This window comes from Arvicola amphibius, chromosome 5 (assembly GCF_903992535.2).
Source record: "Arvicola amphibius chromosome 5, mArvAmp1.2, whole genome shotgun sequence".
NCBI lineage: Eukaryota > Metazoa > Chordata > Mammalia > Rodentia > Cricetidae > Arvicola > Arvicola amphibius.
The window spans coordinates 70,864,830-71,003,465 of NC_052051.1; the positions used below are offsets into that span (position 1 = coordinate 70,864,830).

General features: G+C 42.0%; 2 protein-coding genes across 10 annotated transcripts in view; both read left to right on the plus strand.

Annotated features, from left to right (window-relative positions):
• The first annotated feature begins 17,521 nt into the window (after positions 1-17,521).
• Hipk3 (homeodomain interacting protein kinase 3) lies at positions 17,522-111,530 on the plus strand. Of its 9 annotated transcripts, none has more exons than XM_038330079.1 (18): positions 17,522-18,031; positions 19,200-19,233; positions 43,956-45,051; positions 83,470-83,593; positions 88,580-88,699; positions 89,842-89,928; positions 91,183-91,367; positions 92,551-92,710; positions 93,087-93,210; positions 102,692-102,813; positions 103,010-103,137; positions 103,223-103,384; positions 103,537-103,599; positions 103,871-104,161; positions 104,383-104,523; positions 106,590-106,825; positions 107,132-107,259; positions 107,693-111,530. In XM_038330079.1, exons 3-18 carry the CDS (start codon positions 43,958-43,960, stop codon positions 108,167-108,169), a joined length of 3,642 nt encoding a protein of 1,213 aa, XP_038186007.1. In that variant the 5' UTR covers positions 17,522-18,031; positions 19,200-19,233; positions 43,956-43,957; the 3' UTR covers positions 108,170-111,530. The 9 variants fall into 9 exon arrangements, with proteins under 9 accessions (XP_038186007.1, XP_038186005.1, XP_038186002.1 ...); XM_038330077.1 differs by having other exon boundaries at positions 19,200-19,229; XM_038330080.1 differs by lacking the exon at positions 17,522-18,031 and adding an exon at positions 18,337-18,770.
• Positions 111,531-127,417: 15,887 nt separating this feature from the next.
• Positions 127,418-138,636, plus strand: part of Kiaa1549l (KIAA1549 like) — a 267,271-nt gene continuing 256,052 nt past the window's right edge. Inside the window, exon 1 of the mRNA XM_038331879.2 lies at positions 127,418-127,652. Within this exon, the coding sequence (XP_038187807.1) occupies positions 127,418-127,652 (235 nt within the window). The remainder of the gene's footprint in view (positions 127,653-138,636) is intronic.

Genomic DNA, 138,636 nt, shown 5'->3' on the forward strand with positions numbered 1-138,636 from the left:
CAGCCATTCAGTCCTAAAGAAACACACAAAAGCTTATATTAATTATAAATTGTTTGGCCTGTTAGCTCAGGCTTATTATTAACTAGCTTTTGCAACTTAAATTAGTTCATAATTCTTATCTATAATAAGCCACATGGCTTGGTACTTTTTTTTAAAGAAAGGCATTCTTATCTTGCTTCCTCTGTGTCTGGGTGGCGATGTCCTCTCTCTGCCTATCCTCTTCCGGGAATTCTCTTAATTTGGTTGCCCCGCCTATTCCTCCTGCTTAGCTACTAGCCAATCAGCATTTTATTAAACCAATATGAGTGACAATGTTTTACAGTGTACAAGAGTATTATCCCACAGCAGTTTGTGGCTATTGTGAAGGGTAATGTTTCTCTGATTTCTTGCTTAGTTCATTTAGCATTTGTATATAGGAGGGCTACTGATGTATGTTTTTTTTTGAGTTAATCTTGTACCTTGCCACATTATTGAAGGTGTTCATCATCTGAAGGAGTTCCCTGGCAGAAATTTTGGGGTCATTTATATATACTATTTTATCATCATCAAATAACAAGTTTGACTTCTTCCTTTTCAATTTGTATCCCCTTGATCTCCTTTTGTTGTATTATTGCTCTAGCTAGAAACTCAAGAACTATATGAATAGGTATGGAGAGAGGGGACAGCCTTGTCTTGTTCCTGAGCTTAGTGGAATCACTTTGAGTTTTTCTCCACTTAATTTGATGTTGGTTGCTGGCTTGCTGTATATTGCCTTTATTATGTTTAGGAATGTTCCTTGTATCCCTAATCTCTCCAAGACCCTTATCATGAAGGGGTGTTGGATTTTGTCAAATGCTTTTTCAGCATCTAATGAGATGATCATTTTTTGTTTGTTTGTTTTTTCGAGACAAGGTTTCTCTGTAGCTTTGGAGCCTGTCCTGGAACTAGCTCTTGTAGACCAGGCTGGCCTCAATCTCACAGAGATCTGCCTGCCTCTGCCTCCCGAGTGCTGGGATTAAAGGCGTGCGCCACCACCGCCTGGATCATGTGTTTTCTTTTCTTTCAGTTTGTTTATATGGTGGATCACATTGGTGGATTTTCAAATGTTGAACCATTCCTGCATCTCTGAGATTAAGCCTACTAGATCATGGTGGATGATGTTTCTGATGTGTTCTTGGATTTGGTTTGCCAGTGTTTTATTGAGTATTTTTGCATCAATGTTCCTGGGGGAGATTGGTCTGTAATTCTCTTTCTTAGTTGTATCTTTGTGTGGTTTGGGTATCAGTGTAATCGTAGCCTTGTAAAGAGTTTGGTGTAGAAGGAGATTGCTCTTTTGTTTTCCAGATGCCCAGAACTGAATAATTACACTGAAACTATTTATTAATTACAACACTCTTTGGTCGATTAGCTCAGGCTCTTATTTACTAACTCTTACATCTTAAATTAACCCATTTCTATTAATCTGTATATTGCTATGAGGCTATGGTTTACTGGATAAGGTTCTGGTCTGGTATCTTTCTTTTTCGGCAGCTACATGACATCTCTCTGACTTTGCCTACTCTCTTTCTGTTTTTTTTTTGTTGTTGTTGTTTGTTTTTGTTTTTGTTTTTTGAGCCTGGTTATATTCTGTCCCGCTACAAGCCAAAGCAGCTTCTTTATTAACCAATGGTAATAAAACATATTCATGTCATACAGAGAAGAATCCTACATCAGTATGGCAATGTCCCTTCTGCTTCTATTGTATGGAATAATTTGATTAGTATCAGTATTAGCTCTTCTTTGAAATTCTGGTAGAATTCTGCGCTGAAACCTTCTGGCACTGGATTTTTTTTTTTTTTTTTTGTTGGGAGGCTTTTGATGACTGTTTCTATTTCCGGTTATAGGTCTATTTAATTTGTTTATCTAGTCTTGATTTAATTTTGGTATGTAGTACTTATCCAGAAAATTGTCTATTTTCTTTAAACTTTCCAATTTTGTGGAGAACAAGTTTTTGAAGTATGACCTGATGATTCTATGGATTTCCTCTGAGTCTGTTGTTATGTCTCTTTTTTCATTTCTGATTTTTTAATTTGGATATTATATCTCTGCCTTTTGGCTAGTTTAGATAAAGATTTGTCAACTTTGTTGATTTTCTTGAAGAACAAACTCTTAGTTTCATTGATTTTTGTATTGTTTTCTTTATTTCTATTTTATTGATTTCTGCTCTCAATTTAATTATTTTCTTTGTCTTCTCTTCCTGGGTGAGTTTGCTTCTTTTTGTTTTAGAGTTCTCAGGTGTTCTGTTAATTGGCTAGTGTGGGATTTCTCCAGTCTCTTTATGTAGGCTCTTAGTGCTATGAACTTCCCTCTTAGCACTGCTATCATTGTGTCTCATGCGGTCATTTTCATTGAATTTTAGGAAGTCTTTAATTTCTTTCTTTATTTCTTCCTTGACCCAGTGGTGATTCAGGTGAGGATTGTTCAGTTTCCACATGTTTGTGAGCTTTCTGATATTAGTGTTGCTGTTGAATTCTAACTTTAAGCCATGGTGATCTGATAAGATACATGGGGTTATTCCAATTTTTTTGATTGATGCTTGAATTGTTACTGAGTATGTGGTCAATTTTTGAGAAGGTTTCAGAAGGTGCTGAGAAGGTATATTCTTTTGTATGTGGGTGAAATTTTTTTTTGATGTCTGTTAAGTCCTTTTGAGTCATAACATGTTAGTTACTTTCTTTCTCTGTTAAGTTTCTGTCTGGTAGACCTGTCCAGTGGTGAGAGTGGGCTGTTGAAGTCTCCCACTATTAGTGTGTGGGGCTTAATGTATGATTTAAGTTTAATAATGTTTCTTTTACAAATGTGAGTGCCCTTGTATTTGGGGCATAGATGTACAGAACTGAGATTTTTCTCTTGATGGATTTTTCCTGTGATGAATATGAAATGTCCTTCTTTGTCTCTTTTGATTGATTTTAGTTTGAAATCTATTTGTTAGGTATTAGAATAGCTACACCAGATTATTTCTTAGGTCCATTTGATTGGAAAATCTTTTCTCAACCCTTTAGTCTGAGGTAATGTCTGTCTTTGAGGTTGAGGTGTGTTTCTTATATTTGGTCGGGGGGCGGGGGGGAGGTTGAGACAGGGTTTCTCTGTGTAACAGCCCTAGCTGTCTTGGAACTAGCTCTGTAGACCAGGCTGGCCTTAAACTCAGATCCACCTGCCTCTGCCTTCTGAGTCCTGGGATTCTTCCTTTTTTTAAAAAAATATTTGCAAATGTATAATTTTCCTATTAAGAAAGAAAATGTATAGCTGCGTTAATCCCAATAGCAACTTTAGGATTAACAATGTTCCCCTGCTTCTCTGAAGTTGTGAGCAGGTGTCTGCGCCACATAAACAAACTATGAAGACTGGAAATGCTGAACAGCATCTGATATTGCAGGGAACAGTGAGGACTGAGAATGCAGCTCATTAATACGCGGCTTCTCTAGCACACAGGAAGCCCTGGGTTTGATTCCCCTCCCAACCTAAAAAGCATGGTGGTGCAGGCCTTTAATTCTAGAACTCAGGAGGTTAGGGCAGAAGGTGAGAAGTTCCAAGTCATCCTTGGTAATTAGGGAGTTGATACCAGCTTGAGATACTTAAGCCCCTGTAACTAAGAAGCAAGCACAGGCACAGGAGTGCGACTCACAGCAGAGCCTTGCTTAGCTTGTGTGAGGCCCTGCATTGGATCCCCGCAAAACAAAACTAAACCCAAACCCATCATTAATACCAATAATCATAGTGCCACATACAATTTAAACTTACAGGTTAGCAAGCTCTTGACATGAATAACTACACTTACATCTACTGAAAGCAAACCAGGCATGTTGGCATCATTGAGGTAGGGAAGACCTGGAGACATTTTGTATTGTATTTGATTATTAATTCACAGGAACCAGACAGTTAGGACAAAACCCCAGGATAGACTTTGGGATTTTGTATTTATGGTATGATAATTCTCTTCTCAACAAACAAACAAACAAAAAGGAATGGCCCTTTCAAATAAAAACTGTACTCCAAAATTGAAAGCAGTGAATGCCAGAAGCTAAGTCTATGCTTATGAATGACTAATTCTTTCTGGGAAAGAGAAGAGGAGCCCAGTGTGGTGGTTTATGCCTAGAATTCTAGCACTTGTGAAGTAGAAGGTTGTAGTCCAGAGCCATGCTGGACTACACAGTGAGTTCTAGGTCAGCTGAGCTCCAGAGTGTCATGCTGTTTCAAAAGGAGATGGGAGCAAAGGAAGGAGAAGAAGGACTTATGGGGGCAATGTCAAAGAAAGGCAAGCATTTCTGTCTCAGGCCTTTCCCTTTCTTCTCCCACTTCTGGAGGTGATCTCAAACAGGACACAGATTATAAACTAGGACCCTGGAAAGATTATCTCCTCCAATTACCTTTTTAAAATATTTATTTATTTGCTTTATGTGTATTTGTGTGTCCATAGAGGTCAGAAGAGCATGTCAGAGGAATTTCATAAAACAGAAGTTACAGACGGCTGTAGTCTACCCACACCTGGGAATTGAACCCAGGTCCTCCTGAAGAGCGACTGGTGCTCTTAAACCACTGGGCTATCTCTCCAGCCTTCAATCATCTTGAAGTGACATGCTCTTGTAGGTAGTCCTTTCTGTCCTGCTTGCCAGCTTCCAAATAACCACATAGAGACTTCTTATTAATTATGAAAAGTAGGCAGGTAGTTTGGGCTTGTTTTTTAGCTAGCTCTTATAACTTAAATTAACCCATTTTTATTAATTTGCTTTCTGTTTCATGGCTTTATTACCTTTACTCTGCACTGCCCATGTTGTGGGAACCCAAAACGGTGAGTCTGTTCCACCTTGTCTTAAGATCTGAGAGCTTGAACTTATTTTTGCTCTTTCAAAGTTGTTGACAACAGATGTGGATACAAAACAAGATATCCTGGCCTAGGGTGCGGCTACTTGGTGTTTTGGACATTAAGATGGCCTATAGAGGTAGATCCACTCCACCACAACCAAGGCCAGAGAATTCAAGTACGCTTCTGCTCCTTCTTTTGAAATAAGAGGTTTGACTTAGAGAGTGGCTGCTTGCAAGATGCTTGGTTTAGGATGGTTCACTGCCCCAAACATCAGACGCTTTTCTCAGGAATTAATGGCTTGATATCTCAAGCACTGGAGCAAGTAACTGTTCTGACTGTTCTTTGTGTCTTGTTAAAGCAGTCTTTTGCCTTCTCTCCGCCCCCTTTTGTATTAGGGTATAAAAGTGTATGGAAAATAAATGCGGGTGAATTCAACATCCAGTATTCACTCCCATTACTATCCTGTGTCTCTGTGTTTCTTTCTTATCTCTGTTCCTCCTGTTTAACACTTCTGATCCTCACACACCTACCCTGGGATGTATTAACCCACTGCAGCTAGGATCCCAGCAGAAGTCACCCCAAAAAGATGACTCCCAACACCATGCTTCTTTCCTGTTTCCTCCATGCCTGGCTGGTGACTCTATGCTTCTTCTTTGTAACATCCTCTCCCCCCCGAAAATCCTGCCTACTATTGACAGTTCAGCTTTTTTTTTTTTCAAGACAGGGTTTCGCTGTATAACAGCCCTAGCTGTCTTGGAACTCGCTCTGTAGACCAGGTTAGCCTCAAACTCACAGAAATCTGCCTGCCTCTGCCTCCTAATTAAAGCGCTGGGATTAAAGATGTACGCCACCACCGCCCAGCTGCCATTCAGTTTTTTATTAAACCAATTCGATGACCCATATTTACAGTGTACAAAAAGATCATTCCATAATGCACTCTTTGACATTTAGATTGAGTGAAGTTCCACCTTGCTTCCGCCTTACATCAGATTTGCAAGTTCTCAGCTACGTTGTAGGGAAGAGGCTGTTATGTCAATGAAAGGAAATGGGGAGATAGCTCAGCAATAGTGCACCAGCCTGGCATGCGTGAGGCCCAGAGGAACAACACTGTAATTCCAGTACCTGGTAGGTGGTGCCAGGTGGAGCAGAAGTTCAAGGTCATCCTCAGCAAGGTACCAAGCAGGAGGCCAGCCTGGACTACATGAGACCATCTCAAAAACAAAACGAAACAGGAAAATAAAGAAAAACCAAGTAGGAGGAGGTGCTCAGGAGACTTACCACTCCCGAAGGCACTTCTTGGGAAGGGAAAGGCATTTTCCTCAGTGATGCAGCCACAGGGAAACTGCCAATGCTTCTCTAGATAATCCCTTATGCTCCTGTAAGCAATTCTAATGAAGCCAGGTGGTGGTGGTGCACACCTTTAATCCCAGAGGCAGGCAGGCAGAGGCAGGCAGATCTCTGTGAGTTTGAGGCTAGCCTGGTCTACAAGAACTAGTTCCAGGACAGGCTCCAAAGCTACAGAGAAATCCTGTCTCAAAAAACCAAAAAAAAAAAAAACAAAAAAACAAAAAACAAAAAACAAAAAAAACCTCTAATGAAATGCATTGGGTCCCTCATGCCAGAAAAAAACGAAAAACACATTGAAGAAGAGGGACCAGTTGGCAAGAAGTAAGTAGGATGTGTGTGGGAGGGGATAAGAAAGAGCAATGGGAGGGCAATGATTGAAATGCCTTATCTGCATATATTAAAATGCCATAATGAAACCCATTATTATGTATAACTAATATATGCTAATAAGGACAATTTTTAGAAAGTAGAATCTTGCTTTGGAGGCTATACCATGTGCCCCAAGACCTAGAAGCAGGGGAGGACGCTCCTGACGGATTCTCTATTTTTTTCTCCATTTCTTTGGAGGGTCAAGGATAAGAAAGGAACTCTGTTTCAGTACAGCTTTCGCATGGGGCAGGGACAATTCATGCTGCAGACACACAGATTTGTATGTTAATTATGACATTTTTTGACAGATGGCAGAAAAGGGTGTTAACAAACTTTGTATACTAGGACACTTTTTTGACAGATGGAAGGAAAGCAAAGTCTTTTGGAAAGAGTCTTTTTCTTACTCAGTTGAAGGCTTTGTTTAGGCTATTGGTTACTCTGGCTATTTCAAAATGCAAAATAAAAAATTTTTTAAGTAGCATACTTTTATGCCACCATAATGGTGGATGCCTTGTAATCCCAGTTCTTCGGAGGTAGAGGGCAGAGGTTCAGAAGTTCAAAGACATCCTCAGTTTAGTGAGTGCAGGGCAAGCCTGGGCTACATGAGGTCTGCCCCCAAACAAGTAGATAGCATATTTTTTTTTTCTAAATTAAATTTAGGATTACTTAAAAATGAGTATTTTGATCAAAAATCAAATTTCACTGCTAAATATCTCTGTAGGCAGGTGTAAATAGGAATGTATATATTTAAAGCAGAATTTGAAGTCATCTGGAAAGGTCCTCATAAGCCTGAGGACCTGAGTGACTTTAACCAGAGTAGGGCTCAGATGAGAACTGTGGAGAATGTAATCATATGGAGTTGTTACAAGAAAGAGCAGAGGCTGGGGATGGTGCTGCACACACCCTTTGTCCTGGCAGGGCAGGTGGATCTATCGCTGTGAGTTTGAGGTCAGCCTAGTCTATATGAAGAGTTCCAGGCCAGGATGGACTACATAGTGAGACCCAGTCTAAAAAAGAAAGAAAGGAGGGAGGGAGGGAGGGAAGGAGGGAGGGAGGGAGGGAGAGAGGGAGGGAGGAAGAAAGCATCAATCCAAAGGTCACAAAGCTTGTGGGGGTGGGCATGGGCTGACATTGTGTATCCTCCTCTGCTGCCCTCCACTTTATTTTGTCACTGAACTTGGGCTCAGTGTTCCAGCAGACTGGTCAGTGAGTCTCAGGACCTTGCCTGACTTCATCATTCCAGAGTTGGCATCCAAACGTGGCTGCCCCTGACTTTGGTGTGAGTGCTGGGGATCTGAACTCAGGTCCTCAAGTGCTGATGAGCCAAGAGCTTCTTCCCAGCCACATATTTCACAAACTTACCTGGACCTTTCCTGTTGTCAATTCTAGAAGTCTTTTTAAAAAATTATTTCAGTGTGTGTGTGTGTGTGTGTGTGTGTGTGTGTGTGTGTGTGTGTACGTACAAGTGCCATGGCACACATGTGGAAGTCAGAGGGCAGCTTGTTGGTTCTTTCCTTCCATCATGAGAGTCCCAGGCAACTAGGCTGTCAGGTTTGCAGAAAGCGCCTCTCAGTCACGTCACAGGCCCTATCCTAGATGCCTTAAGAGCAGAGCTGTTTTCACAGATCATCCGCTACACTTCAGCTGCACTAGCACTGTGGGACCAGCTCCTTGTCTCCAGCCCCCTAGAAGAGCTGCATCGGCACGTGAAGGCTAGGTCATGAGGTATAAGGACTCTTTCCTGAGCGCCTGGCATTTTGCCATCCCAGAGGAATCCATGTTGGCAGACAGGGTTTTGTTGCGGTCGTGGCTTGTTGTCATTGTTACAAGGCTATGCGTGACTGAACTCGCCTTTTCTGTTAGTGAGCACAGCTTGTCCGGGTTGGTCTCCGTGTACTTCCTCATCTGATACACTGTGGCACCTGAGCTCCAAGGGAATAAATGGGCACTTACCTGGAGACAGGCACTCTGTATTGAATAGAGAGCAACAGGCTACTTCCCAGGCTAGATGTAAAAAGACGAGAAGAAATTTGGGATAAAGCAAAGATTGAGATTCCAGAAAGTTATCATGATGTATCAGTGGGATGTGTGAGGTAAGAGAGTAGGACCTGTGTGGCCTTAGGTCAGTGATGACCCTGGCATGAGCTTCTTCTACTCTCCTTCAACTGAATCTCTGTTTTCTCTTCCATAAATGAAGACAGGATAGCAGGGGCGTGGACAATATTCACCAAGCATTGTTTCATAGCTTTTGATTTGTTGTGATGGGTCCTTGCTGTGTAGACCAGGCTAGCATAAGACTTGATCCTTCTATGTCATCTCCCAAATACTAGGGTTACAGGCCGGGGCCACCACAACCCGTCTCTCCATCTGTGTCTCAGTCTGTCTGTCTGTCTGAGACAGAGTCTTATGTAGTCCAGGCTGGCCATGAGCTCATAGTTTCTGGGGATCTGAACTCAGGTCCTCATGCTTATGAGGCAAGTATTTTATTCCCTAAGCCCCAGGCCTAAACTACAAACTTTGTGTGTGTGTGTGTGTGTGTGTGCGCGCGCGCGCGCACACACACACACACACACACACATGCTACTGAGCGCATGTAGCAGTCAGAGGACCGCTGGGCAGTGATGGAGATTACAGACATGTGCACCACCTGGGCTTCTGCCTCGTGTTTGAGAGGATTGTGAGCTCTACTGCCCTTTTCTAGTCTGTTGGTCTTGCTTTTGGTTTTATACTAAGGCTTCTCCGGAGCATTGTCCTTTCTGCATTCGCCCTTCCAGAGGGGGATTATAATGTTCTCTGTGAGTGCATATATCTGTGTGTGTGTGTGTGTGTGTGATGTATACATGTGTGTAGGTACACTTACCTGTGTTGTGCTCCTGGAGGGTCTAAGTTAATATAAACACCAGGGATATATTCCTCAGTTGCTTTCTACCCCATTACTTTAAAAACGTCACCTGTCTATTTATTTGTCTGTTATGTGGTGTGCACATCACAGCACTCCTGGGGACTCTGAGGACAACTTTCAGGGGTAAGGATTTCTCCTTCCACCGCATGAGACCCAGGGATCACCCTCAGGCCCATCAGGTTTGGTAACAGGCACCTTACCCACTGAGCCATCTTTCTGGCCCCACCTTATGAACTGAATTATTCGTAACATATTTTTAGCAAATCACTAGCTTTCACCATCATAAAAGTTAAGAATGTCATGAAACCATCTGATACCTCTCGCAGAGATGGCACACACACACCTGTAACCCCAACAATTTAGAGGCGAAGGCAAGAAGATCACTGCAAGTTCAAGGCCTGGTCTGTATATTAAGGACGAGGCAGCCAAGGCTACTTTGGGAGACCCTGGCTCCAAAAGATAGAAAGAGATCTGAGCCGCACAGCAGAGTTTCCCTGCTTTTCCGTGACACACTCACCTGCCGTCCCCGTAATATGTTTGTTAATGCGTTGATCTATGACTGTCTTTTTGTTCTTTGTTCATGAGATCAAGCTCCAAGGTGGAACACGCCATCTTTCTGGACAACCTGAACTTGTGTTTCTGGACCCTGGTCGCTCTTAGCTAAGAAACAACCAATCGATCAAACAAATTAGAACACCCTTCAAAGTGAAGTCTGTGTTTTGCTTCTCAAGTTTGTTTGACTTCTGAGAACTAGAGTGGAGGTGAAGCTGGGTGTAAGTCAGTGGGCAGAGCTCTTGCCTGGCATGCAGCAGGCGCTAAGGTGGAGCCCTCTGCTCCATGCGGAGGACCACAGACACAAACACATAAACATGGACACAAAAGAAAAGCCAGGATGAGGCAGAGTCAGGAGGAGCTCTTCAAGTTCGAGGCTATTTTAGTCTACAGAGAGCTCTAGGGTCGCTAGGACTACATAGAGGGTTTGTCTCAAGCACAAAACAGACAGAAAGGACAAACACTACACGATGTCTGGACAGGGAGCAACGTAGAAGGTGTGGGTGCTGGCAGGGCCGTCATCTAGATGAGCTGATGCAGTGGGCAATGGAGTCACTCGAAAGGAAAGGAACATCTGAGCAAAGCCTACGTGAACAATGATTGTTCTGAGGAGTCTCAGGCTGCAGGAAACCTTTGGCAAAGAGTGGTTATTAGACTGCATCTTTTAAAAAAAATGATGACGGGGCCAGCACAACGGTTTATCTGGTGAAGGTGCTTGCTGGCAAGCCTGAGACCTGAGTTCAATCCCTGGAACCCATGTGTAGAATCAGATAAGTAACTCCTACAAGTTGGTCCTCTTACCTACACACACACACACACACGCACATGCACACACATATGCACACGCACATGCACACGTACACACAGGCATACTGAAAAAGGAATAAAACATTTCTTAGATGAAAGAGTTAAGTGAAAGAGTTATAATCATCATAAGAATTCTAAATTCCAAGAGGTGAGGTGTGAAAACCTTAGCCTATTTTGAGCTATAGTACTTATTATTATACCAGGCTGAGTACCCAAAATAATAAACACTGTACTTTATGGGTAATTTTAGGACTTTTCAAGAATGAATTTCATTTTATAGGATTTTTCTTTTCACTGTACTACCTAACCTCCATATTAAAACGAGATTATGGGGCTGGAGAGCTGGCTCAGTAGTTAAGAGCACTGGCTGCTCTTCTAGAGGACAGGACCCACATTCAATTCCAGCACCCACAGGGCAGCTCACCACTGTCTATAATTTCAGCTCCAGGGAATCTAACACCTTCAAACAGACATGCAGGGAGGCAAAACACCAATGCACAGAGAATAAAAATAAATGATTCATTAAAATGAGGTTATGAATGTCCGTATAAATGTGGTTTCAGTTTTTTTTTTTTTTTTGCATGCATCTCTGTATGTTGTGTGGGGATGGGAAGAGTGTGTTTGCTGTTTGCATGTATAGGAGTTTACCAGAATGAGTGTGGAGAAGCTGACACTGGGTGTCTTCCCCAGTCTCAATCGCCCTCCCTCCTGTATGTTGAGTGAGGCAGGATCTCTTCCTTGAACCCAGAGCTCTCTGATTCTGATCATCTAGCTAGCCTTCCTGCCATGGGAGATGCCATCTTCACCTTCTTGTTGGGATTACAATCAGGCTTCCTGGCCTACCCAGCATTGCCAGGGGTGATGAGGCCCCAACTCTGGGCCTCTCTTGGGCAAGCACTATCTGATGAACCATCTCCCCATCTTCCTAACATCACACTACTTTCACCTTTGTTAATTAGTGAAACTGGGTTTTGTTTTGAGAACGGGGCTCACTGCACTCCCCTGGTTGGCCTGGAACTCACAGAGACCACCTGCCTGGGTCTTCCAAGTTCTGGGATTAAAGGCATGTGTCATTAGAACTGGCTACTTGTTTTTCTGTCTTTGATGACTTTTTATTAGGTTGCCAGTGCATGCCTCGTCCTTGCAACCTTTTTGCTTCATCCTCAGAGTGCCTGGGACTATATACCCAGCTTTGATGGAGGACCCTCATTGGTTAATAAAGAAACTGCCTTGGCTTTTTGATAGGGCAGGATTTAGATAGGTGGAGTAGACAGAACAGAATGCTGGGAAGAAGGGAAGTTAGTCAATCGCCATGCCTCTCCTCAGTGAGACAGACGCCATGGAGCCAGCCACCAGGTCAGACATGCTGAATCTTTCCCGGTAAGACACCACCTCGTGGTGCTACACACATTACTAAATATGGGTTAAAGCAAGATGTGAGAATTAGCTAATAAGAGGCTGAAACTAATGGGCCAGGCAGTGTTTAAATGAATACAGTTTGTGTGTTGTTATTTCGGGTTTTAAGCTAGCCATGCGGAAGCCAGGCAGGACGAAAAGCAGGCCTGCTCATCTCCTCACTATTCAGCTTAAAAAAAATAAACCCAACCACTTTTATTTATTTGTATGTCTTTTGGGGAGAGGGAAGGACACATTGCCAAGGTTCACAGTAGGCGTTTTCTTCTCCCATCGTTTGGATCCTGATATAGAACTCAGATGGTCAGGCTTGACAGTAAGTTCCTTTACCCACTGAGCCATCTTTTCTGTCCTGTTTGCTTCCCTTTCTTTCTTTCTTTCTTTCTTTCTTTCTTTCTTTCTTTCTTTCTTTCTTTCTTCCTTCCTTCCTTCCTTCCTTCTTTCTTTTCTTTTCCTTTCTTTTTTTTTTTTTAATAAGAGAAGCAGAACTTTGGGCTGCAAAGAGGTAGTTATTTGGTGGGCTTTTTAGTTATTCAAATATGGGCTTGAGCAGTCAGTTTTGAATGGGTTTTCCATCCCAGTCATCCCTCCCTGAAGCCCAGATAAACAAAACTGGTCTCCAGGAAGAAGGTAGATTATTTGCATTAGGAAGCCAGGACCTCCTGTGAGGAGGAGAAATGAGTCCCCAGATAAAGCTTTTCTCCTTGATCTGTAGTTAAGGGAGCTCATTGGTCAACTTGGCACACTCTGCCCCCTCTACCCCCTGGGGAAAAAAGGGACCAAAGGCAAGAAACTACAGTAGGGTCTGAGGTGGAGGAAGCAGCCGCGAAACTCAGAGCTGAACTTCCTTGAGGAAGATGGCTGTGGGTGGGTTGGTGACTCAGGTTCTGACAGAGTTCCAAGGTTTTTCTGGAAACTGCGCTGCTTTGAATAGAAGCATTAGCATGGCGTGCTCAGGCTGGGCGAGGTCATTTGTGACTGACACCTGGGATGGATACAAGGAGGGCGCCAGGAGCACCAGCCTCGGCTGGACTGAGACCCACTGGAGGTGGAGGGCCACCGAGAGAAAGGACCAGGCTTCAGACCTGGCGAGTGGGTGGGGGCCAAGGACTGGGACTGCCTGCAGGCTGGGTTTGTGGACAGCTTCTTTCTACTTACATAGCAAATCTATTCTTTCATTTTATAAATATTTATTGAGTTCCTATTCTAGACTGCGGGGGATCAAACAACTAACAAATGACAAAAAAGAAAAAAAAAAAAGTCGTTGTGGAGGAAGTCAGAAAATATACATGAGCCAGCTAAGATAGCTGGTCTTTGGGAGAGACAGAAAGAAACTGAGCTCTGCTGGGCCTGGTGCACCTGTGGTGGAAGCTACTGGGGCTGCTGAGAAAGGAGGCATTGCAAATTCAAGGTCGGGGAGACCAGTCACAGCATAAAAACAAGAAGAGGGACTGGGGTATTGTTTCTGGCAGAACAGTGCTTCGTGCTAGGTTCAGCTCCAGTACTGGGGGAAAAGTCAAGACTGTGGATCGAAAGGGTGAGGGGGTACTTGGAGGGGCGCCCAAGGAAGAAATGGCTAGAAGGACAGGAGTCAGGAGACACAAAGTAGACAAGGTTTCAGGGGCTTCAGTCCTACAGAGGCTTTAAGGCACCAGTTGAGGCTAATGTGGCTTTTGGCTTTTTTATTGTGGAAGGAAAATTTGAGCAAGTAGAAAACAATGGATTCCACTGAGGATTCTTCCCCCCAAAGGTTGTAGTGGCTGCTTTGATCACACTCTCCCCTCCCTAAACCCTTCACTAGCTTCCTTTGCCCTGGGATAAAGTCCTGAGCCCAGCCTGGCTCCACCTTCCTCTGCTTTCCCCTGCATTCCTCTATTCCAAGCTCTGAGTTCCAAGGTTCTTGTTCTCTACTGCCTTCTCCTAGATGCCTTTGCATAGCTTTTCTTTTGCCTCAGATTTCTTTCTTTTCTTCCTTCCTGTATTCCCTCTCTCCCTCTCTCCTTCCCTCCCTCCCTCCTTTTCCATCCTCTCTCTCCTTTTATCTTTTGAAATTTGAAATAAGGTCTCCTGGAAGTAAGGCTGTTGTGGCATGTCTTTCATCTCAGCATTTGGGAGGCAGAGGGCTAGTTTAGTCTCTAGAGTGAGTTCCAGAACAGTCAGGGACACACAGAGAAATCCTGTCTTGAAAAACCAGAAAAATAAAACCCAAAAATCAAACAAACCAAAAAAACTCCCTAGTTCTGGGACTACAGGTGGGTATCATCCCGTTTTGTTTTCTGCAGAGCTGGGATTGACCCCAGTGCTTTGGGTATGCTGGGCCGGCACCACTCTGCCAACTAACTGAGCTATATGCCAGGCTTTCTCTCTCCTGTGTGTGTGTGTGCTCATGTGTGTATGTGTGCATGTGTGTGCGTATGTGTGTGCGTGTGTATGTGTGTGTGCATGCATGTGTGCATGTGTAGGTGTGTGCATGAGCATGTGTGTGCGTGCGTGTAAGCATGTGAGCATGTGCGCGTGTGTGTAGAAGTGTAGTCCTGTTTGTAGACGGAGGCCTGAGGCTGAGAAGTCAGGAGCTTTCATTGCTTTCCACCTGGGCCATTGACAGCCTCTCACTGGTGACTGGACAGGCTAGCCAGAGGTCCCAGGGATCCCCTTTTCTTCCCTGTCATTGGGCTTACTGAAGCTGGCTTTTTATGAGACTGCTGGGGATTGAATTTAAGCCCTTAATTTTAGTACTCCCTAGACCTTTGAAAAACTTTTCTGAGACTGCTCACACGAAGTTGCTCAGGTTGGCTTTGAACTCATTCTGTAGCCCAGGTGGGTGTGACCTTGAGGTCTTCCTGCTTCTGTCTTCTGAGTTGAGATCAAGAGCCTGTGCCACCAGGTCAGAAGTAGTCTGTATTTAAAAATAATTTCAAGCTATGAGAGGATAATGAGTCTTCTTTCACTCGAATATATTTTGAGAGTAGGATATATGGCTTGTCAAGTCTAAGATGGCTTGGAGCTCACGATGAAGCCCATGCTGGTCTTGGACTCTGGAAAATCACCTCCTGCCTCAGGCTCTGGAGTACTAGCATATAGGAGTGAGACACCGCATCCTGTTTTTAATTTTAAGTGAACTTAACAAAAAATTGCTACTTGACAGTTTCGAAAGGTTATCTGTAGCCGGGCGGTGGTGGCGCACGCCTTTAATCCCAGCACTCGGGAGGCAGAGGCAGGCGGATCTCTGTGAGTTCGAGGCCAGCCTGGTCTACAAGAGCTAGTTCCAGGACAGGCTCTAAAAAAAAAAAAAAAAAGCTGCAGAGAAACCCTGTCTCGAAAAACCAAAAAAAAAAAAAAAAAAAAAAAAAAAAAAAAAAAAAAAAAAAAAAGAAAGGTTATCTGTATGCTCCAGTTCAGAATGGATTTGAGGGAAGGAGATTAAGGACATTAGGTTAGGAGACAACAGGTTTACTGAGGAGGCTTGCACTAGTGTTTACTTATTTAGCAAGTTTTATTAGAAAGCTTTTAAATTAGATACCATATTTAGTCATCGGCAAGGCAATGGTTAAAAGAAAAAGTGACAGAAATCCTTTCTGGAATTCATAGGAAAGAGGGTGGGGCAAACCACCCAGCTGAGGGGGAAGTCCTCAGCTCCAGCTTCTTCACAAGTGTAGCAACCACAAAAACAAGGGAAGTCTTCCCTAGGAGGTTATAGACATGCTAGCAAAAGTTCTTAAAATTCAGTTCTAATGGAATATTTTCTTTGAGAGATTTTTCTAGTATTACCACTTTTTTTGTATTGATTTGTACAGTTTTTTTTTTTGATTATTGCCTTAAAAATCCAAAGTAAATGTTAAGGACAAAAAAGCAAACGGCTCTGCTGCCTGGCCTGTTTCTGTCTGTAGACGATAACCTTGAACCCCCATTCACTTGCCTCCATCTTCCCAACGCAGGTATTCCAGGCTTGCATTGCCATGCCCATTCCTTGCGCATGCCTTTTCTAAAATCAGACATTGTTTTTTCTACTTTGACTTTTCACTGAGAATCCTCTGCCTTGAAGAAAACACCCATCATGGAAAAAGCATTATCGGTGGCCTTGAGGCATGCTAACCCCTTTCACTTTTGAAGACTTTCTACACAATCCTCTTTCCATTTGAAAGGCAGTAGGCTATAAAGGAGTAATATGCACACAGCACCTACACCCCCTTTACCCTGTCCTAGATGCTGCAATAGAAAATGTGTGTGGAGAAATACATCAGCAGGAAACTGAAGGGAAGAAAGCAAAGGACATTTCCATTAGAGAGAGAAAGGTGCTTGGGTTGCAGTAACGTTAGATATTTGTTCAGAACAAAAGGAACCAGGCAAAACAGGTTGTAAATATAGGTTACGGAATGCTGGGTTGCTTCAAAGGTTAGCTGAGTTGCTTCCTTGGGCAGGGAATGGGGGAATAGATGGACCAGAGAAGGGGTGGAGACTAAGGTTTTGCTCTAACCTTGCTCACGTCATCGAAACTTGTTTAAACCCTCGTCTTAGCATAAGAGTTTGGACTATGCATCAGTAAGATTCTTTCATCTCAAATTCCATGGTTCTATGATTACGTGGGTGGAAATGGACCATTCTGTCGATTTCCTAGTTTCCAGGAGCGAAGAAACTAGCTTGGGTGTGGAACTAACTCGATGGAGAATTACCATCTTAGAGGTGGGCAGCTTCCCAATGACCGTGGTGATGCGCTTGGGAAACTTCCAACAGCCCTTCCTTCCCTCATTCTTTGACACGGCGTGACAAGTCTCCTGTTGTCTTGGAATGGGGGAGCGGGAAGGACCTATTTTAGACGGAGACTGTTCATGTGGCTAACCATTTTCACTTCTCGTTGTTTTTAAACTCCTAAAATGCCAAGAGACAGATTCTAAAGGGGTGGGAAGGGGGCATTAGGATGGGGCGACCTGGAAAGGCCTGTAAAATCCTGCTTCCGCGTCTGAACCCCTTCTTTGGGTATTCGGATCGTCCCCTGAATGTGTATTTTTGGCAGAGTGGGAGCGGAATCAGGCTCAGAACTGCAGAGGAGGGCTGACGGAAGCTATTCCCGCTGGAGGGGTGGCGTGAGAGCTCGGGGTTGGATCGGCGCGGGCCGCCGGGCGGGCGGCGAGCGTCAAGGGCGCGGCGGCGGGCGGACCCCGGGGAGGGGCTTCGCGGAGGCGCCGCGGCCCTAGGCGAGCGGGGCCGCCCGGGCTCGGCGCGCAACGCGGCCGAGCGGGCGGTGGCGCTGCGGAGGCGGCGGCGGCTGAGGCCGGCGGGCGTGTAGGAGGGGCCCGAGATCGGGGCGGGCGGCCCGCGGCAGCTGCCCGGGTGACGACTGCCGGCAGCGCGGCGCCCTGAGGAGTCCGAGCCGCAGGCCCCCGGCGTCGCGGCCTCGCGAGCGGCCCTCCTCGTCCTTGTCTCAACCTCGCTCGGCGCTGGGGACATGGGCCCTCGCCGCCGCGGGCCCCGCATCCCGCGCTGCCCGTAGGCCCCGGTGGCCCGCCGGCTTGTCACCGCCCCTCTCCCCGAGTCGAGCCGTCCCCACCCCAGGTCCCCGGGAAGGAAGATGAGGGAAACGGACCCGGCGATCGGCAGCCAGAGCAGCAGCAGCAACAGCGGTCGGGGGAGGGTGTTTCGCCGTTTCCTCTCAGCCGCCAGGACAAGATGGCAGCGGCCGCCGAGAGGGGCTGAGCCCCGGCTGGGTGGCGCCGCCTGCTGAAGCGCTAGGCTCCGGGTCCCCGCACGGCCCCCGCGACCCATCCCGGACATGCTCAGGGCTGCGGCCGCCCGAAGCGGGGAGAGCGCGGGCCTCTAGGAAGGTAAGGGAGCCGGGCAAGGGCGGGGAGCTCGGCGGCGGGGCCTCGGGGCCGGGGGGGAACCCTTGGGGCGCCGCTGCTCCGTTTCCGCCCGGTTGCCGATGGCCGTCCCCGGGCGGTTCCCGAAGCCGGCGCCACGCCAGGCCCGAGGCGGCCGGACGCGGGGACCGTGCGTGCTCTTCGCGCGCGCTTGGCGCAGCCTCCGGGAAGCCGCCCTGGCCGCGCCGGGCGGTCCGGGCCTCCCTCCCCCGCCCCCCAGCCGAGGTTGCGCAACGGCTCTTCCCAGCAACCGAAGTTTTGTTTGGTCCCACGGGGGGCCCCCCGGTTGGGCTCCGCGGCTTTAGGCCGTCACTACGGAGACCTCGTTCCTTTTCATTGATGGGAGCGAACACCGCCGTGCACGCACGCTGCCGGAGCGCCCAGCCCCGTGGCTGCGCCCCGGAGGCTTGGTGGCCCTGTCACCGGCGTCGCGGGGCGGCGGGGTTGGAGGGTGTCAACTCCGGGGACGTGCGTGCGTGTGATTGTTGGGGAGGAGAAATGTGATCCGCGGCTCCGCGTCCCCAGCGGCGGCGGGAGGAAGGCGTGGCGGCCGCGCGGCGGGGCTGTTGCCGGCTTCTCTCGTTACGGCGGCGGCGGCGGCGGCCCTCTTCCCTTCCTTCGCGCTGGGGGAGAGCTCAGCGGAAAGGACTCGGGACCAGAATGTCTGTTTTCCTGTCTGGGGGGAGACGGCTCTTGTAAAATGGTACGTGGATCTCGGGGCGCGGGGGTGGGGGGGAAGCCTGTTGTTTCCCATTCTCACCGGCGCTGGAGGGATCGCGCTGAAGGGTGTGTGCGTAAATTACCCTGGACCTGTTACAGAGTAGTCACAACACGTTCGGTCCTTGAACCGTGTTTTCACAACCTCTGGCTGGCCTGCTAGGGAATTTATTTTTCCACCTGTCAGTTCGCTGCTTATAAGGAGCTTCTATTAGCAGCGGCAGCAGCGGGTTTTTTTTTTTTCTTTCAGGTTTCAGATTAGGGCCCAGTTTACAGGGAAAACTCAGGGTTTTACCGTCAACTTTGTTTCTGGTACAGGGCTGGAAAAGTTAGCTGGAGAACCAGTCTTCGTTTCTATGTACCTCCGGGTTGTTTAGAGATCTGCTGATTTTTATTTTTCTGTTTTCTATTTTAGGTTTCTGCTGTAAACTACAGCCTCTGAAGTGTAGGTACTTCAAACAATTTCACTTAATTTTAAGATTTTAATTGCTGGTTGCTTGAAAAATTTTAAAGAGTTTTTTTTCCCTCTGATCAGATTATGAAAACATTTCTAGGTCTGTTTTTTGCTATTGTTTACCAAGAAAAATATTAATGCTTCAGCCTCATTTGCTATATCAGAAACTGGGCAAGTCTCGCCATATGTTTGATAAGTCTAGATTCTGCTTAGGTTTGCAAGTGCAGTGCTAATTTTACACAATGAGCAACGATAAGGGTTAGGTCATGATTAAGCTTCAGTATTTTAAGTAAACAAAATATGACTGACCTTAAATTTTTTTGTATTGATTCTTCTGTCTTCATGTTACTTACCATTAATTGAAATTTAACCAAACAACCCACATTCTTTTTTTTAAATCAACAAGGTATTTCTTGGTATATTTATGATTGCATTCATAAAGTATAGGGAACTTTATTTCATTTGTGAAATTTAGTGTTTAATCTGTGTCAGTTTATTTCTCTTGAATTATTTTGACTATTTTAAATTTCTTATAGTAGAGATATGTAAGCATGTATGACTTTCCAGTGTTGGATATTTCATTGTATTTTGGGGAGAATTTCTCTCCTAGGGCCTCCTTTCCTACCGTAGGGAATACATTCACAAAGAGAAAAGTATTTTGGAGGATAGATGGAGGGGAAGGCACCACCTGTTTAAACAGGTAAGATGAGCTTGAAGTCTAGAACAGAACTGGCCATTAAATGTTTTAAATTTATATTTGGACATTGCTGACTACAGTAGCTAAACATACATATTAGGCAAGCAGATCATAACATGGTGAGACAGTTCTTAGCATTTTGTCGTAATGCGTTTTCCATTGAACTAGTCATTATCTTGTTTATAAACCAGCCATTGGCTTCTGGGCATGGGGTTTTTAGAGTCTCATCAAAGTAGATGGTTTCTATGAGATAATTCTTGTAAACGTGCTTGAGAAGAGGCTGAAGATTATACTCTGTTAATTTTTTGGATGATCTGTCATAGGATACCATAAAGTAGGTTGCAAATTACAGAGGTTGGCTGCTGTAGCAAGCATAGCACTTGACACATAGATGTATGTTTAATGGCAGTGCTGTAGGCTTGCTTTCCTGCAACTTCAAAAGGCATTAGCTGTCAAACGACCTTCCTGATTGAATTTTTGTTTTTAAATATTTCCTGCATGAACACTGGAGGCATATGGAAAAGAGGAAGGAGGAAAATGTCAACCTTACAATGTGGAATTGTTAATAAAATATAATTCATGCACATTCATTTAAATGAAATAATTACGTCTATGTTGCAATGATTTACTTCGTTAACTTTTTTTTTTTTTTTTTTGGTTTTTGGTTTGTTTGAGACGGGGTTTCTCTGTGTAGCTTTGGAGTCTGTCCTGGGACTCGCTCTATAGACCAGGCAGGCCTGGAACTCACAGAGATCCATCCACCTCTGCCTCCTGAGTGCTAGCATATGCCACCACTGCTGGGCCTCCATTATTAACTCCTGAAGTTAACTTTGTTTCTTTGAGGTCGAGGAGTTAGCCTCCCAATAGTTTTCATTGTAGCCGATTATCCAGTATAATAAGGCAGATGAAGATTGACCTATTGGTTGATTCAGAGGCATAGAAACATTGTTTCCATTTCAGCTTCACCTGGGCTTGGATGGAAAAAGATATCATGACAGTGCTTTAAGGCTGTTCCAAGAACTTGGAAATTATCTATTTAACAAAACAAAACAAAACAAAACAACAACAACCAAAAAAACTGCCTTCCGCAAATTGTTGTGCTTTGATTATTAGAACACATAGGCTAATTTGATACATGCTTATATTATTGCTGCCAAAGTAAACATTCCTGCTGTAAAATTTGTGGGTTGCAGCTGTCCTAGTTTCTTAATGTCCAGAGTTCAGGCTTAGTGTTGCATGTTTAAGTTGGAACCTAGTTCTGAAGAGGGACTACAAGAGCTTTGTTAGAAGGAGGAATCAGTGTTTGTTTAAAAGTACTGCCCCTCCTCCACTTTAACTAGGATGTAGTATTCTCTCTGTGGAAAAAAGGAGCTTTCTCAGCATACTTCTGTCAGTAGCAGCAACGTTTGAATGTGATGAAATTATAAGATGAAAGGAATTATACTAAATGTCCTTACTGGTTCTGGATTCATCTATTTAAAAGTAATAATCTTCTCTAGTATCTTTAAAAGGTTATAACTTGAAGAAGAATACGTATTTGGAGCATAAGTTTTGAGCTACGTTAGGATATTTATTTTATGTTATTCTTTTTGGTCTTTCCAGACAGGCTTTCTCTGTGTATCCCTTACTTGTCCTGGAACTTGCTCTCTAGACCTGGCTGGCCTCGAAATCAGAGTTCTGCCTGCCTGTGCCTCCTGAGCTCTGGGATTAAAGGTGTGCACCACCATTGGCTTATTTATTAAATTTTTTAACAGAGTCCTGGGTGGTCAACTTAAAGAAGAAGTTAATTGCTTTCTGGTTGGCTTGGTTTAAGTCAGAATAGTATGGGGAAAGCAACAGTAGAGTGTATCTGTACAGCTCTGCTGCAGTGGTTCTGTTAGATCTCAGGCAGCCTGTAAGACCAGGTAGACTGGACTGGACACAGTAAGGAGGTGTGTGTTATATTCTGGTTTTTTTTTTTTTTTTTTTTTGGTTTTTCGAGACAGGGTTTCTCTGTAGCTTTGGAGCCTGTCCTGGAACTAGTTCTTGTAGACCAGGCTGGCCTCGAACTCACAGAGATCCGCCTGCCTCTGCCTCCCGAGTGCGCCACCACTGCCCGGCTCATATATTCTGTTTAAGTGTTGATCAAAGTAGGTGTTGAGTTTCTTAGGAGACCAGAGGCCCTCACATTTGATTCTTGATGTCACTAAACAAAAGCCACATAGTTACCTCTATGCTGAGACACCAGGGTGGGTGCTGGAGACCTAGGAGCTACTCATGTCTAAGTGAAAAGAACCAGAAGCATGCTGATAATGTCCATAATGATATTGCTAGGGTTACTTTGTCTTAGCAGATTTACTTTATCTTCATATTGTGTTTTGAACTAGGGTCTTATGTAGCTCAGGCTGGCAGTGAACTCTTGATTTTCTACTGCTCAGGTAATACCAGGAGGTCTGACTAGTTTAAAAACCAAACCAAACCAAAGTAATAACAAAACAGCACAAACACAAACTAGTATAAAAAGTTCATTAGTTCTGAGATTACAGTTGTTTAAGCCCTTTAAAAAGTTTCACATTACAGGCTTCCCTGAAATCAGAAGGTCAAAGAGCATTGAGTTTAATGTGGTAATTATAATTAGAGTTTGACCTACAGGATTTATATTTTGTTTTAAAAGATCCTTAAAAAGAAATGTCAAGGTACATACGAAACTCTATAAATCTTGTTTTTTCAGATTAAATTAAAACCCAGGCTTCTGATACCTGTCACACAATCCACTTCCTAAGGCAGACAGACATGAATTTATTTATATCTGTCTATCCCGGGAGTGAGCCCAAGATCTCACATTCAGCTTGTTGTCTGTAACTGAGTTGTACCCCTAGCTTACTCATCTGTTCTTATTTATTTAAATTTTATTATTTTGTTTTATTTTCTGTGTATTGTGCACCACTTGTGTGCCTGGTGCTTGTAGAGACCAGGATAGGGGCATAGAATCCTCTGGAAGTGGAGTTAGGTATGCTTATGAGCCACCATGTGGTTGCTAAGAATTATACCTGGGTCCTCTGGAAGAACATCCTATGCTTTAGCTGCTGAGCCACCTCTCCAGCCTACCTCCTGTTTCTGTATGTAGCAGGATCTTACTGTTTTTCTCTCAGGTGGGCCTTGAACTCTCTTATCCCCCGTGCTTTTGTGTCCCTGGTGCCAGGATTACCAGTGCTAACATACTTGACCTCTTTTCAGAGACTCCTGTAGTCCAGGCCGACCTCAAACTTCTGTTCCCTTCTCCTTCCACCTCAACACTCTACCCAGCTTAAGCATTTCTTTTACTTGTTTTTCTTTTTTCTTTTCTTCTTTTCTTCCCTCCACCCTCCCTCCCTCTCTTTCCCCTCCCTTCCCCCTTCCCCTCCCTTCGTTTCCCTTCTCCTTCCTTCCTTCCTTCCTTCCTTCCTTCCTTCCTTCCTTCCTTCCTTCCTTCCTTCCTTCCTTCTTTCCTTCTTTTTTTTTTTTGAGACAGGGAGACAGGATCTCACTTTGAACACTGGCTAGCCTGGAACTCAAAGAGATCTACCTGCCTTTGCCTCCACTGGACTCAGCATCTCTTTTTTCAAACGGCTAGATTTCCAGGTTCATTTGTACTTTGTATTTTATTGATCCTATCCTTTAAAAAAATGAAGTGTGTGTGTGTGTGTGTGTGTGTGTATGCACACGTGTACACATATGCCTACATGTATGGGCATGTGTTTGCCATAGCACATGTGTGGTGGTCAGTGGATAACCTTTAAAAGGTTGTACTCCTTCAATCACAAGATCCTATAGTCAAGCTCAGGTCTTCATGCTCCTCCCTTCCCCCACTCTTTAATAAGCAAAACCAAAAGGATTATAATTTTTAAAAAAGTGATGTAGCATAGGGGAGAATAATAAAAGGAAGTGTATTACTCATTTGAGCTATAACTTTTTTGTTTTGGCAAAGATTTAAGTTGTCGAGGACTGATTTTTTTTCTTAAATCATTCATTTGACCATTTACAATTATTTATGTAGGCAGTCATAAAATATTTTTATAATATACATAAGAAAAACCACATTTAGATGAGCAACAAATATAATGGCAGGTGATAGAATTTAGTGTTTATAAATGAAATCATCAATAACAGTCAGAGAAGGAATACAAGTTGTATTTAAAAACTGAAGCCATGCATTTTATTATTTCCAAATTGCAAGAAGGTATTGGACTTTTAAAGGTAACATGGCTTGCTATTTCAATAATCTCAAAACACTTCTAGAAACTGGAGGACTGATTTTTGTTTTGTTTTGCTTTTAGAGACAAGGTTCTCTGTGTAACCTTAGCTGTCCTGGAACTCCCTCTGTAGACCAGGCTGGTCTCGAACTCAGAGATCCTCCTGCCTCTGCCTCTGAGTGCTGTGATTAAAGGTGTGCACCACCACTGCCTGATCATTTCTTCTAATTAATTAAAAAAATTAGTTTGAAGTCAGACTGGTCTACATAGTTCCAGGATAGCCAGAACTACATAATGAGACCCTGTCTTGAAAAAAATATTAAATTTTGTTTTATGTATATAAATCTTTTGCCTGCATGTATATAAGTGTCCCAATTTTTTACCTGGTGTTTGCAGAGTCCAGAGGAGGGTGTTGGATTCCCTTGAAAACTGGAGTTAAAGTTTGTGAGTTGCCACATGGGTGTTGGTAACAACCTAGGTCTTCTGCAAGAATGGCAAGTATTCTTAATTGCTGAGCCATCTCTCCAGTCCCAAAGACTGATTTTTAGTGTAATTCTTGGCTACATTGAATGTCAAGGATTGCTATTGTTAGTCACATGTATTTCCCCTCCTCCTAGTAATTTTATGCTGGAGAACATTTTCCAGTTTGAAAAATTTGATGCATATGATGAGCATTGCATTAATCAAATTAGGCTGGGGAAGTATCTCCATTGGTAAAGTGCTGCCTAGCGTCTATGAGACGCTGTAAAGTGCATCTATGAGACTCTGGCTTGATCACCAGTAGAAGTACATCATACCAGAACACAGTAGTACATGCCTGAAATTCCAGCAGTAGCAGAAGTGGAGGCTAGAGGATCAGAAGTTGCACATTGTCTGTCCTCAGGTACACAGTGAGCAAGTTCAAAGCCAGCGTGGGCTATGAAAAAAAGGGACATCTGTAAAATATGTGTCATTTAACCTTTAGTTTTATTATTTTTATGTAGTTTATTATAAATAGTATTTGATTACATAAAGATTGCCAAGAAAATTATCTGAAGGTTTGATAGAAAATACAAAACCTATCTATATTTAAAATGCTTATAATTTTTCTCTCTCCTTTTTCCTCTCTCTCTCTCTCTCTGACAGGATAGAACTGTAGTTCAGAGTATCCTAAAATTTGCTGTATAACTGAGGCTAGCTTTGAAATTATGGTAATTATCTTGCCTCAGTTTATAAGTGCTGATATATTCTAGGTATGGGCTACCAAACCTGGCTAACTTGAGATTCTTTAATACCTCCATACTTTGTTGGGTTCATAATTTTTTACAAGATATTTTAGAGTTTTTATGAACAAATTAATAAACTTTTAAGCATTTGCAGGTAGTTAATTTGCTTACAAAGTGTTTTCTAGTTTTGTATGTTTCTGTTATATTCTGTTTTGTTTTCCTTTATTTGAGACAGGGTTTCTCTGTGTAACCCTGGCTGTCCTGAAACGCCTCTGTAGACGAGGGTGGCTTTGAACTCAGAGGTTTGTTTTCCTCTGCGTCCCTAGTCCTGGGATTAAAGTATATGCCCCCACCACCCAGCTATTATGTGCTGTTTAATAAGACACAGTCTTGTAGTTTGGTCAACCATATGGCTTTAGATATACAATGCTATAGTTTAAATAGTTAATAGGTTAGAGTGATAACATTGAAAGTTGGATATTGTGTTCAAGACATTACTTCCAAAGTATAATTTAAAATAATTCTGAGAGCTTTAAATGTATAATTAATTGAGATTAAATAGAGTATAATGACAAAATTGCAAAGAAAATGACAGGTTATACAGCTGTAGAGCCAGAAGCCATGATGCTATTCATCGCTGCTTCTTTTATATTGTAGGCTAGCTTGAACTTTGTTTTCTCCTTCCTTCCCCCCCCCCCCTCTCTTTCTTTCTTAGACAGTGTGTCCTGGATATTCTGGAACTCTCTGTGTAGATCAGGCTGTCCTAGAACTCACAAAAGATCCATTTGCCTCTGCCTTCTGAGTGCTGGAATTAAAGGTGTGCACTCTTATGCTTGGCTTCATTTGAAAAAAGAAAAAGTGTGTGTGTGTGTGTGTGTGTGTGTGTTTGAGACAGGGTGTCTGTCTGTAGTCTTGGCTGTCCTAGAACTCACTGTGTAGGTTAATCTGCCCTAGAACCCACAGACATCCACCTGCCTCTGCCTCCTGAGTACTGGGATTAAAGGTGTGCTGTCCTATGCCCAGTTATGTTACACCCTTTAAAAATATTTTTATTAATTCTTTGAGACTTTCGTACTCTTTTCCTTGAAACAGAGTCTCACCATTTGATTCTGGCGGACCTGGAGGAACTCACTGTTTAGATCAGCTTAGCTTAAGACTTTTGCTTCTTGCTACCCCTCCCTGTTCCCCCCGTGTGCCACCATGCCTGGCTAGACCATGTATTTTGATATTTTGGTGATGTTTATCCTCTGTACTTCCTGTAAGTCATTCCAGATCCACCCCTTTTCTGTTCCCACCAACTTCATACCTTTTTTTTCCCCATCAGGTCTAAACCGTATACACCTGAGTGTGGGGCATAATATTCTTAAAACAACATGAAAGAAAATATGCTTTTGTGTCAATTCTAGCCAGTTTTGGTAGAAATAGTATAAATACTAGTTGTAAATATAAAATCAAAAAATAATTATTCTAAGTCCCAAAATAATTGGGTTTGTAGTCTCTTTAGTTTGTTTTAATTGATTTTTTTTTTGTGTGTGGGGGAGTAGCTGAATCATAAACTTTTGAGTATAAAAAAATGAAATATTGTTATAGCTGCTAAAATATTTTACATGTTTGGTTGTCAACTGTATTATCCATCTGGTATCATCATTTCTCCTTAAAAGAAGTATAGCTGAGTATGGTACCTCAAGTCTTTAATCTCTTTAATCTCAGCATCGGGAAGCTGAGGCAAGTGAGCTCAAGACCATCCTGGCCTGTGCAGTTCCAGGCCAGCCGGGGCTACTGGGTGAGACCCTGTCTTCAAAATTAAAACCAAGAGCAAACACAGAAAATCCTCATTATTTATTTACTTATTGTGTGTGGTGGTGGTGGGAGGCAGATGTTCATACCAAGGCTCATGGGTGGAGGTCAGAGGACAGTTTCCTGGAGTCTTCCAGTCCTGGGGATTGAGCTCAGGTTGTGAAAACTTTAAATCTGGGGACTGGAGAGATGGCACAGTGGTTAAGAGCACAGGCTGCTCTCCCAGAGGACCCAGGTTCAATTTTCATCACCTACATGGCAGCTCACAACTGCCTATAACTCCAATTCCAGGGGATCTACATCCTCACACTGACATATACAGCAGACACAATGCCAGTGCATATGAAATAAAGTAAGTAAATAACAAAAACTTGAAATCTAAAAAAGCCTATTTTTGGTGGTGGTTTTAGTAAAGTTTGTGCAGTTGTTCTTTCCAAGATATTATCATGCCCCCTCTCTAGATATATACTAAGGAAAGGATATCAGGTACTTTATAATTCTAACAAGTGGGGAAGACAGTCCAATAAGTTATACATGCAGAAAGTAGGCTGCTACCCTGTTACTTAAAATAATAGGACTAAGGCTCAGGGTTCATTGAAAAGAGGATGGGAAGAGTCAGACACATTGGGAGTTGGTGGTGGAGCTCTGACTCTTGGGCATGGCCTGACTGTTGTCTCTTTTCATAACAAAATTTTTAATTAAGACTTTTTGTTCATGTGTTTATGTGTGTCTGCCACACGTGTGTGGGGACGAGAAGAGGGCATCGTTTCTCCTGGAGCTGGGTTTTCAAGCAGTTAGGAGCTGCCTGAAGTGGGTCCTGGAAACTGCACTTTTAACTGCTGAGCCATCTCCAGCTCCATGGCTGCTGAACTCCTGAGCTCACAGCAGCTGTGATATTTTCTCATGGTCTGTACAAGATTGGACCTGTCAACATTGTGTCATGTGAAGGAAAGGGGCTCTTGGCTCTACTGCTCCCTGAAGATTTACATGCAGTTGATGGTTGATTGGAAGGGAGGGCAATGTGCATCAGTTGTGTGGTCACTATTGAGATGCCTATGCTCTGTACATGCTCACACGGGCTCCTGTAAACACTAGTGAAATTCAGACTAGTGAAACAAGAGAGAAAAAAAGGCAGTTAGTGGGAACGGGGATAAGAGAGGGTAAGGGCCATGTGAGTATGATCACAGTATGTAATGGACGTGTATGAAAACGTCATGATGAGACTCATTGCTTGCTATATATGCTATATTCTAATAAACTGTCCCATAAAAGGACTAAACCAGTATGCCAGGATTTACATGTACTTTGATTGAATAAATGGACATTAAAATGACTAAGAAAATAGTTTTTTTCTGATTGTTTTATAATTTTATAGTAATTAAAAAACTTAGACGTTTACACTGAAGTTTAACCTTTTCCAAGGATGTATGTCTTTCATGATTTTATAGTAAAATATTGGAGTGCGTGTTCACACAGAAGCAGAGGCCAGAGGTTGATGTGAGATATGTCTTTCTAGTCTTCCCCCTTTTTTAAAAAATAGTTTTTTGGTGATTCTTTTGGGGACAAAACTAAGAAGTACAAAAGTTTTGTGTGTACTTAGCTTTGCAAGTGAATTTCTTTAGCTCCTTATTCAGACAGCTCCTACCGCTTGAAAACCCAGCTCCAGGAGAAATGATGCCCTCTTCTTGTCCCCACCCACGTGTGGCAGGCACACATAAACACATGAACAAAAAGTTCACTGGTAGATATTAATGAAAACAACCATTTGAACTGAAGCTTTATGAACTGATTTTTTTCCCTTGAGACAGGGTTTCACTATGTAGCCCTGGGTGTCCTGGATTTTCCTATGTAGACCAGGCTGGCCTCTAACTCACAGAGAAACTCACCTGCCTCTACCTCCCAAGTGGTGGGGTTAAAAGTGTAGTGTGTGCCACTATGCCCAGGTTTATGAACTAAATTTTGAAATTTAATTTTAAGTTTACTTCAAGAAAGTACTAGGTAAACCTTATCTTGAGCCAATCAGTCTCTCTCTCTTTCCTTTTTCTTTTTCTGCATTTATGTATTTATTATTTTTGTTTTCACATCCTGGTCACAGTTTCCCCTCTCTCCTCTCCTTCCAGACCCTCCCTCCCACCCCATCCTCCCCTCCTCCTCTTCCATTTCTCTTCAGAAAAGGATAGGCCTCCCCCTTGGATGTCAAACTGCAGTAAAACGAGGCCCTCCTCTTCTGTGAAGGTTGTACAAGGCAACCCAGTAGGAGGAAAGGATCCCAAAGCAGGCCACAGAGTAAGAGATAGCTCCTGCTCCCACTGTTAGGACTCCCACAAGACGAAACTACACAATTGTCATATATGCGCAGAGGGGCAGAGGGCCTTGGCCAATCCCACGCAGGCTCTGTGAGCCCCTGTGAATCCAGGTTAGTGGATTCTGTGGGTTTTTTTTTTTTTTTTTTTTTTTGTGGTAGTCCCCAAGGTTCGCCCAATGTTTTGGCTGTGGGTCTCTGCATCTGCTTCTATCAGTTGCTAGGTGAAGTGTTTCTAATACTCTGATGACAGTTGGTTTAGGCACCAATCCATGAGTATAGCAGAATATCATTAGGGAACATTTGGTTGACTTTTTCCTTTTACCACATGTGTCTGGTTCTTTCCTAGGTCTCTGGGCTATATCTTGCCTCTGGTGCCAATCAGTAATTCTGATGTTTATCTTTGATAATTTAAGAGAACTTTGGGAAATTACCTGTTCTAGTAAGAGTAGCCCCCCTTTTAGACTGATTTGGATTGTTAGGGTGATTTCTAGCACCTTTGAAATGTCCAGCAGGTCATTTTCCATTCCAAAAGTTGGAGTGTTTTGCTAAGTCAGAACAGGCTTGTTATTTAACACGGAGATTGTGTATAGTCAACACATTCTCTAGATGCCTTCTCCACAATACTGCTGGAAAATACCCAAGACTTGAGAATTTTCAAATAAAACGTTCTGTCGGCACCTCAGATAATAGACCCCGTTTATGAAGCTTTATTCAGGTATGTGCAAATGTTTATGTGAAGTGGTTCAGTGCAATTTACTGACAAAATACTGGTCAAAAGACCACGCAAAGTAGTGCAGGATTTTAATTGTGACAATGTTCTGTTCACATTAACAGCTGATTTTCTGTTTCAAAGAAGACACACGTTTGTCCTTTATAAATATGTACAGAGAACATAACAGCGGCCAAGCTGACTAGGCACTGCTATGCAGTTCTATTCTCCAAGTTCACTTATGTCTCCTACAGACTCCTTAAGAAAAAATGTCAGAACTGGGTGGTGGTGGCACACTTCTTTAATCCCAGTACTCTGAAGGCAGCCTGGTCTACAGAGCAAGTTCCAGGACAGCCAAAGCTACACAATGAGATCTGTCTTGAAAAATAAAAAAACTAAAACTAAACAAAGCAAATGCCTTTTACTTTTAAATAAAGAGATTCATATTTACTACTTATGAATACTTTTATTTTTATTTTATTTTTAAAATCTAAAATAGGCTAGTAAGGCCTGGTAGGCCAGGCACGGTAATATGCAATACAGTGTTCAGTAGGCTATTAGGTGAATTGAGTTAAGAGTTCAACTGGGCTTCACAATGGAGAAAGCAAAAACCAAGCAAAGGCTGGCCAGTGCCCCTCAGGACTTGACTGCGAGTTTGGGATTTTATGTGCTTTACAGTTCATACAGTGAATGGCCTGAAAAGAAGTGATTCTTTCTGCTACTGCTGCAAGTAACATCCAGATGTATAAGGAAGTTACAAGAATGTTACAGAATTCCTGTCTCTTTCATCTAGAATTCTCAAATAATATTTCATTTTCCCCCTTTAAAGACACTTAAAAATATTTACATGTTCTTATGAATTTGTGTGTGCCTGAATATATATGTGCACATGTGTACAGTGCCCATGGAGTCCTAAAGAGAGTAGTAGGTCTCCTGGAATATTATAGAGGGTGTGAGCTATCCCGTGGGTGTCCGGAACCAAACTGGGGTCTTCAGCAAGAGCAGCAGGTGCTCTTACCTGCTGAGCCATCTCTCCAGCTCCAGTGCCATGTCGTTTTGTGTTAGGAACTTGAACATCTACTGAAAGTGTGCATCCTTGGTAGCCTGCACCCAGCTCCATTGGATCCTAAGGATGTTAGAGCTTTGTCTTAATTAAAGGATACTTTATAATAGATAATGCACCATTTGCCACAGCATTGTCCATTTTAGTTCTTTCTGTTCTTAGTGTAACTTGAACCCCTCCTCCCTTTGTTCTTTTTTGTGTTTCGAGACAGGGTTTCTTCATGTAGCCTAGCTGTCTTGGAACTATCTCTGTAGACCATGCTGGCTTTGAACTCAGATCTACCTGCCTCTGTCTTCCAAGTGCTGGAATTAGAGGTGTGAGCCGCCACCCACAGCTGAACATTCCCCATTTTTAACACTTGAAATAATTGCTGTGCATTTCCAAAACAGTTATATCTTATCTATTATGAATGTGTGTGTGTGTCTATGTGATACACAAATATATGGCCATTGTATTATAAGCCACATTGTTTTTTTTTTTCTTTCTAGTATTATCATATCCAGGGCCTTGAACTGCCTAGGCAAGCACTCTAAGCACTGAGCTAAGACCCTTAACTGTAGTGATGGGAGCAGCGGGCTGCATTCCCGCCCGGCTCCCGGCCGCCTGGCTAGCTTATGCCCCAAAATAACAACACACAAATTGCATTCTTTTAAACACTGCCTGGCCCATTAGTTCCAGCCTCTTACTCACATCTTAACCCATATCTAATAATCTGTGTAGCACCACGAAGTGGTGCCTTATCGGGAAGATTCTAGCATACGTCCATCTTGGGCCGGAGCTTCATCGCATCTGACTCAGGAGAGGTATGGCCATTTATTAACTTCCCTTCCCAGCATTCTGTTCTGTCTACTCCGCCCACCTAAGGGCTGGCCAATCAAATGAGCCAGGCAGTTTCTTTATTAGCCAATGAAATCAACTCAAACAGAAGACCCTCCCATATCACTTAACCCCAAGAATCACATTTGTGTTGTATACTTAGTATTGTATGAGTAAACTATAATACCTAGTCAGTTAGAGTATCTCAGAATTCATTACTGTATGTAGCAATGAAAAGAGCATTATTCAGTCTACTTCTTTGGAGGGCTTGTAAGCATCTGTCTATGTAGGGCATATACCTGGAGAAGTGCTGCTCTGTGGAATGTGCTTGTCTTTGGCTTTGCTGTCTAAAGTAACTGCACTTGGGGGGAGGGGAGAAAAAAAGTAACAACTTTTTTTTTTAACCAGTATTTACAATTATTCTTGTTCTGCTTTTTGGCAGTCTCATGACTGTATAATGTCTTCTGACTGTGGGTTTTATATTTCCCTTATCGTCAATGAGGTTGAGATTTTTAAAAATAATTTAATGTGCATTGGTACGAGGGTTTCAGATCTGGAACTTAGTTAACAGGCAGTTGTGAGCTGCCATGTGAGTGCTGGGAATTGAACCCAGGTCCTCTGGAAGAGCAGCCACTGCTCCTAACTGCTGAGCCACCTCTAGCCTCTGGAGGTGTTTTTTTTTTTTTTTAAATGCCCTTTGGCTTGCATTTCCTTTATGTGACTTACTATCATATATCATTTGCCTATTTTTTCTATTGAGTTTTGCCAACAGTATGACTAGATCTTTTGTCAGTAATGTGCATTGTAAATATCTTCTCTGTGTTGATGGCTTATTTTATTTCTGCTATCATTGGATGAATAAAAGTTTTATTTTGGGGGGGACAGATTTCTCTGTTTAACAGTCTTGGCTATCTTGGAACTCACTTGGCTGGTCTTGAACTCACAGAGATCCGCCTACCTTTTCCTCCCGAGTGTTGGGATTAAAGGCTTTTGCCACCATATACAGCAAAGCTGTAAATTTTAATAAAGTAAAATATATGTTTTATATATTTTTAATTGATTTTATTGAGCTCTCTATTTTTCTCTGCTTCCTTCCCTGCCTCACCCCTCCCCTTTATATCCTCCCCCAAGGTCCCCATGCTCCCAGTTTACTCAGGAGATCTTGTCTTTTTCTACTTCTCATATAGATTAGATCTATGTAAGTCTCTCTTAGTGTCCTCATTGTTGTCTAAGTTCTCTGTTAAACACATATGAGTGACTACATGTGATAATTGTCTTTCTGTGTCTGGGTTACCTCACTCAAAATAATGTTTTCTAGCTCCATCCATTTTTCTGCAAAATTCAAGATATTTTTTTCTGCTGTGTAGTACTCCATTGTGTAAATGTACCACATTTTTCTTATCCATTCTTCAGTCGAGGGCCATTTAGGTTGTTTACAGGTTCTGGCTATGACAAACAATGCTGCTATGAACATAGTTGAGCACATGTCCTTGTGGCACGATTGAGCATCCTTTGAATATATACCCAAAAGTGGTATTACTGGGTCTTGAGGAAGATGGTTTCCTAATTTTCTGAGAAATAGCCACACTAACATCCAAAGGGGCTGGACCAGTTTGCATTCCCACCAGGAATGTAGGAGTGCCCCCTTTCCCCTACAACCTCTCCAGCATAAGTTGTCATCAGTGTTTTTGATCTTGACCATTCTTACAGGTGTAAGATGGAATCTCAGAGTTGTTTTGATTTACATTTCTCTAATGACTAAGGATGCTGAACATTTCCTTAAGTGTCTTTCAGCCATTTTAGATTCCTCTGTTGAGAGTTCTCTGTTTAGTTCTGTACTCCATTTTTTTTTTTTTTAAAATTGGGTTATGTGTTCTTTTGATGACTAATTTCTTGAGTTCTTTGTATATTTTGGAGATCAGACCTCTCTGTCTGATGTGGAGTCAGTGAAGATCTTTTCCCATTCTGTAGGCTGTTGTTTTGTCTTGTGGACCGTGTCCTTTGCTTTACAGAAGCTTTTCAGTTTCAGGAGGTTCCATTTATTAATTGTTTCTCTCAGTGTCTGTGCTGCTGGAGTTCTATTTAGGAAGTGGTCTCCTGTGCCAATGAGTTCAAGTGTATTTCCCACTTTCTCTTCTATAAGGTTCAGTGTGGTTGGCTTTATGTTGAGGTCTTTGATCCATTTGGATTTGAGTTTTATACATAGTGATAGACATGTGTCTATTTTCATTCTTCTACATGTTGATATCCAGTTATGCCAGCACCATTTGTTAAATATGCTTTCTTTTTCCCTTTGATATTTGTTGCTTCTTTGTCAAAAATCAGGTGTTCGAAGGAGCGTTGATTAATATCTGGGTCTTCTTTTCGGTTCCATTGGTCCTCCTGTCTGTTCTTATGCCAATAGCAGGCTGTTTTCAGTACTATAGCTCTGTAGTAGGAGTTTGAAGTCAGGGACTGTGATGCCTCCAGAAGTTCTTTTATTGTACAGGATTGTTTTGGCTATCCTGGGTTTTTTGCTTTTCCATATGAAGTTGAGTACTGTTCTTTCGAGGTCTGTAAAGAATTTTCCTGGGATTTTGATGGGCATTGCATTTTATGTTTTATATATTTTTCATATAGCCTAGTGTTGGTGGAGACTGCTTGTTTGTTCCTGGCTACCCAGACCACAAAATAATTACACAGAGATTGTTTCAATCACTGCTTGTCCAATCACTTAAGCGTATTGCTAGCTAACTCTTTTATCTTTGGTTAACCCATTTCTATTAATCTGTGTATTGCCACGTGGCTGTGGTTTACCGGTCTGTCCCCAGCAGTGACTACCTGGCTTCTCCCGACTTCTTTCTCCCACCATTCAGTTTCCCCCACCTAGCTCTACTCTGCCCTATCACAGGCCAAAACAGCTTCTTTATTCATTAACCAATAAAAGCAGCACATACACAAAAAGACTTCACACCCACCTAGGCTAGCTTGGATGGAGCTAGTGTGGTAGCCAAGGATGACATTAACTCTGTCCTGCTTTCACCTGGAGAGTACCAGGGCTTTTAAGATGTACCACCACACCCAACTGAGTAAAGTCCACTTTTATAATATATACTTTTTATATCTTTGGTTTTCTTTTAAAGGTTTAAAGGTTGATGATTAATTTGTTAAAATTGTAGCACATACTTTAAACTGAAAGGGGTAAAAATCTAAGTCTGTGTGGGCACTTATGTACACCCGAAGCGTTGAGACATTTAGAACCTCAGATTTCTTTTGGTCTTTAGTTGTTGGAGTAGAAAGGGGGATATTTAAAATGTGAGTCCTGTTGTAAGGTATTCCTCTTGTAGGAATTCTGTGCTTTTTTTTTAGAATAATATGACCATGCACGTGAGATGCAGTGAAGGGCAAATGCAGCATTATGAAGTCTCAGCTAAGTCACAGTCTTCATTCTGGGATTTCGGTATGGGGAATCATTGACTGGAGACAGCTACATTATCTCTATTCCCCTCATGAAGAACTTCCTCTTAATGTGTTGTAAGCCATCCTGAGCTACGTGGTGAGATTCTGTCTCAAAACCCAAAACAGGACAGTGTCCTCTGAGCTACCTCAAACTCCAAACCAAGCTAACCCAAAATAACAACATGCTCTTTCTAACTTGCTAACTTCCTTATTTTGTTTTGTTTTTTTCTTTTTCTTTTGGATGGTGTAGGGTGAAAAGGATAACAACACTGAGCTGAAACAATTGTTCAGTTCTGTCTGTAGAAGACACAAAACAGCTCATGGCAGCAAGTAACTTCATTTTAAATTTGCGTGTCCACTATAGCCCAGCCTGGCCTCAGACTTACTGCATAGCAGACGATGACCTTGAACTCTTAATTGTCCTGTGCACTTCTCTAAAGGCTGAGATTATGGGCATGCGCCATCACACCATATTTTTTTTTTGGGGGGGGGGCTAACTTGATTATTTGAAAACAGTATACAAAATTATAAATTTACAAATGAAATTTCTTCTGCAGAATACTGACATCAGAAGCAGCGACAACTTCTATAGGTTTTATTGTCATAAATGAAAGCTTATCTTTGAAATGCTAGAACTTTTTTCTTTTTGTTCATTTTTGAGACAGGTCTCATTATATAGCCTTGGCTAGCCTGGATCTTGCTGTATAGACCTTGCTTGCTTCAAATCAGAGATTTGCCTGCTTCCATTTCTAGAGCGCTGAGACTAAAGGTGTTTGCCATCATGTCCAGCTTGTACAATTTTTTGTAACATTTGTTGAGTGTGTGTGTGGTGGGGCATGTTTATGAAAGCCAGAGGGCATCTAGTTCTCTCTTTCCATGTGGGTCCTGGGAGTTGAACCCTGGTCATCAGGCTTGGTGGGTAGTGCCTTCTCCCACTCAGCCATCTTGCTGGCTCTCAAATGATAAAATTTTAAACTACACATATTAACTGTAGGCCAAGCCTTCTTGCCTTGGATAAGTGAGGTGGTAGTAGAATTAGACTAATATCAAAACATTTAATACCCATGGTGGCTGTAGATAAGACATTGATAGTAGTGATTGTAATGTAACTGTCCTAGAGCGCTAACTTCATTTACCATTTGAAAAGTTAAATTGAAAATTAGGCTATAGTTGGACTGTGGTGGTACACGCCTTAAATCCCAGCACTTGGGGAGGCAGAGGCAGGTGAATCCATGTGAGTTTGAGGCCAGCCTGGTCTACAGAGCGAGTTCCAGGGCAGGATGGAAAGCTACACAAGTTCCCTTTCTCAAAAAACCAAAGGAAACAAAACAAAATCATAAAATAAAATAAAATAAAATTAGGTTATGCAGCAGCTTAACCTTTAAACTTTAGCCTAAATAGTATGACTTTTTCAAAACCTTTATTTTAGAAATTACAATAATATAGCCAGGTTGTTTTTGTTGTTGTTGTTGTTGTTGTTTGGTTTTGTTTTGTTTTTGAGACAGGGTAGGCCAGGCTGGCTTCAAACTCCTAGCCATCTACATGCTGTGTGCGCTACACCCTAGCCAGGCTGTTCTCTCCTAAGATGGTCATCTACTGGCAGGCATCAGGTTACAGGTTATTGGAACATTTACCGCGTTAGGCAACTTTAATGGGTTGTTTAGTTTCCCATTGCATCCTCTTTTCCTTTAGAGACAATGAGTTCATTTTGAAAGTATCAGTGAACCCACATCTACTTATTTTAATGTATTTGATAGAGTTGATTGGTGAGTTCCAAAAAGGAACAGAATCATAGGATCACTGGGGAGAATGAGCCATTTTTTATCTGAGTTTATTTCCTGTGGAGCAAAAAATATCCCTGTGGTAAGTTCCCTCAAGGCACCTGTGTTGTATTACTAGCTTTATATAGCTCTGGCTGTCCTGGAACTCACTCTGTAGACCAGGCTGGCCTTGAACTAGAGATCCGCCTGCCTCTGCCTTCTGGATGCTGGAAGTGTGCCACCGTTGCCTGACTTTCTTGTGGATTCTGGGTTCGAACTCAGGTAGACCAGCTTGCACAGCAAGTGTTTTATCTGTTGAGGGATCTCACTCGTCTATTGCTGTTGAGACAGCTTTTGTTTGTTTATTTATTTATTTATTTAAATTCTAAACTCTGGTCTAGTTTGGCAGGGGGCTCCATGGACCTGGCACTCTCCACCTCCCCAGTGCTGGGGTTACAAACATGTGCACTTGTCTGGCTTTTACTCAGGTCGCAAGCACTTTCTGTGTCCCCAGCCATTCAGTCCTTAGCAGGCGTGCACACACATGTGCCTTTGCTTAATTTTGAGATAGTGTCTCATTAAGTTGCCCATTTGGGCATTTTAAACTTGTGATCTTGCCTCAGCCTCTCACATGCCTAGATTATAGGACTGATTGTATTAAAAAATATTTTTTTTGCGACATGTAGCTCAGGCTGGCCTTGAATCTTTATATAGCCAAGGTTAGAATTGAACTCCAAATGCTACATGAATGTGCTGTCACACTAAGTGTGGTTTCAAAAATAATATAATGATCTAGGCAGCCATGGCGCACACCTTTAATCCCAGCACTTGGGAGACAGAAGAGGTAGATCTCTGTGAGTTTGAGGCCAACCTTGTCTTCAGAGCGAGTTCCAGGACAAGCCAAAGCTACACAGCAAAACCCATGTATTAAAAAAAAAAAATCATCTCTTTGCTTTTCAGTACATGACTCAAAGCACCGGGGATGGGGAAGCTCAGCAGTGATTTGCTGGTGCTCACTTACTATATGAATCTGCCTAGAACTTATTGCGAGGTGTAGTATTTTAACGTTTTCATCAGTGACTCCAGTGAATGAACAGGTTACTTGTCAAGCTCCTGATGACGTCAGGTTACTATAAACGTTAGTGTAGGAGTCCTGATGAGCAAAGAGCTTTCACTTCACACCCGTTAGGATGGCTGGTCTCAACAAAGTGCTGATGAGGCTTTGCAGAAATCAGCGTCAGAGATGGTTGAATTACAATCGAACACTTACTGACTTAAAAAAGTAAAAATGAAATAACCTTATTACCCTGTAGTTCTACTTCACAGTGTCTACGCGAGAGCTACTTGTGTAGTCGTGCTCCGGCAGCATTGTTTGTAGAAGTAGATGCAGTGAGGAGAGGCGCCTGATTTTGTTCTGAGTTCTGGTGCATTTTTGTGTGTCACGTTCTTCTGAGACTTAAACATTTCCATCCTCCAGGAAGCTCCTTAAACAGGAGGCAAACAACTTGAAATATTTCAGGAAGTCCATGAAACTGACCAGATTCTAGGCGTTTTCTGCCAGAGTAAGCAATAAAAACTGAGCGTTCCTTTCAGATGAGAGGAGTTGAGCCACAAAGACGACTCTGAGACCAGACCAGCTGCCTGTAAGAGACAGGAACCAGCTGAGTTGTCTGGGAGAGGTTTAGACCAGCGGAGTTGTCTGGGAGAGGTTTAGACCGGCAGACACTTTCCAGCCTATTGAGCCGCCTGCAGGATGTGCTGTGTGCTCCAGGTTTCCAGTTTTGTGAGTTGTCATTTATGTTGGGTGGGTTTCAGGGATGCCGATGCCTTTGAGCCATGTTTGCTCCTGTAAGTGTCCTCTCACCAATACTCCTATAACTCCACTAAAACTTCTGGTTCACCAAGTTGGGCTTTGTTGGTATCTGTTCCTTGGTCTGTCACAGATTTCTATTTGGGGTATATAGCATTCCCTGGGAAAAGTTTTATCACCCAACATACATTTACCTCATATGGCATCCCTTCCCCTCTCCCTCCCTCCCCCCTTCTTTCTTTCTTTCTTTTTTGAGATAGGGTCTTTCTATGTAGCTCTGGCTGTCCTGGACCAGGCTGGTCTTGACTCACAAGAGATATGTCTACTTGTGCCTCCTGAGTGGAGCTGATAGGCTATTAAGATGAAAGATGCAAGCCTTTAATCCCAGCACAATGGAGGGGTAGGAGTAGGCCCTTAGTTCAAGGCCAGCTTGGTATACATAACAAACAGCAGCAAAATAACATCAAAAGTAGAAGCAACTCTAGTGTCCATCCATGGATGGATGAATAAAATGTTATATATACACACACACATGAAATATCGATTAATCTTACAAAGAAAGAAAATCCAGTTGCATGTTATAACATGGATGAACTTTTACATTCTAAGTCATAAAAAGGCAAATATGAGACCACTTATGAGGTATATTTTGAAGTCAAATTCATAGAACAGAAAATTATTGATGGTTGCTAGAGTCGTGAGTCCCACTTTCAGTTGCAAAAGAGGGCTGTGTTAGGACAGAGGTGTGATTATATAGCATTGGGGATATATTTAATGCCACCAAATAGTAACTTAAAATGGTTAAAATTGTAAGCTTTATATATTATATAATATCTATCTATCTAGACATAGATTAAAAAACTGGTTTTCAAGAGGGAAGAGATTTCAAAAATGAAGGTTTGGACAAGTAGAAGGAAATTGAATGAGGTGACTCTAAGAAACTATTGACTCTTATATTTATTTTGTTATTTAATTAGCCCTGTTACAGTAAGGCATAGCTAAGTTTGGCAGAAAATATTTCAGAATTTTCTTATTAGCTAAAAAAATTGAATATGTTAGCAAAGTATTTATGTCTTGGTTCCTGCTTTTTCTTTTTCTTCAGTAGACCCAGTATTATGCGTAAGAAGAAACCAGGAGAGCATATCAGTGGTCAGACATGTGTCTGTGGATGTTCATGTTGCATATATTACTGGTGAATTGTTACAGACAGTAGGGTTCAGTTAGGATTTCAAGTTTACTCTAGGATGAGAAGAGTAAAATGCATCTTTGTCCATTTAGTCTGCTACCACAAAATTCTGTAAAGAACATAGGTTTATTGCTCATTGTTTTGTAGGCTGCAAAGGTACAAGCGGATGCGGGGTGTGTTGAAGGCTTGCTCTCTGCGCCAAAGGCAGCTTCTAGCTGTGAACTCACATGGGAAGGGGCAGAGAAGCTCCCTGAAGAAGCTCTGTTTATGAAAGGGAGTCCTCATGTCCTAATCAGCTACCAAAGCCCCTTCTATTGTATTTTTGATTTAGGGTCTCCCCCTGTAGTCAATCTCTGCCTCAGCCTACTGATTCTTGGTGGTTTTGAGAGACTGTAAACTTTCAGAACAGAGTACCTGAAACGAGAGCACTGGGTGTGGTTGTGCACACATGCAATTCTTTTCTTGGGGCTAAGGCAGGAGGGTTGCTGTGGGTTTTAGGCTAGCCTCAGCTACAAGCAAAAAGAATCTGAAGCAAATAAGCCTGAGAAAGAAAAGTTTAATGGCTGCTCCATCAGGAGCCTTTACTATACACCTGAGTAATAGTTTTAGGCAGCCCCCACTATCAAAGAGGTTAGAATTTCAAAACCTATTCCTTAGTTCACTGATAAGAACAAGCGGCAAAAGACATGAATAATATAGCTCCAGAGTGCAACATGGTTCCTATTACAGTGAAAAATAATAAGGCATAGTATTGTGCAAAAGCGGTGTTTTGGACTCCATGGTGGTTAGTTATGTGTACAGCAATTGGTATTAAGTGATTTTGATATTTGATTTTGAGTTTATGGGTAAGAATTACATAGGTATTTTGAAAATTAGGTGTATCATAGGAGAGTTATCATTGATGCTGTGATTGGGCAGCCTTACAAAAATGTGTAATAATTGAGTTTGATATGTCTAGAAAGATTTCTAAGTGTAGTTTTGATTCATTAATTTAGCTGGGCATTTGATCCCAGCACCAGGGAACCAGAAGCATGTAGATCTCTCTGAGTTTGTTGCCATCCTCATTGAAATTGGAAACTCCATGCATGTCACACTGGCACCGTGAGTCTCTGCCTTAAATTGTGGTGAATTGGCACAGCTTTGGAATATAGGACAGTGCTGGGGACATTTTAAGGAAGCAGATGAACCTCCTTAGGTTTAAATCCTAGAGTTTCAGTTGCAGTATTTTCTACTTACTGAATATCAAGTCTTCATCTGACTGTGAAGTTTGTCTCTGACTTTATACGAGGAACTTAGGAATCTGGTAGGTGGAACACAAGAAACTTTTGGAAGTTTTATCTCAGGTGTGGTGTAGTTACTTCTTTTTCTTTACATCATAGTTTTAAGACCTTAAGTCAATTATTTGGTCCCTCTGAGCTTTGGTTTTCTTTCTTGTTTTAAATTTTATTATTTGTGGGTGCATGCATGGTGTATGTGTGTGTGTGTGCGCGCGCGCGCGCGTGCACATGTGCGTGTGCGCATGCTCTCATTCATACCATGACTCTTGTGGGGGTCAGAAGGCAATTTTGTGGAGATAGTTATCTACATATAGCCCAGGTAAGTTATGGGGATTGAGCTAAGGTTGCTAGCCTTGTGCAGCAGATGCCTTTACTCACTGGTATTTAATGATCTTAACAGCAAATTGGAAAGATAGTAACGTTATTAAGCCAAATATTATAAAACATTATTAAACAGTTGCATAATTATTCTCCCAATGGTAGCTCTTTCTAAAATTCTTTTAGCTTTGTTATTTTTAATATTGTGGCTATTGCATAGTGTGATTTAACCCATTATTTCTGAGATAAACAATTGATAGTTATGATACGTTGAAATAGGAGGCGACACAGTTAATACAGTACAGAGAAAATTGGGTTGAACAAAGTTAATTTTTGTGTAGCATATGTACATATGCATGTATGGGTGTGTACTCATGTGATTGTGTGCATGTGTAGGTGAGAGAAGGATGTAAGTGTCTTCTTACTCCTTGACACAGGGTCTCATTAAACACTTGGGGCTTGCAGAGTCAGCTGGATTGGCTGGCCAGCAAGTCCCAGCCATTCTGTCTGTCAGCTTTTTACATGAGTGTTTGGATTGATCTCAGGTTCTCATGCTTGTGCCCAAATGGTCTTACTCAATGAGTCATCTCTTTAGCCCACTAAAAATATTTTGAAGTTAATAGAACCACCCAAAATTTATTGAACATCAACTTTACATTCTAGACAGTTTGATTCAGATCTAGTGTGGAAGACATGTATATACTGACAGTAACAATAAAGTGAGTCTAAAGGAGAAGAGTGTGTGTGGGGATGTTCTGAATCTCTGAATGCCTAGCTCTTCTTGGAAGGTTTGTGGTACACAAGCAGGATAGTACTGAGTTATTTTGGTCAGATCCTAAAGGAGTTTGCAGTGTGCTCAGGGGTAGATACAAAGAAGGATATAACTAAAGAAACATGTGGGACTTTGTGTGCAAGGAAAGAACACGGATATTAAAGTTTTGTCAGATGGTGATTTTCACTTGTTTTACATGTTGTGTGATAGACTAAACAGTTGGGGTAGGTTAAATAGTTGTAATTAATGTGTTTTGAGCAGTGGTACTGAGGATTTGGTGTGTGTGTGTGTGTGTGTGTGTGTGTGTGTGCGTGTGTCTTAAGTTTGTGTACATGGATTAGCAGTTGCTGGATTGTATATTACATGAATTCTCAGGTCATGAAGGAGAAAGTCAGCTGTGCCAGTAAGATGTTAAATCCCCTTTTGTATCTCTGTTGTACTGGAGTCAGATACTATTTACAGAGCCATTGTGCACTTCATGACTGTTAGATAGAGTCAGACCAAAATCCATAGAAAGCCAGGTAGTGTCTGGGATTTTAGGCAACATGAAAGAAACCGGATAGAAAAGCATTAAGTTATCTTTGTAGTGTAATGAATGCTCTTTAAGATGAAAGGCTATTGTATTTGGCAAGTAGAATATAGGATCAGAGCTGTTCATGAAAAGGATGGCCCTTTTAATCCTTGTATGTATGTATATACTAAGCACACATAGTCGTTTCTACCTGATTGTAAACTGTGTTGGCTGGTTGATAATTTTGAGTGTGTGAGGTGTATGCATGTGTAAGAGTGAGCATGTAGAGTCCAGAGGTTATGCCAGGTATCTCCTGCCACCCTCTACCTTGTTCCTTTGAGGCTAGCTCTGAGCTCCCATTTTTTTAGTGAGACTAGACACCAGCAAGCCCCACATTCTTGTTTCTCTGTTCTCAATACTGGAATTATGGCCATGCATGTGACCACACCCAACTTTCCATGGGTGCGGGGCTCTGAACTCCGGTCCTCATTCTTTGCAGCAAGTGCTCCTAAAAGTCATATTTTGTTGAGAGAATTTTTTTTTTGCCACACCTGCACCACTTGTTTAAGGAGTTGTACTGTTTCTTTTGTGGGGAAATGGTTGGTGCAGTTTCTAGTGTGTCTTGGTCAGTGTAGCTGTTCAGAAAGTATTTCTCCCAGTAGCTGAGGTCTCGAGAACTAATATGGAGATACTGAAGATCTCATCTCCCGAGGGAAAAATCTTAATGAAATTTTAAATTACTATTTTAGCAATTATGAATTTGATCCTAAAAGTTTTCTTCTTACAGCTTAAAGTTGAGGACAACCTATTTTTTGATTAACATTTTCTTCTTTTTTCTGCAGGTATGGCCTCACAAGTCTTGGTCTACCCACCATATGTTTATCAAACTCAGTCAAGTGCCTTTTGTAGTGTGAAGAAACTCAAAGTAGAGCCAAGCAGTTGTGTTTTCCAGGAGAGAAACTATCCACAGACCTATGTGAATGGTAGAAACTTTGGAAACTCTCATCCTTCCACGAAGGGTAGTGCTTTTCAGACAAAGATACCATTTACTAAACCTCGAGGACACAGCTTTTCATTGCAGGCAGGAGCCGTTGTTGTCAAAGACACTGCCGGTGCTACAAAGGTCATAGCTCAAGCGCAGCAAGCTGGAGTGGAGACACCTCGGACTGTGGTCTGGAGAAACAGGTTACATTTCCTAGAAGGTCCCCAGCGATGTGGATTGAAGCGCAAGAGTGAGGAGTTGGATAATCACAGCGGCGCGATGCAGATTGTGGATGAGCTGTCCATACTTCCTGCAATGTTGCAAACCAACATGGGAAATCCAGTGACAGTTGTGACGACGACTACAGGATCGAAACAGAACTGTACCAGCGGAGAAGGCGATTATCAGTTAGTACAGCATGAAGTCTTATGCTCCATGAAAAACACATATGAAGTCCTTGATTTTCTTGGTCGTGGCACTTTTGGCCAGGTTGTTAAATGCTGGAAGAGAGGGACAAATGAAATTGTAGCAATCAAAATTTTGAAGAACCACCCTTCTTACGCTCGCCAAGGACAGATAGAAGTGAGCATATTAGCAAGACTCAGTACTGAGAATGCTGATGAGTACAACTTCGTGCGGGCCTACGAGTGCTTCCAGCACCGCAGCCATACCTGTCTGGTCTTTGAGATGCTGGAGCAAAACCTGTACGACTTTCTGAAGCAGAATAAATTCAGCCCCCTACCCCTGAAGGTGGTCCGACCCGTTCTGCAGCAGGTGGCCACTGCGCTGAAGAAGTTAAAAAGCCTTGGTTTAATTCATGCTGACCTCAAACCAGAGAATATTATGTTGGTGGATCCTGTTCGACAGCCATACAGGGTTAAAGTGATAGACTTTGGGTCGGCCAGCCATGTTTCAAAGACTGTTTGTTCAACGTATCTACAATCTCGGTACTACAGGTAGGCAACAACTGCTTTTTAGCTGTTTAACAATTGCTGAGTTTCTGCTAAGTGACATTTGATAGGAGTATGTGATGAGAGACTGCTTTGGTTAAATAAGGAAATCAGTAAGGTCTATTTAGGTTTGAAGTTTTAAAAAGATGTGAAAAATCCAGGCATAAAATTGCTTCAGGGACAATAGAAATCTACTGGTTCCATGCTAAAGACTTCTGGTTATTTTTTTATTGTTAACAGAAGATAGGAAAGAATGCCGTACAAATAAGATTATATTACAAGTCTTTAAATGTTTAAAAGTGTTGTTTGAAAGTAGTTTTTGTATATTCTTGGAGCATTTCAATGATTGGGAAAGGCAATTTTTAATTCTTAAAGTTTGTTCTTCACATTTTTAGTTATGTGTGTGTACATGCTGTGGTGCACATGTGAAGTCTAAGGACAACTTGTGGGACTCTGGTCTTTTCTGTCTACCATGTGGGTCCCTGGGATTGAACCCAGGTCATCAGGCTTGGTGACAAATGCCTTTGCCTACTGAGCCATCGCTAGTTCTGGAGAAGTAATTTAATAAAGACATAGTCTCTTATAGCAACATTATAGAAATTAGGAGGTCAGGCCATTATTCTGACTAATGATTAAGATTCACATGTATTTACATAGGTGCCATGAGTTTTTTCAATGTCTGTGCTATGAGTAATGTTACCTTAGTGTTAGTGCTGTTTGTGGAAGAAACTGAAGACAAAAATAATTTCCATGCAGCTATTGATGGATCTACAATGTCAAGATTAGTGTAATGCTAGCCTGAAGTACTGTAGTCTCAGAGGCTAGCTAATGCTTAATAAGGTTCAAAATGGCAAAAGTTTTGTTGTGAATATGAAAATGCCTTTGAATTCATTATTTGAGTTCCCAGTTCATAAACTAGGGAGTAAGTTACTTACATTTCAGCATGAATGCTGAGACATTTCTTTGTCCTCTATAACGCCATGATTGCTAACACAGTGGGAGCAAATACAGGGGCAGTACTGGCAGCAAGAGTGGTTGTTTGTAAGTTACTAAATAGATGGAAATGCAGTTTATGGCCAGAGGTTGCTATGCCATGTGGGTTATAAACTTTGACCCAACAGGGGGGTAGTTGTTTTTGGTATCTCATCTGCCTTTGTACTACTTCTGATTTTCCTGATTAGTCTTCTGTAATACCCTACACAAATAAGGAGAAGTAAGCTGGTCATTTACAAATATCAACTCTGTGTGCCTTGTTATTAGTAAGTTGTCAGAAGGGATACCATGCTCATGTTATTTAGTTATAATTAAATGTATTGATATAAGTATTAGGAATTAGAAATGTAGTCTGATTGATCCTTAGTATATTTTAGATGGCATTATTTCTAGTATTAGAGTTCAGAATATCATTCTTAAAACTGTTTAGATGTTGGATTTGGAGGTACATATTTTTAATCCAGTAATGGGGAGGCAGAGGCAGGAGGGTCTCTCTGAGTTGGAGACCAGCCTGGGCTACACAGTGAAACTGTGTCTCAGAACACACACACACACACACACCGCACACGCACACGCACACACACACACCAATAAATAAAAACACTTTCAGTAACCAAAGGGTAATTTGCTGTTGCGGCAGGGTTGCAGACCTTACTTATTTCCACATAATTAGATTTACTTGATGCTCTGTCCTCCTGACCACTCTTCTTTTTTCTTTTCCTAGTTTGTTGAAATGTAAGATTCAATTTTAGCTGATTTTTTCCCCCCAGGAAAAATGATTTTGAAATCTTACTCAACTGCATGAAAAGAATCGTGCTTCTCCCTCCTCGTGTCCTTTGTACGTCATAGACTGTGGGTTCCGAGCTTTGCCTGGCCAGCTAGTATATGATATAAACTCAGTTCCAGCTGCCTGGGCCCTATTATTAGTTCACTTGTTAGAAATGACTTCATTCTGTTTGGGTCCTGCGTTATTTCCATGTCAGACTCTGTGCTGTGTGATGTCTAGCCTCCTTTTCATGACTGAAGTGTTTAGGAGGAGAGCAAACAACAACACAACATTAGCCCATTTTTTTTATACTTGAGAATTTCTGTTGGTTTATTAAATGTTTCAAAAGAGTAAAGAGAGTCCTTTGAAAAGCAATCTAAAAATGCTAAATGTTTTATGATCCTGTTTTCTAGCATTAGGCCTTTCCATAAATATTAGCCTCTGTGTTAAGAATGGAATAAAATTATGAATAATAGCTAAGTATAATTTCCATTCTGTTTATTTATAAATTGTGGGTTATTCACCTGGCTTCCAGAAGCTGCACAGAACTAAGATTAGTCACAGGTTCTGTGTTTAGAATTTAAAAAAATAGGAAATTTATATTCACTAAACAAAAGTTGACGCCTATGTTTTGGATGATTCTGCTTTGATAAAAAACTGAAAATGGACTTGGTGACAGATTTAAGAGGTAGAATAATTAGTAAATATTATAATAATGATTAGTAGATAGATTAGCATAAATATAATATAGTTCTTAATTAGGTACTGTCCTAATGTCTGGTGTATTTTTGCATGAAAATGGCAGCTAACTATTACTTTATTTCAAAAATTGCACATCATTTGATCCCTGCTGTTTCTGTCTTAGCTTATGACAAGGTCACTTTGATACTGTGTGATTAATAAATGAAAGCAAAATAAATATTTTAAGGTAGGGACACTATAGGTATATCCTAGTTTCTAAGGTAAAGGATTACATTTAGACAGATCCATGTGTTACCCGTTTGAACTGTGCAACACGAATGTAGTAGGGATATCTTAAAATAGACAGGCGTAGTGACCAGAGGTTGTTGACTACTATAGATGGTGAGACTGTCTAGCTCCTGCAATGATGGAAGCCAGAAGTACATGCTAAGGGCATTGATTTGCTCAAGGTCAGCATGTTCTAAATTCAGCTGCCTGAGCATGGTTTCTGTCAAGAACACGTAGGGCTTTTGAATGTGGAAAGGTTTAGCGGCAGAAGGTGCTGTTTTTATGAGGTGTGGTGGCAATATTCAGGTCATGAAGTTCTTTTTTTTCTTTTTTTAAATATAGAATTTTAGCCTGTGGGTCTCAGCTATTTCAGAGCAGAGACAGGAAAGTGGGCTATAAAGTAACCTGCTTAACAGGTTATATGCTATTTTATATAAATATATAAAATTATATATGACATATAAATATAATATATATACATATATTTTGCTATATTACTAATTGATGTTAATTGCTATTGAAGTAAAGCCTGCTTTGTAGGAATGAGGGTATAAGTCAGTGAGGCCTCTCACCATGTTGTGGTTCTATCCCCAGCTTGGGGTAGGTTGGGAGGCTTGTCGTTATTCTTGACATAGTACAGAAAGATAGAATGATGAAAATTAGATATCAATTCTTCTTTAGGGCATACCTACATCTCATTTCTTCTTGGACCAAGAAGTATCAAAGGTAAAATTCCTATGTCAAAATTAAGTCATATACAAAGAACCATAATGATTGATACTTTATTATATAGGTTACCTTATTTAGTCTCTCTCTCTCTCTCTCTCTCTCTCTCTGCAGAGGCAGGCCTGGGTATTCTCTATGTAGACTAAGCTGGCCTTAAAAGCTTATGACTGTCCTCTGCCTCCTGAGAGCTGAGTGCGTGCCCCTAAGCCTGGCTGGGGTTACTTTAGAGTAGCTACTGCTGTACTGTGGTGAGGAAACTGGCTGTTTCCCGCTGCCCTGGCTTTTGGCTGCCTGGCTAGCTTATGCCCCGAAATAACAACACACAAACTGTATTCATTTAAACACTGTCTGGCCCATTAGTTTCAGCCTTTTACTCACTTCTTGACTAACCCATTTCTGATAATCTGTATAGCACCACGAAGTGGTGTCTTACTGGGAAAGATTCAGCATGTCTGATCTGGTGGCTGGCTTCATTGCGACTGTCTCCCTGAGGAGAGGCACGGTGGTCTGACTAACTTCCCAGCATTCTGTTCTGTCTACTCCACCCACCTAAGGGCTGGCCTATCAAATGAGCCAGGCAGTTTCTTTTTTTTTTTGGTTTTTTCGAGACAGGGTTTCTCTGTAGCTTTGGAGCCTGTCCTGGAGCTAGCTCTTGTAGACCAGGCTGGTCTCGAACTCACAGAGATCCGCCTGCCTCTGCCTCCCGAGTGCTGGGATTAAAGGCGTGCGCCACCACCGCCCGGCTGGCAGTTTCTTTATTAACCAATGAAATCAACTCAAACAGAAGACCCTCCCACATCACTATACCTTCTCATTTTTGCTTTCAAAGCAATTTTAACTCTACTTTATTTCTCCTTTCCCTCCTTCCCTTCCTCCCTCCCTCTCTCCCTCCCTCCCTTTCACCCCCTGGAATATTGGAGAGAGGGAGGATAAAGTTTTCCTATATAAGCCTAGGATGGCTGGGAACTTAATCTGTAGCCCAGACTGGCCTTGAGCTTAAATCATTTAAAGCATACTACTCTAACACTTTGATTATAGTCATAACTCTTACACTGGTGAATCAATCCTCCAAAGAACACTCCCTCAGCCATTTTCTCCAGCCTTCTCATCTCCCTCCCTGCCCCATTCAACCTCCAATCAAAGTTCATCATGTTGTAGTGTGGATGAGCAGCAAGTATCAGCAGTTTATTTCTTTTTATTGAGTTTTAGAGATACAACATCATATGTTTGTGATCATGAATGGTTAGAAATCTAAAAAGATATGTTACCAGTAAAAATAATACAGGAATAGAAATTGTAACATTGTCAATGATTAGGACTGTTTCCTAAACTACTCAGTGCCTGTAGAGTGGGATGCATTGTGCAGCGTGCATTGACCAGCACAAAAATAGCCCCAGCCTGACCTGTAAAGTACAAGAAATAATAGAAAAGGTATTTTTTCTTTTATATTTTTTCAATTTTTTTAGTTTGAAATAGTTTTAGACGTATAAAATACTACCATTTTACCTCCTTAGTTTTCCCACACATTTTTCTGTACACACACACACACACACACGCTTACATGTGTGCACACACACACAGTTTCAGATAACAAAGCCCCTTTACCTCTAAATAGTTCTGTGTACACTTCCTAGATACAAGGACATTTTGGGGCCAGCAAGATGGTTCAGTGGGTACTTGACAACCTGAGTTCAGTCCCCTGAACCCACATGAAAGTTGAAGAAGAGACTCCTGAAAGTTGTCATTGCCCTGAACGCTGGGATTAAAGGCATAGATAGCCACTGCCCAATTTCTTTATTTTATTTGAGAATGGTTATTTAGCAAACAAGATTTGTATGCTAATGTAAGTGTATTTATTGATATGAGAGTATCAGTGCTTTCTCATGCCCTTTTCATGGTAAAACTAAAAAATACATGGTGTGTGTTTATGGTCTACATTTCTACAGGTATAATAAAATATAATAAAGACATGGATACATGCTGATATATCTGGTTCTGACACATTGAGTTTCTCTCTCTCATGAGTTTCTCTCTCTCTCTCTCTCTCTCTCTCTCTCTCTCTCTCTCACACACACACACACACAAACACCCCCCACACACAGTCTCTCTATGTTACCCTGGCTGTTTCCTGTTTCTTACTCTGTAGACCAGGCTGGTCTCAAATGCGCAGAGATCTAGAATGCTGTGATTAAAGGCATGTGCTACTATACCCAGCTGTAGTTGCTATTTTAAAGCATTAGTGTTATAAGCTGCATATTATAAAGTTTCTATCACGGCTTTCCTACCCAGCTACTGGGAGGTATCTTAATGGCTTTGAACAGTCTTATATAGCCCAGGCTGATTTTTACCTTGCTGTGTAACTGAAGCTTGAACTCCTGATCCACCTGCCTCCATCTCTTGAGTACCGAGATTGGAGTCATGCTCATTTCCTATGCTCAGCAAATTTTAGACCTTCTGAATGATAATACATGTTTTGAAGTTGGGGGCAGTGCTTAGTAGGTGAGGATTGTATTGATGTAGTAGCCCAGGCATCTTTCTGTACCTTTACCATCTTGTTGGCCTTGGATGTGATATTTCTAAAAAACTACAGTTTGGAATTATTTTTAATTAGTTAATCCTTTTCTATATATGTTCTGCCTTGGACACACTTGGTCAGTATTGTTCCTTTGTGTTAGGAAAACAGGAGGACTACATTTGTAAACTCTATTGCCCTCTTGAACTGACACTTTAAATTTTTATTTACCTACTTTATTTATTCATTCGTTCATGCATTGATTTATTTATTTTTGTTTCCCTGTGTATTCCTGGCTGTTCTGGAACTCTATCTGTAGACCAGGCTGGCCTTGAATTCAGAGATCCGCCAGCCTCTGCGTCCACAGTGCTGGGATTAAAGGCGTGGACCACCTGGCACACATCTTTTTTTTTTTTTTAAACAGAGCTTATGGGGATTTCTTTTTTAGATTTTTATTTATTTTACTTTACATGTGTGGGCGGTTTGCCTGCACACATATATGTGTACTACATGTGTGTCTGTTGGATGACCTGGAACTGGCGTTGTGTGCTACCATGTAGGTGATGGAAATTGAACCCATGTTCTTTGCCAGAACAAGTGCTCTTAACCACTGAGCCATCTTTCCAGCCCTTTTGTGCTAACATTTTAATATTAGTATTCACTTTTTAAAATATAATTATTTTTTGTTATTATTCTTGCTATGTAGCCAAGGCTGGCCTTGAACTTTCAATAATTCTTCTGCCTCAGCACCCTAGTAGTATGATTACAAACATGTTCTGCCATACTCTGTACAAAAATTATGATCGATTTCTCTTATTATTTATTACATTCAATTTTTTGTTGGCACAGTGTGAGTGGAGGTCAGGAGATAACTTAGAGGGCGGGCTCTTCTTCCCAGGTGGGTCTTGGGAAATGTCAGCCGTGGTGACAGGTGCCTTTACCCACTGAGTCATCTCAGGAGCCCCCAAAAGAATTTTATTCTGAAAAATATTTCTCTCTTTTTTTTTTGACAAATACGTATTTGTCATCCAAACCTCTTCAAGTATATAGTTCACAGTATTAAGTATATTCGTATTGTTCGCTAGAGAATTTCATCTTACGCATCCCAAGTGTGTTGTTTAAACAAGACCCTATAACCCTGGTTCCCAGTACCACTGTTCTTTCTCATTCTGTCACCTGGACTCCTGGAAAGCTCATCTCTGCAGCCGCTGTGAACAGTGCCGCTAGGACTGCGGTGGTGCAGCTGTCTCTCAGGACTCCTCCTTCTGTTGCTTGGGCTTTCTCTGGGTATCTCTGGCTGTCCTGGAACTCACTCTGTAGACCAGGTTGGCCTCTGTCTCCCTGAGTGCTGGGATTAAAGGTGCACCACAACTGCCCAGCTTTATTTTAAATTTTTAAAAAATGATTTATTTATATTTATTTAATGAGCATTGGTGTTTCTCCCACATATATGTCTGTGTGAGGGTGTCGAACCCCCAGGAACTCCAGGAACTGGAGTTACAGACAGTTGTGAGCTGCCTTGTGGGTGCTGGGATTGAACCAAGGTCCTCTGGAAGAGTAGTCAGTGCTCTTAACTGCTGGGCCATCTCTTCAGCCATTTATTTTGTATTTTTTGAGGATCCCCCATGTTGTTTCCATAACATTTTATAATTTTAATCTGTACTGTATCAGGAATTCAGCTTTTCCACATCCCTACTGATTCTTTTTTTTTTTTAATCTTTTAAAAAAGTCTTATTATTTTCTGTGTTGGATATTTTTGCTTGCAAGCATATCTGTGCATCTGGCGCATGCCTGGTGCTAAGGAGGCCAGAAGAAGATTGGATTCCTGGAACTGGAGTTAGAGGTGGTTGTGAGTGTGGGTAGGGAATTGAACCTGTGTCTTCTGGAAGAGTAAGCAGTGCTCTTGTCTGCTGAGCCATCTCTCCAGACTCCTGTCTTCTGTCTGATGGCTGGGAAGTGCTCTCTCTATTTTACTAGGGATGGACTCAAATTTTTCTGATGCTGAACATCTTTGTAAGCTTGTGTGCTCTTTGCTTCCAGGCTTCTTTCATTGTTCAAATTCTCTAATCAGCAGAAATCGAACACATTTTGAGTTCATATAAAACAAATATTTTTGCTTACAATAAGAATACTAGCAAATGGATGGAAGTAGAAAACAATCACCCTGAGTGAGGTAACCCACATTACTCACCCATAAGTGGATATTAGCTGTAAAATAAATGACAGCCATGCTTAAAAAAAATACTGGACTCAGCACTTGGGAGGCAGAGGTAGGTGGACCTCTGTGACTTCGAGGCCAGCCTGGTCTACAGATCAAGCTCTAGGACAGCCAGGGCTGTACAGACTAACCCTGTCTCAAAAAAATAAAAACAAAAAAGAATACTGACCAGTGAACAGATTCAGTGTGTATATATTTATATTTTTTTCTTAAAATATTGAATTTTTAGAACCTGGTACATTTTTTTACCTTGCTTAGAGCACTGATCTTGGGGTCTGTGTTGTGGAAAATATTTTAGACTGTATCTATTTTGGTATTGTATGTAACAGACTAAACACCATCGAAAGAAGAATGAATTGGCCATGTCCTAAATGCTGTTCATTTGAAAAGAGCATTGTGATTAATGTTGCTTTAGTGTTTGCTATTTCCATAGATGAGACAAAAATGATATCCTTCCCATGTAATCCTGCCCCTCATTGTATGTTTTATGATTCACACTGAACTCCTGTATGATGACTCCTGAATTACTTTTATATAATGGTAGTCTTGTGCATGTGAGAAAAAAGGCTATCAGTGACCAGACGTAAAATGAATAAATAGTGATAGAAGTGGTGCAGAACAAGGACACTGGAAGTCTGAATTTTAATTTCTGTCATTGACTGATGTACTTTATGAATGAGGAAGCTACCTAATATTAGCTTCTTCATAAACAGGTAAAGGAACTGTTACTGCCCTTGTGTCTAATAGGTGTGTATTAGTGTACAAAGCTCTAATGTGTTGTAAACACACAGTGGTACTCCTGTCTAGACATATGAGAAAATCAGGTTTTTTTAAAATGTAATAAACAAATTTTAGTTTAAATAAACAAAATTTCTTCTTGTTGTTTTCCTCCCCTTTCTACCCCTTTCCCTTTTGCCCTCCCACTCCTAGTGGTCTTCTTTCCACATTTATGTTAAAGGTGACAAACTGCCTTCTCCCGCAACACCAGTCTCGGTACATTTGCTCCCCTCTCATGGTCAAAACTCTAGTTTCATGGTCTAGATCCCACTGTCACAACCACTGCCTTTACACTCAGCTCTGTGTTTCAAAGGAAGGATGGTGCTTGCTTAAGATGTTGAAGTCTTGGGTTCCATTTTTATTATCACAAAACAACAAATAAATGGAAATTGCTATATTTTTGAAATTAGCAAACTACGTAATATTGCCTGAAGTTGAAAAATATCTGGTTCTAGTCCTTAAGTATATCATACAGTCAGCATTTTCTTCAGCCCACACCCACCTGATTTTGTTGCTATGCCACCCTGCCTTGAGCTTGTGTTTTATTAAGTTCTTATATATCTATCTTAAGACTATGTTTTAGGGACTGTTCTTCTTACTCCTTGGCACAATGCACTATTAATTCAGTGTGTTGTTGAGTTTTGCTTTCTAAGATTTTTATGGAGATTTTTTTAACATGTCCATAAATATATCATATAACATAAATATATACAATTTTGTCAATTAAAAAAGAAAAAAATATAGCCACTGTACATTTCATTTATTTATTTATTTTAGAAACAAGGTTGCACTATATATTCCTGGCTGGCTGGCCTCAAATCTGCCTTCCTCTGTCTCCCTAGTGCTGGAATTAAAGGCATGTGCCACGATGCCTAGCTGTATATATTTTGTTCAATGCTTATATTTTCTTTCTTTGAGGCAGGATCTTGCAGTGTGACCTTGAATGGCTTAGTACCTCTTAATATAACCCAGGTTGGCTCTGAACTTGGGACAATCCTCTTGCCTCACTTTCCCAATTGCTGAGATTATAGGTATGAACCATCATGCCTGACAAAACTGTATTCTTTAAGTGACTGACTCAAACAGTATTTGAGTTACACATTACAATAAAGAAAATTATATATAGTAAATCAACTTCTTTTAATATATGATTAATTGTGGTTTGTTTGTTTTTAGAGAAATCTTACTTGTTGCCTACATGGGTCCTAAATTCCTGAACTCAACTGATCTTCCTGCCGCAACCCCATGTGAAGACAAAAGACAAAATCAGTTTTTAAAGCTTCATCATAGTTGAGTTTAATTCTGCACATGGTAGCTATATATATAGAATAAATGTAAGGCCATGTAAGCTAGACTGATTAGTCATGTCCTCTCAGGCTTGGAAGGCTGTATGCTAAACCTGTTTGTTCCTATTATAGTTACTCATAGGTTGAAGGAAGACTTTTATGATGGCCTTTTATTCTAGTCAGTAGAAGCTTTTGATTTGAAAGTCTGTCAGTATTTCCCTTGGACTGTCTGTAGCTCTGCTGGAAAGGTCCATAGAGCCTCATGATGGATATTGGCAGTAGACTGTAATGAGCACATGGGTTAGATGTCAGCTTCTGTACACCTGAAAGCACATATGCCTATTTATTTCTGTGTCTTCAGCATCTTCCTCTGGCTGGAATTTAGTGCCCTGACTGTTATTAACAAGTGTGTTACTGTGGAAGCGTACCATTTGTGTGCTGGTGAATAATTCAGGTATCAGCTGTGAGGTGAGATTCTGTTACTTAGGAGACAGACTCCAGTATGTGCTGAGTTTTGACAATAAATAGAAAAAAAAAATACTGCTTTTGTGAGAAAGCACAGAACTACAAAAATTGTATTTATTTATCTGAAATTAAAATCATTTCACTTAATATTTTTAAATTATGAAAGTTTTTTTTGCTGTTTTTTTTTTTGTTTGTTTGTTGTTTTGTTTTGCTTTTTGAGACAGGGTTTCTCTGAGTAGCCCTGGCTGTCCTGGAACTCACTTGGTAGAGAAACCTGACCTTGAACTCTGAAAGTTTTTAAAAAGGATTTTATTTTTATTTTATTTTTATTCTGTATCTGTGTTGGAGTATGTGCATGTGAATGCAGGTGCTTGCATAGGCCAGAGGTGTCAGAGCTGTGAACTAGTGTTGAGGTAGCTGTGAGCTAGCTGGTGTGGGAGTCGGGGAATGAAATCAGGTCCTCTGCAAGAGCAGGAGGTGCTCTGCACTGCTAAGCCATCTCTAGCCACATGCTAGTTTTTAAACCCTAGTAAGAATGTAGCAAATAGGAATGTTTTTCTCCCTTTACCTTGTGATTTTATTTTATAATTTTACAGAACATGTTTACCCTTTATTTAAAGCAATCCTATTACATGGATATAATCTTCAGATGGATTATAATGTCAGACGGATCCTGTGAACCTGCATTCTTACAGGGATGCTTTCACATTTTTATGGGGAAGATTGTTAGTGCAGTGGATATGTACATTTTGTTTAAAGACACTATGCTCCTTCCTAAATATTAAGCCATTCAGTGAGTTTAATTATAACATGAAAATGGCATTTTAGGATTAGGATGTAGCTTGCTTAGTTTATAGAGTGCTTGCCTGGCATGCAGCAAGCCTTGAGTTTGGTCCCCAGCATTGTATGTATTGGGTGTAATTGGCTTCTGTAATCTTAGCACCCAGGAGGGGGAGGCAGGAGGACCAGAAATTCCACATCATCCAGCTGCATACTGTGCTCTGGGATGCACCAGAACCCTTTAGCTCCTTCTCTTCTCTTCCTTGCCTAGAGGTCTTTTTTATTTTTTATTTTATTTTTTTTCTTCTTTTTTTTTTTTTCTTCTTTTTTTTTTTTTTTGTTTTTTTGAGACAGGGTTTCTCTGAAGCTTTTTTTTTTTTTAGAGCCTGTCCTGGAACTAGCTCTTGTAGACCAGGCTGGCCTCGAACTCACAGAGATCCGCCTGCCTCTGCCTCCTGAGTGCTGGGATTAAAGGCGTGCGCCACCACCGCCCGGCTAGAGGTCTTTTTTAAAAAGGAGGTAACTTCTAATTTTCATAAGAGTGGATTCAGTAGACAGACTACTGAATTTTTGAAATGTTTTAGTCACTTTTACAGCATTAAAAATGTAGATCTGATTTCTGTGTCATGTATTATTATATTAGTAGGTACTTTTTTAAATGCAGGGAATAAGTGTATAAAATGCAATAATGACATTTATTGACTGCTTTGTCCTCATCACCATGCTAAAGAGTTTACACAGTTTCCCCTGGCCTAACTATAAAAATAGTAATAATGTCTGCATTTTATGACTAGGAAGTTGAGATTCAGATGTGTTGAACAACAGTCTGACTCAAGCCTCCAAACTACAGAGCTGCGGTTTGAGCTCAGTTGTACCTTCGTGTCCCACTCTTCTTCAGGGAGCTCGCCTTTCTTCCTGCAGCTCCTCTGTTGGAGGACATGGATGTGACCAAATATAGTGGCTTCCTCTTTGGCTCTCTAAGCCCCTCTGACTGCTCAGCTGCTGTTGTCTGTTGGTTCTTCCTGAGACTTTGTACTTCCTGATGTCATGCCTTTAGGTTTGTCTTTTCACTTCTCTGACAGGCTTCCTTGTTCCTTCCCTCCCCTCTTCTATGACTTCATGACGATCTTGTCTTCCCTATGACTTTTTAAAAAATAATACTTTATTTTTGAGATTATAATTACATCATTCTCTCTTTCCTCCCTTCAAACCCTCCCATATAGCCTTCCTTGTTCTCTTTTAAATTCATGGCCTACTTTCCATTGATTGTTGTTACTTGCATATAGATGTACTTATATACATACATATTTCTGAATATAACATGCTTTGTCTATGTAATGTTTTTTTGTATGTATGTTTTCAAGGCTGATCCTTTGGTATAGGATAACCATTGCTATGCTCTTCCCTTGGAAGACTGCTCTCAGCATTCCTTAGTTGTTTGTAGTTCTTTTTGTGTAAGGTTGTGACCTTATCATCTTCCCCCCCAACCACTTTGGCATGTCTGTTGTTGTCCTTGTGCAGCTTCATGTTAATAATAGCTTCTGATGTCACTTAGAAGACACAGTCTCACACACAGCAAACTCCCTGGTTCTCTGGCTCTCAAACTCTTTCCATCTCTCCTTCGGCAATGCTCCCTGAGCTTTAGGTTTGGGAGTTGCTTGTAGACATGTCAGTTGGGACTGGGCTCCGCAACTCAACCTTTTGTTGGTTGTAACTTTCTGTAATGGTCTCTGTTGCAAAGAGAAGTTTCCTTGATGAGGTGTGAGGATTATGTTTACCTGTGGGCATAAGGACAAAATATTTAGAAAGCAGTTAGGGATTATGCTGACTTAGTACAGTGGTGGTTGTAGGTTCTCCTCAAAGGTCAATACCTTCACTAGGCCTGGGTCATTAACTAGGCTTTTAGTAGGTTTTTAGTACCAGGTATGATTGTCCCTCTTTTAAATCTGATTAGAGCTGTTGGTTACTTCTAAACGGGTGCAAACCACTTCTTCACCTTTAGGGTTGTTGTGCCGTGATGTCACTGTGTGGATTATGGGTGCCATAGCCACGTAGGACTGACTGTTGGTTGCTTTCCTCCTTTGGAAGATCCATGTCTTTAAGTGGGAGACTCCTTTCTAGCCGTGTCTCCCCTTCTGACTGTTTTTGAATAATCTTAGAGAGGTGTCACCATCCTCAGGTACAATCAGTGTTAACATCTTTTTATCCTCCCCTCTCACAGGTCAGCATTAAGGAACCATTTTCTGGGTTATTCAGTGTTAAAAGCAGCTCTTTGGTGTCACTTTCCCCTACTGCGTGTGTAATCATCACGTGAGCAGATCCTATTAATTTAACTCTGATATATTCCCATGTGTTATTTTGCCACGTTTTTTTCTATGTCTTGTTCTGGTCTGGACCTCTGTACTGTAATTTTTTCTTTAAATTTTTTTGGATTTATTTTTATGTGTGTCTTAGGGTTTCTTTTTTTAAAAATTTATTTTTATTTTATGATCATTGATGTTTTGCCTGCACGTATGTCTGAGGATGTCAGAAGCCTTGGAACTGGCGTTACAGACAGGTGTGAGCTGCCACATGGGTGCTGGGAATTGAACCCAAGTCCTCTGGAAGATCATTGTGCCCCCTTTTTTAAACCACTTAACTATTTCTTCAGCCTCTTTAAAATTCCATTTTCTCATGTAGTATTTATTTCTTGTTTTCCTAATAAGTTTCCCCTTCCATTTTTATAAGGCACATTGCCTTGTTTGTAGTTTCAATAACGTCTCTAGCCCCTTTTCCCATGCTAGGGACTGGACCTAAGACTTCGCATATGCTAAGCAAGTACTTTTTCATAGAGCTACGTCCCCAGGTTCCTTAGTTAGTGTTTCTGTTGCTGTGATAAAGCTCCATGACCAAAGGCAACTTGGGAAGGTTTTTTGTTTTTGTTTTATTTTATTTTTTCCTTGCAGGTAGGGTTTCTTTGTGTAGCCCTGGCTGACTTGGAACTTGCTCTGTAGAGCAGGCTGGTCTCAAACTCACAGAGATCTGCCTGCTTCTGCCTCCCGAGTGGTGGGATTAAAGGTGTGCACCGCCACCGCCCTGCACCTTATTTCGTTTTATAGTTTCATATCACGTCCACCACTAAGGGAAGTCAAGGCAGGAACCTGGAGGCAGGAGTTGATGGTGAGGGTAGGAGGAGAGTTGCTTACTGGCTTGTCCTTCACGGCTTGCTCATGGAGGCTAGAAGCAGGTACGCATCTCCTGGAGCCGGGGGTATAGGTGGTTGTGAACCGTCCTGAGAGCATGCTGAGAACTGAACTTAGGTGCCCTGGAGGACCAAGAAGGGTTCTTAACCGCTGAGCCAGACACCTTGCTAGTGTACAACAGTTTTTGTTTTAATAAAGTTTAGTTTTCTATTTTTCTTTTCTTGTCCATGCTTGTGTCTTAAAATTTAAGAAACATGTCAAATTTAAGGTTATAAAGGTTTATAACTATATTTCAACAATGCATTAAAACTATGTTCTCATAATTTATTGTCTTAGTTCATGTCTCTTTTCAGACAAGAGCAGAATTTAAGTCATGAAACAGAACAGAAACATAGGATTGATGGGGCTAAGGACAGGAAATTTTGTCCCTGTATTAATGTACATGCTTATGGTTCTGGTTTTACTGTGTTACCTGCAGCAAGTTACTGACCTTCTGAGCCTCAGTTTACTCTTCTTGAAAATGGTAATAGCTACTTTGTGAAATTAATTTAAATTTGTGAAATTAATTCAAAATGCAGCTGAAGCTCTTAGTGTGTTGGAACACTGCATGCACAACAGAAGTAGGAGCCACGTAGAAGAGTGGAGGATATATGAAAATAGTACCTAGTGGCGAAGGTGCAGTGGCAGGCAGGGCCTCCCGTGCTCGGCGGCTTACTGCTGCTGTTCTCCAGAGCCATGTCAGTGTCAGAACTGCCTCCGTGCCTTGGCCGCCCAGGAGTGAGTGCAGCTGTGCAGCATCCATCCTGGAATAAGCAGCCACTAAGGTTTTTCATTTCTATATTTGTGTATTTTTATTTTTTTCAAGACAGCGGTTCTCTGTGTATCCCTGACTGTTCTGGAACTCTCTTTGTAGACCAGCTGGCCTTGTACTCAGCGATTCACCTGCCTTTCTGCCTCTCGAGTTTGAGATTAAAGGTGTGCGCTACCACCATGGCCCAGCTTTCCTGATTTATTTTTATGTAGGGGATTTTTCTTGCATATGTGTCTACACACCATGTGCTTGCAATGCCTTTGGAGGCCAGAAGAAGGGGAGAGAATGTAGAATCCTCTGAAACTGGAGTTGCAGACAGTTGTTTGCTGCAGTGTGGGTGCTGGGAATGAAACCTAGGTCCTTTGCAAGAATAGCAACCATAGAGCCATCTCCAGCTCTACTTAACACCACCCCCCCGCCCCGCCCCAGGATTTCTTTGTGTAGCCCTGGCTGTTCTTGAACTAGTTCTGTAGGTTAGAGGAGGCACATCTGCCTGCCTCTGCCCCCTGACTGCTGGGGTCAAAGGCATGCACCACCACTGCCTGGCTGTTAAGTTTTATAATGTGAACACACTCATATAACCACTGCATATGTCATGTTTATTAACAAACTTCGTATTCTACTTTATGAAGTAACTATTATCTGTGTTTCTATGTGCTTGGTATTCTTATTTTTTTTTCTTTTTTCTTTTTTTGGTTTTTCGAGACAGGGTTTCTCTGTAGCTTTTTTAAAGCCTGTCCTGGAACTAGCTCTTGTAGACCAGGCTGGCCTCGAACTCACAGAGATCCACCTGCCTCTGCCTCCTGAGTGCTGGGATTAAAGGCGTGCGCCACCACCGCCCGGCTAGGTATTCTTATTATAGTTGGTTAATGTGTGTTTATTTGCTTATTACTAGGTTTTTTTTATTTTTTGTTTTTGTTTTTGTTTTCGAGACAGGCTCTCACTAGGTAGCTTAGTTTGGCCTAGAACTTCTTATGTAGACCTAGTTGGTCTTGATATCAGAGATCAGCTTGCTTCTGCTTTTAGAGTGATTGAATTAAAGGGGAGGGCCACTATGCCTTGCTTTATTATTAGTGTTTTCTAAGACAGGGTCTAGGGTAGTCCAGATTGGCCCTAAACTAACTATATAGCCTAGAATGACCTTGAATTCTCATTCTCTGGCTTCTACCTCCCAATGCTGGGATTACAGGTATGTGCTACTATGATTAAATCAGAAATGGTTTTAAATTTTGTCTTAATTTGTAGTGCTGGGAATTGACGACCCCTAGAGCCTTTTAAGTGCTGCGCAAATACTCTACCATTGAGCTGTATTCCTGTTTCTGTAGTTTAGAAATATATTCCCAGTATAAGACCTGTGGCAAGATGCAGTCTGTGCCTGATATAGTTATTCTGTGTGTGCATGGTTGTGTGTGAGTACAGATATGGGTCTGTTTGCTGCTGAGATGAGAGGTAGAATGTTTAATAGATAGCTAAAGCTCTTCCTTTAGTATTGGTATCTCATGTGGGCTCCTGTCTGTTTTGCTAGGTCTTTCTCACCTTTTCTGGTTCTTGCCATGTAATATCTTTGAAACCTTGGAAATAAATTTGTGATTTACCTTGTCTTATTAACAGCGAACAATTAGGTCATTTTGTTATTACATTAATTAATTAGTTAAGTGAGAGGGGGCATGTTAGTGCCATAGGAACTCATTGAATGACTTAGAGGAGTAGCTTTCTGCTACTGAACTCAGTTCATCAGGCTTGGCAGCAAGCACCTTTTCCTGCTAAGCTGTCTTATTACTTTTTGTTTGTTTATTTTGCTTTTTTGAGACAGGGTTTCTCTGTGCAGTCCTGGCTATCCTGGAACTCACTGTGTAAACCAGGTTGACCTTGAACTCACAGAGACTCACCTTGTCTTTGCTTCCCTGTGGCTGGGATTAAAGGTGTAGGTCACTATGCCCAGAACACTTGAATTTTTTTAAAAAATATTTTAAGTTTCTTTTGAGATTGCTTATTTTGTGTGTGTTGTGTTTTGCCTGCATACATGTGCCATGTGGAAGGTCAGAAGAGGACATTGGCTCTCCTGGAATTGGAGTGATGGGTGTTTATGAGCCACCAAATGAGTGCAGAGAACTGAACCCAGGTCTTATGCGGGATTAATAAATGTTCCTAGTCATTGACCCATCTCTCCAGCCCCTTGGGATTTGTGCGTTTTTAAAGTTTTCTGGTGAAAGTCTGTTATCTATTTTCTTAGATGTTTTGAAGTGCCTGTTTTATAGGTCAGTGCCTGTAGTTGCCTTCTGCTGAATTCTTCCCTGTCAGGGACCATTTTCCTAAAGGATAGATTTGTCAGGGACCTTTTTCCTATGGATAGATTTGTCAGGGACCATTGTCCTAAAGGATAGTAGAGGTCATTGCCCTAAGGATGTTTGCGGAGATCCCACCCCTCATCCCAACTATCTTGAGAACTATCTGTTAACAGAACCTGCCCCTTACTCTGATGTTAATGGGTCACATGCTTCGGCTTACACCAGGTGCTGACTGATGACCTTCAGTTACCCAGCGAAGTTCCTGCCTACCCCTACCTCTACCCCATTCAAGGGGTATATAAGCTGTAACTTTCACCCCAATAAAAGGAGACCTTGACAATAGAATCTTGCTTGGTCTCCTTCCTCTTCTTCAGCCCATGTCTTGCAGGTTAGCGCCCCTTCAGGGGACCCTGAATAGCTGACCCACCAAGCAGGGGTTACACTTCTCTCTGGGTTTGGCATTTGTTTGTGTTTTGTACCTGGCTGAGAATGTTGTGTGTCGCAATGGACTGTGGATATGAGAAGTTCTCGGTCTGCTATTTAATATGGTAGTCGGTAGTCTCTGATGCTGGATAGGTGTGAACTAATTCTTTGAAATGAAATAAGTGAACTCATCTCGGCCACATAGTCACACCTGCAGTGGCCAACATGTCCAGGTGGGTGATACAGGCAGAGAGTTGTCATCGTTTTGGACACAGCTGTCTAGACTTGTGTGATAGTGTCTCCTTGGGTGACTTCTGTCAGTTTTAGTGAAGACGTTGGGTGGTGGTCTCTTTCAAGGGCTGCTGGTCTCTTTGTGATTGTGTTTGAAATGCCTGGGCCAGGGCCCCCTTTTCCTACCTGTTCTGAACTGTAGGTTTTGTGTTTCCAAGTCAGTGAGAGACATTTACAGCCTCTAGGCCGCCTTCTGTTCAGCCTTTTTGCCTTGCAATTAGTTGGCAACTGTTAGAACATGAGATGGGATACTGCTCAAGTTAGACCTCTATCTTCATCTTCATAGCTGATTCTGGGATACCAGCTGCTTGAGAGACAGGCTGTATCAAGATCCTGTCTATGGATCTGTAAACAGACTCCTCAGGTGCCCGGATTCCATGACAGGTGCCATTCTCACTTTCCAGAGAAGCTTCCAGACCATGTTGCCAGACAGAGACACTAGAAAGATAGCAGAGGCAAGTCCATCCTCCACCCTTATAATGAGCAGATCTCAAACAGGTGTGCTTCTCCCCTTGCCCCCACCCCAGTGCTCAGAGGGACACGTGCCTTCCTGGAATTCCTTCCTCTCCTTCTTGTCACTCAGGAATCCGGGCCTGTCTGGCTGTAGGTTCTTGCTGTGAAACTTTACCCTTGCCTCCAATGTCTTTAAAGGGACTCCCAGTTCTGTCCCCTGGGCCCGAACTCTCAGCTTCACGGTGACTGTGTACCTGCCTGTTTATACTGTTAACTTTCTATTTTTCTGTTTGTTTTTAAACATCTAAAACTTTTCTGTTTTTTTTTTTCCTTTTTTCTTTTTTTGGCTGTCCTAGAAATCACTTTGTAGATCAGGCTGGGCTTGAACTCAAGAGATCCCCTTGCCTCTGCTTCTTGAGTATTGCAGGGATTAAAGTGTGTGTGCCACCATGCCCACCAATAACTTTTCTAATTAAACTTCTTACCCAAAAGGATAATCTAATTTAGCATCTTTTTTGAACCCCAGACTCAACCGTTATAACAAGGAAATGTAGTTTAAATCCAGTGATGTTTTCTCTTTGTACTGGGACTTGTTTCTTGTTTTCGTCCTGTTTGTTTTAAGTTACTTTCTATAGGCTTTTAAGATAGATTTTGGTTTTTAGACTAGTTTTAGGTTCATAACAAGCAATATAAGAGACAGTTCCTTTATACTCCTGCCCTCACTCACTCCCACCTCTCACACAGACACCTCTCCCTCCAGCACTTCCTGTACCACAGCTGAGCCTCTGTTACAAATAACAATCCTACATATATGTATTATTACCACTCAAAAGTCTGTACACCAAACTGTTTGTATGGTATCTGGCTTTTACAGTTGGATCCTCTTATTTATTTTGCAGAGTTTAGTTCACAGTGGCGACAATTTTTTTAGAGCCAATATCTCAGGGAATTAGTGATTTTAATAGGAAATCATGGTGATGATGTTTTAGAGGAGGTTGCTTTGTGTTCCCTTAAATCTCTGTACTCTAGATTTAGGAGTTAATGTAGTTAGAGCTATTTTGTAGGCTACCCAATATCTGAGAATTTCATTTAAAACATTGGAGTGGAATATATTTTGGGGAGTATTGTATCTAACTGGATATTTTCTGTTCATTGAATGTTCTTAAGTTATGCTGTATGTGCGTATGATGTGGGGAGTGTCCCATGGCACAGGTGTGCTGGTCACTTGACAACGTTCAGGCATAGGTTATTCCTTCCTCCCCTTACCAAGCTTGCAGGTGCCTTCAGCAGCTGAAATAGCTGCTGGCCCAGGGAATAGTTCTTTAAGGTGTGGTCTTAAGGAACTTGCAGTCTTCTTCCAGAGAGGAGACAAAACCCGTGCTATAATCCTGACTGTTTGCAGAGAGCTCACTTGAGTCCTCGCCAGGCTTACACTTTAGCTTAAGGGTTTGCTGTCCCACTGTTTTCCAGAAACACCGAGAAAGTAACTCTAGCACTCTCAATTTTAGATGTGTTTTTGGCTGAGGAGGTTTATGCTATGCCTGGCCTTCCTGGGTTCTGTTACAGTCTGGAGAGGCAGGCATATCCCTCTCATACAAATGTTGTAAAGAGGATGGGCACTTGTTAAGAACATTTATCTATCTGTTTAGTTCTGGTAGCTGATGATATCTAAACATCATTATGCAGTGTTGTGGAGAGGGCTTGTGTGACTGGTACAGTGTGATAAGTGGAAAAGGAAGTGCCAGCAAGATGTGACCCTTCTTCAAGAACAGGTCCTCTTCTGTGAGACTAATGTACTCTTATAGACCATAATTAGTCTTATAGGTGGCTGGTTACCTTCCAGCTGCCTCTTTACTTTGGGAGTCTCAGTTCTAGTGAATGAAACCTTTCACAAGGCATATCCACAGCAAACCTCATTTGTAAATGAATTGAGGCTACTGAAATGCCTAACTTGCTTAAGCCTAGAAATAGTAACTAAAGAATTTATCCATTTACCGCAGTGCTGGTGTTTGACTCCAGGGCCTCACCCCATACCAGGCAAGCCCATATATATAGTCCTATCCCCTTTTACATCTTGAGACAGAATCTCTCTAAATTGTTCATGCTGACTTAGAGTCACTCGGTAGATCAGGCAGGCTTTTATTTTGGGTTCCTCTTGCTTTAACCACATCTGTTATCCACCCACCCACCCACCCACCCATCCACCCATCCATCCATCCATCCATCCATCCATCCATCCATCCATCCATCCATCCATCCATCCATCCATCCATCCATTTTTTGAGACGGAGTCTTCCTGCATAGTCCTGGCAGTCCTGGAACTCACTGTGTAGACCAGACTGGCTTCAATGCCTCTGCTGAGATTAAAGGAAAGTGTGTGTGTGTGTGTGTGTGTGTGTGTGTATGTATAGATTAGAGTATAACCCTTGGGAAAGTCTCTCCTGTCATGGGTTCTGGGGATTGAACTCAGGTTGTTAATGCTTGAATGCAAGTGTCTTTACCTCCTAAGTATTCTAGCTGCCCCTAGGTCTGGTTTATTTACTTTAATGTATATGAGTGTTTTGCTTGTGCACCATGTGTATGCCTGGTGTTCGTGTAGGTCAGAAGAGGGCATAGGATCCCTGAAATTGGAGTTACATGGTGTTGTGAACCACCATATGGGTGCTGGGAATGTGCCTAGGTCCTCTGGAATAGCAGTAAGTGCTCTTAACTGCTAAGCTATGTCTACAGCTCCTTTAAATTTTTTTTGTATGCTAGAAAGGTTAAACATTCTTTTTTTTTTTTTTTTTTTGGTTTTTCGAGACAGGGTTTCTCTGTGGCTTTGGAACCTGTCCTGGAACTAGCTTTGTAGACTAGGCTGGTCTCGAACTCACAGAGATCCGCCTGCCTCTGCCTCCCGAGTGCTGGGATTAAAGGCATGCGCCACCATCGCCCGGCTTTAGGTTAAACATTCTTTGATGTGATTGGCAAACCTTTCCTTTCTTTTCCTCTCTTTTCTTCCTCTCCTCTCCTCTTCCTTTCCTTCCTTTCCCCTTTTTTCCCTTCCTTCATCTTTTTTTCCCTTCCCTCATCTTTGGCTGTCCTGGAACTCACTACATAGACCAGGCTGGCCTTGAACTCACAGAGATCCACCTGCTTTTGTGTCCCTAATGCTGGGATTGAAGGCATGCGCCCCTATGCCTACTTTCTTGAGACTGAGTCTCTCTGTGTAACCCTGGTTTTAAATAACATTATCATGCTCATGGTAATTTCCTGATTTTGACATGTAACGTTACAGCTGTATAAGAGGCCTCATTTTTAGGAAGTACACTAAATGATGCATTTGGAGGTAAAAGAGCAGGCATATTCTCTACAACTTGAATCTCAAGTGTCCCCAAAATATTTGTTTGTGCTACATCTGTTTAATGATATAAAGATGTGTTCTTTTGCTTGCCTAAGGCACGTGATTGATCTAATGAAAAGCTGAATGGCCAGTAGCTAGACGGTAGAGGGATAGGCAGGGCTGGCCGGCAGAGAGAGTAAGTAGGAGGAGGAAACTAGAGAGAAGAAGAGAGAACGAGGGAGAGAGAGGGTGGCCCAGGGCCAGCCAGCCAGGCCACCATCCAGACATGGAACAGGCAGGAAAAGTAGGACATACAGAATGAAAGAAAGGTAAAAGCTCCGAGGCAAAGCGTAGATGAATAGAAACAGGTTGAGAGCTAGTGGGACAAGCATGAGATAAGGCTGAGTATTCATAACTAATAATAAGTCTCCGTGTCTTTATTTGGGAGTTGATTGGGAGCCCAAAGAGAAAGCCTGTACATCTGTGTAGCCTTTTTATAACTTCCTTGTAAATTTAAAGGTTTTTAAAAATATTTATGTTTATGCACGTAAGAAGGTCAGAGGTGTGTTATATCCCCTAGAATTGGGGTTAGAGGTTCTTGTGAGCTTCTGATGTGAGTGCTGGGACTTAAATTCTGTTTTCTTTAAGAACAATACACACTCTTAATTACTGAGCCATCTCTCCAGCCTAAATTGAAAGGTTTTTGAGTCAGGCATGGTGACTCATGCCTGTAATTCCAGTGCTTAGGCGTCTGAGCTGGAGGATTGCAGTAAATTCTAAGACTGGATTATAGTGTGAGACATGTCACTATCAAACCAAACCAAAAGAGAGGGGCAGAGTTGGGAGGAAGGAAAGAAAACATTTTAAAATAGATTTAGATACAAGTGTAAGTGGGTAGAGGGGTACACTTAGGAACAGGACATGCACAAGTGTAAGTGGGTAGAGGGTACACTTAGGAACAGGACATGCACAAGTGTAAGTGGGTAGAGGGGTACACTTAGGAACAGGACATGCACAAGTGTAAGTGGGTAGAGGGGTACACTTAGGAACAGGACATGCACAAGTGTAAGTGGGTAGAGGGGTACACTTAGGAACAGGACATGCACAAGTGTAAGTGGGTAGAGGGGTACACTTAGGAACAGGACATGCACAAGTGTAAGTGGGTAGAGGGGTACACTTAGGAACAGGACATGCACAAGTGTAAGTGGGTAGAGGGGTACACTTAGGAACAGGACATGCACAAGTGTAAGTGGGTAGAGGGGTACACTTAGGAACAGGACATGCACAAGTGTAAGTGGGTAGAGGGGTACACTTAGGAACAGGACATGCACAAGTGTAAGTGGGTAGAGTGTAGTGTGAAGCGGCGGGGCTGCGTCCCGCCACCCGCCGCCGGCTAGCTTTACACCCGAAATAATTACACGGAAACTGTATTCTTTTAAAACACTGCCTGGCCCATAGTTTCAGCCTCTTATTGGTTAATTCTCACATCTTCCTTTAACCCATATTTAGTAATCTGGGTAGCACCACGAGGTGTGGCTTACCAGGAGAGATCTTAACCTGCGTCCATCTCGGAGAGGAGCAGCATGGAGACTCCTATGGCGACTGCCTGAAGCGTCTCCCCCACTCTACTTCCTTGTTCCCACAATTCTGTTCTGTCTACTCCACCTACCTAATTTTCTGTTCTTAAAGGGCCAAGGCAGTTTTCTTTATTAATTAACCAATGAAAGAAACACAGACAGATAACTCTCCTCCATCATTTCCCCTTTTTCTGTTTAAACAAAAAAGAAAGGCTTCAACTTTAACATAGCAAAATTACATATAACAAAACAGTTATCAAGCAAGTATTACAGTTACAATATTTAAATCTATTTTATCTTTTATCATAACTAAGGAAAGCTATAACTATCTATTTATTCTTCAACTCCATCAAAGACTCCAGAAGGATATAATGCTACCTAAGTAAACAAGAAATAAGTAACTTATAAAACTCTAGAAATGACAGAGACAACTCGCTGCCTGGACAGTCACCCAAAGTTCCTCTGTACCGTTGGGGCATCCATCTTCGGGCTTCAGGCCCATAGTGTCCAGCAGACTTTTTCATGAAGCAGGAAATTCCAAAGACAGTTCAGTCACTTTCTGCTGTGTCCTGCAGAACGTCTCGCAGACTCTTTCATGAATCAGGAACCCCGAAAGACCATCTCACCTTTAGGCAAGTTCAGCAATCCTCTTTCTGTGGGTTCCTTGTGTCCAGTTTATGCAACAGTCCAGGCAAGAGCATTTTCTTGCCCAAATGGCTAACAAACTCCATAAGTAGCCTCTTCGATGCCCATCTTCCTCTCGAAGTAGATTGGTGCTGCCAGGAGCAGACGTGTCTCATTGTCATGAAAAACCCTAAGTTATTAAAACATTAAATGCCATATTCTGCAGTCTTTGAAAGATATGAAGAATGCCTATCTGAAATATATCTATGCACATCTAGAAAATGACTAACATGACTACAAGCTTGACTATTAATCGATGATTATCCATTAACAACCTATATTTCCTAATTATACATTACATTCTTTAAAATGAACTACAATCACAATAGCTTAATCAAAATCAGAAATACATATACATATAACAAATTGACCTTAAAATCCATACCAATGCAAATTATTCATATCTATATCATATCCCCCTTTAAATGTAAAAGAACATTTATAAACAATATTTGGGAATGTGGGCGCAGTTATTTCTCTCCAAACTGCTTCCTGCTGAGTGGGGGCGTTGTTATTTAGGTCTTTCATGGTATAACCTGTGTGCTAGGTTCCTCTCAGTTGGCAGTTGAGTGAAGTAATTTTTTGAAGATGTTCACAGCAACCTTTCAGGAGGGCGTGGTCTATCATACCATATTGGGATAGAAGCAATCCACAGAGTCTCGTCCTCTGTGAAAACAAAAGAAGAAACTCTTTTCCAAAGCATCATGTTCTTAGATCCAAATCCTGAAGTCATACCGTTAAGATGTCCATTCTGGTCTAGCCTGGCAGCCCATATAATGAAATGTCTCTCTGTACTTAGCTCCTTTACAGTCAAAAAAATCAAAGAAAACACAACAAAATACATAATCCAGACTCTCTGTGAATTTTCCATTTTTACGTGGCTTATTTTCACTCTATCACTTTACTTTATTCTGTCTCTTTAAAGACTTTACCCCTTTTTTAAGGCATTAACTTTATTCTCTATATATTTATTTTTTTCTCTCTCTCAAGCCTACGTACAGTCATCCAACATTGTGACCCATATGGGGGTCTTATATGTCTGAATCTGTCCTATTGTGAATCTGTAATTTTTTACTATCCAGGAGCATTTCTTAAAATGTTAAGCACTTCTTAAAAACTTAAGTTGCGCCACTTATAGGTAATACGGTACTGCCTGTTTCCAGCCAAGTCTAAACCTTAACTGCGCTGTTATTGTGGTAATTACGATAGATCCTGCCTGAGATCAGCACAGTTCAACATGGCGGAGCAGAGCCAAAGCCGCTACTGCCTCAGTCATTTGGTGTCCCTGAGCTGCACACAGTTACAGGTACACAGTAGTCCACATTGGAGCTGCACTCAGCAGTTTAATTTTGATACTGAGCGTGCAGCACAGAAACTCTTTTAATCCAAGTCACAGCTGAATCTGAGGCGCAGAGCACCGCGCAGTTTGAAAACACCTCTCTCTCTATGGCGGCAGGAATCCGCAAATGCTGTCCCGCTCGCCTAAGCCTGATTCCGCCATCTGCCCAGGTGCAGGCAGGGAGCAGTGAGCCATTGGCATGGTCTCAGAGAACTTTCTTTCCGATCCCAAGCGGGCAAGGTTTTTAAGTGGATTTAGTGACCACGTTGGAGCGCCAATCTGTTGTGTGAAGCGGCGGGGCTGCGTCCCGCCACCCGCCGCCGGCTAGCTTTACACCCGAAATAATTACACGGAAACTGTATTCTTTTAAAACACTGCCTGGCCCATAGTTTCAGCCTCTTATTGGTTAATTCTCACATCTTCCTTTAACCCATATTTAGTAATCTGGGTAGCACCACGAGGTGTGGCTTACCAGGAGAGATCTTAACCTGCGTCCATCTCGGAGAGGAGCAGCATGGAGACTCCTATGGCGACTGCCTGAAGCGTCTCCCCCACTCTACTTCCTTGTTCCCACAATTCTGTTCTGTCTACTCCACCTACCTAATTTTCTGTTCTTAAAGGGCCAAGGCAGTTTTCTTTATTAATTAACCAATGAAAGAAACACAGACAGATAACTCTCCTCCATCAGGTAGAGGGGTACACTTAGGAACAGGACATGCACAAGTGTAAGTGGGTAGAGGGGTACACTTAGGAACAGGACATGCACAAGTGTAAGTGGGTAGAGGGTACACTTAGGAACAGGACATGCACATTTATGCATTGGCTTCTCAAGAGTCTCATCGTCTTTTCAGTAGCCTTATATGTGATTTTAGTGACCTGAATTTATATCTTCTAAGATGTTTCTAAGACTCTTGCAGAAAATGAAATTTTGATATCATTTCTGAGGGGGCATTGGACAGGGTCTCAAGCTCTTAAGTTATATCCAGGTCAGGAGGATCAAAGGAACCATACTTTGTGCAGACTACAAGGAAGTGAAGGCACGTTTGGCTGTTAACAGCATGCCTGGTCATTCCTGTGAGATTCCCAGAAGACCTCAGAGCAGAAGAGTAAGGGTGAAGGTAAAGGTCACATGTGTATAGTTTTAAGCATTTTAACACTTTTTTTTTTTAAATTTCAAGACAGGGTTTTTCTGTGTAGGCTATCTTGAAACTAGCTCTGTGGACCAGGTTGGCCTTGAACTCACAGAAATCTACCTGCCTCTGCCTCTGAGTGCTGGGATTAAAGGTGTGTGCTTACCACTCCTACTTTTTATTTATTTATTTTTTGGAGTCTCACTGTGTAGCCTTGACTGTCCTGTCCTAGAACTTACTATGTAGAAAAGGCTAGCCTCAAACTCAGGGATCCACTTGCTTCTGCCTCATAAGTGTTAGGGTTAAAGGTGAGTGCCACTAGGCTTAGCTTGTTTTAGCATAATTTGAAATATATCTGTAAGAAAAGGAATATTAAAAAAACAAGGCATATTATCAGTGTGGCAAATGTGCTGAGATTATCTCAGCCTTTGAGAGACTTTATCTAGACTCTGAGTTGGGAGGCCTCTTTCCCTTCTTTTTTTTTTTCGTATTTTTTTTTCTCATTTTTTTATTCAAGATTTCCATCTCCTCCCCTTTTCCTCCCCCTTCCCTCCCCTCCCTTCCATCCATACCCCCACTCCACCCCTCTCCAAAGACAAAGAGCCATCAGGGTTCCCTTCACTATGTTTAGTCCAAGGTCCTCCCAGCTCCCCCTAAGTCCAGGAAGGTGAGCAACCAAACTGACAAGGCTCACAGTGAGCCCGTCCATGCTGTAGAGTTCATGTTCATTGCCATTGTCCTTGGTTTCTCAGTCCTCCTCCACCGTCAGCCACATTCAGAGAGTCCGGTTTGGTCCCCTGTTCCATCAGTCCCATTCCGACTGGACTTGGTGGTCTCCCGTTAGATCTGTCCCACCGTCTCAATGGGTAAAAGCACTCCTCGCGGTCCTGGCTTCCTTGCTCATGATCTCCCTCCTTTTGCTCCTCATCAGGACCTTGAGAGCTCAGTCTGGTGCTCCTATGTGGGGCTCTGTCATTTTCTCCATCCAATGCCAGGTGAAGGTTCTATGGTGATATGCAAGATATTCATGAGTAAGACAATAGGATCTGGACATTTCTGGCACCCTCTCCTCAGCTGCCCAAGGAACTAGCTGGGGGCGTCTTCCTGGACACCTGGGAACCCCTCTAGAGTCAAGTCTCTGCCAACCCTAGAATGGCTCCCTTAACTAAGATATATAATTCCTTGTTCCCATATCCACCCTTCCTATATCCCAACCATCCTATTCCCCCAAGCTCTTCCCATCCTCCACTTCACACTTTTCTCTCCCCATCCCCCCATCCCCCCATCCCCCCCACCCCCATATTCCCATTTTTTGTCTGGCAATCTTGTCTACTTCCAATATCCAGGAGGATAACTATATGTTTTTCTTTGGGTTCACCTTCTTATATAGCTTCTCTAGGATTTTTTTTATGAATTATAGGCTCGATGTCCTTTATTTATGGCTAGAAACCAATTATGAGTGAGTACATCCCATGTTCATCTTCTTGGGCCTGGGTTACCTCACTCAGGATGGTGTTTTCTATTTCCATCCATTTGCATGCAAAATTCAAGATGTCATTGTTTTTTACCGCCGAGTAGTACTCTAATATGTATATATTCCACACTTTCTTCATCCATTCTTCCACTGAAGGGCATCTAGGTTGTTTCCAGGTTCTGGCTATTACAAATAATGCTGCTATAAACATAGTTGAACAAATGCTTTTGTAATATGATTGGGCATCTCTTGGGTAAATTCCCAATAGTGGGATTGCTGGGTCCTGGGGTAGGTTAATCCCAAATTTCCTGAGAAACCTCCACACTGCTTTCCAAAGCGGTTGCACAAGTTTGCATTCCCACCAGCAATGGATGAGTGTACCCCTTACTCCACATCCTCTCCAGCAAAGGCTATCATTGGTGTTTTTGATTTTAGCCATTCTGACAGGTGATCTCAGAATTGTTTTGATTTGCATTTCCCTGATTGCTAAGGAGGTTGAGCATGCCCTTAAGTGTCTTTTGGCCATTCGAACTTCTTCTGTTGAGAATTCTCTGTTCAGTTCAGTGCCCCATTTTTTAATTGGGTTAATTAACATTTTAAAGTCTAGTCTCTTGAGTTCCTTATATATTTTGGAGATCAGGCCTTTGTCTGTTGCGGGGTGGTGAAGATCTTTTCCCAGTCAGTAGGCTGCCTTTTTGTCTTAGTGACAGTGTCCTTTGCTTTACAGAAGCTGCTCAGCTTCAGGAGGTCCCATTTATTCAATGTTGCCCTTAATGTCTGTGCTGCTGGGGCTATACGTAATAAGCGGTCTCCTGTGCCCAGATGTTGTAGAGTACTTCCCACTTTCTCCTCTAACAGGTTCAGTGTGTTCAGATTGATATTGAGGTCTTTAATCCATTTGGACTTGAGTTTTGTGCATGGTGATAGACACGGATCTACTTTCATTCTTCTACAGGTTGACATCCAGTTATGCCAGCACCATTTGTTGAAGATGCTTTCTTTCTTCCATTGTGTGCTTTTAGCTCCTTTATCAAAAATCAGGTGTTCATAGGTTTGTGGGTTAAGATCTGGGTCTTCTATTCGATTCCATTGGTCGACTTCTCTATTTTTATGCCAATACCAAGCTGTTTTCAATACTGTAGCTCTGTAATAGAATTTGAAGTCAGGGATGGTAATGCCTCCTTTATTGTATAAGATTGTTTTGGCTATCCTGGGTTTCTTGTTCTTCCATATAAAGTTGATTATTGTCCTCTCAAGATCTACTTCCTGCTCTTTCCCTTCTTGTCTCTTTTATTTTTCCTGCTTTTCTACTCTGCTTCAACGAATATAAAATCCAAGAGGTGTAACTTCCAGTAAATGTCCATAGTCTTAGTAATCCTAGGTATTACGTATCTAATGTGCAGTGGTAGGTCAGCCGCCTCCAAGCCTCACCTGCACTTCTGACCGCCACATGGTCGGTCATGCCTGGGAACTCACTCTAGTGCCTGTTTCTTCATCTGTTAAAAAGATGTGTATGGCTACCAGTAAGCTAATACTTTCTAAAATACTTAGAAGGGCTATAGGACACTTAGTAAGTGTATCATAGTATTATGTTAAGAATTTACTATTATTTCTCTTACAAGAGTCTCATCCCAGTCTGGCCTTGAAATCCCTAGGTGTGGACTTTCTGATCCACTGCCTTCACCTCCTGAGTGCTGGAATTACAAGAGAGCACTACTGTGCTGCTTTTGCTCTTTTGAGGACGAACCCAGGACTTTGTTATGAATGTAATAACTACATTCCTAACTCTTGCTACTCTTGTAATTATGTTCTTTAAATAATTTGCGTGCAATGAAAAGTAGAAAGTGACATGTTGAGAAAAAGGATTTTCCTAGAGTTGGGGTGGGGATTGAAAGAGAATAATGAAGGGTGACCATGATAAAATACATTATATATTTACATACATTTATATGTGTGTGCATGAAATTATAAAAAATAAAGACTTGTTGATTGCCTCTGGGAAAGAGATAGTCTTTCAAATTCAGCAAGGTGATCTAAAGAGTTTACTAAGTTATGGGCGCACAAACCGATTCCAGAGCATCCACACTACTGAAAAGCCATACCCCCAAGTCCATTTTTAGGAAACTCCTAGTGTCGGGAGTGGTGGCGCATACCTTTACCCCAGCACTTGAGCCATAGAGGCAAGTGGCTCTCGAGTTTGAGGTCAGCCTGATCTACAGAGCGAGTTCCAGGACAGCCAGGGTCATACAGAGAAACCCTGTCCCATGGGGTGGCGGGGGTGGGGAGAGAAGAAAAAAAAGACTTCTTTTATACATTAACACTTCTAAGATTACTATGACTAGGTGCCGAGGAAGTGGTTGGAACCTCAGAGCACCCTCCCACCCCTGGCCTGGAGGGAGTGTTAGAAGGCTACTGCTACCAGAAGCCTGGATCTCTGCTCTACTGTTCTGTCTGTGAGTCCAGGCCAAGCCTTGGCTTCCTGTAGGCTCCTGTAGCCGCTCTTGTCCAGGCTGGCAATGGGCATGTCAAAGCCAGAGGGAGCAGCTGTGCTCTTATGTCAAGATCCTCTTCATCCCTTCTTTCTGCGTTCTTTTTCTTTTTCTTGTAGAAGTTATGGACCAGTTAACCATAAAAGGCATGTAGCAGACAGTTCCTCAGGTTATGAATTTTTTTAAGGTCAGTTAATATTTTCATTTTCTAAAATCCTATGAAAGTATATATAACAAGAGCTATTAATAGTGAGCTCTGGGCCAGTTTCTTTGTTTTCCATTAGTTTGGTTTTCTCTTTTTCTGAGTCAGTTTTATAATTTGAGGTTGGTTTGATGAGAGAAAGAAGATTAGGAATCGGTTTTTAAACTCTCAGCACAGGGCTGGAGAGATCACTCAGCTGTTGAGATCGCCCTTGTTGGGCAGCTCACAACTGTCTCCAGCTCCAGGGGAACCCACGTCTCTGCCCTCCTCAGACACCTGCACTCACACACGCTCACGTGCACAGACATGCACAAATACCCATACTTAAAAACAAAATAAATCTTGTAAAAAAGACTCGGCTCCACTCTTTCTTTGATAATGTGGGTGCTGCATTTCTTCTCTTGTTTTGCACAGCCAACAACTCTAAACTTGCCTCAGGAACCTTATACTGTATGGAATTCTAGGGCTGACTGCTCTCAGTAGCAGTCCTTTTCTGTGGACATTTTGCTTACTCGAGGTTTTGATCTTGTAGAACACTGCTGCAGTTTGTTTGCAGAACACTTTCTTTAAAACAGTGCAGTGCAGTAGTAGTTATTCCCATGGCACCCGACCCGTTGTTAGACCTCAGCAAGTGGTATTTGTTTTTGTTCCACGTCCTGAGATGTTCAGCTGTTTTAAATGCAAGGTGGCTAGTGTGTCAGAGTCCCTTGGCTGCTACTTGTTGAACTCGTATATTTGGTTTCACAAACTGTTCCTTAGTTTCCTGGGTTACAAAAGCTTTGTTAAAATGCGTTGCACAGATAGTGATAGCCTGCTCTGTGCCAAGCAGTGTTCTTCGAGGTGCGGGAATCACAGCATTGAAACAAAAAGTCCAAGTTCTCGTGGCCTTCATAGAATGTGAAAAGTCTGCTGGAGCAAGGGGGAAAGAGACAACGAGCAGTACCTGTCAGTTGTTGGGAAGTGTTAGAAAAGATCAACCAAGCAGGATCTAGATGAAAGCCAAATGCCAGAGGGTGGTGGAACTTCCTCTTCTTTAAGGTTGTGAGACAGTCTTTGTAATCAAATGACTGTTAAGCAGAAAGACAGCTGAGAAAAGGGAATCAAATCTAGCTCCTGTCTGGAATCATTTCCTAGCTAGCTTTATGTGTAATGGTTTTGAGCAGGTTTGACGTGATATTTAGGCCAATGTAGTTGTTCGGAGCATGCAAGAAGATGGCAGGAAATATTGGTGAACCTGATACCTGAGGCAACTGTGAGGATCGTTCACTGAGATAGGATTCTGCTGGGGTCTCTGGGCTAAGGGATGTGGTGGAGTGGTTTGTGTTACCTGTCTTGTTGCTAGACTGAGGTAGGTGGGAGAGGACAAGGACAGAAGCTCGAACAGCGAGCTGTTGACATAATCCAAACAAGATGTCAGCCTGGATTAGACAAGAGAACATTGAAGGTAGACTGAAGTGGTTGGATTCTGGATGGATTTTGATGCTAGGTAGTGGGATTTGTTAGTAGATGTGGAAAATGAAAGACGCCCCTGTTTGATTTTCCTGCCTTGGGGGCTGAAAAACTCAAGATGGGGAAAGCTGGCAGAGTAGGAGTGGTTAAAGGAGACCAGAAATTCTTTTTCAGTATGTCCAATTCGTGATGACTAGTGGACATTTGAGCCAGGGTGTAGACTAGATAAATGGATAAATAGATACATATCCCTCCCCAGCGCATTCCTCTTTTTCTCTCCTCCCTCCTATGTCTTCCCCTTTGCCTGTTCCCCTTCCTCTTTCTCTGCTGGACACCAAACCTGGGTTTTGAACATGCTAAGCAAGTGTTCTCTGGCTAAGCTAAGTTACTCCTCAATCTATCATGAAAAAAAAAATAGATAAGAAGTGTACACAACTTAGTGTCTATACCCTGATAAATGGATACATAAAATGTATGCAATGGAATAGGTGCTGTTTAGCAATAAAAAGGGATTATTAAGAATATAGTACATAAACAAAAGCTGGTTATGGTAACCGATGCCTTTAGTGCCAGAATTTAGGAGGCAGAGTCAGATGGATCTCTGCGAGTTCCCTATACTCTGGACTACATAGTGAAATCTAAACTGTCCAGGGCTACATAGCCAGACTCTGTGTTTTGCTTTTGTTTTTTTAAATACAGTATAAAGAATGTAGGTGATTGGTTTGTTTCACTTACTCGGGAAGTAAATGTAGAAAGAGAAGGTTGATGTTCAAAGTTTGCAGCTAGGCACAGGAGTTCAGGGAATAGAGCTGAGACATGGCACAGTGTGACTGATTATCAAGAGCATTATGCCTTTGTCCCCAAACCTGAGTCTTGTAAAATGCCCCAGAACAGTGCTGTTTAAACAGGGATGTGAATGGCATGCAAAATAACTTAGTAAATTTCTTATTTTATTACTAACTACTGTAGCATGAATTTTAATTGTTCTTAATAATAAAACCTAGAGTCAGATATTAGGGGGTAAAAGCTGATGGGTCAGAGAAGCAGTGCAGTCAGCCACCAGAGAGACCTTTTGCCTCTACCAATGCTCAAATCGCAGGGGTGATCCTGTCCTCTGCATCCTCAGACTGCCTGAGCTCCTGTCTCCTCCTGCCACCATATATTCCTCTCTATGCCCAGCCATATCACTCCTGTCTCCACCTCCCTAGTGCTGGGTTTAAAGGCATGGGATCCCAAGTGCTGGGATCACCTTTGTGTGAGCTGTTTCTCCTTTAGACAGATTCAATCTCAAGTAGCCCAGGGTGGTCTTGAGCTAACAGAGATCCCACTGCCTGGCCTCTAGTGGCTTAGCTCTGCACTCTGATCTCCAGGCAAGCTGTATTTGTTAAAACACAAGCAAAGTGTCACTACAAATTACTTTTTAAACATTTTAGGATAGGCAAACTTGGGACTTGTTATATAGGCCAGGCTGGTCTAGAACCCTCTACCTCCATCTTCCTGCCTCAGCCTCCTGAGTGCTGGCTTGCAGGCCTCTCCCACCATGCTTGTCTTGTCCGGGTTTTGTCATTGTTTGTTGTGAAAACCACTCCCACATCTACCTTTATCTTAGAGAAGATTTCAGGGTTTTGTAGTTTCATGTTTACTGAGATTAATCGTTTCTTTATCTTTTACAAGTTGGTATTGTCTGTCTCTGTTGTCTTTATTCTCTCCAAGTAGGGAAAGCAAGTAGGGAAAGCATGCAGATACACAATTTTACTTAGTGATATTACTGATAGAATCATCACTTTTATACATAAGAAATTATCTGATCATTGCCTTAAGCTTGATCAGACATGGGTTTTGTTCTTATGAACACTTAACTCGGAAGTAGCCAAACATATCAGCATTATGCTTAGTTTATTAACATGAAGAAATGAAGATCAGCTATTTATGATCTCTGCATGAAAAAAAATCACTTTCGTGGGATCCATTTTATGATGAGTTTTCCCTCCCTCTTCTCTCTCCTTTGCACCCCAGGACCTCATGCTTTCTAGTGTTGAGCTATTTCCATAGCTCAGTACTTTCTCAATGAATATGCTGCAAATAAAATTCATAGTTTAGTGGCATTTCCAATGATAGCCTATGGTATCTGTCTTCTATGGGTATACTTGTTGCCAGAATTGGACATACTGAGTTACTAAACCAAGATAACCCTTTCCCTAATAGAACTGGATTTCATCTGCTAGTAGTTGAACATTTGGCTTAAGCACGTAGATAAAAATGGAATAACAAAAAGAGATGTTCCATTAATAGCCATCTTTTCTGAGTGACCCTTCCTTCACTGCATTCTTATTTGAAGAATTGCAAGCATTCTCTTCCAGTGCTCTATCAATGGTCTGTCAGCCCATTTGGAGTTCTGTTCTCTCATTGAGGAAAATTTCCTTCCAACTTGCCAGTTTCCAGTGTTAAACTGTGTTTTATATTAGTGTTTCAAGTTAAAAAAACAGTGTTTACTTGTAATGAACATCAATAAATTAGACTAAAAACACATGGCATATGTGTGTGTGTGTGTGTGTGTGTGTGTGTGTATACATATCATGTATAGACTTTGTTACCATATAATCTTAACTTTGGAGCTGTGGGTTTTACATTGGACTTCTGAGTAGTTACTCATGAAGCAAGACTTCAGGCTTGGTTGAACTGTTCTTTGAATAGGCATATTTAATGTGGTTCTTGGCTATGTACAATGCACAAGTGATATCTGTGTACACAGAAGTCTGCTTATACAAAAGTATATTTCCCCAGCTAGTAAAGGATCTGGAATCAACTTGAGTTACTACAAGAATGTATTCTTAAAATGCATAGCTTTAAAGTTTGGGTTTTTGAAGCAGAGTCTCTGTAGCCTAGAGTGACCTGGAATTCTCCGTGTCGTTGAGGCTGGCCTGAACTCATTACATTCTTCCTGCCTCAGTCTCTCAAGTAATGAGATTGCAGGTGGGAGCCACCACACCTGCCTTAAAGTTTTCTATTTCAAGGCCAGCTAGTAGCAACCTTGCTTCTCTGTCAGGCTCATCTAGATTGCAGTGCTTTCCTATGTTGCTTCCCCACCTTTACACATGATGATGTACAGAAAATTCATACCATGGTGAATGACTCCAAGAGACTGGTGCTCATGTGAGCTCACAGAAACCATGACAGCAAGCACAAGACCTGCACAGCTTGGAGTCAGGGAAGTAGACACAGAATCCCACCCTGAACCAAGAAGCTGTTTGCAACTGAGAGTGACTGGAAGGGGAAGATTTGTTTCTTCACTGCAGTGACTGTTGTGTATCAGCACACTCCAGGACAGGCCCTACGTCCAGTATTGATCTGCACAAAAAGATTCCGTGTGTGTGTGTGTGTGTGTGTGTGTGTGTGTGTAAGAGAGAAAATTTGGGTGGGTAGGTGTGATCTGGGAGGCATTGGAGGTAGGAAAGGAATATGATCTAAGTATATTGTATAAAAGTTTTGAAAAATATATTTAAAGAAAAATGTCATGGCTAAATAGAAATAATTTGGTCACATTTGTGTTGGACTTGGTTAAATTTACTTCATGTTTTATTATTATATATTTTATAATCAGGTATTCGTAAAGGAAATGGCTGCTTCTTGGACCGTAAGTGGAAATGAACAACCTGAGTCTGGAATATCGTTATTTCAGACATCTGTGAAAATAGCAGCTCATGGTGAATGAATACACTTTGAGGCAGTTCCAAGTGACCAATTTGGGGAAAATTTGGTATCAAAATAATTATAGCAATGGATTATAACCCACTGAATATAATAGGAATTCACTAGTCTGAATTCATAGAGGGAAATACATGAATAGATTTATTTATTATTATTATAGAATATTATTTATTTTTGAGGCGGAATCTTTCCTATATATATAGCTCAGCCTAGCCTCAATTTCTCTTCCTGCCTCAGTCTTATAGGAGTGCACACCATACCTGTCTCTAATGTATAATGAGGAAAACAATATTTATATGGTTTTAAATGGAAACTTTACAGAATAAGTCAATTACAGTAGAAAAGGAACAATTTAACACATCACCTTAGTCAGCTGATCAGAATGAGCATTAGTTATGGAATGTAGTGATGATACTGTACCATCTGATAAACCTGTCAAGGAAACAATATCACCATGGCAGACTGATAGCATTGATTGGCTTTCGAGGAACTCTCAGACAAACCTGCACTGAGGGACATTTCTGCAAGACTAGACCTATGGTATTTTATACCAGAGCCAGGAATCAAGCAAAGATTTCTCTTGCACCTTGGATAAAGATTAAAGGGCATGATTCTGAATAGGGTTCCCTTTACCAGAAAGGGCATTTATATATATATATATATATATATATATATATATATATATATATATATATATATATAAAATTTACATTTATTTAAAGTGTGTGTGTATGCGCCCATGTGCTCAAGCACACATGAGCACTTGTTACCCTGGAGTTACCAAACTCTTCCTCCCATGTGAAGTCCAGGAGCTGAAACCAGTTTGCCGTTGGTGGCCTATGTACCTGACGAGCTGTTTCATTGGCCTGACACTGTTAATATATTTGGCCATTGGGAGGCTTAGATAGTAGAGATGTTTCTTGCTCAACTCCTGATGTTTGTAATTATATTGTAGTTACACAGGAATATATCTGTGTTTGTTTGGCAACATGGCCAGTTATTCTCAATTCATGTAGGGGAAAATACTAGTTGTACTCTTGGGATACTGCGTGTTTTAAGTTAAACACAGCCGTATGCTATTGACCTAGGATAACTGTGCATGGCTCCTTTGCAGTTACACAGCTGTACGGGAGTCTCTTAACGTGGTAATTCTTACATAGGAAGTGGATGGAGGCTCTTCATAAGAAGGCCGCATAAAGTACCAGCATAATTGATCTGAGAATGATGCATTTTTTCTCAAATAACCAAAGTGTTTTAAGTTCTAAGATACTTTTTTTTTTTTTTTTTTTTTTTTTTTGAGACAGGGTTTCTCTATGTAATAGCCATGCCTGACCTGGAATTTGTAGAGAGCTTCACCTGTCTCTGCCTCCCTAGTGCTGGGACTAAAGGTGTGAGCCACAAATCCCATCTTAATTGTTTTATCTTATACTTTAAAAAAAATTATCTTAATATTCTTACGTGTGTTGGTGTTTTGCCTATATGTAAGTCTGCGTACCACATGTGTGCCTGGTGCCAGTGGAGGCAGAAGAAGGCATAGCTACAGACAGTTGTAAACTGCCATGTAGGTGCTGCGGATTGAATTGTGGCAGCAGACAGAGTTCTTAACCACTGAGCCCTCCACCGGCCCCGTACTGTACTTTTACTCTCAAGACTGAATGCACTGCAGTAGTCTCCAGTTATGCGACTGCTCGTTACTGCTGTGTTTGAAGTAACGTGTAGGTCTAGATCAGCTTTTAACTTGAGGAATTTTTGTTTTCATTTGGTCTTAACTTTCACTGCCTGGTTTTCAGTTCTGTTGACATCACAAATGTTTAATGATTTTTGCTGGCTTTCTTTCGGTGTATTATTCCTAATCTGCCGTAGTAGCAAGGTCTGTGTTGATTTTTTAGTGTTAACAGACCTTGCTAAGGGAAAGAGACTTCAGGGTGTGTTGTTCTGCTCACAATCCCTTCACCTTGGTGCTGCTTAGCACTGGGCTTTGAAGAGTTCTCAGAGTCACGTTACCGTAAACAGGATTTCTCTGCTGTTTTAGAACTTTCCTTAGAATGTCAAATAAAATCAGAATTTAAAATAAAAAGGAACCTAATTTGTTTTTGTTTTTAAATTCCAGAGCTCCAGAGATTATATTGGGTTTGCCATTTTGTGAAGCCATAGACATGTGGTCATTGGGATGTGTGATTGCAGAACTATTCCTTGGATGGCCACTCTACCCAGGAGCCTTGGAGTATGATCAGGTAACAGAACTGTCATAATGATTGGAGTTGGTAGAAAGTCAGAGTAATTTATAGTCTTAGAGTCATGCATGATTCTACATGCACCCAATGTGACTAGCTCCATAAAGTATCTAAACTTACCATCTTACGGAATTTAAATTCACTTAACATTAGGTCTTGATTTAAAATCTCTTTTCTAATGTTCCAGTAATGCATTCCTTACTCTTCCATTGCTGTGATAAAACATGAAGAAGGCAGCTTACAGAAGGAGGCATTTATTTTGGGCTTACAGTGTCAGAGAGTCCATGATGATGGAGCATAGGCAGCAGGTGCAGGTTTGCTGGAGCTGCAGCTGAGAACTCACACATCAAACCACAGACAAGAAGCAAAGAGAGCTAGTTCAAATTAGCAAGAGTCTTTTGAAATTCAAAGTCCACCCCTACTGAAACCCCTCCAGCAAGGCCACATACCTCCTAATCCTCCAAAACAGCCACCAGTTGGGGACTAAGTGTTCAAATGTTCAAACTTATGGGGGACATCTCATTCAAACTACCGCAGATAAATTTTTATAAGATAGGTTACCATCTGCAGACTTCAAACCAGTTTTTAAAAATAATTCATCATCCAATATATCATATAATATTTAGGTAATATGGTGTTTAGCTTGTGTTTGTTTAGGCAGGTTGTTAGTAGGTGGTGCAGTCTTACTTCAAGTCCCCTATCTTAGGGCATGTATCACTTTGTCCAGGCCTGTTTAACATTTTTCTTTTTGAGACAGGGTCTCCCTATGTAGCCCTGATTGTCCTGGAACTCACTACACCAGGCTGGGGTTAACTCACAGAGATCTGTCTGCCTCTGCCTCCCAATTTTTATGCTGGAATATTTATGCTGGGAATAAAGGTGTGCATCACTCTGCCTGGCCTTAATTCTGAGATTTATTGTTGATTGTCTATATCAAAAAGGATGTGAGGGGCTAAAGTGATGGCTCAGTGGTTTAGGACATGTTCTACTCTTAGAGGACCTGAGTTTTGTTCCTAGCTCCCACATCAGGTCAGTCACAACTGTCTCCAGCTCCATTTGATGGAGCTGCTAGAGCAGGGCTGGTTCTGAAGGACTTGGCTGTCCACCCAGAGCCAGCATTCCAAGCCACCACAGCACCGAGGCACAGCCAGCTGCCAGAAGCATACTTGTAGACTTCTGGTTAGCTCATGGCATGCGTAGTCCTGTGGGCAGGCACCATCTAGTGGCAGTTCCAAGTTGAATTGCTGGTGTACTCTGGATTTGGACTTTGATGTCTTGGGCAGCTCATGTTAGTACTGATGGTGAGTCACTGTGCTCCCTCCTTAATATGGAGGAGAGAAAATGACACCCCGCCTCCAAATGAATAGGCTTGTTAGGTCACTATGGTAATTTAAAGACAAAAGCCTGAGCCAAACCTGATTTCTCTAAATCCTGTAATTTTTTTTTTAAAGACAAAGGAGTAGGGGGACTAAACAAAACTTGGAATAGGTGTTACCTGGTTTAGAGGAACAGTATTTTCAGAGTGGGTGTTCCTCCAAAGGAACTGAAGAAAGTGATTATCATGAGGCACCAATAATTGCAATTTTCATTCAGTTTTTAAAATCGTTATTTTTTTAAAATACAACACACATATATCTTAATCTCAGGGAATTTTTTTCCCTTTTGAGATAGGATTTCACACTACAGCCCAGGATGACCGGGAATTCACTAGGTAGCCCATGCTGTCCTCAAACCTAAAGAAATACTCTTGCCTCGGCCTCTTGAGTGCTGGGGATTCCCAGTAACTAGAAGTATTTTTACAAATGTCAGTGTTTTATTTTCATAGATTTCATCTAGCTCCTAATGTAGGGTGTGTAGATCACTATAGAATACGCTTCTCTGCCTTAGCCATTCCCTGGCTCCAGCTGTCAGTTGTCTCAGTGCACTGAGGTACTCCAAGTAAGATAGTGGGTTCTTTTTTGTTTTTTGAAACAGAATCTTAGGTAGATTAAAATGGCTTCAAGTTTTCTTTCTCCTAGTTCTATATTGGAAGTGCTAAAATTATAGTTGTGTGGCGTCGTGTTCAGCTAAAACCTTTGTGATCTCCCTCCCCTGGCTCAGGATTGAACTGTGTTCTACCACTGAATTATAGCCTTAGCTTAGCCCCTCCCTCACCCCCCGTTTTTTGAAATAGGGAATTTTTGTGAAACAATCCTGACTGTTTGGAACTCACTCTGTAGACCAGTCTGGCCTCCAACTCACAGAGATCCGCCTGCCTTTGCATCCCAAGTGCTAAGATTAAAGGCCTGTGCCACCACCTGCCCGGCTAGTATATTATTCTTTAAAGTACATTATTATAGCCAGGCGGTGGTAGACACCTTTAATCCCAGCACTTGGGAGGCAGAGGCAGGTGGATCTCTGTGAGTTTGAGGCCAGCTTCGTCTACAAGAACTAGTTCCAGGCTCCAAAGCTACAGAGAAACCCTGTCTCGAAAAACAAAATCAAAAATAAACAACAAGGTAAGTACATTAGTACTATTTTTAACCTTACACTGGCAGTGGGCAACAGTAATATTTCTATTTACTTACTGAGTTCCTTCCTGGCCCAGAAACTACTATTATAACACTTTACATTCTCCACGTCTCTGGATACTTACCATCCTATTTTCAGATGAGGAATCTAGATTATAGAAAAGGGGTTGGGGAGATGGCTCAGTGGCCTTGCTGTACTTGTCATGTGAGGACGGTTTGAATCCCAGATTCAGAAGATGGGTCAGGAGATGCATCTGCTAACACTGAGTTCAGTTGAGAGACCTGCTCATGGAGAGCAATTGTGGAAAAAATACAGCCTTATCCAGCCAAGGATAAGATTACACACCTGCAAACATAGATGAACATGGGCTTTCCCCACATCACAGTGCCCTTACACACATGCAAACAAGCATACATACATGACACCACACTCAGAGACACATGATTTAAAAAGAAAGAAAGGAAGGAAGGAAGGAAGGAAGGAAGGAAGGAAGGAAGGAAGGAAGAAAGCAAGCTGAACTACCACAGGCAGTTTGCTTCCAGAAGCCACTAACAGTGGATCACGTCCACATGCCTAATGGGCAGTGATGCTCCCAAAGCAGACTTGATAAAAGAATGGAAAGTAAAAAGGTACAACCAAACCTGATCTGTACTGTCCCCCTCCCTTTTTAGTAGTGGCCACCTTCTGGACTCCATTCTTACCCCAGTAGTATCAGTCTAGCCCCCGAGAAGGGCTTTTCTCTGCATTAGTTTTTAAATACCCAGCCAACCCTGTTGTCCTGTCCTAAGATTTGGGTTCCAGGGAAGGAACAACTCATGCTAGTTTATCATTTTGTCCTGAGATGGTAGCCTTTTATATCTCTCAGAATTTTTATTGTTAACCCCCCTCTTCCCACACACACACCCTGACATATCTGAGGCTACTTCAGCCTTCTGAATGTGAACTACTATGACTGACAAAATAGTCTTTATTTTCTGTTTTACTTTTGTTATTAATAAAAGCTTTAATAGCAGAAGTGGTCTTTTGGTTTTCTGAGAAAAGGTCTCTATATAGTCCTGGTTGTCCTGGCACTTGTTCTATAGACCAGGCGAGATTCGAACTCACAGGTATCTATCACTTGCCACTGCCTCCCAAGTGTTGGGATGAAAGACATGTACCACTGTGTCTAGCTGGATAAACAAAAATTTTAAATAAAAAGATGTTAGCCATTAGTATGTAAATAAAATGAAGCAAGCTGTGGTGGCATATGCTTATAATCCCAAAACTCCAGGGGGCCGAGGTGGGATGATTGTTTTGTGTTTGAGGCAGTCTGAGCTGTAGAGCAGGACTCTTTCTTAACCCTCACCTCACTGTGCACAAAATGAAAGGAATGAAAGGCCTTTGTGAAAGTGACTGTTCAAAAGACAAGGTTTTCATCTTTAATTTTGAGGCTAGAAGATAAAGGATTTCTCTTAATCTGAGAGGAAGGAATTAAAAGAGAAAAGAACTAGAAGGTGAAGAAGATGAACTACTACTTAATAAAGCAAAGTGTCAAAGGTTAAACTGGAAAGAGGGAAGATGAAGAACCTTTTCGGTCCTGTTGTATTTCCCCCGTTCAAGCCTGTGCTTATTTCTTGTACTGAGCAGTTAGAGAATGTGAGATCCACCATCACAGGCTGATGTGCACCGGGCACTGTGGTGAGTGTGGAGGGTTGGAGAGTAGAGAGAGATGGCAAGGGAAGGGACGTGCACCAGCTGGTGAAAAGCAGGATGGAGAAGACGCTCCATGAAGGAGAATGGGGTTGCCGGGAAGACAGAGTTCCTGTTTTTTCCTGGCTTGGAGTGTATAATGAGTAAGGTGATATTAGAGCCCAGAACCAAAGGAAGAGTGCTTTGTGATACCTAGGACAGGAAATGTTAGGGGGCTCTGCCGGGAGGGGTGTCAGTGTGCTCTCTGTCTAGGCTCTCCCTAGAATTAGCTCATCTAGGCAATCAGTCCAATCCCTCTCTTTCCTTCCTGGTAAGTTGCTGGGTTGGGAAGAGCTCAATAGTAGAGCACTTACTTAGCATCTATGAGAACATGGGTTCAAACCTCCAGTATTGTCCGCCTTATGCCCAAAGGTATTATCATCTCTTGACTCTTTCTCCCTTAGTGATCTGTGTATTTCCAGGCTTTGAACATGTTGGTTTCCTCTCTTGATTTATATAGAACTTTAATATTTTACATTACATTAATAATTTACATATAACTTGAATATAGACCAAGTTTTTCACAGGAAACTCTTGACTACAATTGTTTTAGGTATCCTTCCCTGACTTTTCTTACAGTGTATATTTCCTGTGTATTTAAAACACTGCAGATTCCTCAGTGTGAGTTTATTGAGGGCATAGATGATATCTTTTTCTTCTTAACCTGAGATCTAGTGTAGTTGCTGACAAAATGTCCAACTAATGCCTGTCATTGAAAGAATAAATTGTTTTTAAATTATTTTTCAGATTCGATACATTTCTCAGACTCAAGGTTTACCAGGAGAACAATTGTTAAATGTGGGTACAAAATCTACAAGGTTTTTTTGCAGAGAAACAGATATGTCTCATTCTGGTTGGAGATTAAAGGTAATTAACTAAAAATAAGCATATTTATTATTAAACAGTTTTCTAAGATACCTCATGGATAATGCATTTCATACCTGTTTTATTTTATTGCTTATTCTCTAACAACTCAACTTAATTCATCTTTAGTCTTTAGTCTTTTTTAAGTGCATATATATGCGTATATATATATATATATTACATTTGTTATATTTCTCACTCAATTACATACTAATAAATACTGTAGGACAGGGTCTGAATCTGTCTACTACCTTTACCAGCTCTGGTTTCTTTTATAGGGTTGAGATAACTTTCTTAGTTTGGTTTACTATTGCTGTAATAAACACCATGACCAACAGCAACTTGGAGAGGAAAGTTTTCACACCCTGATGATAGCCCATCATTCAAGGAAGCCAGGACAGGAAGGAACTGTAGCAGAAACCATGGAGGAGTGCTGCTTGCTGGCATGCTCCCATCCCCCACCTTTACATTTAAAAATTTGTTTTAGATCTTTTTTTTTTACTGTGTGTTTTGCCTCCATGTATGTATATGTACCACATGTGTACCTGGTGCCTCGAGAGGTCAGAAGAGGGTGTCAGATCCTGTGGACCTGGGGTTACAGATGCTTGTTAGCTACCATGTAGGTTCTGGGAAACAGAACCTTGACCCTCTGTATAAGCAACAAGTGCTGTTGACCAGGGGTTGTTTCTCCAGCCCCTCCACGTGCTGTTTTACGTCACCTGGGACTGCATGCGAAGGTGTGGCACTGCATCAGTGATCTGGGTGTCCCATAGTGGGATGGGCCTCCTACATCCATCATTGATCAAGAAAATGTCCCACAGTCTTGTCCATAGGCCGTGCTAATGGAGATATTTTCTCCACTGAGGTTCCCTCTTCCAAGATGATTCTGGCTGTGCCAAGTTGACAAACTCAGCACAGACCAGGGTGGTCTCCAGCTTGATCTTCCTGTGTTAGCCTCCTGAGTACGGGGCTTACCGAATGCACCATTCCTGACTTCATATTTATTCATTGATTTGTATATATAGTACATTTCTGCTTGTTGCTCTTTTTGAAACGACTATACTTGGTATTAGGCTAACTGTGTCTTGAGGCTTAAAGGCATATGGAGAGTAATATGTTCTTTTCTCTTGAATATATATAATAAGACACTGGAAGAACATGAGGCAGAGACAGGAATGAAGTCTAAAGAAGCCAGAAAGTACATATTCAACAGTCTGGACGATATAGTGCACGTGAGTACTGCAGTCGCTTTGTTAATCTTGTGTGCTGAAGGTGACCCTAGAGGGCCAAAGATTCAAAACACGACACCCAGTTTCTACTTTTTTTTGGTGTCTCAAGACGAGGTTTTTCTATGTATCCCTGGCTGTCCTGGAACTCACTCTATAGACCAGGCTGGCCTCGACCTCAGAGATTGCCTGCCTCTGTTTCCTGGTTGCTGGGATTAAAGGTGTGAGCCACCACTACCAGGATCTCACTCATTTCTAAATGCTTACTTTTGAAGTGTTTGAAACAGAATTAATTAAAAAATTTCAAGCTAAATTGTATTTGTCTTTATCAGAGTTTAAATTTGCCTATGCTGTCATTTTCTAAAGGTTTTAGTGTTTTTGTTTTGTCTTCAAAAGGAAAATGAACAAGAAGACTTTTTCCTGTCTTAATAGGAATAGGCCTGTGTATAGTAACAACATTTGGACTAGTGAGATGGCTCAATAGAAAAAAAGACACTGGCCATGCAAACCTGGTGACCTGAGTTCTGGCTCTGGAACATATGTAAAGGTGGAAGAGAAGAACCTACTCCATAAGGATGTCCACATGTACACACACGTACACACATATTCAACACAAAGATATCCACACACGTGAATGGGACTCACATGTACACACACATGCGCACATATATTTAACACAAAGATATCCACACACGTGAACGGGACTCACATGGGCATGCATACACTGACATATACACTTAACACCCAAGCACTCAAGACAGACAGAGACATCCACACAGAGAGATATATACATGCATACAGAGGAGAGACACACACTCAACACAGTACACACACATGCCCTCACATAGAGATACATATACAAACAGATGTATTCACTCATTCACTTATGCAGTAGTAATAAAGTGGTTTTGTTTTTGTTTTTTATTTACTTTTTTAAGACAGGGTTTTTCTGTATAGTCCTGGCTGTCCTGGAATTTGTTCTGTAGACCAGGCTGGCCTCAAACTCAGAGCTCCACCCGTCACTGCCTCCTGAGTGCTGGAATTAAAAGTGTGTACCACTACCACCCAGCAAGGTTTTTTTTTTTTCCTTAAATTTCCTACTTTGAGTGAATCCTGTTTGTTACCTCAGATTTTGTAGATTTATGAACTTCAGTTCTTTTTGATTCAAATAACTAGTTGACTGGTTTTTTTTTAAGATGTGAATTTTAACAAACACTTCTTTTTATCTTTATTTTATGGCTTGAAACTTTGATGTCATAGGTGAACACAGTGATGGATTTGGAAGGAAGTGATCTTTTGGCTGAGAAAGCTGATAGAAGAGAATTTGTTAGTCTGTTGAAAAAAATGTTGCTGATTGATGCAGACTTAAGAATTACTCCAATTGAGACGCTGAACCACCCATTCGTTAACATGAAGCATCTTCTAGATTTCCCTCACAGCAACCAGTATGTCACTTTATAATCTTTCATAGTGTGTTTTAAAAATGATAGGTATATAGAAAATCAGTGACTTCACTAGACATTAATAAGTCTAAAGAGATGGAGCCGCCCGGACTGAGATGGCATGGACTAGTATGTGGCGGAGTAGAATTAAAACACAGATTGGAAGGCCACTTTCACTGCTGACCCCAAGTGTCACTGAAAATGGGAGTGTTCCTACTGGAGCAGTGAGGGCATAGAAGAGAATGTCAGAGGTCTCAAGTCCCGTTTCTGTTTTCACCAGCTCTCCCTAGGGTCTGTCCTTTGGGACCTGTAACTCTGTTGTCTGTTTTCCTTATGTATCTTTTGATTTCTTTCTCCTTCTCTTGCTCCTTTAAGTTTTAGAAGGAAAAAGGGGTGTTATGGTTTAGTAAGGAAGAAGATATGGTCACATTCTGAAGGCCTTGTCGGCTGCCTTAAGTAAAATTTGTGACATTTTTATGGTCTTTTTGGGTTGGCAAAGGTAGTAGAATCATGTGACTTCAGAGCAGATGTTCTGGGACTGTGCTGGGAGAGGAGTGGACCAGCGAGGGGAGTGGGCGGAGGAACGTGGGAGAGAGCAGGCCGGCGGGAATAGAGTACAAACGAAGCACAGTGACTCCTGTGTGAGTATGCCACAGTGAAACCCTTCGCTTAAAACCTTAATAGACACTCCCCCATGGCTTAAAGCAACTACATTGCTGTTTTCACAACAATGTTAATGAAAGTTATTATGTGAATGAATCAATATTCATTACTGTGAAATGCCATTGTACTAGTATTTTTATGAAACCCAGGTATACCTCCCTTAAACACTGAAGATATTCTATGGATGTTCATAAATAACCACTTTGAAAATAACATCATAATTACATTCTTGGTACCATTAATTTAGTGATTTGTCTATTAAAATTTAGTACAAATTATATAAGGCAGAGATCATTAAATTACTGTGTGTTAATAAATAATAAAAATTGCGTTCTTAAAAATATTACCAGCATAATATATATTTGCATTAATATTTTTCTTGTAGAAATTGTTAGAAAAAGAACAAGAAATAAAGTACAAATTGTAGAATTTATTTTTTTCCAAGTAATTTTTATTTTGTTACTGTAAACTAAGCATCTTAAATGCTTAAATGTTACAGCATTTTCCACTTTTTCTTGTGCAGTGTGAAGTCCTGCTTTCATATTATGGATATTTGTAAGTCCCACCCAAGTTCATGTGAAACAAGTACCCACAGTAAAATGTCGCTCTTACGGCCGGTCGCATCAAACGGCACTGCTGCTCTCACGGCAAACCTTACTAAAATTGGGACGTTAAGAAGCCAGGTAAGAATTTATAGTTGTTAGTTCTTTATGAAAAGCCTTCTGATTGTTCATTTTGGTTTGAGATGTTGAAGCATCATGCGAGCAGCAGATTCAGTAAGGGTGAGCATTGAGTATGTCTGTTCTGTTCTAGCTAAACCAAGTAGAATGTACCTTTTGAATTCATTGTCTGAAATCTTCCTTTTGTGTTGTTAGGACCAAAACTCTTATCAAAAATAGAGTTCAGTAAACCCAATTTAAGTTGACCAGTCTGCTTTTTTTTCATTTTCTGGGTTCATTTTTATTGCGGAATTATGATTTTAAGAAGTATGTGTGGATTTATAGTATATTTGTAGCGATTGGAATACTGCCCTACATAACATGGAATACACTGTTTCAGGCATTAACCACATCTGCTCACTCAGTTGTGCACCATGGAATACCTCTGCAGGCGGGAACTGCACAGTTCGGTTGTGGTGATGCTTTTCATCAGACCCTGATTATCTGTCCCCCAGCTATTCAAGGTATGTTTTCATTTAGAACATAATTTAGGTATTTTTCCCCCCCTCCCTCCCTCCCTCCCTTCCTTCCTTTTTTAAAGATAAGTTCCCACTATGTAACTCAGGATGACCTGTATTCACCTCGCCATCCGGCTGCTTCTGCATCCAGAATGTTGGGATTAGAGTCATGCGTCACCATACCCTGCTAGCTTTGCCACTTACAGCAGCAGGTTGATTATGGATAAGGCTCCAAATGGCGCCGCCCAGCTTTGCTGCAGTGCGAGCGACTGTTGTATGGAGTCACTGGAACACACTTCTCCTTTTGCTGTTTAGCATGCCACTTGAGGTTTAACGTTTTTTAGCGTCTACGAAGGAAAATAGACTGGATAGGTGATATCACAGTCATTCTTAGCTCTGAGTTACAGATTCATAAGGTTATTTGAAAATTTAACTTAACTTAATATTAAGTAATTTCCTAAGTTTATTTTAACATTTCCCATACATAGTTCAACAAAACATCAAGAATATTTATGTTAATTTAATTGGCTAGTAAAAACAGATGGGAAATAGTTTTAGCTAGTTATTCTTCCATGTGGCTCTCCTTTCAGAGAATTTATATGTAGTCATGACTAAAGACACATATAGTCTGAGAAATAATGACACTAGGTGATTCGGTCATTGTGAACATGAGAGTATATTCACAACAACCTAAGATGGCTACTGTGTAACTAATCAATATATCAATCAATATCATGAATTGAACTCAGTCATGGTGCACAAATGCTAGGCAAGCTGTCTACCATAAAACTACATCCATAGCTCCAGTTATGCATTCTTAAGGGAATAACAGGAAGTAGTGCTTAAGATATCATTGTTGACCTAAGTGTTGTCACATGGCATATCACTATATGAGGTGTTTATATCACATATTTTAAAAAGTGACAACTTTCTCTTTGCTAATGTTAGAAATGCTTACATCATAAGTTGATAGCATTCTTAAAAATACTAGGTGTTTACTTGGGTTTTTTTGTTGTTTGTTTCTTTGTTTATTTTTGAGATTTCTCTATGTAGCCCTGGCTGTCCTGGAACTTGCTTTGTAGACCAGGCTGGCCGCAAACTCAGGCTCCACCCTCCTCTGCTTCCTGGGACTAAAGGCTGCTGGGACCAAAGGCTTGTGCCACTGCTACCAGGAACATTTGTTTGTTTACCTATAAGAATTTCAAATAGTCAAAAATTAAAATTAATAAAAATTCCAAACATAAAAAAGTTGAAAATGCTATGCCTTCCTTTTTATATTCAATGAGTGCTAATATTTGACCACATTTCCCTCTCTGTGCATGCGCCAGAGAAAGTGAGTGGTATGCTTTATGACTTCTTGCTTAGCTATTCTTACAGTCTGTGTTGGCAAGTAGATTTTTTGGGTTCTGACAGTCTCTTCACCCGTGTTGAAGCCATGTGAGGGTCGCCCACTTGCACTGTGGTGTATTTTGTGCAGCCATGGAATAGCAGTGTTTTTTGGAGTATGTCTTCTGAGTGTGACATGATGTAAAAGACTTATGAGAGATTTTTTAAAGATTTTTTTTTACTGATTTTTATTGAGCTCTACATTTTTCTCTACTCCCCTTCCTGCCCCTCCCCACCCCTTCAACCCTCTCCCAAGGTCCCCATGCTCCCAATTTACTCAGGAGATCTTGTCTTTTTCTACTTCCCATGTAGATTAGATCTATGTATGTCTCTCTTTTAGGGTCCTTATTGTTGTCTAGGTTCTCTGGGATTGTGATGTGTAGCTTTATGTTTAAAAACCACTTTTGAGTGAGTACATGTGGTAATTGTCTTTCTGGGTCTGGGTTACCTCACTCAATATGATGTTTTCTAGCTCTCTCCATTTGCCTGTGAATTGCAAGATGTTGTTTTTTTCTGTTGTGTAGTACTCCATTGTGTAAATGTGCCACATTTTCCTTATCCATTCGTCAGTTGAGAGGCATTTAGGTTGTTTTCAGGTTCTGGCCATGACAAACAATGCTGCTGTGAACATAGTTGAACACATGTCCTTGTGGCACGGTTGAGCATCCTTTGGATATATACCCAAGAGTGGTATTGCTGAGTCTTGAGGAAGGTTCCCTCCCTCCCTCCCTCCCTCCCTCCCTCCCTCTCTCTCTCTCTCTCTCGTTTTTTTTTTGAAACAGGGTTTCTCTGTGGCTTTGGAGCCTGTCCTGGAACTAGCTCTTGTAGACCAGGATGGTCTTGAACTCAAAGAGATCCGCCTGCCTCTGCCTCCCAAGTGCTGGGATTAAAGGCGTGCGCCACCACCGCCCGGCTTGTTTCCTAATTTTCTGAAAAATTGCCAAACTGATATTCAAATGGGCCGTACCAGCTTGCACTCCCACCAGCAATGCAAGAGTGTTTTCTTTACCCCACAGTCTCTCCAGCATAAGTTGTCAACAGTGTTATTTTGATTTGAATTTCTCTAATGACTAAGGATGTTGACCATTTCTTTAAGAGTCTTTCAGCCATTTTAGATTCCTCTGCTAAGAGTTTTTTGTTTAGTTCTGTACTCTATTTTTAATTGGATTATTTGTTCTTTTGATGACCAATTTCTTGAGTTCTTTGTATATTTTAGAGATCATCCCTCTGTCCAATGTGGGGTTGGTGAAGATTTTTCCCATTCTGTAGGCTGTCGTTTTGTCTTGTGGACCATGTCCTTTGCTTTACAGAAGCTTTTCAGTTTTAGGAGGTCGCATTTATTAATTGTTTCTCTCAGTGTCTGTGCTACTGGGGTTATATTTAGGAAGTGGTCTCCTGTGCCAGTGCTTTCAAGTGTACTTCCCACTTTCTCTTTTATGAGGTTCAGTGTGGTTGGCTTTATGTTGAGGTCTTTGATCCATTTGGATTTGAGTTTTATACATAGTGATAGATATGGGTCTATTTTCATTCTTCTACATGTTGATATCCAGTTATGCCAGCATCATTTGTTAAATATGCTTTCTTTTTTTCATTTGACATTTTTGCTTCTTTGTCGAAAATCAGGTGTTCGAAAGTGTGTGGATTGATTTGATTAGGTTCCATTGGTCCTCCTGTCTGTTTTTATGCCAATACCAGGCTGTTTTCAGTACTGTAGCTCTGTAGTAGAGTTTGAAGTCAGGGATTGTGATGCCTCCAGAAATTCTTTTATTGTACAGGATTGTTTTGGCTATCCTGGGTTTTTTGCTTTTCCATATGAAGTTGAGTACTGTTCTTTCAAGGTCTGTGAAGAATTTTGCTGGGATTTTGATAAGAATTGCATTGAATCTGTAGATTGCTTTTGGTAAGATTGCCATTTTTACTATGTTAATTCTACCTACCCAAGAGCATGGGAGATCTTTCTACTTTCTGGTGCCTTCTTCAATTTCTTTCTTCAAAGATTTAAAGTTCTTGTCATACAAGTCTTCCTCTTGTTTGGTTAGAGTTACTACGAGATATTTTATGCTACTTGTGGCCATTGTGAAGGGTGATGTTTCTCTGATTTCTTTCTCAGTCCTTTTATCATCTGTGAACAGGAGGGCTACTGATTTTTTGAATTAATCTTGTATCTTACTACATTACTCAGTGTTTATGAGTTGTAGAATCTTTTTGGTAGAATTTTTGGGGTCACTTATGTAAACTATCATCATCAGCACAAAGTGAGAGTTTGACTTCTTTTCCGATTTTCTTTGTATCCCCTTGATCTCCATTTGGTGTCTTATTGCTCTAGCTAGGACCTCAAGAACTATAGTGAATAGATATGGAGAGAGTGGACAACCTTGTTTTGTTCCTGATTTCAGTGAGATCGCTGGGAGTTTCTCTCCATTTAGTTTGATGTTGGCTGTTGGCTTGCTGTATATTGTCTTTTTTATGTTTAGGTATGTCCCTTGCATCCGTGTTCTCTCCAAGACCTTTATCATGAAGGGATGTTGTATTTTGTCAAAAGCTTTTTCAACATCTAATGATCATGTGGTTTTTATTTCTTTAGTTTGTTTATATGGTGTATTACATTGACAGATTTTCATCCATCCCTGCATCTCTGGGATGAAGCCGACTTGATCATGGTGTATGATGGTTCTCATGTGTGGATTTGATTTGCCAGTATTTTATTTAGTATTTTTGAATCAATGTTCATGAGTGAGACTGGTCTGTAATTCTCTTTCTTAGTAATGTCTTTCTGTGGTTTGGGTATCGGTAATTGTAGCCTCATAAAAAAAGAGTTTGGCAATGTTTCCTCTGTTTCTATTGTGTGGAATAATTTGAGGAGTGTTGGTTATTAGTTCTTCTTTGAAAGTCTTGTGGAATTCTGAGCTGAAACCATCTGATCCTAGGCTTTTTTTGGTTGGGAGACTTTTGATGACTGTTTCTATTTCTTCAGCAGTTATAGGTCTGTTTAATTTGATTATCTGGTCTTGATTTAATTTTGGTAAGTGATATTTATTCATAAAGTTGTGTATTTCCTTTAAGTTTTCCAATTTTGTGGAGTACAGGTGTTTGAAATATGACCTGATGATTTTCTGTATTTCCTTCATGTCTGTTGTCATGTCCCCTTTTTCATTTCTGATTTTGTTAGTTTGGATATTCTTTCTCTGCCTTTTGGTTAGTTTGGATAAAGATTTGTCTATTTTGTTGATTTTCTTGAAGAACCAACTCTTTGTCTCATTTGTATTGTCTTTGTTTCTATTTTGTTGATTTCAGCTCTCAATTTGATTATTTCCTGCTGTCTAGTTCTCTTAGGTGAGTTTGCTTTTTGTTCTAAAGTTTTCAAATGTTCTGTTAATTCACTAGTGTGAGATTTTTCCATCTTCTTTATGTAGGCATTTAGTGCTATGAACTTTCCTCTTGACACTGCTTTCATTGTGTCCCATAAATTTGGGTATGTTGTGTGGTCATTTTCATTGAATTTTAGGAAGTCTTTAATTTCTCCCTTTATTTTTTCCTTGACCCATTGATGATTCAGGTGAATATTGTTTAATTTCCATGTCTTTGTGGGCCTTCTGGAATTAATATTGCTGTTGAATTCTAGTTTTAAGCCATGGTGAATCTGGTAAGATACATGGGGTTATTCCAATTTTTTGTATTTTTTTGAGGTTTGTTTTGTTACTGAGTATGTGATCAATTTTTGAGAAGGTTCCATGAGGTGCTGAGAAGATATATTCTTTTCTGTTTGGATGGAATATTCTATAGATGTCTGTTAAGTCCATTTGAGTCACAACATCTGTTAGTTCCCTTATTTATCTGTTCATTTTGTCTGGCTGACCTGTCCAGTGGTGAGAGTGGAGTGTTGAAGTCCCCCACTATTAGTGTGTGGGTTTTAATGTATGATTTAAGCTTTAGAAGTGTTTCTTTTACATATGAGGGTGGCCTTTTATTTGGGACATAGACGTTCAGTATTGAGATTTCCTCTTGATGGATTTTTCCTGTGACTAATATGAAAATGTTCTTCTTTGTCTCTTTTGATTGATTTTAGTTTGAAGTCTATTTTGTTAGATATTAGAATAGCTACGTCAGTTTGTTTCTTAGGTCCATTTGATTGTAATTTTTTTCCCAACCTTTTACTCTGAGACGATGTCTGTCTTTGAGGTTGAGGTGTGTTTTTTGTATGCAGCAGAAGGATGGATTCTGTTTTTATATCCAGTCTGTTAGCCTGTGTCTTTTTATAAGTGAGTTGAGTTTACTTATATTAAGGGATATTAATGGCCAATGATTACTATCTCCTCTTAATTTAGTTTTTGTTGTTGGTGATGTTAATTTGTGTTTTTTTCTTCTTTGGGATTTGCTGCTGTGAGATTATCAATTGTCTTTGTTTTTGTTGATGTAGCCAACTTCCTTGGGTTGGAGTTTTCCTTCTAGTACTTTGTATAGGCCTGGGTTTGTGGCTAGGTATTGGTTAAATCTGGTATTGTAATGAAATATCTTGTTTTGTCCTATGGTGATTGAAAGTTTTGCTGGGTATAATAGTCTGGGCTGGCATCCTTGGTCTCTTAATGTCTGCATAATGCTTGACCACGACATTCTGGCTTTCATTGTCTCCATTGAGAAGTCAAGTGTAATTCTGATAGATCTGCCTTTATATTACTTGGCTTTTTTCTTTTGCAGCTCTTAATATTCTTTCTTCTCTATGTTTACTATTTAGTGTTCTGTGAGCTTTTTGTATCTTCATAGGTATATCTTTTTTTAGGTTGGGAAAGTTTTCTTCTGTGATTTTGTTAAATATATTTTTGTACTTTTGAGTTTAACTTCTTTCTCCTTCTTTTATACCTATCATTCTTAGGTTTGGCATTTTCATGGTGTCCCATATTTTCTGGATATTTTGTGTTAAGCTTTTGTTAGATTTAATGTTTTCTTTGACTGATGAGTCTATTTCCTCTATTGTATTTTTTAGCGCTTGAGATTTTTCTCTTCCATTTCTTGTATTCTGTTGTTTATGTTTACATTTGTAGTTCCTGATCGTTTTCTCGTGGTTTCTGTTTCTATAATTCCCTCGGCTTGTATTTTCTTTACTGTCTCTATTTGAGTTTTCAAGTCTTGAATAGTTTCTTTCATATGTTTAATTGCTTTTTCTTGGTTTTCTTCAAGGGATTTGCTGATGTCTTCCAATTTTTTGTCTTTTCCTCCATTTCTTTGAGGTAATTTCTCATTTCCTCTTTGAGAGTCTCAAACATTCTCCTGAAAGTTATTCTTTTAGATCATTTTTTTCTGCTTCATCTGTATGTGGTTGTTCAAGTCTTGCTGTTGTAGGTTCTCTAGAGTTTACTTATGTCATGTTGTTCTTTGTGCTGTTGCATGTGTTCTTACCTTGTCTACTTATCTTTTCCTCTTAATTGGTATGGTTGTGGTTGTCTGTGACTCTGATGATTAATCTTCTAGGTGTCAGTGGATCCAAGGCTCAGATGGTTGGTTGTTCCTCATTGTACAATCAATGCCTTGGTTCTGGTTACCCCTTTGGTCACTCTGTGTTCCTGGAGGTCGTTCAGTACTCCCGGGGTTTGCTCTTGCTCTGTGGAGTTTGCTGTCTCAGGTCTGCTCTGTTTTTGGTTGCAGGCTCAGACCTGTTTCTATAAATGTCCCTGGTCTGGATCTGCTCTTTCAGAGGTCCTTGGCTTGGGGTTGGTCCTGCAAAGTTCTCTGGCTCTGATCTTCTCCCTCAGTGGTACCAGACTCATGCCGAGACTGGCAGAGGTCTTTGGTTCCTTCCTACTCCCTCAGGGGTCCCAGATTCATGTCCAGACCCGCAGCGGTCTCTGGCTCAGGCCCACTCACTCATCATTTTCTCCCCTGTATCTGCTCCTGTGGAGTTCACTGTCTCAGGTCTGCTCTAGCTCAGGTCGCTGGCTCAATCCTGCCTCTGCAAATGTCCCTGGTCTGGATTTGCTACCACTCCCACAGAGCTTGCCTGCTCTGGCCTAGGTCTCTGGCTCAATCTAGACAGGGAGTCTTAATAGGAATAGGTGAAGTGAGAAGGAAACATGGGCCCACAACAAACTTAGGAGTTTATTGAGGTGGGGAGTACAGGCCTGGTGAGGTCTATTTGCAGAGAGAGCATGAGAGATATTTCAATGTGATAAGACAAATCTTTTATCTAATTATTTGATTTATAATTGTTAAGAAATAATCTTACTTATATGCTAACAAATATATTAACGTCTTAAATGTAGTTTCTGCCCTATACACAGTCTCAGCATCTCTAGAAGCTCTCAGTATTGGTCCTTTTGTTTGTCTCTTTGATTTACTTTTCACTTTGGAGACATTGTTTGATTCTGTAGCCCAGGGTAGCCTTAGACTTGAAATCATACTGCTTCCACCACACAAGTGCTGGGATTTCAGATGTGTGCCACCACATCCAACCATCAACCTTTGTACCTAGTTTTCAAGTTTTAAAACAATTCTAATCAATTAGTTTTGCTACCAAAGAAAATTCGGATCTTAATCAACTATTGAATTTGATCAAAAAGGTAGTAGGAAGAGAGAATATGCAGAGCTTACATAAATGTGAGCATTGCTTATGGGGGCACTTATGGACAGAGAAAATAGAGCACATTGATAGTAAGCTATGTCTGAGGAAAATAAACAGGAAACGATGTTTTCTTTAGGATTAGCACTTAACAATAGAGTTAGGCAGTAAAAAAAGATTTAAATAGAAAGACTAACAACTGCAGTATTTTATTCCTTATGACTAAAGAGAAACACTTAACTTCACTTCCATTAAAAATAATAATAATTGCACGACCCCATGCTATTTGACTGAAGTTCAGCTGTTGAGATTACAGTGCATAGCGATAGGGTCCCATCTTAGTTCATGTGAGTGTACTCTCACTACTCACGCAGCAGACAGGTTCATGCAGTGTTGCCTTTCTTAGATGGTATTACATCATTAAGTGATGTGCTAGTCTGTAACTAAATTAATTGCTATAAAAGTTTAGAATTATGATAAAGAGAATTTATTATAGTTCTTTTTTTCCCCCTGGTTTTGGGACATTCTGTTTCTCAAAGCTCCCTAGTTGGGCATGGTACTGCTTCATACGTACCATATCTACATACTTCAGTATTGTAAGAATAGTTAGGTAGATTGGGCAGTGGTGGCCCATGCCTTTAATCCCAGCACTCAGGAGGCAGAGACAGGAGGATCTGTAAATTTGAGGTCAGCCTGGTCTACAGAGTGAGTTCCAGACAGCCACAGCTACATAGAGAAACCCTGTCTTGAAAAACAAAAAACAACAACAACAAAGAGTTGTTATTTACAGACTGGCTCATGATACAGTGAAAAGAGATGCTAATAATAACAGAATTAAATGACTCTCCGTCTTGCCTGTGTTTACTTATTTGTTGAACCATTCTAACAGTGAACATTTGTTCTGTAGCATTACAGCTCTCTACTAGGACGCCAGCCTATTATATCAGCTGGATAAAGCCTTGTTGGATCATCAGACTAAGCAGTATAATAGTTTTTGCTACTCCTTTGGGGGCTGTGAAATATGGTAGCAAGTATATGAATTTATGCGATTCAGAAACCCCCTCATATCTGTCCATTAATTGTGAAATATACCCCCTTTAATGACAAGTGTGTGCGGTCCTGACAGTTTTGAAGAAGAGATGGCTTAGGCACAGGGACGAGTATGTGGAAGAAGCATATTGCCTTACTAGGCTTTTATGGAGACCGTGAGCCTCAGCCTGTCTTCCAGACCTTGTCAAAGCAGAGAAGCAGAGAGGACATGATGCCACAGTGGAAACTTGAGATGGAAATGACAGGTTGCAGGAAGAACAAATGAATCTGCCTTGAAGAACATTTTAATAAACATGGAGTAATTTGACATCAGTATTTGTGACAAAGTACCACAAGAAACAGATAGGAAGTACCTGTCTTTACTAATAGATTTCTTCATTAATTTTAAGTAGAAACAGGCCTGATCTGAATCAGAATTTAAACCTGTTGTACATTTAAAGTAATTTTTATAAGTTTTGCAAGACAATTTTCCCCCTGTTGGATGACTGTTCTTTTTCCCAGGTATTCCTGCAGCGCATGGTAAACCCACCAGTTACTCCATAAGGGTAGACAATACAGTTCCGCTTGTAACTCAGGCCCCTGCTGTACAGCCACTGCAGATCCGACCTGGAGTTCTTTCACAGGTTGGTCACAGTTTACTTTTCCTTTACATATGCTCTCTCCTTTTTAAACTTAAATACAAGTCATGTGTCAGCTTGTACTTCCGGGAAGCAATGAGAGTCAGTCTGTTTTGCATTCCATGGACTTTAGCTTTTGTAATTACTAGTTGTTGCCTTAACTGTTGTGAATTTGGGATGTGTTATTTGTGTTTGGATGCAGCAGACGTGGTCTGGCAGAACACAGCAGATGCTGATACCTGCCTGGCAGCAGGTAACGCCCATGGCTCCTGCTGCTGCAGCACTAACTTCGGAAGGCATGGCTGGTTCACAGAGGCTTGGAGACTGGGGGTGAGTCCAAAGCAGAACCTCTCTGTGAATTACATACGTAACAGATCACAGTAAAAGGATTCACTTTTCTGAACTTGCTTCATAGGAAAATGATCCCACACAGCAGTCATTACAACTCGGTGATGCCACAGCCTCTTCTGACCAATCAGATAACACTATCGGCCCCTCAGCCTATCAGTGTGGGCATTGCACATGTTGTCTGGCCTCAGCCTGCCACTACCAAGAAAACTAAGCTGTGCCAGAACAGGTTGGTATTAGTGTACTGTGGTTTTCCTCTGCACTGTTAAATTAAGCTTTCAAATTTGCATGTGCTCTAAAGGGTCACTCTGTTTATTCAAAAATGACCTCTTTTGTAGCTTTTATACAAACACTAAGCCGGCTCCCTTCTTAATTTCTCAGAGGTATTTTGGTAAAACTAATGGAATGGGAGCCAGGAAGAGAGGAAATAAATGCTTTCAGTTGGTAAGATTGTCTTTATTGCCCTTCGATTGTTATCTACCTGTACTATAGCAACTGTAGACATTCGGATAGCACACATGCAGAAAAGTATGTAAATGTAAACCACAGCAGTATGTTAGAGATAATTATTACAATTCACAAGACTCTTGTGTATCAGTGTGTTACATCCATGAACATGTGAAAGTGTGCATTGTTTGGTTGTACAAAATATCTTTGAGAAATATCATTTCTCTATTTTGTTCATAAAAATTGCAAATTGTTTCTTTGGTTGCAGGAGTAATTCATTGCAGAATACCAATATCCCACATTCAGCATTTATTTCCCCAAAGATAATCAATGGGAAAGATGTTGAGGAAGTAAGTTGTGTAGAAACACAAGACAATCATACCTCAGAAGGAGAGGCACGAAACAGCCGGGAAGCATCTGTCAGACAGGACTCTGCAGTTTCAGATAAACAGCGGCAAACCATCATCATCGCTGACTCCCCGAGTCCTGCCGTGAGTGTGATCACCATTAGCAGTGACACTGATGACGAAGAGACCTCACCCAGACATTCACTCCGAGAGTAAGTGCCAGATGCACAGATCAGCTTTGGGGCATACTCTTTGTCAGTGACCCTTGAAGTAAATATAATTGTAGCCCTTCATCTGAATGTATAAGCTATACATTTGGGTTCGTGTAGCTCATTCTGAACTGTTTCCTCCTGCCTTTTGGTACTGTAAAGTTTGGCTGGTGTGAGACTATCTTCTTACTCTTGACCCATGTCTCCTCTTCCCTCCTCACTAGGTGTAAAGGTAGTCTAGATTGTGAAGCTTGCCAAAGCACTTTGAATATTGACCGGATGTGTTCACTCAGCAGTCCTGATAGCACTCTGAGCACCAGCTCCTCTGGGCAGTCCAGCCCGTCCCCTTGCAAGAGACCGAACAGGTAAAGGAATTTTAAGAGTAGCTTGTCGTAAATATTGAGCCTTCTGTCGTGTATGTCTGCCGCTTACTACAGTGATTGCTGTTTTGAACTACATCAGTTTTATAAGCTTGTAGTTTTAGTTATCAGTTTTTTTTTTTCCCATTAAAATACTTCCAGTTTGTGGTGGTGCATGCCTTTAATACCAGAATTTGGGAGACAGAGGCAGGAATCTCAGTGAGATCAAGGCCTTCCAGGGTTACATAGTGAGACCCTATCTCAAACAAACAAACAAACCTAACCTTTAATTTAAAATTAAAGTGCTAATACATTTTTGTATGATGAAGTACTGAGTGGCCCTCTTACAGAGCAGCCACTCTGATTTTTATCTCTACTGTTGGTAGCTGACTTGTCTGCCTCCTTTGGTGTGCTAACATGTTGCAAGATAAGCCACAACAATTTTTTCTGGGAGAGGTTTTGGAGAAAGAATTTCTTTGTGTAACAGCCCTGACTGTCCTAGCCATCCTGGAACTTTCTCCATACACCTCACTCACAGAGTGTGGCCTTGAATTCACAGAGATCCTCCCGCTTCTGTCTCCCAAATGCTGGGATTAAAAGTGTGAGCCACTACACCTGGAAGCCACAATTTTTATGAAATATATTTGATTTTATATTATAAAAATTGGTGACAATATTTGAAAATTATTTTAAAGCTGGTGTTTTGTTGTTGTTGTTGTTGTTGTTTCGTTGGTTTTTCAAGACAGGGTTTCTCTGTGTAGCCCTGGCTGTCCTGGAACTTGCTTTGTGAGTCAGTCTGGCCTCAGACTCAGAGGCTGCACTACCACACTGGGCTTTAAAGTTGTTTGATACATTTTTTTTCTTTTAGTTAGGAACTGTGGTTGGAGTACTTACTAGCCAAAATTCTGCAGAAGGCATAGACAAGATTTAGTGCATCTTCTTATAGGTTGATGTTGGTTTGCTTAAAGGTTCATACATATATAAATGTACACATAAGAGCCAGATAAAAAATATATACACATAAAATAGTCATAAACATGAACATATGCATGTAGATTCAAGAGTAAAAAGAAAGTATACATATAAAAAGAGGTGCCTCAAATTGTTAAAATTGATTGATTAAATAGACAATGATATAGAAATCCCAGGGAGTGGGGTCTCGTGAGGGCTGAGGTAGTGGGAAGAGTGGGATTCAGGACTCGGGGTTGACTACAGGTTGGTCAGAAAGCCTTTCAGGAGGACACCTAACCTTACAGTTGGATCTGGAATATACAAGTCCCTATCATCCAAATTTTCTAGAGGAACATTTTGTTTTGTTTCTGTTTTTTTAAGTTTATGTGATGACTCAAGGCCAATGCTGGGTGTCGTCTTCAGTTGCTCTCCACCGCATTTGTGGATCTCTCATTGAATGTGGAGCTCACCCACTTGCTAGACTAGCTGGGCAGCAAGCTGCGGAGCTCTTGTGTGTCTGCCCCAGTGTTAGGGCTACAGATATGCCCTGCTGCGTGTGCTCGGGTTTGTGTGTGGGTGCTGGGATCCGAACTCAAGTTCTCATGCACGCACAGCAGTGTTTTACCAGTCAAGGGGTCTTCTGGCATCTGGAACAGTACTTATCTTGAAGAGTTGTTGATTGAGATTCTGTCCTGCCCGGTTCCCGCAGTCGTTAAGTCCCAAAGAAATCACACAGAGGTCTGCATTAGTTGTAACTGATTGGCCCATTAGCTCAGGCTTCTTATTAGCTCTTATAACTTATATTAGCCCATTATTCTAGTATATGTTAGCCACATGGCTCGGTACCTTTTTCAGCAAGGCAGTCACACCTTCCTCTGCGGCTGGGTAAAGGACTGTGGAATTTTATGAACTATTATGATGGAGCAAATGTGAAGGAAAATAAAAATAGGTAAGTCCAAAAGCTATTTCTGAAGTGGAAGAATTTGGTTTATCTGTCTGAATAGAGTCTGGAAATACTATGAGGAAAAAAAAATTGGCCAAGGAAGAAACATATATAAAATAACGAAGCATCTCATTAGTGTGTTGGAGATTATTAAAAATATAAAAATGTTTTCTTGTAGTATGTCAGATGATGAACAAGAAAGTGGGTGTGAGACTGTGGATGGCTCTCCAGCATCAGACTCCTCGGGGCATGACAGTCCATTTGCAGAGAGCAGCTTTGTGGAGGACACTCATCAAAGCACAGAGCTGGGGACTGGTGCTGGCACAGAAGCCAAGCCAGCTGTGGGCACTGCTGTGGAGCCCCCAGTGGGAATAGAAAGTGGACTGAATGTCGATGAGCACATGACAAACACAGGTAAGCTTAGTTTTCTGATTGTCCTTAAATAGTCTGAATTTAGGAACATGGAGACCAGGATTGTCAAAAGTTACCTTGAATTCCTGTCTTGACCCTTGAGTCATATCTATTACACAGAAAACAAAAACAAAATCCAACTCTTCAAATCATCCAGTGCTTAGAAACCATGACATTGTCTTTAAATTTTACATTAAGGTTCTTCGATCACTGTTGTATAAAATCTATAAGCACATGTCTAAGTTTCATTGGAGAAGCAGAAATCACAGCTCTGTAATTTTGTATGTGTTTGTTGGTTATTGTTGCCAGATTCTACATGCCAGCCATTAATAAAAGGACAGCCTGCCCCCGGAAAGCTGAACCAGCCTTCTGCCTCGGGTGCTCGTCAGCAAAAGCCCACATCAGCATTCCAGCAGCCGCATTTGAACTTCAGCCAGGTGTGCTACTCTGTGCATTTGTGAGCGCGTGGGATTTATGTTTAGTGCTTTATTTTTTTTTTACTTTATCATTTTAGTTTTTGATTTTGTGTGTGGTGTGGTACGTGGTGTGGGATGAGTGTATATGGAGCAGAGATAATAGGGATGATTATGCCATGGGATTGTTTTGGAGTTTAATAAAATGGTATGCATGAATGTTAGCTTTACATATAAGTGTTATATAAATTGTAGGGACTAATAACAGACAGTAATGTTGGCTGGAAGTGGCAATGGTAACAGGTAAGAAGTAGGACAATGCTCATGTGTTTCCTTTTCTTGGTAAACTGGACTGAGAGGTCCATGTGAGCTGCCTGTCCCGGCCGCTCCAGCCCCTCTGGTCTTCACTTTGGTCTTACAGAATGTGCTGTTCAGTCGTGGTTTTCTTTGTGTTCAGGTTCAGCACTTTGGAGCCGGACATCAAGAGTGGAATGGAAACTTCGGGCATCGAAGACAGCAAGCGTATATTCCTACTAGTGTCACTAGCAATCCTTTCACTCTTTCCCACGGAAGTCCTAACCACACAGCAGTACATGCCCACCTGGCTGGAAGCTCACACCTCGGAGGACAGCCTGCTCTGCTTCCATACCCGTCCTCAGCTGCCCTCAGTAGTGCTGCCCCAGTGGCTCACCTCTTAGCCTCTCCGTGTACCTCAAGACCTATGTTACAGCACCCAACTTATAATGTCTCCCATCCCAGTGGCATGGTCCACCAAGTCCCAGTGGGCATAAATCCCCGCCTGTTACCATCCCCAACCGTTCATCAGACTCAGTACAAACCAATCTTCCCTCCACATTCTTACATTGCAGCATCACCTGCATATACTGGATTTCCATTGAGTCCAACAAAACTCAGCCAGTATCCATATATGTGAAAACTCAAAACAGTATATTGAGGAAGCTCAATGATACAAACGTTTGATTAAAAATAAAAACATGGTATTTAATAAATATTAGCCATGGCACAAGAAAATTATTTTTGAATCATGTAGACTTGGGTGCAATTTAAACAACTTTGAGCTTTAAAAAAACTCTCACTTTTAATGTGTTTTGCACATTTGGTATAACTTGTCTTTGGTCATGTATCTTCTTACGTAGTAACTCTAGACAGGTGACTTATGGGAGCAGAAGTCCAGTTTTGCTCCTGCTATTTTTTATAAAATTGCCTTCTAACTAGTGCAAGACACGTCCACATTTGGGAAGCCATTCTGTGTCTAGACTTTAGAGCAACAGATGCACATGTGTCAGAATTGCAGCATATGAGTGAATTGTACTGTCTGTGTCTTAGTGTGTACATGTTGGGGCACTTAACCTAAGCAATTGAGCTATTGTTCTTTACATTTGCATGTGTCTTTTGCATGGGCAAAATGTTGCCTAGACTTGGCTCTTAATGTTGTTCTAATAATCTCAGCTGCATTGTAAACCGTTCCCACACATAGTGCCTTAAATATTTGAGGTTGTTCAAGTTATACCTATCTGTAAATGTTGAGGACTGCAGCACTTAAAATTCAGACCTACTCTTCAGTTTTCTTTCAGTAGAGTAATGTTCTTTTTGGCTTCGTGTGGTATGATTTCAGATAGTAGCTGCTTTTTCCTTAGTAAGAGGGCAGCATGTTTGCTATAGCTGAATTCTGCTGTCTGGTTTTTTTCAGAATGATCTAGCTTCAAGAAAAGCAAGCAGTTAGTAGTGCTTAAGCAAACTTGATTCAGTAACTAATGGGTAGTCGATATCTGTCACAGCACAGCATTTTATATACTAGTAAGTGACACTGCGATACAACCTAAGTTTATTTTGGGAGTGTTTGCTGTATAATTGGACTTCATAAAATGTTTAGAAGTGCAGTAGGCATGACTTGAGTAGATAATGAAAGAAAATGCAAAATGCTCATTGATTCATGATGTGGTTTCATCCTCGCTTGGGCAGACCATGCAGTATTTAATACATAGTAGCAGAATATTTACTATTGAAGCTTGAAAAGATGTGAGTTCTTTGTGTGCAATTTTTCATTTATGCATGTGAGAAGATTTTTGGTTTTGGTTATTTTAAGTATTTTTACATTGTAGTACTCGTTTTTGCTTGTTGGTGGTGTTTGCTTATTTAATACATTCCGTCAGGGACAGAAATTACATGCTTTTTCTCTTAGGAAGTGTGTATTGGTTTCCCCCTCCCCTGGTGGTGGTGGTGGTGATGGTGGTGATGTTCAAATGAAGTTGCTTTTGCAGCACCAAAGACTTAATCATCCATTTCTTATATAAAAGGTAGCTACTTTTTGCATAGACCTCAAGTATATTGTAGTGTAGAGGTGGGATTTAAGGAAAGGTATTAAACCAAGGCTGTGTTTTAGCTTCCAGGCAAGTAATAAATTGTATCATTTATCTTGAATGTATCATAGATAAGCTGCTATATAACGATTGCCACTTCAGATAGCTGTGAAATTAGGTGATTAACTAGTTGTTATTTAGCCTTCTAATTTCTGTATAAGTCTAATTACACGAGATAGAAGCTGGGGTTTTGATTTTTTTTACTTTGCTTTTCTGTTTGGAGTGTCATTGTAACTACTGTATTGTAAATGATGGAAACAATTGCCTATGTTATTTTGGGGTGTGTTATTTGCATCAGTATTTTATCTCTATTAATGTTTGTGCTCATCACTGCATATAAAAACTTGGATGTATCAATGTAACTTAATTTTTTTATTTTCATACTGGCATTGTAGACACTTGAGAAAGCTGTATCTTGCAGGCTTGACTTAACTTTTTTTCCTTAAAAGTCTGGAATATAAACTTACAGCATTTACTGGAATAAACAGTACAAAACATTTGAGTGTAAAACTCCAAATGTTCTGGACTGACACCATTTCTTTACTGAGCAAGCTGCACACCACACGTACAGCGCTAGTGCAGTGCTGACTGTAAGCTAATGATACATTTCCTTTACTCCATTGGCATACGCAGTGTTTTATTTAATAATCATCTAAGACATAAACGTGCCTGAAGCTGATTTTAAAAATTACAGTATTAGATCATAAAGAAAAACCAGCAGCACATTTTTAGTCACTGAAAATGAAGGACTTGATTTCCCCACAGGTTTCAGTGTTTTTAGTAATTGACTCTATGCATTTTATACACATAGAAATGTATATAACACACATAACAAGCGGAGTAGACTGAGATTAGCTTGGACTGTCTACAGATGACACATTTGTGGACTCTGTTTAAGTAACTGCTGCTCTTCTCACTTGAGCGTGGCCCAGCAAGTTACTGCTGTCTACTCACATTTTAGAGAAGCGTTAGTGCTGGTGACGGCTGTTTCAGGAACACCGAGTACAAAGATTGATTGTCACAACAGGCACAGAAGTGGCCCGTAAGCTGTGCTTACTGCCCGGAAACGATGCATTTTTCTGTCTTTAAGTTCATGACTAGAGCAGCCTTGTTCAGTTGACAGCAAGTGGTAACAGTCAGCATTTCCATACCACAGCAATGCTTTTCACAGGCATGTCTCTCAAATAACTGCAATCATGAGCTTTTTAACATGTTTCAAAATGTAAAACTTCAGAATCCCCCTGAAGTCCAATTTTAGCATAGTGGCAGAAGAATCTGGATTTTATCCTTTTAAAACTATTTTAATAGTTTTGTTTTAATGTTTTCTTAAATAAAACACTGCATGATTTCCAAGTTGCATATCTGTGTGCTAATTTGCAAGTGAATTTTTAATCAATTATTTTGATATTTAGTTTTTTTCTTCAGGGTATTAAATATGTTACTCTATTAGCAAAACTTTTCATTTTAATACCTCTACTGCTAATTTTAAACTTGGCTTGTGTTCTGTAAAAGTTACATCATACACTGCAAGGTGTAGGAAGATTCATTTTAATGATCCCCTTATAGATCCAATGACTTAGTTTGAACTGTTAACTGTTGAGCAGTTTTACTCTTGTGGCTTTTCTCTTTGGTTTGTTTTTGCTTTTACTTCTATGCTACACTAGTTTGCCATGTAGCAATTGCACTGTGCAATATTACAATAAGGACTGGGAAAATTTTTATGGATGTAATGTCTATTACAGTTTGCGATAGTATTTCTCTCTAGTTCTCAGTGATTTAAATGTGACCAAGCCTTCTGTACTTTGTCACAAAAAGCGGGTTTTCCAGGTGACTATTTTGGTGAGTGTCAAAATAAGAATTTATGGTGTATTACTGTTGATTCACTTTGAATTAAAATATATATATTGCAGCAAACAGCTTGCTGACTTTTTTTCCACTCCAGTATTTCGTAAGAGCAGAGATGGGAAATTTGGGCATTTCCAGATCCCTCCGCACTGACATTGCATTGATGCACAGGGCCCCCTTGTGGTAGGAATTTTGTCAGGTGAATGAGGACGTAGTACAACATGTTTATGTAATTTGTCCAAAGCTTGACTGCTCCTGAGTGTGAACATGAGGTAGAGCCAGGCTGACCCCAGCTAGTCATCTATCCACCTGTCTTTCAGACTGTAGTCTGGCACAGCATGTGAGAAATACCTGAAACCACAGCATAACCTTGACCCATTTTTCTGGATAATTTGAGTTTCTCAAATATTTTAAGGGCAATGTTTCTGTTTGCTATTCATGGATGGAGAATAGGAAAGTCACACGGATTTTTGAAAAGTGAAAGATGAGACTTTGAAAGAATGCCAGTTGCCCTGAGCCAGCTTCAGTTAGTGTTCTCAAGTCCTTAACTTTGGACAGAGGTCTGTAGGCAGGTGTGAGGGAAACACTCTCTTAGAGCAGAGCAGCGATTAGGGACTTCTGTCGTGGTGCTTAGGGTCAAATCCAGAGCTAAGCTAAAACACGCCAGGGACTATAGATTTCTCCACAAGCTTTTCAGTTGGAGGATAAAGCAGATGAATTTTTTAGTATTTACTTCTTTCAACAATTTGTTGGTGAGAGTCTTCCAAATTATACATAATTACATTTAAACTCATATCTCTATAATATTCCCTTGTGTGTATTTTTTGTTGTTGTTGATGGTCATTTGTATAAATTTGCCCTTTTTAGGTATTTGGAATAGTGTTGCTGTGGATGTTACTGTCCATCTTGGGAAACACGTGTATGCAGTATATATGTAGGAATAGAATTCAGAGATTGTAAGAGGTGTACATATGCCACGTCTTTTGACACTGCCACACAGTATTTCAAAGTCTTAGAATTAGTTTGCTCTTGCGGTACGTGAGCGTTCTGGTTGTCTCCTAACCTAACAGACACTTTCTTTAGTTGCTCTTGTGAGGTTGGGTTCTTAAAATAAAAACGGCAGCAACAACAAAAAACTGTCCCTAAGGTTCAAATACTGGCCCTATATTTAGATGAAATCTAGTTTGTGATTTGTATGAAAGTTGCCTCAGCTCCAAGGAATACCAAAGAGTTTTGAGCTATTTAAGTGGAACAGGGCTATAGACATTTTTTTTTTTTTCTGAAGGGCTTAAAGAAAGGATAGCAACACAGAAATGCCTTTGAGTGAACAATTTAACCAGTACCTGCTACCTTGCCTGGCACATCGTAAGTCTGCTGCGAGTCATTCAAAATAGGAAATACCTGTGTTCCAAATGCTTGGTATTTGTCACTGGACAGAGCAGAAGGCCCATTTATGGTCTTACTGCACCGTGGTGGGGAGCCAGGTCAGTGCCCAGCAAGGTGCCATTGGAGGTGCACAAGGGAAACACAACGCAGAACACTGGAATATGGGCTTTTAGTGTGAACAAAACAAGGGTGGTAGCCAGTAATGACAGAGCTCAATGCACGGGCGGGGTGCCGGAGACTGAAGATGCCACTGTGGGGCTGGGCATGTAGCCTTTTGCCAAGAAAGGGTATAGACTTAATTCCAGTCACTGCGAAGCTATCAAAGGAATTTAGATGGTCAAACACAACCCAAACTGTGTTTTTTTTTTTTTTTTTAATTCAGTCTGGTTGATTCATGGAGAATAGGCTTGAGGCGTGAAGACCCTCTAGGGTGGTATTGAAGTCCATGTGAGAGAGGCAGAGACATGAGTGCCAGGCTTTGATCAAAAGGTTTGTATTAGGAATAATGTGTCTCTTTCTCTTTCTAGAGACGATCTCCTTCTCCAAGCTGCCCTGGGCTCCAGATCCCCTGCCGTGTGCCACTACACCATCTTCCTTCTAGTTTAACAGTCTTTGGAAGAGTGAAAGTTTTGAATTTGGATAAAACCCAACTTACCACCGTTTTCTTCCTTTGTGGTTTTTGCTTTGTGTTTCTTAAGATGTTTCTTGATTGTGAAGATTTAAATGCTTTTTTCTGTATTCCAGGGCTTTTATAGTTTTATATTATTCCTCTGGTCTATGTCATGTAGGCTTTTGTGCCATTGTGAAGATACTGTCCTATCTCATTGACTCTGTGCTTATATATGATGAGATGAATAGTCAAAGGAAGTAAAAAGTAATATATTTTTCTATCCTAGACAATAATACCTGTTGCAATTTGCCTGAGAAGGTAAGAGAAACATACTTTAAGATTTACGGACAAGAAAGTTCAGATAGTCACTATACATGTAGGCAATTGTAGGGTTTTCTTTTTCACCTTTACTGGTGTGTGCATGTCTGTGTCTACATATGTTGCTTGTATGCAGCTGCACACGGGAGCATGTGCCACAGCACATGTAGATGTCAGGACAGCGTTGTGCAGTTGGCTCCCTGCTGGTTCTGGGGACCAGACTTTGGTTACCAGGCTTACATGACAAATGCCTTTACCCCAGTGAACTATCTTGCTGGCCCGATTTCTGCTGTTTTCTACTTCTGATTTATAGCAAGGCTTTTGCATGGTTTACAAATCTCCAATATTTTAATGCCCATACTCTCAATTTAAATGATTGGTTTCATTCTAATCATTAAAGATGGAGAATACAAAGAACTTGCTTTTTTTGTTCTAAAAAAAGATTTACTTTTTTGGTATGTGTATGATTGTTTTGCCTGCATGCATGTAGGCATACCATGTGCATGCCTGGTGTCTGTAAAGGCTAGAGGAAGGTACCATATCCCTGGAACTACAGATGGTGTAAGCTGCCGTGTTGGTGCTGGGAAATGAACTCGGGACTCTTACTGATGAGCCATCTCTCCAACTCCACCTTTTGCTTTTACAAACAAAAATATTTTATTAAACTTTGAGCATTTCATTAACATGCATACTATATTTTGATTTATATTTATTTATTGCGTGGAATGTCTGTACTGCTTAACCTTGTACATATGAGGCATTACCCCGGCCCCTCATCCCTTCTTTTACCCAGTCTTTCTCATTGACTGGGAATTCTGAATTGTACCATTTTTACCCTGTAGACTATATCTTTGACATTTGCTTTATGCCTGACTGCAGTAGGTACTAAAGTATTTGCTAAGTAAATATATAAATTTGAGGCTGCAGAGATGGCTCAGCGGTTAAGAGCACTGGCTGCTTTTGCAGATACTCTGGATCAGTTCCTAGCACCCACGCGGCAGTGGTTTTGTCTGAAACTCCAGTTCCAGGAGAACTGCTCCTTTTTCTGGCTTCTGAAGGCACTGCATGCAGGTGGTGAAGAGATGTACATGCAGGCAGAATACTCACACAAACAGAAAAACATTTTAAAGGGAGTGAATTTAACAGTCACCTGTTGAATGGAATTTGGAGGCCTACGTTTAATCTGTCTTGTCATTTTGGTAATTAAGTATGATTTTGAACAAGTCTGGGCTTCAGTTTAATCAGTTAAGTGAAGGAGCTGGAGTGTTGCAAACTCGAGCGACAGCGGCTGAGCTGGCTGGACCGACGACATATGAGTGTGGCGAGTGAGCTCTGCAGGCCTGAGGGTCAGCAGGCACACAGCATGGCAGACCCCTGGACCACGACTTCTCTAGCTTTTCAGTAAGACAAACGTTGGCAACGAATTCAAAGCATAGTTTTTTAAATGCATAGCAAAAAACAGGCAAGTTGCATCATTCCTGACTTGGTCTGGACGGCTACTTTGATGGGTGGTCATTCTATTCAATATAATGCTATGTTCTGTACTGACCAGCAGAGGGAGGAAGAGTTCTCTAAAAGTTTGTTCCATACTCTAAAACACAGCAGAACTGAGGGGGGAATGTCTTGTATCCACGGACATGTATCCATGGACATGCTAGTTCAATGTGAGGGTTTTTTCAGCCGTACAAATCGAGTTTTAAAAACTGACAGTACTCCAAGTATATTGAAGGAAGATGTCATGTGTTTATCCATCCCTTAACACCATATAGACCTGCACAGAGTCAGAAATATACAGATTATTTTGTCTTCTAAAAGGAAATAAAACCTAGGATTTGGCAGCTTTAGAATAGAACCGTTTATCAAACTATAGATTGCCTCCTTCCACCTCAATCCCACTTTTTAACATTTCTTTGTTTCTAAGAAGAACGAAAAGGCCCAGAGTTGGTTCATAATAACACAGGGAAAATAGCAGTTTTATAGTTTTGCCCCTTTAGATAACATTTTCTGACTATGTCTTCTATGTCCAATAGATTTTTTTTATTGGCCCACAGGGCAAAGCAGGAAGATGTGTGCACATATAGTTAACACTTTTCTATAAATCAATAATGAGTACTTACACTTTATAAATTCCATATTGGTTCTCATAGGATAGAATCAAAGGATGTTGGTTGCATTTTGTCAAATTCTTGTATGTGTATGTAGCTGAAGACTTTAATACAGGCATGATTTGACCAAAAAAATTAATAACAAAAAATATATCAGGCTGTGAGTATTTCATTACTAGCTGCTTCGACAGATCTGAAGATCTGATTTAAATTTAATTGATGAACAGGTATATTAGGGCATAAATGTTTGTGTTGACCCCCCCACGAGGCTGAAGCGAAACAAAGTCATAGTGTAACATCTCATTCATAATGGCACGAGTGGGCTTGTCCTTCTGCCTGACGACGTCGCCGGGTTCTAAAGCACGCTTGCCTCACAGTGTGCAGCTGCTGAGGAGACCTGAATTGAATTTGCATTAGTGGTTTCTTCAACACTTTTTTTCTGTCTGTCTGTCTGTCTGTCTGTCTGTCTGACATCTATCTGTCCATCCATCTATCGTATTATCACCTATCTACCTACCTACCTACCTGTCTAAGTTCTTGCTATGTAGTCTAGACTGGTCCCGAATTCACACACCTCTTGCTTCAGCCTTCTAAGGGCCAAAATTCCAGGCGCGTGCTAGGTTTTCCAACACTTAATTCTAGACAGTCAGCAAAGCAGTCTGTCGAGTGTTTGCCAGTCCATAGGGTAGATACTTCCATCAGGCACGATTTCAAGCCGCTTGCTTGTTATCGTCGGACATGAAGAGAGACAGCATTTTGATTGCGATCCGACAGAAACAATGCTGAGCGTGGACATTATGGAGTGTGTAGCTTTACTAGAAAGTGGGAGTGGTGTGTGCAGTTAGCCTCTGCAAAGTTGTAACCAATAGAAGAAAATTACAATTGTTGCATGATGACCTTTGAACTTTTGTGTGAAAACAAAGTCTATCATGGTGAACTGTTTGGAGAAATGAAAGAAGCTCATGTAGTATAATAATGTAAACAAGAAGAGTGGTTTACCCTATAACTCTCCTGTAGGCGACACCTTTCCCATCCTTGGCAAAACTCTTGACTACATGTGGATGAGCTTCTTTGCATTTTGTGCTTACTGCTTTCATTATAGTGATTGTCTGGGAATTTCTCCAACATGAATTCCATCCATATTGCTCTCTCCCTAGGATATCTTTGGTTTTTTTTGTCAGAACCATTTTGTTCATGTGTGTTGATAAATTTATCCTTCCTGAGTCCCCCAGATTTGTCTGAAATATCAGAGCAGCACATGTGAGCATTCCCACAATCAGCTATTAGTTCTGAGTCCGTTCACCTCGTAGTCCAGTGTCATTGCTTCTGTTACTGTTTATCATTCTTTGCCTTCCTTCATCTTTACTAGACAAGTCTCTCTCTCTCTCTCTCTCTCTCTCTCTCTCTCTCTCTCTCTCTCGTGAGTGTGCACATGTGTGCAGAGGCTAGAAGAGGGTGCCATGCCAGATGTCTTTCCCTCCCTCCCCTCTCTCTACATTATTTCTGTAGGTAGGTTTTTTTTTTTATACTGGTCCTTAAACTCACCATTTTGGCTCTTTCACTCTCTGTCCCCGATCCCACTCCCAGTGCTGGGATTATAGGTCATACAGCTTTGCCCAGCTTTTACATGGTTGCTGGGGATTTGAACTCATGGCCTCCAGCTTCCACAGCAAGTGCTCTTACCACTGAGCTACCTTCCAAGCTTCCTGATTATCCACTTCTGTAAAATTTTATGTAGGCTTATTACTCTGGAAGACGGAAAAGTAACTCAGCCACACACTTTTTGCTGTCTACCTGAGCCCAGTGGCAGATGGGCAGTGGTTAGTCAATGGAAGTCTTTGAAAATGTAGCATGACGGCTACTCTTCACGAGGGGTGTGCATTCATGATTTATAGACTCAAGGGTTAGCAAAGTTAACTTATGTAGTCATTGACACTCATGCTGTGACAACTAAAAATTTATTATTATTTATTTAATAAATTTATTATTATTATAGGCAAATTAGTGTTACTTAACTAAATGGTGGCAAATGAAATTCACGCACATTGGAACCATGGAATGTGAGCACTGCCGGTGTCAACAATTGATTTTTAATGGTATTTAATTGTAACTTTGTAATTTGATTTAAAAATAATGACTGTGTTTAACAAGTAGCTCACAGAATTTCTGAAAATTTAGTCATCAGCCTCACAAGCCGGTATGAGCCACACCCGCCCATCTCTGCAGAAACCCATAAAGCATTCAGCGCTTAACCACTGATGTCCGTAACTCATTAGGAAGCAGGGGCTGTAGCCAGAGCTATCAAGGCAACGTGGATATTCTTTAAGCTGTCCTTATAACATGCACTCAAATAACCAAAACAATTATAATACCACAGCCCTATTGTAAAGCTCCTTGGTTTCCATAAAAAGGATGTTTGACAGCTCACTAACTTTTCATTAAAAATTTCAATTTGACTACACTGTGTCTGTTCTTTCATTAATTAGTCTGCTTTGGCCGATGGTACTGTGTAGCAAATGACCCCAAAGTTTCAGGAACTGAAAACAATAGCCTTATCTAGCAGGTCATTTTGATTCCTTCTTTGCAGCTCTGCTGCTGGTTACAGATCTTTATGGCTGCAGTCTTGTTCATTTTTAGGATCCTGGCTGAAGTTAGGAATTCCTAACCCCGGAGTTAAGAAATACTGGACCTGCTTCCCCATGGAAAAGGGACATGGTTCAGAGCTGGACCTTGACAAGGCCAGCCTGTCCTTCCGTCCTTTCGTCCGTCCTTCCTTCCTTCCTTCCTTCCTTCCTTCCTTCCTTCCTTCCCTCCCTCCCTCCCTCCCTCCCTCCCTCCCTCCCTCCCTCCGTCCCTCCCTCCCTCTGTCCCTCCCTCCCTCTGTCCCTTCCTTCCTTCCTTCCTTCCTTCCTTCCTTCCTTCCTTCCTTCCTTCCTTCCTTCCTTCCTTCCTTCCTTCCTTCCTTCCTTCCTTCCTTCCTTCCTTCCTCTTCTCTGTCTCTCCCTCTTTCCATTCCTGCCACTTCCTTAGACTTGGTCTCACTTTGTAGCTGAGAACTCCCTGTATAGACTAGGCTGGTCTCAGAGATCATCTGCCTCTGCCTCCTGAGTGTGGCATGAGGTGCCCGGCTTTAACATTGTTCTTAGTGGAACTGTACACAGGGACTCCTGTAGTGTGTCATGTGCTAAAAACAGACATGGGAAAGGAGAGATCAACATTGCTTGACACACAGTCATTGTGGGAACTACATTGTCCTGTAGGGGGAGCACAGTTATTGTGGGAAACTACATTGTCCTTTAGGGGGAGAGAAGAAACCACCCTGGTTTTGTTCTTTTGAGGAGACAGGAATAGCTTCTCAGAAGCTGTTAAAGTCCAGGAACTTTATTAAAGAAATTCTTTGGTTAAGCTAAAGCATGTGTCCTGTGCTTCTCAAATGTGTGGTCAGCATCTATGTCACATGGCTTTGTTAGAACAGAGTTTCTGGGTAAACTCCCTGTGTCACCTGAGTGTACGGTTAGGGCACCTGGACCCACTCAGCAGATGTCTCTCCTCGGGTGCTGTCTTAGGCTCTTGTTCTCTCCCCTCTCTGCCTTTTCTGCATGCTCAGACATGGCTCCTTGACTCTCTCCTCCCTTCCGTCTACCTCTGCCTGGCTCCGTAAGTTGCCAGTGTCCAAGCCAACACAGTTCTGTCCTCCATCCTTCCCACCTTGGCTCAGACGTGGGCACTGTGTCATGTGACTGACTTCCTGTCCTGCACCCACCTGGGCCTTCCCACTTCATTACCTGCAGAAGTGGTCTTTCGAGGATTCAGTTTTCGTCCATTTAGCAGCAGTAGAGATGGTAAGAAATGCGGAGCAGGGTGGAGCAGGGGAAGAGGTGAATGCAGTGTCGGCCAAAGAGAGCTCTACCTGTCAAAATCAGCCTAAAGGGAAGGCCTGTCCAGTCTCCCCAAAGCTCAACAATCTGATGCTCGGCTTTCGGAGGGTCATCAGCTTCTCGGTGATTTTTTTTAAAGATTTATTTATTATGTATACAACATTCTGCCTCCATGTATGCCTTCAGACCAGAAGAGGGCACCAGATGTCATTATAGATGGTTGTGAGCCACCATGTGGTTGCTGGGAATTGAACTCAGGACCTCTGGAAGAGTAGCCAGTGCTCTTAACCACTGAGCCATCTCTCCAGCCCCCCACCTCTGTGATATTTCTTCCCTCAGTATAACGTGTAGTTCCTTATACAGAACAGCTGCAGTAGCACCTGACGGAGTTGTATTTCTGCATCTTTGCATGGTGGAAACACCCTCTTTCGTGTCCTCTTCTTGTTTGCCAGGGCTCCTCCCCTCTATCCTTTGTATCAAAAGTATACACGGCAGTATCAAAGTCCATATGCCATCTCACATGGCATAAGTGATAGTTTTATCATTGTGTTCCTCCCGCTGGGGTATTCTGAGCCCTCCAATGATAGGGATTTTGCCTAACTTACCTTCACAACCCCATAGAGCACCCTGCTGGACCTTAGAGACAGCCAAGGGTTGGTTGTTTCCCGAGTGGAGTGAAGACCAAGATGATGCTCTAGCAGCCACTGTGACAAAATGCTAAACATGGTTGGGTCGGTATGCACCGAGCATCTATTGCCGGACACTTAACTGGCGATCTGGAATGAAGAATGGTGTTAAGATTTTGCCCGTTGCTTCTAAATGGATGCTGGATTCCTCTAGTTCCAGATGCATTAATCAGATCTCCTTATAAAACAGACACATTTTGGCAAATGAAAGGGAGTGCTGGTTGTTTCAGGTGATGACATTTATTGCTGATGTGCTAATATCCGTGTTAGGCTATGTATGTATTTTATAATATACTTCTTAATGACCTTTCAAAAAATAGTACTTTTAATGAAAATTTAAGTACAAAATCACTTTCCTTTTATGTACTCTAGAAAGAATTATGTGATAGTATCTAAGATGTATTGAGCTTCTTCTGCCAGGTCCAGCTTTTGTTTTGAATGGTTTTTATTATGACATGTTTTATGAGGCTGGGGATGGAACTCAGTGATAGAGCCCTCATAAGATATCTGAGAGGCTCTGGGTTCAATCCTCAGTGTATCTCCAATAGGATTTATATGACCTAAATTTTAGTATTTACAGAATGAGGCAACCTGCAGCAAATCTAGTTGAGAGTATTTCTGTCACCCTAGAATGGAACTTTGTGCCATATTGACACTTAGCATTTTTAATCCCTTGGTGCCAGGAATCTCCTTTTGGTTTCTTTGGACCTTCTCCTGGACACTTCATAGAACTAGAATCATAGACTATATAGCCCCTGCAATTGGCTTTGGAATTCATTTGGAACAGAGTCCTTGGGGTTCCTCGGTGTGGTAGCACATACCATTATTTTCCTGTTCTTCCTCACTGGGGAAGAACATTCTGTTGTGACAAATATTTATCTTTCACCAGCTGATAGACATTGAGTTCGCTTTCACCAACTGATAAGCATGTAAGCTGTTTTCACTTTTGGCTATTATGAATAATGATGCTATAAGTGTTTAATTGGAAATATTTGTGATGACATGTGCTTTGATTTGTCTTGCATAGATACCTTAACATCTTTGGTGGACACTTGGACACCTTGGGTGTACTGAAGCCAAGCGCTCTGGAGTGATGAACTTAGGGAGGAAGCTGGTTGTAAATCACGAGTATTTCCCACAGTCAGTCCTAGCCCCTATCCCACAGGCTTGACAACACAAACTAACAAAAGATCAAACCAAACAAAGAACCAGGGAGCTAGAGATACAGCAAGCATTAGCTAGCCTTGTTGTGTCAGTGCTGAGAGGGAGTTGACCAAGTCTCTGCTCTGACTGGAGAATCCCAGAGGCATCAAGACAAAATGGCTCTTGATGACTTAAAAGTACAGGACAGAATACGCTGCCTCCTCCTACCGAGGACTTCGAGGATAATTAGCTGGAACCTGGGGGAGTGGAATGTTATCAACTGCAAGTTAAGTCCAAGTCAACAAACACTGAGTTGCTAGGCTTCTGTGGAGGCCCTCTGTGAGGACTAAATGGAGCCTCACCCACCCAAGAGCGGGCAGCTGCTCCTGGTGGGTGTAACCAGGTAGGGTCTTATTGGGCCTGCCTGCCATCTCAGGCCTTGACGCTGAAACTCGGGAAATTCTTTAGAGAAAAGGGAGAGCAAGATGGCCTGCATTTCCGCAGCTCCCTCCTCAGTCCTCACCCTCCCTCACTCAGTCTGCTCTCTACAGCTGGTGGCCGCGTGGGAGTGACCTTCCACAATTCTTTGATTAGAACTGTGTCACAGCTCCCCACTGCCCTCTGGCTTCGCTAATCCGACTGTATCTTTTTACCCTCCCAGGCCCGTCTTTCTATAGGCTACCCACATAGTAGCTATAGTAAGCACTTTTCTCAGGTCCGGGCCGTGAGATGGAGGAAGGGCTCTGTTGAAATGCACCTTCCCAGTTATACCCAATATTTTCTCAGGGGCATTAGAAGCAAGAGAAACCACGTATTCATTTTATTTTAAATTCCTCCCACTCTTGGAGGAAATGGGCAACATAGGCCATTAGTCTTGTGTTGTCTAGGGTCTTGTGGCCTCTGGAAAAACTGTACCATATTTAAAAAAGAAAATTTCTGTTTTTAAGAAATATTTTATGCCTTACTTTTATTTTGTGCATATGGATGTTTTCCTGCATGCATGTGTGGGTACAATGTGTGTGCTGGGTTCCCCCGGAAGCCAGAAGAAGGCATCAGATCCACTGGAACTGCAGTTGCAGATAGTTGTGAGCTGCCATGTGGGTGCTGGGAACTAAACTCAGGTCCTCTGCAAGAGCAGCGAGTGTTTAGTCGCTGATGCATCTCTCCAGCTCCCCTTTCATTTCTTAAAAATACAGATTCTTTGAGTTATTTGAAACCTATCCTGTGGCCCTAAAGGGCACCATGGCTTCAAAGGATAGGCTTTGGCTCCCCATCAGAGGGTAAAGCCCTTACCCACCCCTCCAGCCTCTTTTCTAGGCCCTCTGCTTTTCCTGATCCCTCCAGCATCCTCCCCTGCTCCGGGCAGGGGCAGTTTGTGTCGTTGCTCATCTGCCCCACTGGCCCCTCAGTGCTGAGCTCAGGGAGGGTGGAGACGAGGCTTAGCTCTCTGCAGACCCTGGGATTTCAGGAAAGGAGGACTTGTGAAGAGAACTGGAAGGCATGCTGGTGTGAAGTGATGACTTGGGGAGCAACAGGAACCCCAGATGTGTACCACCCAGAATATTGACAGAAAGTTCAGCCCAGGGCCCGAAATCACTCCTCAGAGCTGGAGTCTTCTGCTCACCTAGTGAAAAGCTTCTTGAAATAACACCTGACTCTTTAAACAATAAACTCAGCATACAGGGAAGTCCCAAAGCCCCAGTTAAGAATACTAAACTGAATACAAGGGTGTGTGGGTTAAGAGGGTTGCGATTATCATATAATATATAATAAGATTGATTGAGCACTTACTGTATGTCAAGTGTACATCTAAATGATTGACATGTATCAACTCACTCCTTAAAACAATCCCCCGTGGGAGTTACTTAGATAATTTCAATTTTATAGATGAGGTTTGCAGAGACATGGTTTTCTCAGTCATTAGCCAGTAGAGGGCAGATCTTAAACAAGTCAACATAAGGATTTGGTTTGTCTATTCACCAAACAAGGACTCATCGATCAAAAATGTAAACAAAATGACCTGGTAATTCATATCTATAGTTTTAGTACTCTGAAAACTGAGGCAGGAGAATTGCTGTGAGTTTGAGACCAGCCTAGGTTACATAACACAGAGTGTTCTGAGTCAGCCTGGGCTAGGCAGGAGGACCCCGTCTCATTCTCCCCACTGCCATGACGACTTCACCAAGGTTTTGGCTTCTGCAGAAACAGCTTCCCCTTTAACAGCTAAGGTATAAGCTCTGGAGCCTAGAATCTCAGGCTCCTGACATCTGCTTCCACTGTGGTTCACCTGTCCTGAAGGCCCTAAGGTTCTCCTTCCCCAAGGCTGCACTCTGCTGCCCTCACTAGATACCTTCTCTTTCCCACTACGATGCTAAACCTTTTATGGCTTCTCACTTGGCCCTTTGCTGTGCCTGGAAAACTTCTACTTGAGGTGTTCTCCTGTCTTCCTCCCTATTGATGGCAGAAATAGCCCATGTTCCCATGGCGGATAGGTGGTCTGCTCATATCTCTGTTCCCATGAGGACGGATAATTTACATCTACTTTTGTCACATGCTTACCTTGCTCTTACGTGGTCACTGTATACCTGCTTTGCTTACTGGACTGTGATCTTCTTGAGGAACACAGCGGTGTCTGGTCTCAAGTCTAGCCTGTTGGAGGACAGAGCCACTCAACCTAACCACCAGAAACTGAAAAACAGTGTCATCTCTAAATCTGGCAAGAAATAGCAAAGGGAAAATCCCATCTACAGAACAGAATATGAATATCTCCTCCCTCTGGCAGTAGCCCCAGTGTTTCCTCTCTTAACCGTCATGGAGAATGTGACTGTGGCTAAGTCTTCTGTCTCTTCTTTTATATACTCTCCATTTGGATCTTCTATGTCTTGGGCCAGCAGCTCTGTCCGTCCTGTCTTAATCCCACTCGTAGCACAGCTGGCTGCACAGCTGTGCTCACCTTGTGTCCCTAGCTCCTAAACAGAGCCTTGTGCCAAGGTGGTGCTCCTGAGGACGACTCCTGATGTGGGAAACAAACACGCAGCCTCTGCTTACAGATTCCTCTTCCCCCTTTCTCTAAGGAAAAGCCCAGGTGTATCCAGAACCTTCCATGAACTGGCCAGAGTATCCCTTCCCTTCTTCTGTCCTATTTCTCCATGAGTTGTAAGTATTGAATGAAGTATCTTCACTATTCCAAGCCTGTGTTTCCCTGCCTCCCTCCTTACCCCTGGGCACACTGATCTCTGTATCTGTCAGTTAGCCCTTGCCTAGACTACCTGCCATCATCCCCCATCCCATTTCCTTGTCTCTGGGATCACCATTCACCATTCCTCAGACCTTGTAAGGCTGAATGACCTCCAAGAATGGACCTTCTTTGTGCCTCAAAATGACTGCCTTATCATTTGGAAAAAACAGTAACTTTTGTTTTTTCTTTCTTTCCTTCCTTCTTTCTTTTCCTTCTTCCTCTTCCTCTCCCCCCTCTCTCTTCTTTTCTTTCCTATACAGTAGCCCTGACTGTCCTGGAACTCAATATGTAGGCAAATCTGGCTTTGAACTCAGAGATCCACTTGCTTCTGCCTCTGGGTGCTGGGATTAAAGGCATGCACCACCATGCCCAGGTTGTAAGTTTCTTAAAACAACCCCAAACAGTAAAATTAATTTAATCGAAGAGCGAGGATAAATTACAGCCCCAGCAGGGGGAGGATGAATACCCATTATTCAAAATGCTCTGGGACTAGAAATGCTACACATTTCAAAGTTGTCTGGATGTGAGGGTATCTGTATAAACTTTATTGGTTGAGCATCTCTAATCTGAAAATTTGAAATCATTCAGAGTTCATGTTCCAAAATCTGAACTATTACTTTATTTAGTACATGCAGTTAAGATCAGAGGACACCCCACAGGAGTCAGTTCTCTCTTACGGTGTAGGTAGGTCTCAGGGATCAAACTCAGGTTGGTTGTCAGTCAGGCTTGCTGTGCCTTTGCTCCGTGAACCATCTCACCAGCCCTGGAACTTTTTGAGCATTTTAGATTTTAAGATTAGGAATACTCAACGTGTACTACTACAGTTCAACAAATCTGAAATGCAGGATAGGATGTATCTGGTCTCTGAAAAGTTAGCCCGTGGTAAGGCATCTTCTGCAAAACACAGTGGTACTCCTGTCCCTACCGACACAGTGAGGGTGAGGAACACGTCTCCAGAACCACAGCAGCTTGTTATGCTGTGTGGGATGGGGGTGGGGCTGGCTTCCGCCTCTCAGCACCCTCCGGCTTGCTATGCCTGGAACACACCAGGCCAGGCCAGCCCCCAGGGTTTTTACCCTTATGGATCGCTTTATCTAGAATGCTCCTTCAGCTTGGCTTGTTCCTTGACCTCCTTCTGGTCTTCTCTCAGATGTCACCTTCACAGGGAACCCTTTTCATCCTGGTTAGTGCTGGAACACCCCTATCCCCACTTTCCATCCTTTTGTTTTAACCATTTTCTCTGAGGCTCTGTAACATTGTCTGGTAGTCAGTTTATTACCTACGGGGATTATGCTTGTGGCTGTTGTCCAAGTGTCTGGAATAGGGCCTGGCATATAACAGGCTGTTTTGGATAAATAAGTAATGTCAGATGAACCGATGAATTTCACCAGGTCAGTGTGAATGTTTTTCCCTCATTGCTTGTATATCTAGTGCCTAACGCAGTCATGTCATGGGAAATCATGGATGCTGGACAAATAACTTATTGACTGAAGGGTGCTTGAAGCACTTGTGAACTAGGTAGCCTGTTCAAGGGCACGAAGGCAGAACAAGGGTAAGAGCAGTAGGGTAATTCAGCTGACTCTGCCCATTTGTCCCACTAGGGAGTGACTGACTTGTCAGCTCTCCTATTTTGGGGAGACGGAGACTTTTTGGAAATGCCTGTAGTTGTCCCAAAGTCCAATGCACTGTCTCCCCTGTAGTATGGCTGTAGCAAATGTTTACAATGTGTTTTATTTACTCCAGCGTTTCACTGCAAATAGCCCACAACAGCTTCAGTCCTTCGGGGCTAAATCTGACATGCAGGTGTCTGCCAGGCTCTCAGAGAAGTAGTGAACAACCTGCACAAAGCTCCCCCGGTCATCCTCAGAGAGCTTTTCCAAGATGCAGGCTGAAGACTTAGCAGGTTGACCATGATCTTGTCTATCCCTTTCCTGGTCAGAGGACTATCTCCAACGACCTTTCCTCCTCAAGATCTGGGAACACTGGGCGGAGGGCCCCCAAACCCCCAACGAGGACCTCGCCAGTGCAGGGCACGGTCCGGGCCCCGCGCGCGGGAGCGGAGGGCGCGCGGTGGTTCCGCGCGGGGATGCGCGCGCGCGCCTGCCTCGTCTCTCTCGCCCGCTCCGGTGCTACGTGCTTTCTTTGTCAATGAGGAGCTGCTCTGAGCTGCAGTAGCACTCACGGCTGGAGCCAGAGCCCAGCGATCGAGCGAACCAGTGGGAACAGAGACCCCGGCGTAGGGGCGGCGGCGGGTGGCAGGTTGCTCGAGCCAGGGCCGCGGGCTTTCCGCGTCTCGCAACCTCGCGCTCGGGGTGCAGCATCCGGCTCCGGGGAAGGGACCCGGGCGCCGCCCGTCCCACCCTCGCCGCACCGTGGGAACCTCATGCGGCGGCGGTCCCCGCGCGCGTGAAGCCGCGGTTCCGCCGAGCCCGCCCCGGACCGAGGCAGAACGAGAGAGCGGCTCGCGCCTCCCGCTTTCCTCCGGCTCCCGGGCCATGGCCGGAGATGCCCGGTGAGGAGTGGTGCGCCGAGGGCTGGGTTCCCCGGCGCGGTGTGGAACGAAGCAGCGGCCTGGATGTGTGAACTGTCCCTATGGCTCCGCAGGAGGCGAAGCCCCAGGGCCCGAACGAAGCTGGGCCAGCAGCGCTGGAGCCCAGGGACCGGCCCCGGGAGCGTGTGCTCTGCGGGGCGGGCGGAATCGCCACGCGCTTCCAGGGCGTGAGGAGCTCCGGGGCCCGCCGGTCCCAGGATGCGCCGCCTCTGCGGCCGCTGCTGCTGGGACTCTTGCTGCTGGCTGCCCTTCCCGGGCACTGCCGAGCCGACTCCGGTAAGCGCTTGGGAGCGGCTCTGCGCCCGCGGCGGGGTCTAGAGCAGCTTAACCGGGTGGTGGTGCGTGGTGGGTGGTGGGCTCCTTGCTGCACCGCTGGGCTTTTCTCTGCCCTTAGCAGTTCTAACAGAGGGAGAACTGTCAGAAATCTGTCTCTAGGAAGGCATCGTGGGCGGAGAAGAAAGAGGCACGTTTTTAATCTTTTTTTTTTCCCAGGACAAGTTGCAAATGCTTCCTGATGGTCCCACAAACGCGCTTCGTTAAACTAGACATGGCGTGAATAGGATAGCCTAAAAGGGACCTATTAAGTGGGACACATTAGGAATGGGGCCATTCACTGTGGTTTGGCCATCCTGTTGCTATTATTTACTTTGTCTTTGCAAGGAATGACCTGAGAGTTTGAAGTAATTTCTGTATTTCTGTGACGAAAGAGCGTTTTCCCTTTCTTTATAACAGTTTTTTTTTTTTCCTTTTGGGAATAAGGTACTTAAAATAATTGATTGCCCCTTGCAAAAGATTCCGGCATTGATCAAGCGTATAACCTATTATTTGCAAGAGGCTTATTTAAAAATAGTCATGCTTGGCGCTCAGACTTCTAACGATCCTTCAGAAATAGATTTTTGTAATTCCGTGGACAATTTTGTGGATCTGTTATAACTATTTGGGCGGAATTATTTTGCTGAAGTGCTTCGAAACTTACACAGTGCCCTCAGCTGCGGTCTTTGAAGTAAAAGTGATTGCCATGGCTCCTGTAAAGGACTAGCTTTTGTGTTTGTGGTGGAATTCTGGGCTACAGACATTCATTTGATCAAACACAAACCTCTCATTTCAGGTAATTGGTTTTTGTAGTGTTACAGCTTTTAGTGAGGACCAAGAAGGATCCCCCCAACCCACACTCGTGCCCCGACTGCGTGTGCCCTTTCCCCACATCAGATTAAAATCCCCAGTTTTGAAGGGGCTTACAGCGGTTTTAAATAAGTGTTCTGGCTGTATATATATATTAAAGCCATTTTCCTTTGGTTCACCTAAAAGTCATTGACATGAGGGATCTGTGTGTTATGTGACCGTGTGTCGCGGAATTTCTTGTGATTCTAATGGTTCCAAAGTTCTGCAGTTGGCCTTCTGGGAAATCTGCTCCCCTGGCTTTAAATATGTGGCCCAATGTTGAGAGAGAAGTCGTGAGGAAGATGTGGAAGTTCATTAGTGATCATTGGCTCAGAATCATAGAGTTTTTGGTTAACAAGCATCCAATCCTTGATAGTTTTGTAAACCGTTAGAGAGCTTTTTACTTTTGGATGTCGTTCGTTTGTGCACAGACTGAACACTGTTCGGCCATCTGTGATAGGTGAAATTTGGCTTCCCTGTATTGCCCCGTTCAGCCCCCGTCAGCCGATTTTCTCTGACAGGGTTTTGAGTTTCTGATCTCCCTTCCAACCTTTGTTCTTGGCTCCCTACCAACCTCCGAGACTTTGATTGGCTCATCTTTCAGCTACTCAGAACCTTATCTAGGGGACTTCTCGTCTTCAATCCAGGTCTTAATCTGGGACCCCCCCCCCCACTTTGTCTTGCAGTGAGGACACAAGCCTAGGCTAGACAATGGTTAGAATGGTGGGGACTGTCCCGAAGTAGTTGTCCTCCGAGACCCTTTATCTTCTCCCTTCTCACTGGACTCGGCTTCTCTGTGCTTCTGGGGTGTCTTTGCTGCTGCCACCCTTGACGCTCAGTTTTCTGTGAACGAGGCCACCTGTGGATCCGCTGTCTGCCTCTGAGCTCTGCAGTGTGCTGTAGCTTCACCACTGGTCCCATTTTATGACTGGCTTCTAGGTGGCAGAGTGAACCCTGAGCATCCAGGAGGACCTCATCCCCTCCGTTCACATGTTCTCAGATTTCAGCTTCTCCCTAGCCGAGGAGAGGCATGGGCATCTCAAAGGGTTTGTGGGAGGGAGGCAGGAGGAGATGACTCTTGCTGGGGACCTCTGACTTTCCACCAGCCACCTTCTCTGGAGCTTGCTCTGAGGGCAGCCGCAGCTCTGTTCTCTGTAGTGTGTGTCTGATGCTGAGTTACCTGAGAAGCCCAACCAGTGACCTGCCATGTTCTGCTTGAAGTCCTGACTGCCTATGAGCCTGTCATTTGCACCCTTGATGATTCTTGCTTTTTAACAAGGATAAATCAGACATTTTGCCTTGGTTGAAAAATGGACAAAAATAGATTTGTTTCTAGAAAATACCACACCAATCCCTAGCTCCTTTGTTGCAGGGTGTTTGCAGTGTGTTCCAAGCTGACTTTTACCACCACACCCCATGCCCCTTTGCCTTAATCAGAGACCTCCTTCCCACGTAAAAGGAAATCTGTGTCATGTTTAGTGCTCTCTTGAAGACACCCTCTCCTAACTCGGTTCCATGGAACCCTTGCTTGCAGGCAGTTACTTCTGTTCTAGGAAAGAAGTTTCTGAAGGCTGATGCCCTTCATTCTCTTCTGCCATCTGGGTTCCAAGCAACAATGGTAGCATGCAAATTTGACATCCTAACCTTCCTGTCTCCCTGTTTGGTTCATATCTGCAAATGTTTAATATGATTGTTGTGTGCAGACGCGGTGCTCACCCCCTTGTAGGCCTCTGCTCAATGTGACCTTGGCTGCTGGGGCCCTTGTTTCTCTCCCCAGTGTGAAATGGGAGTAATAAAACTCTAATCTTATTGGGTGGCTGACTGATTAGGTGACTGAGCAAAAGCAGCATAGGACACAACAGTGCTTGGCATGCAGCTGCTCATGGAGTGTCTTCTGTTCTTATAAAGGTGGAACAAATTGCCTACATATTTGGTTTTGCCAGATAGGATGTTGGGGTAGGGGATACGGGATTGAATAAGGTGCCACTATTCTGCAGAAGTCTCTCCTGAAGAGGGACTTGAACTCCAATACTATGTGAGTATAATGAATAAAGCCGGACTGGAGTTAATTTTAGGGAGAGTTGGAGGTGGTGCTTTGGAGGGTGGGTAGGTTCTCAGGGTTGATGGTGGCATTTCAGGTCAAGGAAAAATACAGGGTTCTCTGTACCCAGAGCACAGGGTAGAGGAGGACCCAGAAAACTACCTTGCTCTGGGGCTTCCATGTATCTTCCTCCTGAGGTGGCTTCTTCAGCCAATGTATTCATCCTCCATTCATCTTAGCTTCCCTATTGCTAGCTGCAACTTCCAAGATGGAATAGGAGCCCAGTATAATTTCAGCTTTCTTACCCTTCTGTTTGGTTGATTCTGTTTGATGTTGGAATATTGTTTCAATTAAGTAACTCACAGTAATTTGTGAGTGGCTGATTTATTTGAAGAAGGGTTTGCTGATGACTGGGTTCTCTAGTTTAGTATATCACAAAAAGGAGATAACTTTACCCTGCATGTCTTTCTTGCCCTTCTCCAACCTCCTTTACCCATCACTAGATTGGAGCTCAGTCCATAGATGCTACATTTAGTTCATGCATGCCTTCATGCATTTATTCTCCTACCCATTCATTCATCCGCTCATTCAGCCTGTGTTTTGAGTACCTCAGTATCCTGAGGTTATAGTGATGAATCCAAATAAGGTCCCACTCTGTGCCATTTGAAAGTGGCTCAGTGCTTTCTTAACTTTACTGAGGCTATGAATCCCTTGAAGATTCTGCTAAAATTCAGCTGCGATCTGGGTCATCTGGAACAAGACCTGAGATTGTGATGACGATTTCATTCTACAGACCCCATTTAAGTAGCAAGTGATAATAAATAAATATGGTAAGTCCTTTGGAGGGAAGAAGTCAGGGTTGGTGTTGGCATCTTCTTATCTGTGCTTATTTCTATTGGACAGCAAAGGAAGGGTCAGGGATGAGGTGATGAGGGAGCTCAGTGGCTTTGTGGGAAAGTTTTCCCAGTGGAGTGAAAGGTACATGCAGAGCTTGAGGTAGCTGAGGAGTGGCAGGGAGGCCAGTGCAGAACTGACCAACCAGTGGAAAATAGTAAGCAAATGCTGAAGAGGGAGCCGTGCACAGACACGCAGAACTTGTTGGCTGTGACAAGGACATGCTGTTTTCTTCTGGGTGAGATGGTGAAGCCACAGGAACAACTCAGACTTCGGTCCTGAAAGAATCACTTTGGCTGTGGTGGGAGGAAAGACTGTGGGTTAGGAGGGAGGCAGAGAGGTCAGGCTGCAGGCTGTGGCTGAAATCCAGGATGAGGATGAAGATGAAGATGATGTAGACAATAGAGATGGGAAAGGGCGGGGGAGGGAGGGGAGCGTGTGAACGTGGTTTTGAGACGGAGCTTCTGGAACTGTGTGAAGTATGGGGGGGGGTAGCAGAGGACGAGAAGAAACAGCAGGACCTTGCCAGCTGCTGAGGTATTTGGGTTAGCTGCAGTGATTGATGAAGACTCGGTGTGCAGATGTGGAGGTATTTGGTGGTCTCGAGAGTGGCAGGGCAGAACTTGCCAATGGGTTCACAAACCTCCAGTGAATTCAAGAGAGGAAGAAGAGAGACATTGGGACCGCCCAGAGGGCACCTCTTCCCACTCTTTTCTTCATTTGAGGCAGGGCCTCTCTGTAGCCTCAGACAAGCGAACTCTGGAATTGCAGGCGTGAACCACCACAGCAGCTGCATGAAACTCTTGTTGGAGGGAGGCCGCTTGTTCGTCCCGGCCACCTAGAACCAAAATAATCACACAGAAACTATATAATTTAAATCACTGTTTGGCCATTAGCTCTAGCTTCTTATTGGATAACCCTTACATATTAACTTATTTCTAGTAATCTGTGTATTGCCACATGGCTGTGGCTTACCGGGTAAAGTTCCGTCTGGCTCTGACGGGGCTACATGGCTTCTCTCTGCCTCCGCCTTTCTTTCTCCCAGCATTCAGTTTAGTTTTCCCCACCTAGCTCTGTTCTCCTATAGCTCTGCTATAGGCCCAAAGCAGTTTCTTTATTAACCAATGGTAATCACAGCATACAGAGGGGAATCCCATATCACTTTTTTCTGTAAGGTTGAACACCAGTGGACGTGGGTTCATGGAGGGTTAGATGAGAATATAGAGCCAGGTGTATAGGCGCACACCTGTAATCCCAGTACTGGAGAGCCTGACACAGGACGGTCACCAGTTTAAGGCCACACTTCCATACACAATGAGATTCTGTATAAACTAAGCAGACTTATTCCCACATGCAAATGAAGACAAAATTTGTATATAATTACCTATAATCACATTTTCTCTTTCTTTTTAGCATTAAAAATCTTGAAATACTAACTCTGGTGGTTCCCCTCCACCCCAATATAAGTGGCGCAAACAAACCCATTTGGAATTTTAACTGCATGCCAGTTATTAGTGCTTTGAAGACACTGTGTGCTAGATCAGGGCTTCTCATTCTTCCACCCTGCCCCAATCAAGTGCAGAAGGTCTTGGGCACAGGAGAACTGTGCTTCAGTACTGATGTGGAACAGTAGTTAGCTCTCCAGTCCTGCCCCACATCTCTCCCAAAAGTCGCCGTAGAAACTCGGACTCTGAAGCGCAGATGACAACTGGAGAGCTCGTAGCCCAAGTCTCACGTTACTGGACTATGACTTGGGAACGTACCAAATGCGCATACACACCCCTTTCATCTTCATTAACCTTTAAGCCGGTATCGTGCTCCCCACCTCTCTTAAACAAACAACAGCGCTACTCTTCTCTAAACAAAAATGAATGGTTGGAATGACCCTAAAACATTTTCGTGGCTTGACAGCATATGAGAGACACTTTCTAAACACACAGAGGGACGCATTATTCCAGGGCATGGGATGACTGCCATGGCTGGTGACTCCTTGGGGACTTCAGGACCAAAGGAGCAGTCAGCACCTGGGTGTTGGGAGTTAGCATTGCTGCAGCTGGGGACGGTGGTGTTGGGTTGCATTGTTGGGGAGTATTTATCCAAGCACTGGGGGCATACTGGGCTCTCACGGTGTGGGGACTCAGGGGAGATCAAAGCAGCCTGGCCCTTGCCCTTTAAGCAGCTGGTGGGTAGAGTGGCAAGCCAGTGAAATTCCCTCATGAATCTGGTCAGGTAGCCAGATGGAAAGTCTCCCTCCTGTCCAGGGAGGCCACTGCAAAGGCCGTCATTCTGATTTCTCAATATCCTTGTTTTTAAAGGTCACCAGCGAATTCAGACTTTTGAAATGCTGTGCTGCATGGGGGTGCACACTGAGGAGACACAGGGTTTTGTTTCTCAGACAGCGTAGCTTAGGTTGGCCTCAAACTCGCTGTGTAGCCCAAGATGACTTTGAACTCTTAATACTCTGAATTCTACTTCCTGAGGGCTGCAATGCCTTGCGTTGGTGCTGGGATCAAACCTGGGCTTTGTGCATGCTGGGCAAGCATCCTGCTAACCAGCTACATCTCCAGCTCCTTTCTCCTACCCCAAATCAAGTTTATAAAGATATAATTTATGGGGCAGTGATGATGCACGCCTTTAATCCCAGCAGGATTAGGACACAGAGACAGTTGGATCTCTGTGAGTTCAAGCCGGTCTGGTCTACAAAGTAAGTTCTAGGACAGCCAAGGCTAAACAGAGGAAATTCTGTCTCAAAAAGCATATATAGTATGTGTGTGTATGTATCTGTATTTGTATAGGTATATGCCTGGTCACGTGATTCCTTTTAGGCGAACTGCATGAGAAGCTCTGAAAGAAGTATACATTGGGTCCCTCACCACAATTCAGATACAGAACATTTCTATTATCCCCCCCAAAGTATCCTCCTGCCTCCCTCAAAGGTAGACCACCAGTCTGTCCTTCGTCCCCACACTGTGGTTTTTCCAGACGGCCACATGAGTGGAATCAGTAAGACGTGTGCCCTGTGGTGCCTAGCTTCCTTCACACTCTATATGGTCTCATGACGGAATCAGTAAGGCATGTGCCCTGCGGTGTCTAGACTGCCACATGATGGAATCAGTAAGGCGTGTGCCCTGCGGTGTCTAGCTTCCTTCACATCCTTGAGCTTTGTACACATCATTGCCTGCCTCCTTGCTGTGTCTTTACCTTTTTTAAAACGGTGGAATAGTATTCTAGCACACCACAGGTTGCTTATCCAGGTTGATGGCATTAGAGTTGTTTCCAGTTTTTGCCCAAGGAGGCTTTGTTTGAACAATTTTCTTCCCCTTGAGTAAATAGGGGAGGAATCCAAAGTCCCTTGTTCGGCCTGTGCTTAACCTTGTAAAAGCTGTTCAAGTCTTTTCCAAAGTGGCTACGTATTTATCCCAGCGGCAACATGTGAGAGTCTGAGATGCGCCTCTTCCTCCCCACCAGTACTTGGGATTGTCTGGGTTTCTTTCCCCTTTTAATTTAAATTTTAACGGCTCCAATAGTTGGTCAGCCTTATCTCATTGTGTGCTGAGTTCGCACGTCTCTGATCACTAATGGTGTTATTAGTGTTTCCCTTTCATGTGTGTATCTCAAGTTGGAAGGGTCTATTAAAAATCCTTTGTCAATTAGAACAATTGGATTATTTGTTTTCTTATTATTTGAATTTTCCTAGCCAGGCCTTTATCAGATATATACCTTGCAATTATATTTTTCCTACTTTGTGTGTTCTTATTTTTATCTTATTAATAATATTTTTCAAAGAATGAATGTTTTAAATTTGATTAGCCTTATCAATTTTTTAAATTTAGGACTATGAATTTTTTATTATTATTATATTAGTGTGTATATGTGGTAGGATAGAAATCTTTGCCAGCCCAAGATGTCACTTCTGGAAGTTTCATGTTTTTATCTTTACCTGTAGAGCTGTGATCCATTCTTGTTAATTTTTATGTACCATACAAGGTAGCAGTCAAAGTTAAATTTTACATCTGGATGTTGAGTTGCTTCAGAGCTGTGTTTTGAGAAGGTCGCCATTGCTCCATTGGCTTGGCTTGTCACTGCCTGTGTGGGGTCACATCTGGACTCTATAGTTTGCTCTACTCATCTGCATTTCTCTCCTGATGCCAACATGAACCTATCTTGATCCTCTAGCTCATGACTTCCTAATTTCAGGGCCATGAACAGTTCGCTGTTACAGGCAGATTTCTACACTGAGCACTGTAGAGCGTTTCTTCTTGTCTTCGTCTAGTAGATGTTCCTTCTTCCTTCCTCATCTGTGACAACGATGATACCTTCAGATATTTCTACCTGTCCCCTGGGGAGTAAAATCACCCTCGGTTGAGTTCCACTGCCCTAGCTTCATGATAATCTTGGAATCCGACAGTGAGAGTACATTTTATTTGTTTTTTGAGACAGGGACTCACTCTCTAGCCTAGGCTGGCCAGGAACTTACTACACAGACCAGGCTGACCCCAAACAGTGATTCCTCTGCTGCAGCCTTCACAGTGCTGGGATTCCTCGTGTGAGCCACCATACCTGATACACGTGTCTCCATCTATTTAAGTTTTTCTTCCATATGTGTTTGTGTGTGTGTGTGTGTGTGTGTGTGTGAATATCTGTGTATTTCATATTTTCCATGGCTTTGGTAACAGTACTTAAATGATGGCATCTAGAAATATGATTCAAGAATGTTAACTTTCTTGGTCTGGAGAGCTTGCTCAGTGGTCAAAAGCACTGACTACTTTTGCAGAGGTTAATTCCCAACACTCACATGGGGGCTCAGAACCATCAGTAACTCAAGTCCCAGGGTATATGTCGCCCTCTTCTGGCCTCTGTGGGCACTGCACACACATGGTGTACAGGCTTATGTACATACAAAGTACCCAACCATGAACAAACAAATTAACTTTATTATATAATCCTTCTAAGTTCACTTTAATTTTAGTAGCATTTTGTAGTACTTTTGAGGGTTTTACTACATGGAAAATCATTCGTTTTGAATTTCTTTCTTGCCCAATTCACTGACTAGAACTGCCAGCACATTCTTCAGTAGCAACTGGGAGTGTGATCTCCTTGAGTTGATCCCATCTGGAGGACATTCAGTCTTTCACTGTGCTGTGTGGTGTGGTGTGTAGCTTCAGTCTTGTCTTGCAGGAGCCCTTTGTCTGGGTGAAGAAACTCCCTTCTTAGCCTAGCTTGCTGTTCATTTTTACCATGATGGGTGTGAAATTTTGTCCCATGCTTTGTCCGTCTATATTAACATGATCATGAGAATTTTATTTATTGGCCTGTAAAAAGGCAATATAACTGATTTGAGAGTGTCAAGCTACGCTTTGCTCCTGGGACAGACTCCGGTTTAGCCACGGTGGGGTCTGGCTTTCCAGGAATTTTTTTTAAAAGTATATTTGTTTTATTTTATGTGTGCTGGAATGTATGCATGTGAAGTGCCCTGGGGGCTCGAAGGTGAGCTGGAGTCAGGAAATAGGTGTGAGCCACCACACAGGTTCTGGGGGCTGAATCTGGGTCTTCTAAAAGAGGCAAGTTCTTAACCACTGAGCCATTGCTCCACCCCTTCTGGTAGCTGTAAAAGGGAAATTGAAAGTGTTAGGTGTAAACGGTGACTGCTTGTTCACTTCCTGACTGCTCTGACCCGAATAATCACACAGAAACTATATTAATTTCAACATTGTTTGGCCTATTAGCTTAGGCTTCTATTAACTAACCCTTACATCTTAAATTAGCACTAAGGTTCTGGCATCTTTCTCCTTCAGCAGCTACATGGCTGACTCCCCCTCTTGTTCCCTGCATTCAGTTTAGGTCCCCCCTCCCCCTGCTTTGCTCTGTTCTGCCTTGCTATAGGTCAAAGCAGCTTCTTTATTAACCAATGGCAATAAAACATATTCATAGCATACAGAGGGGAATCCCACATCAGCTAGGCTCATGGGACCTATTAGTCTAGAGTGGTGCTTTGAAAGAAGGGCCCCCAAAAGAAGTGGCTCTATTAGGAGGTGTGGTCATGTAGAAGGAAGTGTGTCACTGTGGGAGTGGGTTTTGAGGTCCCCTTTACTCAAGTTATACCCAGTGTGGACAGATTCCTCTATTGCCTCTAGAGGAAGATGTAGAATTCTCAGTTCCTTTTCCAGCACCTTGTCTGTCTGCATGCTTCCATATCCCACATGATAATAATGGACTAATCTCTGAAACTGTAAGCCACCCCAATTAAGTGCTTTCCTTTGTAAGAGTTCCTGTGGTCAGGGTGTCGCTTCACAGCAAGAGAAACCCCAGCTAAGACATCTATTTTTTTTTCTTTTTGAGACAGAGTAAAATTCTGTTCAGGCTGTCTTTTCTCAAAATTATCATCTAACCTAGGCCGACCCTGAATTACAACAATCTCTTTCAAGGCTCCTGAGTACTGGGATGGCAGGCATAAGCTGCCACAGCTAGCTGGTTTTTACTCAAGGGAGACTTTGGCATGGTTTTAATATAAAGGGTCTCTAAAATTGGGAGTATTTCCTTCCTGTATTATGGGAAGGTTTGTATAGTACCGTTGTTATTTCTCCCTCAAGATCTGTGGTCTTAGTCAGGCATGATGACATATACCTTTAATCCTAGTTCTTGGGAGGTAGAGGCAGGCCCATCTCTGTTAGAGACCAGTCTGGTCTACCTAGTGAGTTCTAAGCCAGCCAGAGCTACAAAGTGAGACCTTAATTTAAAAACAATAACAATAACTACAACAAAAATACAACACCCTCAGAAAACCCCAACACAACATTTATGGCCTTTTAAAGATGAAACTAAAGATTATTTAAGACTTGACTGAGTAATTGTAAGAAGTCTTGGGTGCCTCTAGTACCGGCCCTCATTCTCAGGCCTACCAGTGTCCACTAGAAAGATTCGGGGTCCAGGGAAACCAACTGGAGTATGAGGAAATCAAGGTGGACGAGTTCAGGAGGTGACCCGCACTATAGCGACTCGCCAAGTCACTTCATCTTCAGGGTCTTAATTTTCTTCTCTGTGAACAAAAGCCCGACTTCTGTCTTTTCCCAGAGCTCCCTAGCTGTATGTTGATGAGCACCAAGCTCAGCTGTGGGAATCCCAGTCAAGGAGTCTCATTCTGAAGAGGGAAGAGTTACCCCGTAT

Bases quoted from the DNA above. Each gene is read 5' to 3' on its own strand.
- Hipk3 (XM_038330079.1), top strand. From the start codon at position 43,958: ATGGCCTCACAAGTCTTGGTCTACCCACCATATGTTTATCAAACTCAG. The intron at 45,052-83,469 runs GTAGGCAACAAC...TTTAAATTCCAG, and splicing joins CTACAATCTCGGTACTACAG to AGCTCCAGAGATTATATTGG. The intron at 88,700-89,841 runs GTAATTAACTAA...ATATATAATAAG, and splicing joins ATTCTGGTTGGAGATTAAAG to ACACTGGAAGAACATGAGGC.